At 39.9% G+C, this 144,179-nt stretch overlaps 1 protein-coding gene, 1 non-coding gene and 1 pseudogene across 5 annotated transcripts; 1 reads left to right on the top strand and 2 right to left on the bottom strand.

The window, feature by feature from the left end:
• Nucleotides 1-9,960: 9,960 nt before the first annotated feature.
• LOC136126099 (protein FAM136A pseudogene) lies at nucleotides 9,961-10,375 on the top strand (annotated as a pseudogene).
• A 20,068-nt stretch (nucleotides 10,376-30,443) lies between these two features.
• Nucleotides 30,444-118,347, bottom strand: OSBPL6 (oxysterol binding protein like 6). 4 transcript variants are annotated; one of them, XM_065881175.1, is made up of 24 exons: nucleotides 118,246-118,347; nucleotides 94,551-94,637; nucleotides 87,740-87,862; nucleotides 84,938-84,991; nucleotides 83,775-83,888; nucleotides 83,488-83,658; nucleotides 80,794-80,926; nucleotides 74,276-74,379; nucleotides 73,620-73,712; nucleotides 69,138-69,212; nucleotides 63,554-63,719; nucleotides 59,718-59,851; nucleotides 51,538-51,645; nucleotides 49,745-49,882; nucleotides 43,597-43,684; nucleotides 42,541-42,794; nucleotides 41,644-41,781; nucleotides 41,237-41,300; nucleotides 39,649-39,727; nucleotides 37,943-38,087; nucleotides 35,819-35,963; nucleotides 33,651-33,777; nucleotides 31,930-32,052; nucleotides 30,444-30,552 (listed from the first exon to the last, which is right to left on the bottom strand). In XM_065881175.1, exons 1-24 carry the CDS (start codon nucleotides 118,345-118,347, stop codon nucleotides 30,444-30,446), a joined length of 2,874 nt encoding a protein of 957 aa, XP_065737247.1. The 4 variants fall into 4 exon arrangements, with proteins under 4 accessions (XP_065737247.1, XP_065737248.1, XP_065737251.1 ...); XM_065881176.1 differs by lacking the exon at nucleotides 69,138-69,212; XM_065881179.1 differs by lacking the exons at nucleotides 51,538-51,645; nucleotides 69,138-69,212.
• Nucleotides 63,139-63,282, bottom strand: LOC136126175 (small nucleolar RNA SNORA79). Its single transcript, XR_010656069.1, has one exon. It is a non-coding gene; the product is annotated as a small nucleolar RNA SNORA79 (small nucleolar RNA).
• Nucleotides 118,348-144,179: the final 25,832 nt, after the last annotated feature.

Genomic DNA, 144,179 nt, shown 5'->3' with positions numbered 1-144,179 from the left:
GTATATATAAAGCCATTTTTCTGAGAAGCTACACGGCACAATAATTAAGTGAGCAGCTCTGAAGTCAGTCTGCCTAGGCTTGAATTCCAGCTCCAACATTTAAACTGCTGCGTGATTCCGGACAAGTTGCTAAACCTTTCCATTCCTCTGTTTCCTCATCTCTAATATAAGAGTAATTGACTTCTGCTTCCAGCATGAAGGAATAACAGATTCCAGGCCAGCCCTCCCTCTGTAAATAACTATGAAACTGGACAAAAGACACAAGGCAGGTGTTTTCAGACATTGGACGACAGCATAGACTGTGAACCTGAGAGGGGGTGAATCCAGAGGCACATTCTAGATGGTGCATGTCAAAGATTTTATTCAATTCATTCAATAATGAGGGAACTAGTAAGATGCCCTGGCCAGTTCAAAGAGCATTTGTGGAGCTAGGGCATTTCTTTATAGGAGAATGAGATTGCTGGGTGAGATACAAAACTGTTTAAACTATAACTTTGGGGGTTGTCTGTTCCACTAGGCAGAAATCTGCACTTCTACCAGGAAAAAAAAAAAGTCTACAAGTTAACATGCATCATCACTAAGTCTGGAAACTTAAACCAAGGATAAGCAGCAAGGTGAAGTACATTACCCTGGCTAATCCTAGCATAGCCTTCACTCCCATGTCACTGAAAGGACATGCCACCCACTATTTTTTTTTTGCCTCATATCCAAGTATTAGATAATTTATCTTAATAAGTTCCATTTCCTCATTTAGAAAATGAGGCATATTCACTTATAACTCTCTGAATCCTGTTGTCATGCCTGCAAATTACATGCCTGTAATTCTAAATGGAACCCCTATTATCAACTAAAGGGATATACAGAGCAGTGTTTTGCAGAGCATTTAGAAGGATAACCTCCTAGACTGGAGTACTAAAGGATGGTATTAGAACCTTGCTACACCTAGATGTTTACCCTTAATTTGAATGATATTAAAATATAATTTCATACTACTACTAAGAGTTAAATTACCAAGAGATTCCTGGGATTTAGTTACTGTGTCAAGTGTTTTACGTGGATTATCTCAATTAATGCTCACCTCAACCCTCTGGGATAGGTTTATCCCATTTTACAGCTGAATAAATGAAACTTAGGTAGACAGGTAAGAATACCTAAAATCATCAATCTGGGAAGAACTGAGCCTTCTGACTCCAAATCCAGTGTTCTTTCCAGGACCTCATAGTATTTGATCACTCGGAGTCACTGTTCAACAGCATCCTTAATTCCAATGTTCTTTGCATCACACAGACTCTTCAAGCCTCAATTGCCTCACCAGTGAAATAGGGATAACCTGCTCTACCTTCCTCCCAGATCATTAGGAAGATTAAATGAGATAATGAATGTGCAAGTATTTTGAAAACCTTGAAGATACACACAGTGTAAGGCATTCTCCTTACAAAGCTATGATATTGGAATGACTCACTCAAACATAAATTCCTTCTATAACATTTCAACTGCCTTGAGGTACAGGCTTATGGGATCAGCAGAGTAAACATTAAAAAGTCTGCGCCAGGGACTTCCCTGGTGGTCCAGTGGTAAAGAATCCGCCTTCCAATGCAGGGGACGTGGGTTCGATCCCTGGTCAGGGAACTAAGATCCCACATGCTTCGGGGCAACGAAGCCCAAGCGCCATAGCCACAACTACTGAGCCCGTGTGCCTCAACAATAGAGCCTGCACGCAGCGCGGCAAACTACAGAGCCTACACGCCCAGGAGCCCACACGCCACAACTAGAGAAGAGAAAACCTGCACACCAAAACGAAGAGTCCGCACGCCACAGCTAAAGATCCCGCATGCCTCAACGAAGATCTGGCCTGCCGCAGCTAAGACCTGACACAGCTGAAAAATAAGTAATAATTTCGAAAAAAAAAAAAAAGAAAAAAAAAAAAACGTCTGGCCCAAGGACAGGACCCAAGGTAATTTATGGCATTCTCTGAATCTCTACGTCACTTCCTCTTCTTACCATCTGCACCATATTGTCTGATGATGGGCCTTTTTTCTCAACTGATACTGAGAACTTTGGTTGTTATTTAACAGTTTCGATCAGCACTGTCCAAAAAAAGCCATAATGCAAATCACATATATAAATGTTCTAACAGACACACTGCTCATGGAGGATAATCTGCTTTATTCAAAGTCCACTGACTTAAATGTTAATCTCATCCAAAAAATACCTCCACAGAAACATCCGGAGTGATGTTTGACCAAATAGCTGGGTACCATGGCCCAGCCAAGTTGACACGTAACAACCCTCACACCCCCTTGAATTTTTTTTTTTTTTTTTTTTTTGCGGTACGCGGGCCTCTCACTGTTGTGGCCTCTCCCGTTGCGGAGCACAGGCTCCGGACGCGCAGGCCCAGCGGCCACGGCTCACGGGCCCAGCCGCTCCGCGGCACGTGGGATCCTCCCGGACCGGGGCACGAACCCGTGTCCCCTGCATCGGCAGGCGGACTCTCAACCACTGCGCCACCAGGGAAGCCCCCCCCCCTTGAATTTTATCTCATCTATTTCTTTCATTGGGAACTCCAGTTAACAGGTTATAATCACTGTTATCACTTTCTCACCTTATTCTTTCATCTTAATAACGATTTAATCCTACCATTCTGACAGGTTCCCTCAGGGTCACTCATGAGCTTCTCATTGCCATATAGAATGGTAATTCTAGAACAGTGTTTCAGAAAGTGTGTTCCACAGCTTATTTTTAATAGCTTTTATACTACTAATAATAATTTTTAAAGATTCCAATATATAAATACAGTTGGTAAACTCTGGGTTAAAGAAGTTTATTTATGATAGGTCTTATCAGGTCCCTTTAAAATATCACAGCTGGGATACAGTGAGTAGCATTTTCCAAATTTTTTTTTTTGTGGTACGCGGGCCTCTCACTGTTGTGGCCTCTCCTGTTGTGGAGCACAGGCTCCGGACGCGCAGGCTCGGCAGCCATGGCTCACGGGCCCAGCCGCTCCTTGGCACGTGGGATCTTCCCGGACCGGGTCACAAACCCGTGTCCCCTGCATCGGCAGGTGGACTCTCAACCACTGCGCCACCAGGGAAGCCCTCCAAATTTATTTTGATGTCAGAATTCTTTAAATACCTTGTGGGATTAGCCGAGAGGAACACACACTTTGGAAAACACTAATTTTACCTCAATCTGTAAGTTTTTATAATTCTTATTAGCTTATAGCACAGTTTTGACACAATATATGCACCTTTTGTTTTTATTTTTTTCCTACCTTATTCCTAAGATCTTGTTTTACTCCTTCTGGGTATAAAGTGTATCGTATCTTTTCACATGTCAAGCTTCCAGAATTGGTGCTGTACACACAGGATGTGTTCCCATGAGTGAGCTTTACTTTGTTGCTGATCATTTAAAACTTAGCAACTGCCTTGAACCATAGGAACTTCAGCACATTGGTCACTAGGGGAAGACACACAGCACGTGGGCCACCCCTCTCCTCAAGTCCTCCAAACTACTATTCCAGCCACTCACAAACCACACCCAGTCTTAGGCAGAAGATATGAGCTACCTTCTGCTTCGTGCTCTCGAGGTCAGTGAGCTCAGAGTGGAATCACAGGCAAAGCAGAGCTCATGCAAGAATGACCAAGCCGAGATCAAGCTGAAGAGCCACCGAATGTGGTAGTCGTTAGAGTAAAACTCCCTTAGGCTTGTCCCCCTACCCGGTTTAAAGAAATCATGTTTTCCCTTAGCATTTAATTTCAGGAGCTGTAAATATTACTGCTTTTTAGGTAAACTGTATCATCCTAAATCAATTTACTCGGGTAATAAAAGATAATTCCATTAATATAAACTGCTCCAAGGGGATGCTGATCAAGCAATGAATTTTATTTCATTTGAAATGAGGTCAGTATTTAATTTTGCATGTTAAGTAACCCTGACTTTACTCTTGAAGGGAGCCTGAGAGAGACGAAAGGAAATTTCCTTTTCATTCATGTGAGAAACAAACTTTTTTTTTTTTTAACACCCATATTCATCAGTGTGACCGTTAGTCCAAGAGGAGGCAATCGGTATCTTTACCAACAAAGCACCTTCCCTTTGAAGGATTGGTACTGGCCCCCTCTGTACAGTATTGTAAAACCTGAAGGAAAAACCATAGCCAAGTGCTACTACCAGGACAAGATCGATATTTACTATACCTACTTCACAGTGAAGATACCTTTTCTGGAAAATTCCTCACAAGAAAACTGAAATTCAAGCTGCCGCTCTTTCTTCAGCCACCACTGCTCAATCCTGCCTTGTGTGAGCCTGACGTTCGTTCTCTCCTTTTTCAACAAAAGATGTCAGAGACCAGGACGGCCATGCTGGGGATGGGAGAGGTTGCGCGGGGCAGACCAGGCTTCCATGTATCGGGACCCTCGGGAGCTCCTTTAGGAAGGGAGGGGTCAGGTAGGACATGCAGGTGCGGGAGTCTGGGGGGCAGTAGGTCCCAGGGCGAGCCACAGGGAGCAGCGGCACGAACCCGGGAGCAGGGCCCGGAGACTCCGCCCTCCTAGCCGACAGCGACTCTTGGGAAGGCAGCCCTAGAGTACTGCTCCTTGAGGGGCGGGGTCGCCGGGTTGGGAGGCGGGGAGCTGGGAGGGCTTTGGGGCGGAGAACGAGAGGACTGGCCCAAGGGATTGGAGTGGGCGTGGCAACTGCTTGGAAACGAAGAGCTGGGAGCAGTGAGCCCCTCGGGGAACTAAGATAGTAGATGTGCAAGGGGTGCGGGATGAGGGAGGAGAGGGCATGGGGAGGAAACGTACACAGTTTAGAAACTGCTGGGTAAAGAATGAGTCTTAATAATTAGGGAACACCACCAGAAGATTAGAAATCGAAACACAACTTCATTCCAGCAAAATAGATTTGCACTTGTCCAATGGAAGACAGGAAAAGGGGAAAATAATTTTTTTAAATGTATGGTTGGTAAAAAATAAATAAGATAAACAATGTAATATTTGGGTTAAAGACAAAATTATAAGCAAATATCCCCAAATATTTAGTGCTGAATGACATGAAACCACATGTGAAAATTTTTGCAACACAACAAGCAGTACCTAAAGAGAAATATAACTCTAAGTATATTTGAATAAAAATACAAGAAAAATAATCTCAGAAATCAGAGATTACAAAAGGCTAACAAATAGAGCAAAGAGAACAAGGAGGGACATAAGGGCAAACAAAAAAAAATCAATAAAAAGAGCAAAAATATTGGGGATTATTAGTGAAACCACAGACAATCCTACTACACAGACCTCTGGCAGAATTTGTTAAGAGAAAAACAAACAAACCATCCTAGAGAGAGAAGAGGCAAAGAAACATAATGTGTAATAAAAAGTGGAAAATAATTACAGACACAGAAAATGTTAAGAAAAGGTAAACCCATATGAGCAACTGTGCAGCAAGAACTTTCAGCACCTAGATGAAATTGACACATGTTAACAATGTGTAACCCATGTAACCCCAGACATCTGAATAGACTACTAACCATTAAAGTATTTGAACTGGATATGGAAACCTCCAAAAAAATTAAAAAGCTCAGGTCTGAACAATCTTAGAGATGAGTTGAATCAAAGTTTCAAAGAACAAATGATTCCTCTTTTGTATGAACTGTTCCAAAAAAATAGATGGAATGAAAACGATTCAACTATTTTGTAGCAACTACTATTATATAACCTTGAAATTGAACCAGATAAGGAAAAGAAAAGATAGTTTCGTATAAGACAGTTAGAAAACTGTCTTTTCTATACTTAGAAAAGACAGTTTAAGTATAAAAAAAAGACAGTTATAGACAATTTCTCTTATGAATCCAGTGGGGATAAAGATTTTCAGTAAAAGTTAATTATGTTGCTGTATTGCTTCATTTTAACAGGAGTTTTTAAAAAATATATTATAACTGTATGGACACTATACTGTGAACTCAGTGAAGACAAAGACCAGTCCACCTTGCTTTCTATTTTAATGGCAGCACCTGGAACAGTTCCTGATCATTTGTAAGCACACAATAAATACTGGTTGAATGAAAAAGTGAATTTTTAAGGCCCACTTTTCTGTCTAGCATGAATTTATTCAACAATCTTTAAACTTGTCTGTGGTAGGTAGAATAATGGCCCCTCAAAGATGTGCACAGGCCTGACCCTGTGAATATGTTAGGTTACATGGCAAAAGGGAATTAAGGTTGCTAATCAGCTGACTTTAAAATAGGACAATAGGGCGTCCCTGGTGATGCAGTGGTTAAGAATCCGCCTCCCAATGCAGGGGACACAGGCTCAAGCCCTGGTCCGGGAAGATCCCACATGCCGTGGAGCAACTAAGCCCATGTGCTATAACTACTGAGCCTGCGAGCCACAACTACTGAGCCCATGTGCCACAACTACTGAAGTCCGTGTGCCTAAGGCCCATGCTCTGCAACAAGAGAAGCCACCGCAATAAGAAGCCCACACACTGCAATGAAGAGTAGCCCCTGCTCACCACAACTAGAGAAAGACCGTGTGCAACAACAGACCCAACACAGCCAAAAATAAATAAATAAAAATAAATAAATTTTTAAAAGAATAATAAAATAAAATAGGACAATATCCCAGATTATCCAGATGGGCCCAATGTAAACACAGGTGTCCTTAAAAGAGGAAAGATCTTCTACAACTAAAGACAAAAAAGAAGGAACCAAAACAAGTTGGGTAGGAGAGATGGACTCATGATATAATCAAGTCCCATACCCCTGGGCAACCCACAAACTGGAGAATAATTATAATACAGAGGTTCTCCCATAGGAGTGAGAGTTCTGAGCCCCATGCCAGGCTCCCCAACCCAGGGATCCTGCACCAGGAAGATGAGCCCCCAGAGCATTTGGCTTTGAAGGCCAGTGGGGCTTAATTTTTGGAGCCCCACAGGACTGGGGGAAAGAGAGACTAACCTCTTAAAGGGTGCACATAAGATCTCACAGATCCAGGGCAAAGCAATAATTTGCTAGGAGCCTGGGCCAGACTTGGAAAGTCTCCCAGAGAGGTGGGCTGGGGTGGGGCTGGGGGATTGGAGGGGTAGTAGTGGGGGGTGGGAGTGAGGGGATGGGGGTGGCTGTGGCTCACCCTGGGGGACACAGACACTGGCAGCAGCCATATTTGGCTGTGTTACACATTCTACTATGTAACACTGACGCTGGCGGCCACCATCTTCAGATCCTCCCTCTAGCTCATTAGCGCCAACACCTTGCCTCATCCAACAGGCTGTAGGTACCTCTAGACATGCCCCTAGACACGGCCCTGCCCACAAGAGGGCCAAGACCCAGCTCCACCCACGAGAGGACAGGCACCAGCCCTGCCCTCCAGGAAACCTACACTAACCTCTAGACCAGCTTCAACCACCAGGGGGCAGACACTAGACCCAAGAAGACTACAATCCCACAGACTGTGGACTCAGCCTGCCCACAGTAGGCCAGACCCTACTTGGGACCACCTGGGCCCTGGCCCTGCCCACTAGCAGGCCAATACAAGCTTCAGGACACCCTGGACCTCATACCCGAGCAACAAGGTGTTGGTGGGAGGAACCAACACCTCCCCACCAGCAATCTGACAGCAGCTATGGGATCCCTGGGTGCTGAAGCCAGCTCTAGGACCTGGCTCTGCGTGCCAGTGTCCAGCACTAACCCCAGGACCTGGCTTCACCTGCCAATGGCGGGGGCAACAGCTCTGGAGTGTTCTGGACCCTGACTGCCCACCAGTGAGCCAGCACCAGCCCCAGGGCCCCCTAGGATTCCACAACCAGCTGCCTCATGACAAGGCCCCCCTAACCAGCAGCATCTGCACAAGGCAGGGCCTGACAATCAACAGGGTTAGGGGCCAACCAAACCTACCAGACCACGCACATAGTCAGCCCACTACAACAGAAGAACCCATGAAGCCCTCTTAGGGGTAATCCCTAGAGCCTGGGTGATGAGAGGGGAGAGCACTGCTGGGATGCATAGGACGTCTCCTACAGAGGGCCCCTTCTCCAAGGTAAAGAAACTAACTTACCACATACATAAAAATACAAATAGCAATTTAGAAAAAATGAGGCAACAGAGGAACATGTTCAAGACGAAGGAACAACATAAAACCCCAGAAAAAGAACTAAGCCAAGTGGAGACAGGCAATCTACCAGAGAAAGAGTTCAGAGTAAAGGTGATGAAAGAACTTGGGAGAAGAATGGATGCACAGAGCAAGAAGTTGGAAGTTTTTAACAAAGAGTTAGAAAATATAAAGCACAACCAAACAGAGACGAAGAATACAGTAACTGAAATGAAAAATACACTAGAAGGAATCAACAGTAGACTAAATGATACAGAGGAATGGATCAGTGAGCTGGAAGACAGAGTAGTGGAAACCACTGCCACTGAACAGAAAAAAGAATGAAAAGAAATGAGGACAGTTTAAGAGACCTCTGGGACAACATCAAGTGCACTAATATTTGCATTATTGGGGGCCCAGAAGATGAAGAGAGAGAGAAACGTTCTGAGAACATATTTGAAAACATAATAGCTGAAAACTTCCCTAACCTGGGAAAGAAAAGAGTCACCCAAAGTCCAGGAAGTGCAGAGTCCCATACAGTGTGGGACTGTACCTCTGTACCCAATGAGGAACACACCAAGACACACTGTAATTAAAATTACAAAAATTCAAGATAGAGAATATTAAAAGCAGTGAGGGAAAAGCAACAAATAACATACAAGGGAATACCCACAGGCTGTATCAGCTGATTTTTCAGCAGAAAATCTGCAGGCCAGAAGGGAGTGGCACGATATAGTTAAAGTGATAAAAGAGAAACGCCTACAAGAAGAATACTCTACCCAGTAGGGTTCTCATTCAGATCTGATAGCGAAATCAAAAGCTTTACAGACACGCAAAAGCTAAAAGAGTTTAGTACCACCAAACCAGTTTTACAACAAATGCTAAAGGAATTTCTCTAGGTGAAAAAGTAAAGGCCACCACTAGAAACAAGAAAATTACAAAATGAAAAACTCACCAGTAGAGGTGAGCTCACACACAAAGTTAGTAGGAAAATTAAAAGTATTAAAATCACCTATATCCACAAATAAGCAGTTAATGGATACACAAAACAAATGTAAAATACAATATAAAAAAACAGTAATCAAGAGGGGAGGAGAGTACAAATGCAGAGTTTAAAAATGTATTTGAAATTAAGAGATCAGCAACTTAAAACAATCATGTATATACAGATGGCTATATAAAAACCTCATGGTAAGAACAAACCAAAAACCTGTCGTAGATATACACACACACACACACACACACACACACACACAAAATCCAAACTTAACATTAAGATAGTCATCAAATCACAAGAGAAGAGAACAAAAGAAGAAAGGTTAAAAAAAACAAAGGTAGGAAGTCCTTCTCTCACCGCACTCTTTTAATAAATGCAAGTCTCTTAAAGTTCTAGACTTTGATTCAGGATTCAAGGCGTAGAATTTGGCTCAGAATTAAAAGTCATAGAATTTAATTCATGCAACTTTCTTCACTTGTGTCAGGCATGTTGGTGGTGGTCTTAATAGAAATGGACTACGATGCACTGGGTAGCAATAATATCACATAAAACCCTCCCACACAAGACGGCACAATACTGATTAACCAGATCAGAAAAAACATATTCCACTGGACAAACCAGTATACCTACCAGTCTAAATATCACTATTTTCAAACTGCCCACCTTGTAACAGTCCATAACATTTATCAACTCTTTGAAGCCTGAAACCTTATGTATTATTTACTTATTTAATATATTATTTATTAAATAAACAATTTGTTTATTTAAAGAAAGAGAACAAAAGACGGCAAAAAAAAACAAACCTACAAAAACAAACTCAAAACACTTAACAAGGGGGGTCCACGTGGGTGCCGGCGCTGCAGGTAGCAGGGTAGTGGGGTTGTCATGGCGGAGCTGCAGCAGCTCCGAGTGCAGGAGGCAGTGAACTCTATGGTAAAGAGGCTGGAGAGAGAGAACATTGGAAGATGCAGGGCCTCATGTTCCAGTGCAGCACCGGCTGTTGTGAGGACAGCCAGGCATCCATGCAGCAAGTGCACCAGTGCATTGAGCGCTGCCCTGCACCTCTGGCTCAACGCCGGCCCTGGTGACCAGCGAGCTGGAGAAGTTCCAGGACCGCCTGGAATGGTGCACTATGCATTGCAACGACAAAGCCAAAGATTCAGTAGATGCGGGGAGTAAAGAGCTTCAGGTGAAGCGGCAGCTGGAGAGTTGCGTGACCAAGTGTGTGGATGAACACATGAACCTCATCCCAGTCATGACCAAGAAGATGAAGGAGTCTCTCTCATCCATTGGGAAATAGATGTCTGCTATTGGCCATCGGGGTTGAAGGCAGGAATGTATTTAAAAAGAGGAATGAGGATTTGGGTTTTCTAAGGAAAGTTTATGAATGAGGAAATTAAGGATGGCAGCAAGTTTAAGGCCTATGCCACTTGCCTCTGGACACTGGTTCCTTTGTGTTTGAATCCTAGGAAGTGAAAAAACCTGGTGCTAAAATTTGGGTCAGAGATAGCACAGGAGAGTTTTTGTGAGCCTGAATTTCAAGTGCTTTTCCTGGCAACAGGGAGCCTCCCTTGTACCAAACCAGAGCCCTCCAAGGTACCAGCTTCTCTTAGTACACAGATACCAGCAGGCTGGCAGGTTCACCTGACCTGCTTATGAGCTGGTGGAATGTGAGGAGAGGTGTTTCTATTTGTTGCCAATCTCCTGTTTACCAGAAGGATCACTACAACATTTTCCACAAACTGGAAACAAAATCCATGAGGTCACTAATTTAGAAGGGGAAAGGGGGCTTCTGGGGATTTGTTTTGCTTGGTTTTGTTTTACATACAAGGGCATGAAGTTACTTTTAAGATGTAGAGTTGGGAGAGGTAGTTTGGATAAAAATTTTGAAAGGGTCCTTGCGGATATTCATTTCTGCCGTCAAAATGTGGATGCACATTTCTTAAAATTCTCACACATGACATCTTTCAGCCTGGAGACCCTGCAAAAATATAAGAAGTGCTAGCATACTGGTAGGGGAAGCAAACCTTCCCTCTAACTGGCAGCCATGATGAGCCCTGAGGCTGTCTGCAGTAGAGTCAGCTGAGTGACAAGACAATCTTGCAGTGACACCCACCCTTGAAGGGAAAGGGGATTGTGATTGTGCTATATGCCAGTATTAGAAATGAACAGCAAAAGAGGAATTGTTAGCTGCTTAATTAAGAGTTATGAAGTACTGGCTTTGGATAAATCTGGTTTTCATAAAACAAGTAGAATGAAAGCCTAAACCCAGTATTGCTTACTTTGCCCCCTGCAATAACAGAGCTCTGTTGAAACAATCCCTTGGCAACACAAAGGTCAAAGGAGAAAAAGTCGGCAACTCAGGGGCAAGCTGTGACTCCTTTAGAGCAAAAAATGGGACAGCCCTACGTTACCAAATACCACTTTGGCAACATGCATTGTTCCTGCCCCAGTTCTGGCACTTTATCGTTTTATTAAGGACCTTGTGTTTTTACCAACTTATTACTTGATAATATAGCCTGTCTGTTTGCTGCTTCAAGACTGTGATATATTTTCCTAGTGGTTTGGTTTTAAAAATAAATAAGACTTAATTTTTCTTCCAAAAAAAGAAAAAAAAAAACATTTAACAAAATGTCAATAAAAACATTGGAGGGCATTATGCTAAGTGAAATAAGTCAGACAGAGAAAGACAAATACTGTATGATATCACTTACCTGTATAATCTAAAAAATACAAAAAACTAGTGACTATAACAAAAAAGCAGACTCACAGATATAGAGAACAAACCAGTAGTTACCAGTGGGTAGAGGGAAGGGGGGAAGGGCAAGATACGGGTAGGGGATTTAAAAAAAAATTTTTTTTTTAAAGGAAAAAAGAGAGTTGGTAGTTGAGACACACTGCAGCCATAACTTTTAGATGTTTTTAGATTCCAGTTTGAGGGTGAGGAGACTAATTTTTTCCCCAAGAGAAGTGTAAATCTTCTATATGAATTTGGAGGGAAAAGCCTGCTGATGCAATCTGGCCTTGGCCAGAGGCAATACTACCAGTTGTGCCCTCACAGCGTGATACTGGGTGATATGCATGGAGAGAATCTGAGCTATGTTTTATGGTTTACGGTTGGGAAAATTAGGCATTTGACAGGCAGGGGAATATTGTTTGGAACTTTGCTCAATAGGAGGCCATCATTACCAAAGCCTCGATGCCAAAGAGAAAGCTTGTTAATTCAGCTTTCCTTGATGGCTAATAACTTCTAATAGTCATTATATGGGTTACTTGGTCCTGCTGGGTCCCAGCATGTAAGCTTCTTTCTGCTCAAAGTTACCCCCATGGGTAGGCTGTGGTTAAACGTTTTAATTTCTGTCTTCATGAAGTTCTGTTATCCTAGTCCAAGAGATTGAACTGGCAGCCTCCAACTTCCTTACCTTTTTTTCAACACAAGAATATAATTTTAAGAAACCTTTTGCTTTGAAGTAATTATAGATTCACAGGAAATTGCAAAGATAGTACAGAGAGGTCCCCTGTACCTTTCACTCAGTGTCCCTAAATGGTTACATCTTACATAAATATAGTACATTATCAGAACAAGGAAATTAACAATGGTTCAACATGTGTATACATCTAATTTTTAAATTTAAAGTATACACAACATAAAATTTACCATCTTAACCGTTTTTAGGTGTACGGTTCAGTAGTGTTAAGTACATTCACATTGTTGTGCAACCAATCTCCAGAACTCTTTTCACCTTGCAAAGCTGAAACTCTGTACCCATTAAACACTAACTCCATAGATAGCTAGTGGGAAGCAGCTGCATAGCACAGGGAGCTCAGCTCCGTGCTTTGTGACCACCTAGAGGGGTGGGATAGGGAGGGTGGGAGGGAGACACAAGAGGGAGGAGATACGGGGATATATGTATATGTATAGCTGAGTCACTGTTATAAAGCAGAAACTAACACACCATTGTAAAGCAATTATACCCCAATAAAGATGTTAAAAACAAAACAAAACAAACAAACAAACCACTAACTCCCCATTCCTCCCTCCCCACAGCCTCTGGGAACCAACCTTGTTCTTTCTGTTTCTATAAATTGTATAGATGACTTATGTAAGTAGAATCAGACAGCATATGTCTTTTTGTGACTGTTTTAATTCACTTAGCATGATGTTCCCAAGGTTCATCCATGCTGTACCACGTATCAGAATGTATTTCCTTTTTAAGGCTGAATAATATTCCATTGTACATACATACTCCATTTTGTTTATCTATTAATCTGCTGATGGGCACTTGGGTTGCTTCTGCCTTTTGGCTATTGTGAATAATATTGCTATGAACATGGGTGTACAAATATCTTTGAGACCCTAATTTCAACTACTTTGGGTATTGTTAGGGGCTGAACTGTGTCCCCCTTAAATTCATATGTTAAAGTCTTAACCCCCAGAATATCAGAATGTGACTGTATTTGAAGATAATTCCTTTTAAGAGGCAAATTAAAAGTGAAATCTAATCCAATCTGGCTGGTTTCCTTACAAAAAGGAAATTTGGACACACTGAGAGACATTTTCTGAAATGTATACTTCTTAGTATGGTCTTAATATTTTTCATTCTTTTTTCTTAAAATTGCCTACAATATTCTTTGAAGTTGCAGTTTACAATAAGTACATTTAGATTGTTGACATCTTCAATTGCTTCTTCCTCATAGACCATAATATTTTCAATTGAGAAACTACTTTCTCTGCAAGTGCTGAGGTACCTGGTAATTTGGGGCAAATTCTAAATGGAGGATATTCTAAAATCTAACACTGGGGCTTCCCTGGTGGCACAGTTGTTGAGAGTCCACCTGCCGATGCAGGGGACACAGATTCGTGCCCTGGTCCGGGAGCATCCCACATGCCGTGGAGCGGCTGGGCCCGTGAGCCATGGCCGCTGGGCCTGCGTGGCTGGAGCCTGTGCTCCGCAACGGGAGAGGCCACAACAGTGAGAGGCCCGCGTACCGCAATAAAAAAAAATCTAACACTGTTTTTGTTGTGAAATGTGTAAAATTTCAGCACAATATTTTCACAGGTACTGTTCCTTTGTTATCGATTCTAGTGCCTTAAGCAACAAAAAGGATTTATAAGACAAAGTGTGTCCAATAAATGGTCTCTATAATTCTTTAGAAAATTTCGCCAGATTTTAATGCTGCAAAACCATTGGTTGTTCTCGTTCATTCCATTCAGATAAAAAAATGTAAAGGTTCTTCTTACAAGTCCAGATGCTCCAAAGCTCAGTTAGAGAATTTAAAAGTTACATGTACATTGTTTGAGCTCTCAGCATTCAATTTGTTCAGTTCCTTCCTTGTGCTTGAAGGAATAAAATTCAGTGTCTTCCTGTTTGGAAGTTTTCCTTTCAATAATTGCAACTCACTAAAAACTTCAAAACCTGAAGTTTTTGGCAGTCTACTCATTGAATATTTAGATTAATAATTTCCAATTGATTTTGAGCAAAGTGAAACCAAAATTTAGAGAACTTGTTATAAAAATGTTTGATACCATTGCAAGATACCTAGAATTATTTACAGAGTAGTACTTCAAAGTACTACTCAAAAATATTAAAATTCAAATGATGATATATAGTAAAAGTAGAATATAACCATTGGAAAACTGTGATTTTTTTTTTTTTTTTTTTTGGCGGTACGTGGGCCTCTCACTGTTGTGGCCTCTCCCATTGTGGAGCACAGGCTCTGGACGCACAGGCTCAGCGGCCATGGCTCACGGGCCCAGCCGCTCCGCGGCATGCGGGATCTTCCCAGACCGGGGCACGAACCCGTGTCCCCTGCATCGGCAGGAGAACTCTCAACCACTGCGCCACCAGGGAAGCCCAATATTTCACTTTTGACATAATTAATTGCTAAATGCTTTACTTCAGTTACACGAATTGGATGAAAAATTGAACTACTTTTGGAATTATTTCAATTGATTTTCTATGTGAAGCATCTTATGACACTGGCATGAAGTTGTCATTATTTTGCACTATTTACAATAGCCAAGGCATGGAACAACCTAAGTGTCCATCGACGAATGGATAAAGACGATGTGATACACACACACACACACGCACATGCACACACAATGGAATATTACTCATCCATAAAATGAATGAAATAATGCCATTTGTGTCAACATGGATGGACCTAGAGATTATCATACTAAATCAAGTAAGTAGGAAGACAAATACCATATGATATCACTTATATGTGGAATCTAAAATATGATACAAATGAACTTATTTACAAAACAGAAAGAGACTCACAGACATAGAAAACAAACTTATGGTTACCAAAGAGGAAAGGGGGGCGGGGGAGAAATAAATTAGGAGCTTGATATTAACATATACAAACTACTATATATAAAATAAACAACAAGGACCTACTGTATAGCACAGGGAACTATGTAATAACCTATAATGGAAAAGAATCTGCAAAAGGATAGATGCATAGATAGATGTATAACTGATTCACTTTGCCATATACCTGAAACATTGTAAATCAACTGTACTTCAATTTTTAAAAATTGACATTATTTTAATTATATACAAAGTTCTTTTGCTAATGGAGCCAACACACTAACAGCTATTGCTACATGTTAGTGTACGTGTAAGAAAGTTGGACTCAATATGAGCAAAAGTAATTTAGAAGTAGATACATGTGACCTGAATGAAAGTTATGCTTCACATAGTGATGGGAAAATGCACCTTTTGCTGCTGCGTGTGTTAAATCATTGTCTTCAGGCATGACGTTCTTAAATAACAACTAACTTTTCAAGCATGCTGATGCCTTTTCAGCAGATTTGAATCTTCTGGCTTTTTTTTGGGTTTTTTTTCATATTCTGGTTTTCATGTTAAGAGATTGAATGGACAAACAGACAATGGCCATACCATATATGACGACAGAACTCTCGCCCACAACCTCTGCAGCAATCAGCCCAGAACTGCCAGGACTCAGTCAATGGCTGCCAGCTTCCTCATTTTTGCCTCGATTTCCAACTCAGGACCATCCAAAGAAAGCCAAATATACTTCCCAAGCTAAACGTGTAGGATATACTGCTTCTAGTTAGCATACCTCCATCTTCCCCATGTCAACAGTTCCCAATCCAAGCATATCTGAAAAAAATTTTTCAATATAGAACTTTCCCACCCTCCTATCTGCCTTTGGGTTTCTGCCAAAGGCAAGTGATGGTGGCTCCCCTGCTATATAGCAGCCTCTGAATAAATAGCCTTTGTGCTCATGTGGATGGTCTTCATCCATTTCCACAGTGTGGTCACTGATGTCATGGTGGATGAAATTACAAATGGTGGATGGTAAATGTTGATAACATTTTATGCAAGTTACATTTTTTTTTTTTTTTTTTAGCGGTACGTGGGCCTCTCACTGTTGTGGCCTCTCCCGTTGCGGAGCACAGGCTCCAGACGCGCAGGCTCAGCGGCCATGGCTCACGAGCCCAGCCACTCCGCCGCATGTGGGATCCTCCCGGACCGGGGCACGAACCCGTGTCCCCTGCATCGGCAGGCGGACTCTCAACCACTGCGCCATCAGGGAAGCCCGCAATTTACATATTCTTCATTAACTTTACTGAGAAACAGAAATTCAGTACTTAACTTTTAGTCCTGGTTACTGCTATACAAATCCTTTTCTATCAACCTTTGAATTCTATGAATGATTTTTCACCTAATAGTAAAATTTTCTTCCTGGTATTGAATGGTACCTACTAATTTCTCTAAACATTGATAAGTGGTCACAGCAGAACCTGAAGAATCTGTCTCGTTATGTAACATGCCAAGAAAATTCCTATTGCATGCTTTGATGACTCATCAAGGAAAGACAACCACTTGGAATAAAGAGCCCTCACAGAGAAATGCATTAATACAATGGCTATGAGCAGTAATATACAGGTGGTAAAGGTAGTGTGGATGACAAAAAATACAGATTTACATTCTCTGTTATCATTTAGAAATGCTTTTTGAAGACTCTTGCATTGTTTGGATTTTTGCCAAGGGAAAACGTAACAGAAAAATAAAAACCCACTACCTTTAAACATCAGTATTTTTGTTTCACTAACAGGTCATCAAAACAGAACCCACTTGTACTGGCAGAAGTGTTCAGATTTCTACTCCTGGTGGTAGACAACAGATGTCACTCACTCAGCACTAACCATTCCCAGCTCTGGCCTCAGCACAGAAGACATATTCCCTGTCAATTCCGATTTGTGTAAGAATGTCGTTAGCCGGGTGTGCAGGCATGTACTTGCTCCCAGGGAGTTTCCATAACATCTCTATATTCTCACTCTTAAATAAGAGCTTTATTTCAGATTCATACAGGCTCTTTTGTGGTTTTTTGTGACATTTTCCTCCTGCTCCCTAAGGATGAAATTGATGAGAATGTACCTTTTTTTTTTTTTAAATCTCAATTGGCTCATTTAGGCAACAAGTTCACATGCTAATGAGAATAGGTGAGTTTGTTTAGAGAGGAGGGCTGAGAGAAGGATTTTCTGATTGACAAACAGCTGGACTTTTCCATTGAAAACAAATATTCTTCTCCTTTCAAGTTAAGTATATTAGAGGATTCTGGTTTTCATACTGCTTTAAACCAGGGTTTAGCTGAGATAGGATTTTGTTGTTCCAAAGTCAGATCATTTTAGGGCCACCTGAAATCGCTGAAGTCATCCAGGTCATTGCACTAACAGGAGTCTAAATTTAAATGATACCTTTAGTCACTCATCATTATAATAGTGACCAGATGCAGTACAGTGTGATGGAAAAACCTAAAGAAGAAGCTAGAGGCAGGCCATCTATGTGGTTTTCTATGTTCCCGCTTTCTCTGTCTTTAGAGGTATATGCCTTACTGGATGAGTCTGTGAGGAATGGAAACAACTGGTTTCCCCTCCAGTTGTTACCTGTTGTATTTTCCCATTTAACTGAATTAATCATTTTCATGGAAACCTTTATTAAAAATAGTTTCAAAACAGACTATCTTGCATGATTTTAATGTAATGAAAAAATTCAAAGTTATTTTCTTCAGATACTTTCATTTTCTTCTGTCTGCAAGCTCCAAGTGGAGCTGTATTCATTTATTCATTCAATAAATATTTCTTGCATATGCACAATATGCCAAGTGCTGTTTTAAGTAAAGATGACAGATTTGTAAGAGACTCATCTTAGATGTCTCAGCTCTAGCAACTGGCTAAATATTCAATCCCATGTTATTTAACGACAGCATTTAAACTTCCCCCACCTTTGCACTGTGCAACTCACCTCCTCCTGCTTTGTGAATACCACTGGGGTAGGCTGAATAACGCCCCCGAAGATGTCCTTGTTCTATTCCTCAGAATCTGTCAATGTTACTTTAAATGGCAAAAGGGACTTTGCAGATAATTACATTAAGGATCTTGAGTTGAGGAGATTATGCTGGATTATCTGGGTAGGCCTTAAATGAAATCACAGCATTCTAATAAAAGAAAGGAGGCAAATTTGACTACAGAAGCAAAGATTAGAGAGATGTGGCCACAAGCCAAAGAATGCAGACAGCCACCAGAAGCTGGAAGAGACAAGGAACAGATTCTTCCCCAGAGCTTCCAAAAGCAACCGGCCCTGTCAACATCTTGATTTTAGCCTTGTAAAGACTCATTTTGGACTTCTGGCCTCTAATACAGTAAAGAATAAATATCTTTGTATTAAGCCATTAAGTCTGTGGTAACTTGTTAAAGCACCAGTAAGAAACTAATACAGGTACAGGCCTAGGTTTTGAGTATGATTGTACTTTATAGAAGTGGAGTCTAGGATGTATCCAAAAGCACTAATGTCATCCATGAGATAGCAGTTTTGCAAATTTCCCCCACTGACTAGAAAAAAGGAAATTTTCTTCTTTATTGTTCCCCAAATCTACTGAGAAGCCAGTACAATGTGAGATGGCACTTTGGGGACAGACAGGCTTTTCCAGAATTTGTCAAATTTGAAGCGCGCATAATATACCTGCATGGATTTGTTGTCAGGATTTGTCCCAGATGCTAACAAACGAAAGATAAAGCATCTAAATCAATAACCTCAGGGCTTCTGTTGAGCTGCATCTCACAGGCCTGCAAGCCCTGTACTTGTCCAGACTCAAGGCAGAAGGGAGAGCTGGAGTCAGCGACAGAGACACCAGTGGTTTAGCGGACGGGGGTTGGGGTGGGGTGGGGGGGGGGTTGCTTACCTGCCTCAAGAGACGTCCCCGAGGGACCCGCCACCGTGTGCGCAGGTAGCGGCCATCTTTGCTCCCAGAGGGTGGGGGGAGGTTGCCTGTTATAGGCGGAATTGACGTCAGCTTGGCTCATCGGTTACCAGGGAAACTAGCAGAGGAGCCTGCCCCTCACCATGCCTTTGATAAGCTCTCCAGGTGTAGAGACTCTGATCTAAAGATTAGAACAATCACTAGCTGGGGCCTGGTGCAAGTGTGTAGGAAGGTCAGTCAGGTGAGTTGGGTGTAGGTGAAGCAGACATTGGTGGAGCAGGAGATGGACTGAGAGCAAGAGTACAGCCATCGTGAGAGGCCTGATCATACAGCTTCTCACATAATACTAGTTTTAGGCAATTTCACCAATTCAGCTAGACTGTGGAAAAACATCTTTTGCACTGAACAAAATAAAAAAGTTTGGAATGTTTCACTAAGTATTGTGAACTATGTTTGGCAAAATTGTGAGGAATTTAGAAAATAGCTGACCTCTTGGGGCTGATACCATGAATCTGAACATTACTGATGGAAGAAGCCACGCTGGGAATGCCATCCTCCTGTGTGGCCGCCTAGGTAGGTGCCTGCATATGCAGGTACCTCTTAGAAGTAAATGTACAAAATCTAAAGGCTGGTGCACACCTACATTGGTGACACAAGTGATGGTATTTAAAAGCATCACTGAGACCCAGTCTTGGTTTTTTTACCGACAAGGGTCCTTGGACTTATTAGTCAACAGAACTTGATAAGAGGCCAGACAAGGAATTCAGGCAAGGCTTTACTGGGACTCGTGCTCTAGCAGGAAGGAGTGAAAACAAGGAACAGGTGCCCTTGCTCGCACCCTGAAGGGGGTCCACCTGGTTCCTTAATGGGATGAGGGTGGGGACAGATAGGTGGGTTGGTCCAGAGGGGCGGCTTAGGTAGTCCGCCTATCCCGTTGGTGGTGCTGTGAGCAGGGATCATTCAAAGTACCCGGCTTTTGTTCCTGGCTCCTCAGAAGTGTCAGTTGGGTTTTGGCCTTTTTGTATCTCTTTGTTCATAATTTGCCCCAACTGTGCATGCAGGCAGTTACTTTTAGTCCCTTAGAGTTTCTTTGTATTCTGTTGCTGGAGGAGACATTTGTCCAGGTGGAGGCACTCCAGTAAAGGGTCCCAGGTCCCAGGTCCAAGCCTATCTCAGTTTGAACATCATTTGCCCAGAATTGTAGCAGGGTTAATGAAGAAGCTTCTTCTGTCATTTTCCTTTACTCTGTACACCAAGGATAAATGCCTTTAGAATACTTTAAAGAATTAACCACAGAGACCTCACAAAATGACTAGTACATTTTGAAGAGAGTATATTAATTACATAAATATAAATGTACTTTATTCTACACGGGGGAAAAAAGACTAGAGGAAGTTTTTTTTTTTTTACGCAGGCCTCTCACTGCTGTGGCCTCTCCCGTTGCGGAGCACAGGCTCTGGACGCACAGGCTCAGCGGCCATGGCTCACGGGCCCAGCTGCTCCACGGTATGTGGGATCTTCCCGGACCGGGGCACGAACCCGTGTGCCCTGCATCAGCAGGCGGACTCTCAACCACTGCGCCACCAGGGAAGCCCAAGATTTATTAATAGAGGATTTAAAAGACAATTTTAAGAAAGGCAAGAAGCTTAAAAAAATATCAACCAAAAAGTATGGTGATAGCCTATAGAAAATTCTGAGAGATGCAGTGGAGAATTAAGCCTTCAGTGGGGAGAGACTTTGGGAAGAAAGGTTGGATGTAAGGTGGTTTAAATTTTTTTGAAAGAAAAACTCTCGTTCTCATATTTGTCTTCCTAAAATTCTATAGATAATGACCGGAGTTTGAAGGGTGGTTTAAAATACTGAGTTGTTAGCACCTGGGAAGTAAACTTTTGGTAAACTTAAAAACCATGGACAATTTCAGGAGTAATTAGGAAATGCTGAGCGTGATCACTGGTTTTTATCCTCAAGTACTTGGCACTTGGATGACCTTGTTTCAGACTTGAGAGCTTCCTGGTAGGAATTTATTTTTGTAATTTTCACTTTTCCCCCCTCAAATTTAGGAAGCCCATCAAACCCATTGTTTAAAGGAAAGAACAGCCCTACTAGCTGAGCCTACACAGAAAGGAAGCAGCCACCTCAGGCATGCAGCTGTTGACACTGCCCAGCTACCCAGCAGCGGCCAGAGAGGCCTCCGCAGTTCCGAGTCAGGCCAACCAATGGCCGTCAACATTTAACCCTCACTCTCTGATGGCTTTCCCTCTGAGCAGATGAGCTATCACAAACTCAGTTGTATTTACCCCAGTGTGCCATCCAAATTTTGTACCCAGGAAGCTAAAACTAAACCAAGAAGTGACTACCTACAAGCCAGCAATAGTGTAATGTAACTGGGGCTATGGGCACTCATAAGAGGTTAATTCTATGACATGACTTTGTAATTGGACTAGGGAACTGACTTATGGTAGCCGTGATTATATAATCACAGACTATGCAAATAAAAGTTTCATCTACTGTGTCCCTTTGCTTCTTCTTTTCAATTTGCTTTCCAGTTGCTTTATTACATACAGCAAGGAGCAGGGCATTTCTTTGACATCCCGAGTTCTTATCATTTTCTCAGTCTTTCCCTCTCTTTCCCTCTCTCCCTCCATCCCTCTGTCCATCTAAGCTAAGAAGTTCTATTGTATATACTTTTCAGAAAAGGACACAAGGCAGAAGGATTTCTTTGTGCACTTCTGCAACTCACATCAAAGCTTCTCAGAATAATACTAGGAACACATTTCCAGGAGGGGATATGAGATCATCTCCGTGATTGGACAGTGTCGGGATGAGGCTGTGCACCACCCTATAAATTCACCAGAGCGGACCAGGCTGTTGAATGGCACCAGGGCCTATGTGTTTAACATATTCCAGCAGGATTAAAATAGGTCGACTGTCAATATTTGTTTTAGAAGAAACTGATTTGGGGATTCTAGTGACCTAAACGTTTGGTATATTGCTTTCTTTGACACTGCCTCTGAAATTATTTCTTCCTACACTTCTTTATAAGAAATTAGAGACTTGGAGCTCAAGACTGATAAATCCTCTACTTACAATGCATACAAAGACCAGGATACACTATTACTACTTTATCGGAAGTGCTTTCACTTGTGAAAGAAAATATTCCCTATGAAAACTCTCTTTTTGAAGGGAGAACTTGGATGAGTGAAAGCTAACCCCTAGGGGCTTTCCCCAGAGACAAGCCATGGAAAACCCTGATCTGTGCGATATTGGGTTTCCTGCAGTCCTCATGAACTACAGCTTTACTCCTATAATCTAGAAACAAATAGAGAACTGAAACCAGCTTTCTGAGTCTTTTAATATAAATATGTTCAAAATTCAGAGAAAAGTCCTGTGTTTTGGTGTTTGATTTGAAAACAGTTTCTACATTGTTATTACATGAAAAAAGAGCTGGAAATGTAGTCAGAATAAGCACTCAATCTTCTTTACACGCTACTTGAAGTCTCGCTAGAGGTAAAAATCTTTACTACTTCCGTGGAAAGGTCATTAGAACATACTATTCATAAAAAACAAGCCTCTTCATACAGTTTATTTAAAATTTACTGTTTTCTGTGCTCTTACAAATGTAACGTTCTAGTATACAACATGCATTGAAGAGTACAACTCTTATTTTGAGGTCGCACAGAATCGACAAGTTTTTTCAGTGGATAATTACTCTTTCATTAGGAAATTTAACTGCAAGCTATTTTTCTGTAGAAAGTTGCCTGAAATTCTATCACTAATATATGATAAAATTTAATTTTTCTATCTCAAAATGACCATATGCAAATGAACACTACATGACTAATGCCTTTATACCTTCAATTATAAGCAGAGTAATTTCACAGTGAAGTTTTTTTCCAATGAAAAGTTTAAAATATATTATTTTCAGGGAAGAAGCTGATCTGGATAAAAGAATTTGCGGCTAGACCTCATTATAAAAATATCAGTCAGGTGATCAAAGCATGTTTTGCCACAGAATTTCCCTGTGGCTTCCACCTGCCAGGCCCCATTAGCCAATTTAAAAAATCCTCTTAGGAAGGGGGGTGGGGGAGAGAAGGATTGGGAGTGTGGGATTAGCAGATGCAAACTATTATGTATAGGATGGGTAAACAACAAGGTCCTACTGTATAGCACAGGGAATTATATTCAATATCCTGTAATAAACCATAATGGAAAAGAATATGAAAAAATATATAACTGAGTCACTTTGTTGAATACAACAAGTTAAATACAACATTGTAAATCAACTATACTTCAATAAAGTTAAAAAAATAGGGCATTCCTTGGTGGTCCAGTGGTTAGGGCTCTGAGCTTCCACTGTAGGGGGCATGGGTTCGATCCCTGGTCAGGGAACTAAAATCCCACATGCCATGCAGCGCCACCAAAGAAAATTTAAAACAAAACTCCCCTTGGAGACACAGACCAGGTGTAAATGGGAGTGGAAGGTGGGGGAGGGGAGGTTGACCCTCGGCTTTGAAGAGTAAATTCTGGTTGCGTGGGCTGGTTAGATGCCTCCAGAACACACTTGTAGGGCTCTGGATTAACACAATCTCATCTTGTAGGTTTCAGAGTTCGGCCCTCCCCACTCTTCACCTTCATATGACAGCCCTGGCAGAAGGACAGAAGTCACAAAAGTGAGGAGAAGCCACACATGGCAGAGTGAGTCACAAGTTACTGAGCTCTAGGCAGTTTCCGGTTCTTGAATTAGACTTTCTTGGCGACTACTTGAATGTCACTGTGAGAAAAACAATAAACAGGAGCGAGGGAGTGGGAGGTTAGGCCAGCGCACCCTCATTGGAGGGTCCCCGTCAGCCACAAGATTCCCTGGGGGCTGAGGGTGCTTGTTAAAACGTGGATTCTTGGTCCACACCCTAGATGTATGGACTCAGAGTCTTTCGAGGGAAGGTCAGGAATCTGCACGTAAACCAACAACCAAGATAATAACTTGGCCCCCTGGGATCGCTCCAGCCACCCGCCCCCAAGGAGCACGATCTCCGCCCCACTTAGAGAACCTACTTTTGTTTCCTAGATCCCATTTCTCGTTTATTCATTCTTGCCTTTTCTCTTCATTCGCATTTAATGTCAATCATGCTGTATTTGACGGTCTCTGGGAAGGTTTGACTTTTGGCAACAGGCTTTGGGGGGCAGGATATAAAGAATAAGCTTTCAACTTGCACAGCAGCCTATGGCAGGAAGTTCACTGGATTCCAGGCACTTCATTTCCATTTCTTTTTCAAAATTAGGTTTAGCAACTTTATTTCCAGATGGGGAGTGAGAAGATTTTAAGAGATGGAAAAGCAGCCTTCCTGAGTACTGGAAGTTTCAAATGTTTGTGACCTAAAAGTGAGGCTGGGGAGGCCAACAATACGTAACAGCGTAGGCTACTTCCCTTCTCTTCCTCATCAACATGACGTTATTTCAAGAGCCGTCATTCTGGATTCCCACGGCTTTGTCAGGTATTCTTTCATTACAAACAAGAGAAAACCACTTCCCCGGGCTTCCTCAGCACTGCCGGCAAGTTCAGTGTTACCATTATTTTGGACCCCTAAAAGATGGAAATGAATTAATTAACTTACACGGCTATTTTGATGTGAAAAATAGTTCATTGTTTTCTAAGTATTTCAAATCTAAAGTTTTTACTGGGTTACCAAACTTAATGGGCATCTCTTGCAATATATTATTATTTGATGGTGGATACGGGGGTAGGGGCATGGGAGGGTTTAGAGGCATACTTCTCCCATATGCATACAGCCTTCTAGAAAAATTCCATATGCAATTAATACAAGAAAACAGACAGATTTTGAAAAGTGATGAAAGCTGATCAATGATTGCCTCGGGGTGAAGCATGGGGAGGGGGAGGAGAGAGGGATTAGAAAGGGGCAGAGGAAACGATTGGTGATGATGGATATGTCCACTATTGTAATTGTGGTGCTGGTGTCAAGAGTATATGCATATGTCAAAATGTATCACATTGTACAGTTCAGATATGTAAAGTTTATTGTATGTCAGTGACACCTCAATAAAACTTTTAAAATAAGCTTGAAGTGACTGAAAAAAAAAGTTTCTAGCAGCCACATTATTTCCTAAAGAAATAACTGAATGAAGATAATTAAAGGGGGTGGGGAGTTGCTACCTAGGATAAAAGAAGTGATCGTTTTAGCATTATTCTGTCTTTAAATGCTTTTTTTTTTTTTTTTTTTTTATTGTGGTACGCGGGCCTCTCACTGTTGTGGGCTCTCCCATTGTGGAGTACAGGCTCCAGACGTGCAGGCTCAGTGGCTATGGCTCACGGGCCCAGCCCCTCTGCGGCATGTGGGATCTTCTCGGATCGGGGCACGAACCCGTGTCCCCTGCGTCAGCAGGCGGACTCTCAACCACTGCGCCACCAGGGAAGCCCTAGTCTGTCTTTAACAGTGTTAAATTGTGCTTACCCCATTAATTAAGAGTAAGAGAAACAGGTAGAACTCAAATAGGATTATACTTCGCTTTATGAAAACTTGATAGTCCTCTTTCCAAAATTGTCCTAATTTATATTTAGAAGGAAGAAATGATAAAAAACAATTTTTTTGCAGAAAATAAAAGCATTCCTTTTTTATGTTTTTTCCTACCAATCTGGAGATACCGAGGAATACATAATTATGGGGTAATTTTTAATCCATGAACATTTAATAGTGTTCCACGGAGCTAAATGCAGTGGTTCTAATATTGATATACTACCCTGCAACTGTGCATAAATGTTGCCTATTTTATAAACACTCAGTGACATAGTGCAAAAGAACAGACACATGTATCCCTGCCCCTCACCATTTCAGGATCCGAGGGAAAGAGAAAATGAATCAAGATAGTTGTTTTGGAAAACAGAAGTATGCATATGACTGACAGGCCTGTAAGCTGGAAATTATGGGGTATTTTAAGTGACCCATGAGAAATAATGACTTAATTTTTTAAAAAGCCAATTAAAAACCAGCAAAATCTGAGGGTAAATTTGCACCCTGGGTAGCAGCATACTGCCACCTGTAGCTGCCTTATCCTGCAGCTCATTTTCTTAAGATGTTGGGAATGCTGACTCAGCACAGCAATTTCTGAAAAATTCATTCTTCTTTAGATACATTTTGGAAAAATCAAAGCTAGTCCTTTCTTAAACAATTTGCCATTTTCTCTAATAGCGAAGGCTGCAGCAAAGGTTTAACAATTCGGTCACAATTCAGTCTTACAATTATGTATTAAAGTCAGGTTTAACAGAATGATTCATGTGATATATATTTTAGATGTATCAATTTCACAAAAGAAATTCAATTAAAACTTAGAGAATCTAATCCTAGTTTGATAAGCACTATTTCTAAATGACTGGGAAGCTTTTTGGAAAAAAAAAAAAGAAAAAAAAAATCCACACATTTTAATCCTAGCTCCAATGACATTTTTTCCATCTCTCCTCCAAAAGAATATTTCTAGAGCACAAAATAGATTCATAATTGTTTAATTAGATACATGTCATATATCCTGAACATAATGGTTCCCATAGAAATAAATATTTTGTACACAAACTTTGTTTACTTTGCCACAGTCATAATATACCAACTCAGTCAAGTGCAAACATTACAACCCCTGGTGTGTGAGGAGCTCTGCTCCCACACTTCATTATCTGGATGACAGAGAACAAGATTAGACAAAATGGATAATCCACAAGGTACCAACAAAATGTACATTCGATTATGATTATAAACCCTTCTCCAGCTAAGGCTGTAATCAGAACTAAGCAAAACAGTCGGATCAGTTTCCTCTTTAACTCCGCCCTCCAGTGCTCCTTGGGGGCAGGACCTAACATAATGATTGATTAGTGGAATCGCTAAAAGTCCTGGGGCCAGAATGAGGAAGAGCAGCAAAAGGTTTAGAAAATCCACAACGTGGCATCCCTTGTATGAAAAACTCCTTAGTTTCTCTTACCAAAATACATTTGGTAGTTTTTATGTCACATATAATTGATGTGTAATATTAAAAGGTATCTCAAATGAGGTTTATTTTTACGACTGCCTGGAATTTCAAGTAACCCATGAAAGATAATGACTTAATTAAACAACCCAATAAAATAACAGTAAAATCTGAGAGTAAATTTGCACCCTGGGTAGCAAAATAATTAGTTTCAGGTCGGCCTCTATGCATGCTGGTGTGTGCCATCGATCTGTTCTGCGTAGCCACATCCATAGGACCATCATCACTTACTGCTTTCCTTAATGACCAGCTCAAAAACATGAAGGAGCTTACAGTAAATCCCAGGGGAGGTATAAAGATATTATTAAGTCCACTTCTATCCTAGATTGCTTTAGGGGGAAAAAAAAGTGCCCCTGAAATAAAAAGGTTTATATAAAATTCTAAGAAATAAGTCATGTTTTATCAAGAATGACCTAATATCTATTCTATCCTTTTGCTGTTTAAACTAGTCTCAAAAGCCCCCAAATTATGCAGATGAAAATTCCGAACAGAATAAGTGTCACTATTCTGTAACCATCAAATAAATAAAAAGTGAGAAAGAAATAGGGGATGGGGCCATTACATTGGTATGAATGTTTGATGGGGAGATTTGTGAATCAGGTATTATAGGAGCATTGCCTAAAACTTAATTGCTCACTTGAACTGGAATTCTAATGGGGATATCAGAATCTCAAAATAAATTATAAATCTGGGATATTATAAAGAATGTGGTGACTTTAATTAATTTGGCATTCTTCTCATTCTCATCTTGAAAGCCTAGTCAGAGTTTCAGGTTAGCTCTGACCAACATTCACCTACCTGATTTGTATGTTTAACTTATTAGGTAGTAAAGGTCCATTCTACTAGTTATTCTCTTTCTTTATTAAAACTCACTGTGAGGTACAGTAGTTGCTTCCCTCCTGGGTCCTCTTCCAGCTGCCCGATTGATACTATCGTTGGTCACCTGGTGCCTTACCTTCCTACTTGTGGTATCTTCCTATTTGTAGTACCTTTGTTTGCAGAATTCTTTCCTTACCTTTAGGCTAAAATATGGAGACTCTTCAGGGAAGTGCTAGTAAATACAGACAAGAAGCACTGTAAATAGTATCTAAAGTTTTACCAATCATGGGAGCACATACCTCTCTGAGGAAGTCAAAAAAATTCTAATTCAATTCTAATTAAAATTAAAGGCATATATCTCAGGATGCAGATAAAAGAACGTCAAGATGAATGAGCAGGAAAAGAATTGATAATAAGGGAAATTTTACTACTATGGGGGAAGGCACCCAAGACTTAAAATAGGAATTAAAGACATTGAGACACCGAGGGAGGGTGTTGCTTACATGCTCAGAGCTAGTGATGGACTAGGGAGTTTGCCTGACAATGAAATTTCATTCTAAACCAGTGCATGCTGTACATATAACGTATGGACTAAGATAAAAGGAGGAATGAGTTTCAGGATAACTAAAACTTGCTCCACCTAGTGGAGACTTCAGAGTTTTCCCTTATGCTCTCGGCAGTCTTGGTTTGATAGTGGAATAGCCATTATTAGGAATGCTTTGAGTGGGAGAAACAACACTAAAATCAACACCTCATAACAAAATGTAAGATGCTAGTAACCTTGTTATCAGAGATTAAAATAACACGTAAAATCTGATGGTAAGAGTCTAAGAATAAAAACATAACAGAATAAAATATACATGATTTTATAATTCTCTAGGAAAATCTCTAAAGAGATTTTTAAAAAAATATATAGGCATTTAAATAGTTATCTATGTGCAGAAACTCAGGATACTAATGCAAGTTACTACAAAAGCCTCTATATAATAGTGGAGGAAAAAACAAATCCTGAAGTACTCAAAACACATTTCTGTCCCTCACCTCCCCCCATTTTTGTTGGGATGGATAAATTCCTTAGCTTAAGTTTTATATCTCTGCCAATAGCAAGGTAAATGTTTAATATGTGGTCATGTATCATACAGAAACACTTGATGAGAATATGAAATATGAATTTGCATAGAACTCATTTAAACATTGCAAATAAGCTTCTAGTGGTCTCACGTCTGTTCCCAGTGGAATTCCAACAGTGCCAATGGGTTGGGCACAAGACACATGTGGGTTACACTGTGTTTCACTCAAAATTAGTTATGTTTACAGTACTCCTAAGCCCACAGACAAATTCCATATGCTTTTTGTTATTTCCTTCCAAAGTTTTAACACCGATGCCGAGTGTTGCAAATCAAATACGGATATTGCCAAATAATAGGGCACGCTGGGAGGTTAGGTGGAAGAGGGATGGTTTATTAACTGTACGCAGGACAGGAAACTGACGAGCAACTGAATACAGAGATCTACTTAGCACACCTTTTCCTTCTTGCCCTTCAGACATATGATACAGTAACCAATATATCAAAGTAAAGCACATGTTGTTTACTTTTTTCAATCCATTTGAGTTAGTCTCATAATTCTTCTGATCCCAGAAAGTGAATCATGCCATGATTCAAAACATCTGTCCTTCACATAAACCTAGGAGCACACATTAAAAAAATGATTTATTGTACATCTTTGCATTTCTTAAGGCATGAACAATGGCGTACAGATGGAACAGGTTCTGAGAAGCATCACGATGTCAAAAAAGCACTGTCTTTTTTGACAAGGCCAGCACAAGTACACCACATCAAACAGACACACTCGACATCTGAGCTGACTGCTGTGGCCCAGGAGCTCCTGCAATGAGGGGATGGCGCTTCCAGAAAAGGACCAAATGCGTGGTTCATATGTCATGTTGCTTTAAACTCTCTGGATCAGCTTTAAGCACCAGTTACAGTTCGTTTTTCTTTATAGACTCTTCAGACCTCGGATTTTATATTCTGCTCCTTTTATGCTTTTCGAGGAGGGCGTGGATGTTTTTTAAGGAATATGGTTGCAGCAAAACAGAAAGGATCTGAAAGTGGTTAGGGGCCTTGTCTAATGCACTTCTGAAAGTCTATTATAAAGATGAATAGAAAAGCAAATGGTCAGTTTTCAGTCGACCCAGAAACCACGCGGAGCTCTAAGAAACATAATTGTGCATAGTTATTTATTCATTTAGAGCGTGTTATGTTGGCTAGCTCTATATTCCCAGTTTACCAAAGAACAGGGCTGTCTACTTTGCTAAACCCAGGGTCCTTTCGCAGCTCCCAGTAGGTGTCGTTAGAAACCCAGGCTTCTCTTTGATTGGCATCAATCACTTTTCTGTGAAAGTATAAAAATCAACATTAGACACAAATCTCATTCAGGTGACCTGATAATTGGACCCTCTCCCGTAGATAAGACGTGTACATATAAGCAGTACTTGGTAAGCCAGTGAGCATCCTATCTGCTGATTGATGATCTGACTATTTTGACTAGAAATAAACCCACTTTTGTTGTGAAATGTTTGAAATGGAAGTGGGTAGGGTCATGAGGAGAGGGGCTAAGAGCGGGAATAAATCACCTCAAGGCAGGACTAGAAAGTGAAGTGGCCCAAACAGGGACTTCCCTGGTGGTCCAGTGATTAAGACTCCATGTTTCCAATGCAGAGGGTGCAGGTTCAACCTCTGGTTGGGGAAACAAAGATCCTACATGCTGTGCAGCATGGCCAAAAAAAAAAAAAAAAAAAAAAGTGAAGTGGCCCAGACAAAGCATGTACAAACCTTGTAACTAGAACTTCAGACCCCAGACCCACAAGAATTTTCTCTGCTTCACTTGTGGGGAAAGTATGCAACCTCATTAACTGTAAGAGCCTCCTCAGGGTCCACGCGAGGGCACTTTCAACATCTAAAGGGCAAGACTGCATTTCTGCTCCAGCGCAGCCAGGAGATGGCAACTAGAAAGGGTATGAGGTTATTCTGAGCTGATCTGTCCTGGCTCTGAAGGGCAACAGATGGATCTGGAAACTACAGCTTAGTCTGTGTGATGTATCCTGCAAATAATCCTGTAATAATCACCCACGATCACACCGCAGAAGGATCAAATCTGAACGGATATAAGCTCCATGTGATAGAAATAAAATTAAATACTAAGGAAGCCAGGATGACCTTGTGGGCAGTGGGGTCCCACCTTATCTCTGGGTGAGGGAGTGGGAACAAGTTTCTACCATTCGAAAGGGGATAGTTGGAGGACAAAGAACCTCTGGGCAAGACCCTCACTCTCTATTGCTGTCCATGAAAGGAAAAGAGATGTCGAGGAAAATTTATTTTTATGGTTACAAACTTTTTTTTTTTTTTTTTCTGCAGTACGCGGGCCTCTCACTGTTGTGGCCTCTCCCGTTGCTGAGCACAGGCGCCAGACGCACAGGCTCACGGGCCTAGCTGCTCTGCGGCATGTGGGATCTTCCCGGACCAGGGCATAAACCCATGTCCCCTGCATCTGCAGGCGGACTCTCAACCACTGCGTCACCAGGGAAGCCCTACAAACTTTTCACAAGACCAAAATCCGATTCAGTATTTTCACTGGCAAAACCAGTGATGAAAATCAGTTTAATTTTCCACCTCGAAGTTTCCTGGACATAAAACTATCCCTCATTTTCTTTTTACTTAGAGTTTTTCATTGCTTGTGGCAACCATTTGCAAAACATGAAAACTGACTTACTTAAAAAATTTTGGTATATGTTCAAGGTTGTTTTCTTCCATGTATCGTCTTCGAGATCTCTGGAGTTCCTCTACTCTTTGCTTCTCTGCTGCTGCAGCTTCTAAATTTCCTTCTTCCAAAAATCTAAGGAGAAAGCAGTTTATCTTTTAATACGTTACCTTCTTCTCTGAGAACAAAATAATCTCATTTGCATAAACTTAAATTCTGGTTGCTGTGAACGTAACACAGTGAACAGTAATGCTCTGATTATGTCCCTTCGCCCCTTCCCCAGGCCACACTCTCTCTGTCTGCCACCAGCTAACATACTTTCTGTGTATGTGAACTGAATTATTGAATTCAGCAATAAAATGGGAGGAATGAAAAGTAAGTGCTTGGCTTTGAAGACTTTTCTGTGCTGTCTAGGGTTCCACAACTTGAGATTTTCAGGTTGACTGGTTAGGACATCATGAAGTCCCTGGCTGTGCTCCTTTTCCATGTTATCACAAAGCACTTGTTAAAGGCCACAACATGGAGGATGGTACCTGAGTGTTCTTCAGCTACTTTTAGAACAGATTGAGAGGGAAGGAGTTTTCCTATTTTATTGGAGAGAGTAAAACTGATGAAAAAGGATAAGGTAACAGTTGGGGGAAATTACAAAAGGCCACAGAAAGGAAATGAACAGTAAATGAAATTCAGAAAGGGAATACTGAAATAGAATTGAGAAGAAAAAAGCAGACCCAATGGTGATTTGCAAATATTTAAATTCTAAAATGAGAGCAAAGAACAGGTATACAGTATGATACACACTGTACAGGAAGCTTACTGATAAGTTTTAATGTCAAATAGTGAGACTGCATGTTCTAGAGAAAGAGGGGGGAATATGAGGGAACTAAATAGTAGAACATTCAATACTGGGAACATTTTGGTGGAAGACAGATAAAGCCAAAAAGACACTGGGAACAGAAAATGATCTTGGATACAATTTGTATGACATGTACAATTCTTGTAAGAAGTAAAACTAATTCTGTAGGAATGGACATGAGTACAGAACAATGTAAGAATAATTAAAAACAAAAGAATCAGAAGGTATTAATGGTACTGTATTTTGAGTATATCTCACACCCCAGGGGATCAAAAACGTGTTGGGAAAACTCCACACTTTGACTCCAAGTATTTCTAGGTACCCCTGTATCTTATCCTCTTATTCTTCACTGAAATGGTTAAAGGGGATCAATTGTATGGTGATGGAGAGAAACGAAATTTTTGGTATACACAGGTATACAGGAGTAGAAATAATGTTGCATACATGAAAATTATATAATGTTACTATATATGTAATGTTACAATTATATAATATAACACCAATGTTACTTCAATAAAAAATTTTTAAGAAAAGATAGTCCATGTTATAGAGTAATAGAACTATAGAAATACACTGAGGTGAGGAGTGATTGTGTGAAGAGTTCAGTAATTTGCAGACCTTTGGTAAATTTGTGGGGGGGGCACTTTTTGTTAAAAAATGTCTGTGTTACCTTCTGTGGGGAACTTTTGTTGAGCTAATCTTCTATTATGATCATCCTCTGAATGCTCTTTACCTAGGCAGAAGACTCAGCTATTACTGAGTGAATAAGGGAATGAATGATTCAATGAATAAATAAATGATGGTGGCAATAGTCTTGATGACTTCTGTAAGCACCATGCCATGACCTAGTGTTCATTTTAAATACCACTGCCCTGCTCACCTCTGATCTGGCCGGAATCGGGCATCTGTTGGTGGAAGGAGATCTTTTAGTACAGGATCTAACTCATTAAGCTCAATAGCGAACCTTGTGAAGCCATAGTAGAGCTCATAGTTGGTCGGCATGGAACCTGGAATGAGGCCAAGGAACCACTGTGAGAGGCAAAGAGTATTACAGAACATGCAGAAGTTGACTTAACTCGGGTGCTTAATTAATACTCACATTAACATCAAATTTATAGTCATAAACATTAGATTGCAATTTTTTTAAAGGATTAATGATTATTTGCACACTTAATTTAAGACACTGGGTAGGTAATCAGTAGCTTCACCCTCCTCTCAAATAACTTGAAGATCACCACTTTCCAATGTAAATGCTATTCTTATTCCCCGACGAGTTAGATATTACTGTTAATTTTGCAGTCATTGTTTGTTTAGATATACCCACATATACACAGTATGGTTGCTCACTGTTCCTTCTTGTATCTCTGACCTTTTATGTGGGATGATAAAGGTGCATCTTTTGGAAATTCATTTAGTGAGGATCTGTTTGTGGTAAATATTGTTTTGTTTCTCTTTAAATGTTGATATTTAATCATCGTTTTGAAAGAGGCCTCATTTCTTGAAATATCAAGTGCTCTTATTTTCAGAGTGTGGTAAGTCTTACTCTGCCTGGGTTCCTTTTGTGTTTTGTGATTTTTGACTGTGAGCTCTTGTCCCTTGGATCTTCATCTGTGGGAATTCTTAAGGCCTGGGATCAAGTTGTTTTTTTTTTTTGGCCGTGCTGCGTGCCATGCAGGATCTTAGTTCCCCAACCAGGGATCGAACCTGCTCCCCCTGCACTGAAAGTGTGGAGTCTCAACCACTGGACCTCCAGGGAAGTCCCTACAAATTTTTTAAGTGAACTAAATTGGCTTTATTTTGCTAAATGGGAAACTTTATGTTGATTATCAGAACTGATAGATTCATATATTTAATAAAATCCAGCTTTTAAAATAAAACTTTGTACATACAGTAGTCTTCACTGGTTAATTTTTCTCTCAAATACCCAACTGGGTAACTAAATGCTTGGGTGACTAACTATAAGCATTAAGATTTCACCAAAAAACACTTACAATTGACTTCCATTTAGAAAAGAAAAAGATTCAGATCTAAATGAATGTTTACTGGCACTTTCAAACTAAATTTGACAGCAGGATCTTTGTAGGCTCTGCTCATTAATGTGCTCCAAGCTCCTAGCACAAAGCCTGATGCTCAGTCAGTACTCAATACATAACTGCCAAATGAATGAACTAAACACTCCACTAGCAGGGAATTTAAATACTTATTGAGGAAACCAACAACTAATTTTAAAGTTAGGGATTAACTGACAAAATTCCAATGAAAATAAATGTCATGTGGAGCCTTGTTCCATTTGTACTTGATAGTCAATTATATGCTAGTGTATTACCAGAACTCTCTTGATGTCTTTTATTAAATGTCAGCATCTTGCAGCTCTTTGATGCTCAAGTAAAAAGATCACTTATTCTGGTTAAATTATTGAATTTGTGGATTATGGATGTTTGCAGGCTTTCCTTTGTTTTACTAAAACAGAGAATAAATAACGCGAGTAGGGATTTGAGTTTGTATATTTTAATTATTCAAATGGTTTAATAAGTATACCTAGTTTTTGAAATGCGGTTATTACATTTAGAGAGATTTTACATGAAGCCCAATCTCTGACCACACGTCAGATTTGGTCTCAATTCTACAACTCCTTACTATCAAATATTGGAATTTATTTAACTTGTGGATTGAGTATAAATGTAAATATTATTGTCTTAAGCATCTATGTTTTTAATCTATTAAAAGAAAACATAAGGGGCTTCCTTGGTGGCACAGTGGTTGAGAGTCCGCCTGCCGATGCAGGGGACACGGGTTCGTGCCCCGGTCTGGGAGGATCCCACATGCCGCGGAGCGGCTGGGCCCGTGAGCCATGGCCGCTAAGCCTGCGCGTCCGGAGCCTGTGCTCCGCAACGGGAGAGGCCACAACAGTGAGAGGCCCGCATACCGCAAAAAAAAAAAAAAAAAAAGAAAGAAAACATAAGGTGTACCGCATGGGATGATCTGACCTTCCCTGCCTTCTGCCACTCATGGCACCCCCCTGAGGCAGGACACTCATGCCGGTCTCACCTGGTCTCCAGATGCACTTGGCGGAAGGGGCCACACCGCAGTACAGCCCTTCATGCCACTTCCCAAACAGCCGGTGCACCACCTTCCCTTCCTGATCCATCACAACCCCCTGGACTTCATTCACATTAGAATTCCAATAATTCACCTGGAGAAACCAAACTCCAGTTAAAACACTCAATCTCTTTAATAACACCAATCCCTGTAACTTCCACATGGAAAATTTTCTTAACCTTGAAGTTTCTCACACAAACCATTTCCAGGCATCTATCTCAAAATGTTTTGCATGGAAGGGTGGCTATCTAAGTGTTAGCTGACTTAACTTTTAAGAAAGGGATGACCCCACTCCATGTTAGAGCATGAGACCACAGCCCAGAGAAGGCTCAGTTTTTATCTTAACTGAATATTAATTTACAGGTTAAGCAACTTCTTCTTCCCATTGTCCTGTCTTGAACTACCCTTGGCTCATGGATTTTAATGATTTTCAATTGGCAACACTGGAGAAATAGTTTGTAAAATCATTTTCATAGTAGCTGTAAATGACTAAATTTAATCAGGAACACCTTGTTCTAGCTCTCTTCCAGCCATGCTCCTCCCCAAGGGGTCAGAAGTCGGCAGGAATTTACCCATCTGGATCCCTTGGCCCCTATTCTAGATCAGGCCCCAAGTACACAAGACCCTAGAATTCCTTGTCCAAATGGCTCTAAGCGGGACTTCCCTGGTGGCGCAGTGGTTAAGAATCCACCTGCCAATGCAGGGGACATGGGTTTGAGCCCTGGTCCGGGAAGATCCCACATGCCACGGAGCAACTAAGTCTATGTGCCATAACTACTGAGCCAGCGTTCTAGAGCCTGTGAGCCACAACTACTGAGCCCACGTGCCACAACTACTGAAGCCCACGCGCCTAGAGCCTGTGCTCCGCAACAAGAGAAGCCACCGCAATGAGAAGTCCATGCACCGCAACAAAGAGTAGCCCCCTCTTGCCACAACTAGAGGAAGCCCGCATGCAGCAACGAAGACCCAACACAGCCAGAAACAAAAAACCCACAAATGGTTCTAAGCTTATTCCACAGCCTGCACAGGCCTTTCCTTGGATTTATTGTTAGGCCTGAGGGGTGGCCAAGGGTGGCTGTTTGTGGGGGTGTGGACTGGACTGCCTACACGCGTGTTTGCGGCCCCTTGCAGCGCAGGGCAGAGCTGGGGGTGGGAAGCAAGTGGGGAAGGCCGTGGGCCAGACTGATTCTCCTGCGCTGCCAGGTTTCCAGCTCGGTGTTCCCAAGTGTCCAACCTGCACTTGCAGGTTTTGTCAAAAAAGGTACTTTTGTCAGCGTGAAAGGATAGAACATATTTTATTTGACAGCTTGTGGGCTTGATTTACATACTTTAAATATTTACACATACGGTATGGGGACTGCCGTTTGTACTCTTGCCCTGAGCTCTGCAAATATTAGGGGCAGGCCTAAATCGAAGTTTCTCCTAGCCTAAAAAACTAAGTGCGCACAGTTACTGTCACGCACGACCCAGTCAGCGCAAATGGTGATCCTGGCTCCTCAGTTCTGAACCACTTAATCAGTCTATTAAGAAAAAAAGGAAAAAAGAAAAATATCTAACATCTTCTCTTGTTAATAAAGGTACTGCTTTTTGTTGAACTTATTTAAGATAATATATAATAATGGCAGAGTTGGATAAGCTTATAGGGACTGGAAGCTATCATCTCTATGCGTCTTCAGAAAATGACAAGTGCGATATATTTAGTTCCCTAAAATAAGATCACTTGAATATGTTGTAATCAAGCAGGAATATAAATAGAATATAAACCAGGGGACTTGTTATAGGCAAGAAGTACTCTCTGGAATTTTACTTAATGAACTGGCTGCTTAAAAAGAAAATTCTTTAACAAGAATTTTTTTTTTCTCTTTCAAGATGGTGCCTTTGTTGACCTCTACACCGTCAGACGTCCGCATGCCTGGAGCAACTCCACCAGCTGGTCCTGCTTTTTTATCTAAAATGTCCATAAGGATCAATGATACAGAACTAACTCACTTGCTGCAGCTTAAGGTAATTGTTTTATTTCTTCCCTAGGAAGCATTTTATGTATCTTTCCTTTGCTGTTGTAAGATTATTTACCTTGACAAATGTGAGTTTGCAAATGCAAACACTGCTTTTGGTATTTCTAATGGTTACTTCTCCGTAATGCTCTATCCATCTCCTCCCACTCAGGATGTTGTGTATGCACGTGGTGACCTTATTCCACACATAACAATCTCCATACCTAGTGAAGAATACAGCACTGATTAAAAACAGTGAAGGTAACAAATAAATATTACTGTTTCTACCAATGAGAATATTTTTTAGCCATAGCTTCCTTTCCCCTCATCTTTCTCTTATTTCTTTCTTGGAAGTTTCTATGTGGTCAAGGCCATTTATGACATGATTCATTCATTTAAGGAACATTTCAGTGCTTTCTATAGGCCAGGTGCTAAAGCTACCAAGTTGAATAGGGTCTGTTTCCTGCTCTCCCGGAGCCATAGTATGGTAGGGATAGATGGACGCTTATAAGAGCACAGAGGAGTGTCCTTAGATCTGCCTGGAACGTGGGGTGAGTGGCAAGGAAGATTTTCTAGAAGAGGCTGGGTCTGGTCTAAGCTTGGAGGGTGGAGAGGAAGGTACTACAGGCTGGGAAAGGCAGAGACAAAGCCACAGAGGCCAGAAGGGCACAATGCATCCGGGGACCTGTGTGTGGCACGCTTCAGGTGAGTGGGTGTGATGGGAGGTAAGGCTGGAAAGGTAGGACAGGGCAGAGCAGACAAGGCCCTTAATGACCCACCAGTGAGTCTGGACTTACCCTATAGGCAATGGGCCATCACAGTAGGGTCCCAGGGAGGAGAGAGTACGGTGTACATTCAAGAAAGACTACTCTGAGGACATTGTTTCATGCTGTGAGTTAAGGCCAAATATGTGAATAATTCTTTGGGAAAAGACTGATGAGCATAGATGGCATGAATCTAATACAAATTCTGGAGAGTAAGGTTACTGAGTTTCTGCCAAGGAAGGCGATGACGGTTTCTACTCACCTTTAAATTTGCGCATTACATATATGTTCAAATAAAACACTGTTTCAAAATGAAATGCTTCTGGGTTTCTAAAAAATTTATGAATTGGTATGATGTAGGCACTATGGAAAACTCTCTTCCTCATGAGTTTGTAAATATTGAAAGTTTATTTTGTGGCCCTGGGAATTCCTCCCTCTCCCCACCGTCCTCTATATTGAATCTACCAGCAAATTCTGTCATTCAAATAGACAATAACAAAACAGAACAAAAATCAACCAAATGAAGAAAGAAAGAAAAACAATCAAGCCTTTGGCCTCAATGAAAACTTCAATTAATTTTAAGATGTATAGGCTATATCCTCTAGAAAACAACCATAAAAGGATTCTATCACTTCCTTAATGAACTAAACATTAAAAATAGTGCCTGGATCTAAGATGAACTCAAAAGTGAAAGTATAGATTGTATAAAAAAGAAATGGCTAAAAAGAGCCATTTTAGTTTGCATTTTGTTTTCATATAAAATGCAAACTAATGTGGTGACTGGGACAGGTAGGCACTGACTGATGAATGCAGGATGTGAAAAGATAAAAAGGAAGCTTCGACACATTTGCTAAAGTTCTCGTTAGCTTTTGTCGGGGCCCAGTCTCAAAACTTCGGTGAAGTTAACAGAAACATTGGCCATACAGGGAAATGGCCCCATGGCACCTTCCAGAGTTTCAAATACCCATTTATGATTTAAAAAATCAGATAAGAGACCAAAAGGAAGATGAGCGCAACCTACTTTGGAAGCATGGCATTCAGGGTTCCCACAGGCAGGATTTCCATTGACTTCCCCCAGAACTTGTTTTTCCATCTGATATCTAAACAACATAAGGCAGAGGACAAGAAATATACACTCCATATCTAATCATTTACTCTAGAAAAATGAACTTTTGTATTACACTTTATATTTTACAAAGGAAACTTTTGTAATCCCAACTGATTCTATAGTGTTGCTTTAATAAGACAAGTGCCTGAGGATGGCCCAAGGTGAGATTAACTGTGAAAACCACCCCCCAAATATCTATGTATATTTTTCCATAATATATGCTCTATATGTGTTTTCAACAAATAAAACTGGTAAAGTCTTGGAATAACCTGTGTGTGTATGTGTGCATATTCACATACACACATACATAGACTCTACTCTGTGTTAACGTCTCCACAAATGTTGTTTTAAGTTTTAACTAAATGGTGGAAATATTTTATATATATATATGTATATATGTGTGTATGTATATGTGTGTGTGTGTGTGTGTGTGTGTGATGTATAGAAAAAGTAATTGCACATTGTGGTATGGCAGTACGACTGATTTATATACATATTTAAAGAGTTACATGACTTGGGAGAACAGTAAAAAAATAATGCCTCTAAACACAGATAGGTAAGATTTATGAGAAAGTGGGATTAGCTTAATGAACATGTTCCTGTGCTGGCTGTTAAGATACCACCCAGGGCCCAGCACTTCATCTCACACGATGGCTTTATGTTTTACCTGTACTCAGGTGTATCTGTGTATTTGTAATAACTGCCCCGTCTCATTCTGATGAAATAAGGGAGCTTAGTGCTATCTCCACAAAATTTCTGACTCTTTGTTAAGAAGAAGAAATGATTTACTTTCTTAATCTGAAATAAAGTACAGTCACAGTGCTGCTCTATCATTTCATATCCTTTTTAGGTTGAGGAAGTACATGTGAGAAGAGTCATACTGCAATCAGTGAAGCACCCTTTGGACCTCCCCTGAATGTGAGGGAACTATTCACACTTAATGGTAAATTTACATATATATTTTTTTCTTTCTAGAGGGGTTTTGAAACTTTTTATTCTAGGCGAGTTTGCAACATTCTAATCGAACAAGTAGAGACTTCATTCCAAACCCCCAAGCCTCAGTGAGTTAAAGACCAGAAATCACGGCAATGTATATATACCTAAATGGACTGTGACCATATACGACGTGTTCTAGAGCTTTCTTTGAGGATTAAGATCTCTTTGCACACCCTCAAGAAGCAAGAAGCCAGCAGATATAACCTCCATGCTAAAGATGCAGACAATGAGTTGAATGAAGTAAAGAAATAGCCCTGAGCTGGCATAGTCAGCATAGAGCTCTGCTGTCCCATAGGGCTTTGCTTCCTAAATAAATAATCCCATCTCCTAGATGACATGGTTCCATCTTTAAATCAAGAAATCTAATTTCTCAAACTGAACTCCACACCAACTACCAATATTCTCTGAGTTCTAAAAGTAGAAATCTAAACTGAGTACTTTGGAAACTAGAAACTTTCTCATAGGCTCATCAATTGGATTTTGATGTGATCATTGAAATACAAACCTTGCCAAAACACAAAATTCTTGGATTCACAGTGACAGGCAGAAATGGGTGGATGATGGCTAACCTGGGAATTAAAAACAAAAAATGACATCAGTGTTAAAACTTCCATAAATGATAATTTTTTACAATGTATATTGGCTACCCCCAAATAAAAACTACTCAACTCATCCATCTCTATTAGTGAATTATTCTCAAAATGTATAAGTAAATTACTGAATCTTTAACTTTTACAACTTCATGCTTAAACACATTTAGAGGTTGTAGTTATAGAGATAGGCTAAGTGAATTTTCTGTTAACTAGTATTATAACCCACCTCAATCAGATGTTTATCAAAAAGCTATTTTCATCATCAAACAGCACTCCTACAGTTTCTATACAGAAACTCACTGAGTCCAGTGGGACTTACCTGTTCTGAGAAAAAACGGAATCCTTTGTCCTCTCTAATGCATTCATAAGTCTCCCCAAGGACAGGGTTGAATGGCTTACTTCCTGCTCTGAAATAGGTGGAGCAATATCCTGAAACTGCAAATGCAGCAATAAGAACCTGTTAAAACATTTAAGAAAGGAAAATAATATAGGAGAGACTACTTCCAGGTCTGTTTGTCTCTTATTCCTCTAGATTTTATACATCCCCATCAGTGGGTGCTCATTTGATGGCATTTGCATTTTCTATGTTTTGCACAGACTCTTCATATACTCATAGGGAAAAAGAGATAATTGAAAATGAGGTTAAACTCTCTTCATGGGAACCAGCAGACAACTGAAGCCAAATATTCTTCATTTATCTGTCTGTCCAATTTCCTGAGTATCACAGAGTTCAAAGGTTCTGAAAGCCAGTGTATAGGTTATGCCATTTGCACAATCTTAGCAGGAGGGCTGTGGCTGGTGGTGCTTTTCAGAGGGCAGGTCAAGTTTTCCACAATCACATGGAGTAGAGAGGCCAGGGCAAAGAACAAACAGGAGGTTACTTTCTCAGACCTAAGTTCCTGAACAAACAGGCTCCCCTGGCATTCAGGAAAAGCTGATAAAACAAGGCTAGGCATGTCTTAAACCTGTGAGGAGGGTGATACCTTTTCATTCTAACTTTAGAACCACCCAGAACCAAGAATAAGTCACAAAGTGTGTATCTTTCAGTAGAGGTATCTGGATCTTTCTGGCCCTGCCCGGTTTATGCAATGGATTCCTCTTACCTATGCGGTGAGAGTATTAGGCAACAACCAAATATGCTATCAAAATGAATTCTGCCTTAGCCCAGGTCTAGGGTTGGCAAATCTCCAAAGGGCGCTGCTCTGTTATTTATTACCATGCGCTCATAGGGACTGTCCGTTTCCGAAGCCTTGTCCAGAAGCTCACTATACTCCATTTCCTCGCAGAGATGCTGCAGAGTGTTGAGTGGCTCGTTTAGCTCCACAGGCATGGAGACTTTAGACAGGTCTTTACCAATGTTGTTCCTCAAGATATTCCATAGGTTAATGTTACTGGTGTCGGGACAGGGAGCTGGCAGGCGTGCTCGACGTCCGTTTCGGAAGGCTCCTCCTGTAAGCTCCCCGTTCAAGACTGGAAGAGGGAGAAAGAGGAGAATCACAGTGAAAGAGATCTTGCTTTCTTTATTTCCCAGAACCTGGGAGGGTAGGAACCCTTTCAAATAATTCTGATTGTGATACATTTCTTAAGCCTTCATTATACTCTCTCAAGAGAGAAGAGAATTATTTCAATACAAGGTTGCTGATAAATGCACAAAACATCAACATACAGTTTTTTAAACAAAGTGTTAAATATACTAAGTATTACACAATAAAAGACAAGTCAAACTTCTAAAAATTAAATATATTTAATACGAAGGACACAAAATTTTGCTTTGCCCAAGAACTAAACTTTTTCTTTTTTTTCTGTATGTCTTTTATTATTATTGTTATGTAATTTTTGAATTTTATTTATTTTTTTATACAGCAGGTTCTTATTAGTCATCCATTTTATACACATCAGTGTATACATGTCAATCCCAATCTCCCAATTCATCACACCCCCACCCCGACCCCCCGCCGCTTTACCCCCTTGGTGTCCATACGTTTGTTCTCTACATCTGTGTCTCAACTTCTGCCCTGCAAACCGGTTCATCTGTACCTTTTTTCTAGGTTCCACATATATGCATTAATATATGATATTTAAACTTTTTCTTTTAACCATCTACCTAACAAAATTTTCAACCATTTACCTCACCAGATTATACAAGTAAAAATTTATTGATCAGCTGCAAAAGGAAAAATTAGCGAGGGGGTCAAAATGATTGTTTATTGAATCATCAGCATTGTAACTTGGCATGTAGATAGAACCACCTGGAAGCTCAAAGGATGCATACTTTGCCGAGAAATGTTGTCTGCAACACTGGTGTTGTCTTCAGATATATTATCACTCACATCACTGATGTAAGACTCATCATCTGAAGCCTAAGGAAGGGAAGAACGTAGAAAGGATCAGAATTCTCATTCAGTCTTGAAAGTTCAGAAAAATCAAACAGTGAAAAACAACAGGATATTGCCTAAATGAGAAGCAGAGGTCACAGTGGGAACTGTATGTGGCATATGTGCAATGAACACCTGAGGGTCCCCCGTGAGCCAGAATGTAGGATTGCCAGAAAGCAGCCCTGTCTTTAAGTAGCTTTCTGTCTTAGTTGGGCTGAGACGCTGGGGGAGGCCAGTGCATAACCAGAAATGTTTCAATTCAACACAGTAAGAATGTGCAAAAAAAGGAGGCCCTATGGATCCCCCTAGAGGAGTCAGGACAGGCTGCCTGGAGGAAGTAGTATTTGAACTGGGTGTTGGAGGATGCAGGAGTTGCCCAGTTGTTAGAAGGGGGAGAAGCACAAGAAGAAGGGATAGTGTGCAACAGCAAGGACCATGAGAGAAACATTTATTCTAGGAGTGCTAAGAAGTCGAGTGGCTGTAACAGAGGACAGGGCGAACGAGATGAGGTCCGACTGTGAAGGGCTTTTCATGTCAACATAAAGGGTTCACAATATAATCATATGAGTTATTAAATGCAAGGAAATGACAGAGTCATATTTAATTCTCAGGAAGACACTCAGCAGCTTTCCCTAGGGAGGCCAGACAATAGGATCCTACATAGATCTGGGTAAGAAATACTGACTAGTAACACTAAGATGGCCACAGTAAGGATCAAGTAGTAAAACTGCATTTGGGAACCACATCTGAAGTATACGGACAAAATTTGGCAGATTATCTGGGGGCAGGGGAGAAGGATTTAGGGACAGGGAGAAATCGAGAATTAAGCCATTCTCTACGTGAGAGAAACATGGAACTAAAATGAAACCAAAATTCACATAAGAATAAAATTAAGGGGCAGGGACTTCCTTGGTGGTCCAGTGGTTAAGACTCCGTGCTCCCAGTGCAGGCGGCCTGGGTCTGATCCCTGGTCAGGGAACTAAGATCCCACATACTGTAACTAAGCATGCGCACTGCAACTACTGAGCCCATGTGCTCTAGAGCCTGCGTGCTGCAACTAGAGAAGCCCGCACACCACAACGAAGGCCCAGCACAGACAAAAAAAAAAAAAAAAAAAAAGAATAAAATTAAGGGGCAACATATGTACTAAGGGGATTTAGAGACAGAGCAGATAAGAAAACAGAGAAGTACTGTAGAGCCATTCAGAGGAATGGGAAAACCAATGTTTCTACTATAGGAAAGAAAGCTGTTGATACTTATTTACTATCTTCAAAATGGAAATATGCTGTTATTTTTTCTTCACATAAAAACAAAACATTCTTATCGTAAAAAGTTAGAAATTACATGAAGCTAAACAGATGATATGAAAATCATCCATTCTATGACCTAAATCACTTTCAACATTTCATAGGTACTACCCCCAATTTCAAAACGCCTATGTAAACACACTGATACGTTTATCTTTAGATACTGAAAAAGGGGATTGTTTTACATACTATTTTATAGTGTTCTGAATATACTTCCATTCTTATAAATATAGCTCTTCATCCTTACTTGGAATGGCAACGTATTTCATTACAGTTATATAACACAAGGAATTTAACCAGCATTCACGTGGCTTCCAATTTTTTATTACTTACAGACAATACTTGGATGAACATCCTTGTAAACATATTTCTGTGAATCTGTCTGGCAATTTCATTAAGATTTATTCCCAGAAGCGAAACTGCTGGGTCAAATGAGTCTCTTTTAGGCTTTAGCTGTATGTTGCCAAATTGCTCTCCTGGAAGATTGTACTGTATTACTTTGTTCTCATCATCAGTATATGAGAGCATCCATCTCTCACACCCACTTAAACACTATACATTATCAATCTATATTAGTATGTATCTACCTAACACACATAAAAGATCTCTAGTTTGAATTTCATCTTTAGTGAAACTGCTGTCTTATCTTTCACACATTTTTCAGCTTGTCATATAAACTGCATTTTTTTCTAGTTTGCAATTTATTTTTTAATTTGTTTATGCCACTCTTTTTGGCCATGTAAAAGTTTTAAATTTGTATGTAATAAAAACCATCAGCCTTTGCGTTTAAGGTTTCTGGATTTATTGCTGATGTTTTTAATAGAGTTGGGGAGAATTCATATATTTAGGGAGATAGAGTTATATTCAGAATGATTTCATGTAAATGAATAATGATAGTTTTGCTTTTGCACCCTGAGCAATGCTATGAAGATAGCAAATTGAGAATAAAGTCTTTTTCTCATTTGTATTTTCCCACTGCAGCTGGCTTCCAGTTCTCATTGACTGCAACTAAATGGAAGGCTAAACCTTTAGGCCCATGAAAGCCACATTCTAAACCTTGATAGAAATAAAAAGTAAATCAAACTCTTCCATGTGATTTCTCTGAAAAAAGCTAATCACATCCAATTATGTTAAGAGAAGACAAAGGCCTGCCTGAACCTAATTCATGTTGCGTGCATGTTTATTACATGAACATTTAGAAGCTATAAACAGTCTAGTCCTCTTCAATTTCTAATTTCACCCAAACTAATATATGATAGAAATAGTCCAATATCCATGCCCATGTAGAAAGTTCCGTGTAGAATATAAAAGAACTCTACAATGACAGTGGGCCCTGAATAAGATCTAGATTATCGTATGTGTGAGCAGTAGCTAAGGATGGGCAGTCTGGCTATGGTCCACTCATGTTGTCCTGTATATAAAGTTAAGGCTCTGCCATATTATAATGAAACAATTAATATATATTAGTTTTCTCTCCCATGCTCAAGAAGTCTTGGAGCCAAATATTTCTCTTTAAGAGGTTTGGGATTCAAAAGAGTTCAGGAAATATTTTTTTCTAACTGCGACCAGGCATGCAGCATTGCAGAAACAAGTTTAAAAGGCAAGGAAGTAGATCATTCTGGAAGTGAGAAGAACATTTTTTTTTAAAGAGGTTGTGCATTCATTAAGTGAAGCACATAAAGATTTTTCTCTCAGTTATGGAAAATGTTAACGTAAGACAGCTAAGGCCCAGATGTTTCTCCGATTAATCATATGTAATGAGCTATAAGCATTCTTTCCTTCATTCAGTTAGCAAATATTTACTGAGTTCCTGGTTCACCAGAATGTTCTAGTGCTGGGGACAGAGTGGTGAAATCTCTGCCCTCACTCTAGTGGGGGGAGACACACAATAGACATGCGAAATATATATTTTGTTGGATAGTGATAAGCATTATGGAAAAAAAAATCAGAAGGGAAGAGGCACGTGCAAGGTCAGGGGTGAGGAGGAAATGGTAGCTCTACACTGTAGGTAGGGCATCCAGGGTAGGCTTCTCAGAAGGTGACTTTTGAGTAGGCTGAAGTGAGTGAGCGATTTGACCGCGTGGCGCTGGAAGTGTTCAGCCAGGGTGGGCGGCAATGCAGGGGCCCAAGAGCCTTTGGCAGCTGTCATGCAGGATATGCAGTTGAGCCCACCCTGCAGCGGCGACTAGGATTCTCACATGTACAGTAAACCAACCAGGTGGGCTTGCCAAGTCTGTTGTCCAGAGACTCAAGGAGCCTTCTGGGGGCATCTCATCACAAGGGAACTTGGTAACTTGGGCAGATGAGGTTGCCTCAGGAACAAAGTCTTAGCCTAAGGGGAAGAACAACCTTGAGAACATGGAGGTGCCTGTCACTTGGGTTTATCTCCTGGTCCAGCTTCTTCAAATACTTAAGACTGAGTGTTGTGATAAAGGGGAAAGATTTAAGTAAAACACAGACATTTTATGAAAACCTGTAAGATCCAGTCACAAAGAACAGATGTATAGCTTAGTTCTTTCCAGTGCGGGTTGTAGGAGAGAGTCACTTTCCTTATTTCAGCAACGGACAAGGAGTGTCTGGAGCAAATTGACAACTGCAGGAAGCACTCCATTGGCCTCTGGAGGGCACCAGAAGAAGAGAGGTTGCAAGAAGCTGCAGCTGAGAGCAGAGACCAGATTATGAGTCTTTGTACGATAGCTAAGGAGTTTGTATTGGACACTGGGGAATAGGGACATCATCAGATTTGCATTTTGGAAAGATTAGCCAGGGTGCCCAGTGGAAAATGGATTCGTGGAGGCAATAAAGGAGGCAGGAAAACTAGTTATGGAGACTGACAGGGTAATTTAGGTGGGGAGCTGATGGAGGATTGAATTGCAGTAGCAGCAGTGAAGCTTTAGGAAAATGTATGTATCTGAGAGTATTTAGGTGACAGAAATTACAGAACCCGATGACTAAATCAACATGGGTTATGGGTGGTAGTGAAGGGAAATACTGAGGCAACTCAGGTATTTGATGTGAACAACTGGGGAGAAAAGCACTTAGAAAAGCAATATGAGAAGTATGGGTAAGTTTGAGTTTTTCCCCTTGGGGGGTGTGTGCGTGCATGTGTGTACGGGGGCTGCGGATTAATTCACTTGGACATGCTGAATTAGACAGTCTGTGGAGCACCCAGGTGGCAATGTCTCACAGGCAGGTGGCTGGGTGGGTCCTGAGCTGACTCTTGCTCTCTCTTTAGACCTGCTTTCTCCCTGAGCTGTAGACCTGAATATCCAACAGGTTGCCAGATAACTCCACTGGGAGGTCTGATAAACTCACAATGCCTTAAAGTGAGTATATCAACTCCACACGCCTCTGTCATCTACTACCTTGTCCCTTTATCGGCCACTTGGTCCACTCTTTCACGGGGGTAGCACCACCATCTTGCTTGGACTCATGCATGTAACCTGCTTCACATCCTCTTCATTTCTGCATTGCCAGTGGCTGGTGCAAGTGGCAACTGGGTGCCCAGTTGAATGTGACCCCAAGAACTAGAAATAGGGAAATTAGGTTGCTCTCATAGGGCTATGCTATAAACTTATCAGATGATGGGTCAAAGCCCAGATAATGTATAGTTAAGTTTGTCTGCCTGAATAAGGACAAAGAACTGGGTCAACAACGGAAGCCCAGAAAAGGGAGAGTCAGAGAAAAAAATGCTGGTAGCATGTAGAACTAGCATTAAACTAGTTCTCTGTCTTGTGAATGGGAGTTTCTGTGAATCTTTTAATGTATGACTTGGAATCTGAGAGGCAAGCGCCTAGCTTGAGGTGGTAACAAATTCAGTACCTGATACAAGAATTCTGTTTTAGCTTTTCTCCATTAGAAAAGTGATGTGTTCACTCTTTCTTTCTATTTTCCACTTATTTTTGTTTCTAAAATCACTCATACTTCCAAACAGCCAAAAATAACTACTACTAATTGTCAGGATTTTTCCTTTCAATCTATTTTCCATGCATATGGAAATAACACTTAGCAACTATTTCATCTCCTTTTTGTAAAAATGCAGTACAGATTTGTAATCTCAAATGACAAAATTCTTAAACAACTGTGTGGGAAAGAGTTTTGGCTGCTTCTCCCATGCCAAAAAAGAAAAAAAAAAATTCTAAGTGTACTTGACTAAATTTCAGTAAAAGAATTTCTGCAACCTGACCAAGGAAGAGATTTCTTGTTTCCAAACCTTGTCAAGATTCACGGGCATGACAAGCAATCCAATAACGCTTTTATGGTAGCCAGTGGTAACCTCCAAAAATGATAATTAGCCAACTAGATATATGCTAGACATTATCCTTCTAAGTTCAAATTCTTGTCTCTGGTAAAGATGTGTATGGATGTGTGTGTGTGTATGTACAAACATGAATGGTAATTTTCTTATTTTCTCATGCTTAATGTATTTATTAGCTAGTCTCCTTCTATAAAGGAGTCTGTTATCAACTATTTGTTTACCCTGAAATATGAACTGTACAGGTAAGTCAGAATAAATCTTGATTCTTTCTTTTCATTCATCAAATTTGTGACTATTGAGTTGGTGCCCAGTGTTAAGGGCTCAGTAAATGGAAACCATATAGTTTGCATGCTTTTGGCTTTGCTACTATTTGGACATCTTACTGTAATATTTAAAAAAAAAAAAATTCCACAGTCTTACTTTCTTTAACCGAAACTCATGGCCAGAAGCAGTTAGGGTTGATGCATCAAGGAACCTTACCTCATTCTCTGATGAGCTTGCAGAGAGGAGCACTTCTTGGGCATCGAAGAACTCAGAGACAGACTCCGACATGGAGAGGCGGCTCTCATTGGCTACTTGTTGTGACAGGGGGAGACTGACATGGATTTGCTCACCAGCCTACAGAAGAGAAAAGCATATGGTGTAATCATTTTCTTCCCTGTAAGAATGGCTATTTGTTCAAATGAGACCATGACGTACTAGCCAGAGTTCTAGAAAAATTCATACTATATGTTAAAAAAGTGGTGACCACAGCTAATTTTCACTTGCAACTGAGTAATGACCACTGCATAAGTTTCCTTCCAATATGCCTAAAGAATCCAAAAGGTGCAGATGAAAGGTGAGTTGATTTTAAATCTATGCTCAATTAATATTAAGTGGAATGTAACAGGCTGAGCCCCTATCAATACCCTGAATTGACTGTGGAGACAAGTTCCTTGTCACATGCTTAGGCTTGTCATTAACTAGCCATATTCTAACCAGTATACTACACCTCAAGCAGTATCTGTAGAAACCACTAGAGATATGCTAAGAAAACAGTCTAGAAGACTAATTTTTGAGATGGAGTATATAAAAGTCATTTTCCAGTTTGATCATGAATTTTATCCAATGAAACATATGATTAGAGTATTGAACCTTATTTCAAGTTGTATTTTTATTCAGTAAGTAATAAATATTGTTTTCAAGGATACAATTTAAGTTTCCATCAGAAAAATATGTAAGAGAACTAAAATATATATATTCTAGTACACATTTCAAGTTGCAAAGAAGATTCAAACTGAGATTGTTGACTAATTTTTGAATGACAAAATTTTAGAAATACCTCTAGATTCTGGGCAGTTGAGTAGGCATAAGTGTCATCAGAGATCACAGGACCCATGGAGGTGGATGGACGCGGGGTGGGTAACTTACATCAAAGAGAAGCTGTCTGGGGATGGTATTTCCTAAGCAGTTAGATGGCAGAACACTTGCACCCACAGATTTCTAGAAAAATGTACATTTTTGGTGCAAATATGGCCTTAGTATTAGTTAAAACTCTCACCTTGTTACATGTATTACTGTTGAAAAGTATAAATTCTCATGGCTAAAAATAATAATTTTATAAAGGATTATAAACAGAATTATACACTCAAGTTTAGCCCAAATACTGAATGTTCTCCTATCCTCTAACCATTTCTTCAAAAATTCTTCTGAAAAATGGAGTAATAGCACCTACCTCAGCGAGTCGTTGGGGGTGTGAAATGAGATAACATGTATAAACTGGGTTAGCACAATGCCAAGCACACAGTAAGCATTCACTTGACACACGTTAACCATTAATTATTAGCATCATCATCAGTAGGACCTGTAGCAGCACTAATAGTAGCATCTTAGCAAGGTCAGGTGACTCCTCTTCTTAGATAGGACTTTTAAAACAAACCTTAAGCAAACTTTTATTTAGCACCTTCTCAGCTGAAAGAGTTTGTTTTCAACATTGCATGGGCCATTGATGATAAGAAATATTTCAAATGAAGAGTGAGAGAAAATTCACAAGCTGGAGTATATACAAACTAAATATTCAGTAGCATGAGATGAACACAGGAATAAATAAAAACAGACAACTGATCACCAATAATCAATGATGTCAAGCTCATGTACATCCTTCACTCCAAAGAACATATTTATGCTGGGAATCGTATCAGCAGTGAAAGAACTGTATAAAAATAAATAAAAATAGGCAGTAGATTTAGGTGCTATAAAATAAGTATTCTACATCTATTAAAAATGAGTCTTACCTCATCAGGGCTAGGAATAATATTTACACTGACAACCTGATCACAAATAACAGATTCTGAATGTATTCTGTTCAACCGACTCCTTAGTTCAGCATTCTGGTTGAGTGCCTTAAAATAACAAAAACCGCATATGTAATTTCAAGTTGTGAAGCAAGCATAAAGCAGATCAAGCACACAGGTACACTTTAGACAACAAAGTCTTATGATGTTCTTAGCTGAAACTTTTGGAGCCACCATAGGCCAGATCCCCCTGGTAAGAAGGAGATAAATGGCTCAGAATTAAGGCACTCATTTTTTTGCAATATAAGACTACTACTTAGTAGGTTAGTGGGTTGAAAGAGTTCATGGATTTCATAAGAATGATTCATGGAATTTTCTCTCCCTTACAGTCAGTTCCATTACACCCAAGCCCAGTCTACCACCACATATATATCACATTTTACACCCTAGGATAAAAATGATTGATTCTTTCCATTTTTTTTTTTTTTTTGGTTTTAGTTTCTAAAATTTGGGAGTTGTTTCAAAACCAGGTATCTTAAAAATTATTTGGAAATGTAGTAAACAATGAACTGGCTTTATTTTATATCTAGAGTTATATTTTAGAGCTATATTTTAGTCTAGTGAAAGAAAATAGTTGTCTTTCCACTTTCTAGGAGCACGTAATTAATACCTGTGACTGTACCGCAGAAATAACTCACACGTAGACCAAAGATGCCTTCCTTGAACAGTGTAAACATCGACAAGTATAATAAAGAACATATTACAAAAAGGAAACTAACTCCAAGCTACCTGCATCTCATGACTTTTAACACATCCTAAGTCAGCATCAGTAAAACACCATCTGCTACAACCCAGTTTAGAGGGTGGGGCAGGAAGAGAACAGCTTTACATAAGCATGGGCTCCCTAACAGGGGCCCTGTGGACAGAGGCACATGGAGCACATTAGTGCATGGGAACCTGTTCCATATACAGAAGACACATGTAGCTGACTGGATTACACCAAGTCTCAAGTAAAAGACCTTTGTGAGGACAAAGCCCAGTGAAAAGCTGGACAGCTCCTTTCCTTTCCATTAAAACCAGCAATTAGAAGATGGAAGTGAATGTTTCAGAGCAAAAGGTAAATGTCAGGACTTACTGAAGAGCACATCTGTCCCAGGGAGTGAGGATTCTGCTTTTCTTTGTAAAGAGTCGATGACTACGGTAAACCAATACATAGACAAATATAACAGCATAACTATAACTCTGTATCTATTAAATCACCCAGGATAAATTACACAGTGGCTCAACTTCACACTTGCATTGAGTGGTGCAGAATCCTTGGACATGGAGAACAGCCCCTCTCCCTTCATCCCAGCTTTTGCTTTTTAAGAAGAAAACTGTTCACTCACAGCTTTTGGCTTTTGTTTAAAGTCTTTAGAACCAGTTTGTAAAATATGTGTAAAATAGAACACACTTGGTCTTGTGGGCTGTCAAGTATTGATGGATTAAAGGTGGACACAGATCCTACAGTCATATTGCAGACAGGAGGAAATATGTGTCCAGTTCTCTGAGAAAACAGGGACGTGTTAGCGAGAAAAAAGGTGATTACTTTTTTAGTAAATAAACCATGTGCTTCCTATTATCTTTATATTCTGCAAAAGTGCTCAGGATCATTTTTCTTGGAGCAAAATCTCGAACACTTGAAATTTGAAAAAAAAATACTGTATCATTCATATTCTTTGTGACTACATATGCTTATTTGTTCTTTCATTATTTTTCTGTCCACAAGTGTACTGAAAGCTGTCTTAGTTATTGAAATAATTAGAACCAGATATATTTTGTTGTCTTGGAAGTAGGAGGCCTTGTTGTAGGTTGTTTGACGGTTTTAATTGCAGAAGCACATTCACGGCTTCAGGGTTTCACACAAACCTCAACTAAGGGTTCCTCCAGAGCGACTGCAACTTCTGTTGCCCCTGGAACAGAGTTAACAAAACAAACCCCACAAAAACTCAAGGGCAAGGATAAATAATGTTTTTTTCAGAGGGTGGGAGTTTTACACACAAGTTTCCCATTTATAAGGAAACTTGGAGAATTGTTTGCTCTGGATGTTTAAGAAAGTTAAATTCCCATTTAAGCGGTCATCTCATCCAGTATTCATTAAATGTAATCTTGCCTACAGGTGTGTGTGAAGGCACACAAGGTGGCCTCTAGCTAATAATATCAATAGGAAATGAGCTGAAAATTAAAGGAATATTGTATTAATAATATATATGCAGTGGTAGAAAAACGTTGTTACGTGGCACAAAAAAGCGCGGAAATAAATACTATTGCAACTCTGGCAACCCCAAGGGCAGAGAGTGTAAGCAGATGCGGAGCATGCAACAGCCCATTCCTGTGTGTCCTGCCAGGACGGCTCCTCCTTTTGCCTCAATCACACAGACTATTTTGAAGTTGGCTACAACCAAGCGCCATGAGCGCTCTTAGGGAGTGCTCAGGACCACATTTGTTACTTCCCTCCCTGAAGCTCACCTATTTTCTCTACAACGATATTATGGAAGCATCCTTGGGAACATCGAGGTATACGGATATTTTCAGTGAAATGACACTATTGGTGATAATTAACATAGAAGAGCCCAGTTGATGGCAGAAACAATATACAGAATGCACCCGAGGAGTCTGTACAGTGGTGAAGCGAGGGAAAAGGAGGCACGTCGTCAGCCACTTGCACCAGCTCATGAGCAAGAAAAGCCATGGAAACTTGTGAGTAATAACATTGCTCCAGGAGTGGCAGACGGAGCCAAGGCCTAGCAGGCAGGAAGCAGCCTCAGGCTCAGGAACTGTGCCTAGATTCTTTAGGAAGTCTCACTACTTGCTTCTATAAGTGAGTTCAGACGGAACTACAAACTCTCTGCAAAGTATACTCATTTCCCCACACCTCATGTCCCTCATACACACTCAAGCGTAATATATCCAAGAAATACATAATTCCTGACCCATCTATAAAAGAAGGCACCATCTTGAAGTTCTGAGCCAGAGTTAATTGCCCAAATCCTCACCTCCTTGGCTATTAACTACCATTCACCCTCCTAGGCAGACAATGGGTGAAAATTTACCCTAGACTGGGTGAGACTCTGGCATAGCATATGCATTTTACTGAATGGAACTGTGGGTTCTGGGAAGGACACATAGAAGCCTGAAGGCTGGAGAAGGATATGAAACATGGCAATATGGGATCACCAGAAGACTTAAACGCTTCAGATAAAAGCAAAACTGGTTGAAAAGGAGTGAGAATATGAGTATGGAAACTGTCAAAGCTAGAGCTATCAAGAACCTGGGTATCTCTTAAAAATCACCTTGTTTTTTATTAAAAAAATACGATTATAGTGTATTTGGAAAACACAAAAAAGTAGAAAAATATTTTTAAAAATTCATACCTTACTACCCAATCAACCAATTTCTGGTAGCTTGGTATATTTCTTTCTTTCTTTCTTTTTTAAAATTTATTTATTTAATTAATTTATTTTTGGCTGCATTGGGACTTCGTTGCTGCACGCGGGCTTTCTCTCTAGTTGCAGTGAGCGGGGGCTACTCTTTGTTGCAGTGCGTGCGCTTCTCATTGCGGTGGCTTCTCTTGTTGGGGAGCACGGACTCTAGGCGTGCGGACTTCAGTAGTTGTGGCATGCAGGCTCAGTAGTTGTGGATCATGGGCTCTAGAGCACAGGCTCAGTAGTTGTGGCACACGGGCTTAGTTGCTCCACGGCATGTGGGATCTTCCTGGACCAGGGCTTGAACCCGTGTCCCCTGCACTGGCAGGCGGATTCTTAACCACTGTGCCACCAGGGAAGCCTGGTAGCTTGGTATAGTTCTTTCTAGCTTTTTTTCTTATGCATTTTCCACATTATTTAATGGGAACATACTCTACATCCTGTGTCTGCCACTTATTCTTTGTACGCAGATATTTATTTTATGTTTCAAACTCTTCACAAATGTGATTTTAATAACTGAGGAACAAGTGATTATTTTCTACTCTTGGGCACTTACATTGTTACTGATTTTTATTAGGATAAATAATGCTGCCATGAACGTTTATGTGCATATAGGCTTTCTACATTCAGCATTAACCCCTTAGGTTATACATATCAGCCATGGACCAAAGGGTCAAAGGGTAAAATATTTTTAAGGCTTTTAATAAATATTGCCAAATTATGTCCAAAATGACATCAATTTAAAGTTACTGGATAGCTAAAAAAAAGATGTAAAGGATTCTATGAAGAATATCTTCATACACAACAAATTTGGCCAAGTCTCAGGGAACTCTGAAATTCAGGAACAAATACACTTAAAACATTTATCCCAACACAGAATACTTATTTTGGATGTATAAAATGTTGTAGACAGGAAGGATGGTAAACGCTATGACTGGGATCTTAATTATGCTGCTATGTGCCTTAAGCCAATGTTTTTGCTTACATTCCCAAACATACCACGTTTCACTGATTCTAATATGCACAATTCCTCAAACATTAACACCTCTGAAGCACTGGTCAGTTTAATTGACAGTTTTTTCCTTCTTAGTAATGCACAGAAGGATGGCACATCTAACGGTGGATGCCGTACTGATTTAATGAAATTCAGTAACTCTAGACTGAGTACTGGGTCATATTCTGCTGCTCACATCTGTATGGACCCAACACCCAATGCATTTAGCACAAGCTGTGTACAAACTCTGGGGCCAGAAATCAAACTGGTAATAGTGACGGAGTGTAACGTATTGAGAACAGACTCAAGGAAAGTTGAATCTTTCCTTATAGTAATCTAGGGTGCCGAGTTTACCATAGGCTTACTATATACTATTTGATTTTGGTGTTCAGTACATAAAATTATAGCTGCTGTGAAATAAGGTCATTTACAAAGGGCTACATGCCACACAAAATACCTTGTCCTACAGGTGTAAATCCAACAACTATGCTGCCTTTCAGGTGTAAAAGTTTACTTTTAAAGTTTCATGGGGTAAAATAACAGAATTATGTACATTTTTGTATACGTATAGATCAGGGATGAAATATTACTTTAGAAGAGAAATTCATTATACTGTTCAGCCTTGCAAATTATTACATGCCCAAGGCAGGTAAAAATTTATGCTGAGCATGTAGTGAAGAATGCTAATTTTACTTATTGTATTATGCTATGTACCTTCTAAAAGGATGATGGGATTTGCCAAGTTGATATATTTAGAAGCTTTATTGAAAAGCTGCATTTTAATCATCAGACATTTATCAAATCAGACTTATGTCAAATAAAAAATAAGCTTTAAAAACGTAAGACTAATCTAAGAAGTTATTTAAACAGTCTCTCTCTCTCCTTCCCTTTCTGGGGGGGAGACTTGAATTGGTAACTGTTCATTAAAAAAATATCTGGGTTTTAACTGATGATACCTGAATAAGGATCAAAGATGTCTTTAGGCTACCTAAAATCACACTATAATGTGAAGTTATATTAACATAGAAACATATGTAGAACAGCTGTTTCAATGTACTCAAGCTATTTCATATCTTGTTCAATCCTTAGTGCTATATTTAAAGAGGCACAATGAAAACAACAGAATTAGCCAATCAGGATGGCTACATCAGCTAACTGTTTCCCATCTTCAATGTCTCCTTATCTGCTAGTTCCTTCCCTTCATGACACAAACAAACTTAGATGACTGCCAAATTCAAGGTTGACTTTCAGTCCATATATCATTTGCTGCTAAGTCAGACCCTGTTAACCTTTCCGTTCTTGAAATTATCAAAACTGTTTACCCTTGATCTCAATGATCATAGCTATCTAAATTTGTCAGCTGTTTACCCTGGGTTTCCATCAAAGGATCTTGGTTTTTTTTTTTTTTTCAGCTTGTCCTTTAAATACTAATGTTCTCTATGGCAGCTCCATTGGCCTCTTTTATTCTGACTGAAAACACAATTTATCAACATCTATAAATTCACCGATATACGGGGGTATCCACATCTTTCTGCCAGGGCCTCTCTCCTGAGCCCTAGAGCTCAGGAGGAAACAACCCACCCAATGGGAAGGTATGTACAGACACAAGGATGTGAACACAGCCAAGATGCTGTGATAACACAGAACTGGAAGCACTGAATTCGCTAGTGGACAGGGTATAACTATCTTTATAGTCCCAAATTATTTTCACATTTTTTGAGTTCAAGAAAACGAAGTAAATATAACACGCCCCGCCCCTTGCAAATAATCCAACAAAAATCTATTGAGGCTCTAAGTCTAGATGCAAATACATGTTTAGACAAGAGAAGGAAACATTTAACCCAAAGCATGCAAGTTGATGTAATTTCACTTTTATCAGGTTGGTAACAGCTGCTGCTGTCTCCTAAGGTCCATCAAGGACCAATTCTTCCACGAACCTGATCTCTGGGTCTGCTCACAGCTCAGGCATCTCTCATTTCTCTGAACACGCAGAGCCCTAGAAATCTGCACCACTCATGTGCCACTGGGAATGGACTACAGCATGGTCCATTTAATTGTTTCCTGAGTAAATACTGCTCATCTCAGTAGTCAGATCATGAACTTCCTGGGAACATGGCCAGGGCTACTTTTAACCTGGTGTCCTATACCTTGCACTGTACCTAAAGTACAGTAGTTGAATGAAACACAATGAATGAATGAACAAATGAATGACTGCTTTAAAATTTCTCTTCATCACCATTTCTAATCTCACCTGACCTCCCAAACTTAGATGTGTTTACTATTCTCTGTCTTACCAACAAGCAAATAAAAGCAAGCAGGTGGGAAACAAGCATATTTTCTTATTTTTCTTAGTACAAGCTTATCTCATACCACTAAGACTTCAATCCTTAGGGAGAAGAAAAACACTGCAACATGTAGGGGGACAACAGTGTATTTGACACATTTATAAGATGACATACAAGATGTTTACTAACCATTATTTTGATCTTTCTGATTCATGATCCTTTCAGGATCACGATTCAGAAGATCGATTAACATGGACTAGGTGTTCAACAGATACATGACATGAGATCAGTACAGGGCAACCGTTCAAGTGTGCATGTGAAGGAAGCCCTCTGAAGACTGGAACACAGTTGCCACTTTGAATGCTCAGGCTCTCGAGTTCCCTAGTTTTGCACTGGAAGCAGCATATGCACCTCAACTGACAGTATTTGATGGCAAACAGCAGAAAGTGTGGCCCAGAAAACAGCATTCAATAACGTGAAACTTAACGCTGAAAAGAAGCTGACAGGTCAGGTACATAAAACATGGTGAGACCAGTTTAGGTCTAATTTTCAGGAACTGAGGGAAACTCCTCAAGCAGGAGCTGATCCACATGGAAAACCACTTACCCAGGATTTGCTTGCTCCTTCGCTCTGATCCAAGGCACCAGGAAGTGAACAATATTTTATATAAACACTGAGTTCTCACACAAAATCAATAACAACATTGAAGTCTCAAAGGAAGTTTTAAAGGTTAATTTATAGACTAAATGAAAGTATTTCAGAGGAAGTGCTCAGTGTAAGAAAGCATAAGGGCAGTTTTAAAGGATTTTTAACAGAGATTTCAACCTTGAAATACACAGGGACTTGATTAGTATTAATAAGATCAATATAATATATATTGAGTAATATTTATTATAGTGTAAAATATATACTGAAATATATATAAGAGTCTAGCCTCAGGGAGCATAACCTAGGAAGAAAATCCTAAGAGTGTAAATCAGAATAGAAAAAATAGGTAATAGTTATCAGTAATTTTCAACAGATTAAAATGTAAGTGGGAAAAAATAGTAAGTGTGGAAGATCTGGCAGATTTTGTCTATTTGACATTGGATCAAACATATTCTGGAACATAACTGTTTAAATGTGTATGTAAATCATGTATAAATGCACGATTTTTTTTTTTTTTAAACCAGGGACTGCCTTATAATGACTACAGAGAGGCATTAAAAGTATTCAATCAGACAAAATAGCAATTATGTTTGCAAGCAAGTTTGGTTGATTTTCACTCTTACCTTGATATTGTTTGGAAGAAAAGTAATAAAATGTAATATTGACACTGCAATGTCTTGGGAGAATTTCAGATGATGTGCCATTCCCATAATGGATTGCCTCCACCCCCATCTTTGGCTTATAGGGTTAGGAATGTATTATGAGAGTGAAAGAAACACTCTCATTTACCTGAGACAGTGACTGTCGGAGCCGTGCCATCTGTGTGCTGTGGCCTGTATTGTGATCCTGCTCAGAAACCATCTGCTTAAGCTTCTCCTTCTCTATAGCTATGCTATTAAACGCTGACTTCAAAAGAGAATGCACTGTGTGGGGAGAAAAGTAAGAAACAAAGATCAAATGGATCCAGAAAGAATATACAAAATTATAAACTTCTCAGTACTTTGACTCATGCACAGATATTTTCTGGAAAGTTTATGTTACAGTCTAATTGAAAGTCAGCCCTAAAATGGAATCTACCAGAATATCTATACACAAAACAAATACAGGAATGGTAATTAATCAGGATGAAAGTTTTAGCATTTCAAACCAGATAAGCCAACAAAGACCTGGAAGCAGTATATAAAATTATCAATTTTTAAATTTCAATATTTAGAAACTAAACTATAATTCCTAGAAGGGAAAGGGAACAAGTTTTACTCTGCTATATTTGAAGGCAATATTTGAGCAGTTCTGTGTACAATGAAGCCTCATGCAAATCATTTAGAACTATCAAAAATTATTTCCCCAAAGTGTGCACCCAAACAAGAGCATTTTATGAGTCCTGCCAATAAAATAAGACAGCTGTTTTAGAAGTTCTAACTAGTTCTCTTTGGGGTAGGAAATGATTTGGTCTTAAGAACAGCACTTGCATTACTTTCTCAGCCAAGAACATCATGATAACAGAAGTGTTTTTAAAGAGTACGAATTTCCAGTTATAGGATGAATAAGTTCTCGGGATCTAATGTACAGTATAGTGTTATAGTTAATAGTACTGTATTATTTACATGACAGTTGCTAAGAGAGTAGATCTTAAATGTTCTCACCACAAAAAAGAAATGGTGGGACTTCCCTGGTGGCGCAGCGGTGAAGACTCCACACTCCCAATGCAGGGGGCCCGAGTTCAATCCCTAGTCAGGGAACTAGATCCCACATGCATGCCGCAACTTAGGAGCCCACCTGCCGCAATTAAGGAGCCAGCAAGCCGTAACTAAGGAGCCCACATGCTGCAACTAAGCAGCCAGTGAGTCACAACTAAGGAGCCTGCGGGCTGCAACTAAGGAACCCGCCTGCTGCAACAAAGACCCAGCACAACCAAATAAATATTAAAAAAAAAAAAAAGAAATGGTATGGTGTTAGCTATCACAATTATTTTCAGTATATAAGTGTATCAAATCAACACGTATACCTTGAACTTATACAATATTACATGTCAATTATATCTCAATAGAGCTGGCAATAAAATAAAACAAAATAAAAGCAACAATAAAAACAACCTCCACCACCATTTCTGCATACCTAACAACATACATTGGTAAAAATTCAAGGCAGTCTTTAATTCTGAAACACAAAAAGGTTGAATTTCCAACTCCTATCTTTACAATAACGGTTTCTATAAAATGCAAAGTCTTCTAAAATAGGGATTTCCTTATAAGAGAAAGGATTTTTTTAAAGAAGTGGAAAAATTTAGCATAAAACAGTGGCCTGAATTAAAGGGGAAAAATGGTGAGATCATAAGGGACTCACAATCTATTGATTTATGTGCTACATTCTAGTTATCAATTTTAAGGTAATAACTTGATAGCTGAAATATGTTAACCCAACTGGCAGCTCTAAAAGCGGACTCTCTTTCAAAATCCATAATTCTTCCTAAAGAGTTCATTCAATAGTCATAGAAAAGCCCCCGCTTTTTTTTCTAGCACAACTGAAAAGAAAACATGTTGTTTCAACAAAGGCTTTAAAATTCTGTTGAAACTTGGATTTCCTGAAAGCCTCCGGATTGCAACCAAATACACAAAGCTTTTCCAGGGCTACCTTCAAATTTACCCATCTTCCTTTAGAAGCTGTGCTATAGTTAATTCACACATTTGCTGTCTCATTTTACCTGCTGCTATAACCTCACATTAGAAGTAAAAGCTACTGGCTTTCCTGGCCATAAATCTATGCTGTCACATAAACAAAATAACATTGCTCTAGTCTAATGACATGATTAGCATCCAGCTAAGACATGCAATAAAAATGTGAAAGGAGTAAAACAGGAGGTGAAAGAGAGGTAGCCTTACAGAATCTCAACTGAAAAATCTATAGAGAAAAAAGGTGGGGGAGATGATATAGTTTAATTGCTTCAGGATAGTGGAATTAAAGAAATCTCTGCTAGCACATCTTTGCTGATTGGTTTAAGACTATAGGGCTTCCCTGGTGGCGCAGTGGTTGGGAGTCCGCCTGCCGATGCAGGGGACACGGGTCTAGGAAGATCCTGCATGCCACGGAGCGGCTGGGCCCGTGAGCCACAGCCGCTGAGCCTGCACGTCCAGAGCCTGTGCTCCGCAACGGGAGAGGCCACAACAGTGAGAGGCCCGCGTACCGCCAAAAAAAAAAAAAAAAAAGAAGACTATACATTTTTGCTGACTTCAGCATTCCCAGAGATGTCCTCAGTGTGTGCCCCTTCTTTCCTGAGTCACTAGGCTCTTGAGTATTATGGGGGTACTTGAGATGTTCCATTTAACACACATTTTCAAGAATATTTTATAACCTATTACCAGCAGGCCCAGAGGAAATAAATGTGATTGATTCATAATAAGATGTTAGTGACTGAAAACAACATAATGTGTATCTTTCTCCAAGAGACTGGGAAGGTACTATCATAAGGCACACACACACACAAAGTTTCAGTGGCTGAAATTTAAATACTACAGCAATAAGGGGAGGGAGTTAATTTGGGAGCTGAGGCTCTTCTTGGTAAACACAGACAAGACTGCCCAATCCACCTACACTCCACTCTCCTGCTTCTTATTTATTATACTCTTACTCTCTGTGCCTGATGACAGCAATTGAACTTCTGTAACATGCCTATTGAAAACTTAACATCAAAAAGGAGACTCCAAGGTGGGGTGGACTTCTGCTCCCCTCAAATCTGGACTGGCCTGTGAAGCTCTGACCACTGTAGAGTGCAGTGAAGGGACAGTGCTTCAGGTCCAGAGCTGGCTGCTTCCATTCCAATCCACCCCATTCTTTTGGAGCCCTGAGCTGCCATGGAGAGGGAGAAGGAGAGGGACAGAGTTGTGTGCAGCCTCCCAGCGGGACAACCAAAGTGCTAGTGAAGACACCTTGAGCAATTCAGCCCAGCTTCCAGCTGAATACTGTTGAGGGAGCCCAATCAATGCCACGTGGCACAAAAGAACTGCTTAGCTGAGCCTTCCTGAATTCCTTACCCACAAACTGTAAAGTAAAACTTATTATATCGTTTAATAAAAAAAGAGTTTCAAACAGAATCCGTTTCTTTTCTTTTTTTCCCTAGCTAAGGCTAACTCACAAGTATGTATTGAATGATGAAAAACAGATGTTGAGTAGTAGTGTCTGCTGACCTGCCTAGGACAATGCCTTTTTTCCCCCTAAGTGTTTGATTCCGCAAATTTCAGAGAATAAATAGATAATCCCATTATCCTAATATTCTCTGAGTGAAGAAAATCAAATTTTAATTTATGATGACCTACAATCCTAGTGCCAGGCCTGAAGGCAATAGGAAGAACAGTCATCAAAGGTTAACACCCTTTTTGTCTTTCTGCCTTTCTGCCTTTTCTCACCCTCAATGCTACTTTCTTTACTGAGTCAAAACTGTAACCCTATGATGTGTGTTCTCCCAGGAGGCGGGCATCATATCCTACTGCATTTTGTTTATAGAACTGCAATAAATATATAAACCATTTGACCTTTCTACCATGACCACCTAAACAAGGATAAGAGAATAAATGGCAACTTCCCATCAAGAAAGAGAGCTTCTCTCAAGGGCACATTATATTTATTGTTACCTTTCTGTGCAATTAGACAAAATTCTTCTTGAAGCTTTGTATAATCCATTGAACTTTCCAGAGGGTCTGTGAGGTGGCTAGGGGGAGTCTGAAATTCAATATCTGCACAAAGGTTGGGGTTGGAGGAATGCAAGCGAACCGGGGACATGGTAGCACTGAAAGGAACCTGAAAGGGGAGGACACAAATTATTAGAGAGCAACAGCACATTGTTCCACCCTCTCTTACATAGAAAAGATCTCTTCCAGCCTCCAGAATAATAGATTCCTCTCTGAGGACACACTCGGAGACAGTACTCATTTATTTTACAGGTGGCTGGGTAGGAAGGAGTCTCTTCCCATAGTTGATTTAGTACTGCCACTGACTCACTGTCACAGGGAGAGATGATTACACAATGACAGGAAGAACAGGCACAATCCCAGATAAGCTTCAGCTCTGAACCCACAGAAACAGTGCTGGCAGAAAGCAGTCTGAACTGTGACGTAGCTGACCTTCTCTCACAAAGTCTGGGTACTCAAGTCAGAGCACTTTTTATGCCTACTTCTTTCTGAGCCTGGAGCAGGAATTTACTGAACAGGTAAAAATTCAAGAGGTGCGTATACAGAAAGATTCACTTGCTCCATTGCCATTAGATAAAACATAAGTAAGTTTAATACTAAATATAATAATGGCTTAAAGGGACTCACAATTAAATTTGAAATTGATTTATCAAGATGTATTTGTAAATGAAATGTAAGTTACTGCAGTTTACCTTTGTATGTTACATAAACATGGCTTATGAACTGGCCAATATTGAAAAGCATTAAGTAAAAAAAGTCATATTCCTATAGATTTTCCCAAATGGCTAGAGGTACTTCCTTGCCCAGGCTGGATCTGGGCTAGGCTTCTGATGGGTGGAGGCAAAGCACCTTTCCCTCTCCTTCTAGAAGGTTCTACCTGACCATTACAAATGCTGTCAGCCAAACACTCTTGGAAAATGAGAATACCAATTCCTCTTATAAATCAGATTACCAGTAACCTCCCCTAATTCTTACCACACAGATATGCATTCAATTAGCTTCAAGAATCAGACTCTCAGACTCCTCCACAAGCTGAATTTTGTATAAATTAAAAGATAATTCACATCCTCTACCTAACAGAAAATATGCTGTAGGAGGAAGGAACCAATATCTTGTCTGATGTACATGTATGTCAGAACCACTTCCTTTTTTCATTGTTTTATTTAGCTTTAAACCTCATGATAGAAAAAGAGGGGAGGGAGGGACCCTGCAAGCATGTGCCTGTGCACGGAGGATACAGGGATGGAGGAGATGGAGAGACCCCAAAAATCTAGCCTGAGCTGCAGTTGGTGGGTCTGGGTGAGGGCAGTTGAGACTGGAGAGGGTCCTTAGGATGTAGCTTTGTCTTGGCAAGGAGTTATTTATCTCAAAAGATATCCAAGGCTTACTGGGAAAGAAAGTGGGCATGAAGCTTTCTCCCCAGTTCTGCTAAGCTAAGCATGTCAATATATGATCTGTGAAGAATCTGGTATCTGGAGTCATCAAAGTAACTCTTCCTCATCCCCCATGGGGACCTTGGCTACACTGGGCTGGGAGGTGTCAACAGCTTGTTTATCTCAACAGGATCTGAATTCCTGGCTATTCCAGAGAAGAGACACAAAAGTGGCAGATAAGCCATTTGAGAAAATGGAGTCCTTGGGTTCAGTAATTTGCTGGCATCCTATCCAGGCAACTTTGTGACAGTAATGACTGAGGTTTTTTAGGATATCCATAAGGGAGTGGGGTTTATGTGAAAGAATATTTAAAGACAGATAAAGAAAATTTCTGTCCTTGCCTGTGGTGATGCTAAATCTAGAAAGGGCAGTCAGCCCAAGGCCCTCTAGGAGGGACAGAGAAAATCCATGGAAAGGGTGGTGATGAGAAGGTCATGGGCAGAGACTGTGACTTGAGGAAATGGATAGACCAAGGAGTTTGCAGATTTAAGGATATGGTTTCAGGATGCAATGGACTAGAAGAGCATTTGAGAAAAAGGAATGTGCGTGTTCGGTGGTGGGGAATGAAATGTGTTGAGGATCAACAAAAGGGTTTTATCTGCACTCAGGTGCCCTCAACGCTCCGAGGAGGGGCATGGCGTTAGGAGAGGGGTCTCCTCCCTTGAGTGGATAGGGAGGCTGGGGGAGCAGTAGTGATGGGAGGCCAGGGTGTAGTGGAGGCCCAGAGAGTCCAGTGAGGACCCAGACTTGTTCCTGAGATAATGGGCTCTTTATTAAAAGTTGGAATCAGACACTGAGAAGAAAAACATGTTACAAACTTATATTTTGAACATAATGGAAGTTTAAATTGGCAATTAAAATGGTAAAAATGATTTTGTATATAATCCACAGGGAAAGGGACTTGGAATGCTCTATTCAAACTGCAATCAAACAGTTCCCTGGGACATTGAAAACTAATATTTATATACTTCTGACTGAAAATGTTTATATTGATTTTTTTTTTTTTTTGGTTAAAAGAAGTATGTGGAATGGATCATTTTAATTGAAAAATTCATGAAATGAAACTGAAAATACAAATTGAGATGTATTAATCTAACTCTAACTGAATATCTCTTCAGCCTGGGGGCTTATTTACTTAGTTTTTTTTTCATCAATGTGAGTATTATGGGATTTGAAATTTTAAACGGTAACTAGGTTCTCTGTCAGTGATGACTTGAGTGGGGCTGTCTACAGCTCTCAATATTTGTATGTGAGAAACCTCAATGCTGGAAATGCAACTTCACATCCTCCTTAGGAAAGAAATCCAAGGCTTCCTTGAAATCCTGTGACAGGGAGGAAGCCTGATCCTGGAATATTCTGGTACCAGTAACTGCAGTTAGGAAGGGGGCTGTTAGGAGACGCTTTTATCACCTGTCTATAAAGAAGCCAAAAGAGAAACAGATTGACAGTGGACTGGCACTGAAATTTAGCAGTGGTAAACATGAACAAAAAAGAGAACACACAACAGCAAGTCTAAGGAAGATATTGAGCATACACAACTCACGGAGCCAATATGAAAAGTCACCTGCTACTGGTACTCTGCATCACACGTACAGGGATGCTAGTGTGGGGTACTGATTGCACTGGGACTCTTGGGGAGGGGCCAGCGTTTCTCCTTTCCAACCCCCTATTCTGTTGGGCCTACCTGATGGTGCAAGTGGACCATTATGGATGCTAGTGCTAAGAATCAACAAGAATAAATCTCTGAAACATCCTGGGTGTACTTGTCTTTGGGAGCAATCTCAGCTGCCCTACACACCTAAGTGGGCAAGGAGAACAAGTAGCTGGAGTCATTTGGAAGAATTCCAGACAAAAGGCAACTAGCAGGATAGGACAGACTCCAAATGTGTGGGCTAACTTTACTGCTGGGAAGAGGAAAGGCAGGGAATTAAGGGGAACCACTGCACTAAAAGAAACAGGAGGGCTGAGTCACCAGCGACAGGTCACTGCGATGTGGGCAAGGGGGCTGAGGGAGCCAGCGGAAGGTCCTGCTAGATGTTGTCCTGCTCTGGTATGGAGTTAAAAGCTATAGATCCTAGAGGGTTTAGAGTAACCACGCCCTCTAGTTATTCCTGAATACATGACTAAATGCTGCCAGCTTCATTCATTAGATGCTCTAAGTTATCCTTAACCTCTGTGGTCACAGCTACCCTGGAGGAGGTGAGCATTAATACCTCCATCTTTCAAAAGCTTTTTCTCTTGTACTCCCAACTAAAAAAAAAAAAAAAAAAAATCAACCTATTCAAATAGGTTCTAATCTCAGCTTTATTATATTCACTATATGTATCTGCAATCAAAAAATGAACACAGTAGAAACACAATCACTTCCCTGCATGCCATCTTAGAAGTACATTATTTAAGGAAACATTTGTATTTTCATAAAATGACTGACCCTCCCTTTCCATACTGAGAGATTGTTCTCTCTCTAATAATCATTTGGATTTCTGAATTTTGTAAATGAAAGGTTACATTTAAGAATTTAAAAATTGACTTTACATGGATTTATTGTCAGAATCTGTTACCATGTCAGTATCAGACACTTTTTTCATCTGTATTTGAATACGTGCATCAGATAGACATTAACCATGAAATCAATTTCAAAAATTTGTTTGTTCAAGTGTTCACAAAACTGTGAGTTTAAGAGTCAGTCCCTGGGGCTTCCCTGGTGGCGCAGTGGTTGAGAGTCCGCCTGCCGATGCAGGGGACACGGGTTCGTGCCCCGGTCCGGGAAGATCCCACATGCCACGGAGCAGCTGGGCCCGTGAGCCATGGCCGTTGAGCCTGCGCGTCCGGAGCCTGTGCTCCGCAACGGTAGAGGCCACAACAGTGAGAGGCCCGTGTACCGCCAAAAAAAAAGAGTCAGTCCGTAATAAATTCCATGTCACTTGTTCATTTCATAATCAAAATTATTTCTGTCTCTCAAACAAACCAGCTGAGTACCCAGATATAAATCAAGAGTCAGTCATGAGTTATAAAGTAGAAAACCAACAATCCATACACCAGTATCCATTCTCCTACAGTGCAACCAAAATCTTTTCATATTTTTTTTCTTTTCATATTTTTCAGCAATTCTAGTCTTAAAATACATTCCACCAGCAGCAAGAGCCAACACTATGATAATTCAGGAAATCTTACGTAATAGCCAAAAAATTAATGTTTGCCATGAACTCAGTATTCTGTATATAAAAGTTGATAGGATGTCATGATTAAACAAATATTATGATTTATTTTTATCCAGCATAAGGTTCTTGGTTTACATATTCTATTTTATATTCCACGTGGCAGTTCACTATTCTAAGCACCTTCTATTCAAGTTTAAGTTATTTGCCTTATATATCTCAATACTCCCTCTATCCTCCTAACATCCACCCTATCTTCTCTTTAAAAAAAAAAAAAGCAAAACCAACATCTAGATGTGAATTAAACACCACTTAACTCTGTGGTTCTCTCCTTTCCACACTATATTTTCTGATTTCCAGCTCAATATTCTTTCCAGAAAACAACTTTCCTTTGCTAAGTGTAAGTTTGGGTAGCTGCTGAGAGATGATATCAAAATTCACCTTTTCTTACCCTCTCATTTCTTTATTCTCACATCCTTTTCAAAGTCACATTACTACCAAAAAAGCACAATTTATGTCTGTAGTAACATGGCTTTTCTTAGAAAAACAGAAATCAGTTAGCAACGGTTCCAATATCAGTATGGCAAAAAAAAACAAATAAAAAACCAAAAAGAAAAACCCCCAAACCCACACCGTTTCAGGAAATCGCCCACACACTCCGTTTTGCATCCTTGAATTTAAACTGTTTCTCACACTGAGAGTAGAAGTAGAGATCTGGATCCCATGATAGTTTTCCATTGCAAACCCAAACACCTGTGTGCGAGGCCGGCAGTGCAAAGACAGCCGGAGAACATGCGAGAACTCCGCCAACACAGGAGAGGGCTGTGCTTGATGCCATCGCACACGAGTGGCACCATTGGAACGTGGGGCAGGGTGACACTAGTACACAGTTTCTCATTCTCATGAAACATCCACTTGAGATTGAAATCCACTCACTGTTGTAGCCACTGCTGCTGCTAGCCTCTGCCGGCGCCGAGTTGTGCTGAACTGGCCCTTCGAAGATGGCCCTTCCTGACAGTGAATGAGAGAAGAGGAGGGAGGAGAAAACATGGGATGGGGGAGGGAGAAGACAGGATATGGGAGGATGAAAGATAATCAGACAAGGGAGAGGGAGAATTTTTAACTGAAAGTTGACTTTTGCTAAAATCTTAGCATTGAAAATAGCTTGGAGGGGCATTCATACTGTGAGAAAAGTTTATTGTTCTCATGGTAGAACACCCAAACACTTAAATCTATTTGCTGAATATAACCCCTACCCCAAAAGGAGATGGAAAGTTATGAAGTGATGAAGAGCTTACGATTTCAAGGTAAAATAAATGTACGTCTTGTTTTATGCATGCAATGTCATGTTCTACGAAGCCAAAAGGCATTCAGTAGATTGAAGCAAAAAAAAATGAGTTCAGGGAAAAGTGACTAAATAAATAATGTGCAAAGGCTAAAGCAAACAGGTTGTAATGAGAGCCTCCTGTTGGTCAGGAAGAATTTTTTGTTTCTTGCTGGGAGGAAAAAGTAAGGGGAAGGATACCAGGAATCCTCAACTCCCTATGTTTTCTCCTACTATAAAGGTCTCTGGGATTCAATATTAAGAATTATATTGATTTTCGGGTTGAAAAATTTTCCAAGGAGGAAGCCAGTCCCCATAATATAGGAAAGTAATCTCAACGTCCTCAGTGTGCTGGGATAACACCTATAAAAATCGGCTATGAAAATCTGAAAGTATAGGTTTCATTTAGTGATGTGCAACTATGCATAAACCAGTAGAAGAATCTTACAGCTTGCTTTCTTTCCTTCTTTCTTTTCTTTCTTCTCTTTTTGGATAAAGGGTAATAACACTGCCTTCTAATCAACTCAACTTTGCTGCATTTGACAGACCCTGACTCTTCAAGGTTGTGAGCAATAAATTCAGTTCCAATTAGCTGAAATGTTCTCAGAGTCACCTAACAGTCAGACTGAGAAAAAAACCAGCATGGCTGTGTAAGTCTTTTTGGAATAACAGAAAAATATTTTAAATTCTTATATCTCCAATTCTCTTTAATTTTCCAAATTATATTCACATTTCTCTCAATCGCCATAAATCTTCTGTGTACGTATATGTTTATTAAACACAAACACACACACATAATCTGCTCTAGACAAAACATTTCCTATACAAAATTCCTTTATGCCTACTGTAATTAAAAAAAAAAAAAGGAGAAAGAATATATTTTTACTCTTCAGTGTAATTTGAGCATCTGTGAGATCTAGGATAGCTGCACATAAATGACATCAGATCATTTATCTGCCACCCCATACCTCCTACTATTCCTTATTCTCTGCAATATCTACGGATCTAGTATTTAATGCATGCTATTAGCAACACAGGAAATGGAACAGCAATCTCTTCTACAGCAACCCTTATAAAATCATTCTCTTCTTGCCCTCCTCCACCTCATTTAAAACACAACCAAACTGTTTTACTGCATGATGATGATACTGAGATTTTTATGAGAATGAGAAATTTGAGCTTTGGGACACAGGAAGTATTTTTTCTAACAGGTAATTCCACAGAGACGTCTAGGACAACTATTGCCTCCAGTGAATTACACAATGGATTCTTGAGCTAGCTTCCCAGTGGCTTCAAGGAGAAATATGGTCCAAATTTTAACATTCACATTCACATCAATAGCACAATCTAACTTACCTAAGAATAAGCAGTCAAACATCCAGTATAACATGTTCTTCATTTTTACTTTCCTAAGGTCAATTTTTAAAATGATTTATTTTATAATTATTTCAAAAATTACAACTACTACAGAACGCTGCATACAAACTTCAGTAAAACAAGATCCATAACAACAATAGCAGGAACAATAACCACCACCACCACCAGGCAGTCTAGGTTCCTGCATAAATGTCTGGGGGACTAGAAGTTCCAGATGATAGAGGGGATGAAAAATGAGCCACTCGCAACAAAAGAATCTCTCAAGTTGGCCACAACAATGAAGAAAGTGGTTCAAGTAGTGGGATGATTAAGGGCTCAAAACAAATACCTGGTATCATGAGATGGGATTCTAATGGTCAAGAAACATTTAAAACAGGAGGGAAAAACCTGTGTATTAGGGTGGGAGAAAGTGGTGGATATGTTTAATCCACTACAGTAAAAATAAATGCTATGACTTTCTGTAGGTAAAATACTGATGAGTCATGACATTCATATTGGTCATAGTCATCCCTGGCTGATTTTAAGATTCCCCAGTCAGGTGTGCATGGTGAGGAAACTTCCAAGTAACTTCCCAGTGATAGAGAATGAGCATCTGAGGGATCCGGGAAGGCCTGTCGGTTTGGGTGAGCAGGAAATGTCTAGGGATGGTACTAAATTCTGCAGCATTCACCCTACGATCCTTTGTTTTACCAGATCAAGTGGAAGTGAGGTTTCTCTTGGAATGATTAATAGCTTACCACCACCTCTCAGTCTATTTATTTCCACTGGAGTTGGAACTAAATCTACTTTCGAAAGTTTAACGTTTTCTCTGAGTATGGGATGAGATGGTTTCAATTTCCCCCCAAAATAATTAAACTAGAATCACAAGGGCCATTTTGTTACTCTTTGGCAAAACAGAAACAAGGCAAAAGAGCATAAATGAAAATTTAAGAACAAACCACCCCAAAATGTGACAGGAATATGAAATGGAGAATATTGTCCGGCTTTTTGAACAACTCCTTTTGATGACTCAGAAAAAAATCTCCATAAGCTCTCCACACATTGAAAAGCAAAGCCTGTGAATAGGAGGGCTATTCAGAATTACACTCTGTTTCCTCCAGAAAACACTGAGTGATATGGGGGCCATGGTGGGCCTCGTAACCACAGTAGGACAGCCAGCGGCATTGCACTCATGCACGTTGAGAACCAACCTATTGCAGACCACAGCTGTGAATGGGAATTTGTTCAGTGGGATACCTTATAAAAACAAGATTGAAATGCTATCTATCCACAAATGTATATGTTCTTATGATGATGCTGGTCTTCTTCAATTATTTTATTTATAATTAAGGTTCTTTTTTCCTGGCTATGATAACCATAGATACCATGTTTAAAAAACAACAAAAAACGACCACCACAAAACTAGACAATCATATGCTCAAAAGCAATTTTAGGCAATTTTCTTGTGAAGTCATTTGGCACATTTGCCTCTATAGTATTAATTTTCTGAAAAGAAGAGAAAACGTACAGAAACATACTGAACAAAAGACCACAAAAAATTGTGTTCACAGAATGTGGACATTCTAACAAAAAAAAACACTGATCATTAGTGCTTGTGAAAATTTATTTTCAAATATATCAGATTAGCAAGCAAAGCAACAAAGAGTTTGTTATTCATACATTCAGAATTAAAACACAAAGAATGTTATCAATAAAACTAGAATTAAGGAAGAATTATTGTACTTATTTAAAAGACTGAAGAATTCTAAAAAGCAGTCCCTTTTACCTCTGTGTTAGAATATAGATTGATTTATAGTGCAATAAAAAGGAAAACAAAATCATAAGTCTAATTTTGATTGTGCAGGGCAAGAGTCCTTTATAATATATAGCTAGAATTGGAGTAGCAGAAATTCAAGCTTAAAGCTCTGAAAGTAACATGAATTTTGACGTAAGAGATTCTAGGCATTTGCTATATTTTGTATCATTGCAATGCAATGACATAAAAGGATCTTACTTTAAAAATTTTGAACTATTCATTTCAACTAAATAACTTATTTACAGTGAATTTCAAGTATATTTATCACAAGCCATGAAGACTTTAGTTCAAATTTTAAAAGTGAATGTTGATGGCCAATAATATTTTTGTAGAATCATAGAATTTTAGAGTTGAAAAGAAATTCAGAGATCATCAAGTAAACTCGATCACTTTACCCAGGAGTTAATGGAAGCCCCGAAACTTTAACAGAAATGCATGAGATTATACTGCCAGGAAATCACAGTGATTAGATTAGAACCCAGGTTTGTTACTTTCTAACCTATTGCAGACCTCATCTCATTTATTGATAGATACAAGTTTGGACAGCATTAACACATAAAAGCCTCTTTTAAGATCTAATATATATAAGTGAATTTTCATTACAACCCATTTGATTTTCAGTCTAGATATTTAAGGTGACTTTTTGTTAAAATATGTTTTAATGGTTCCAAGGCCATAATTGAGGATGAAAATGCCACTTTACAGCCATATTACATAATTTTAGCCTTAAATTCTTTTTACTTATGCCAGAATAAGAATAGGTTTCTCACTACTTTAGATAATATAACTCAGTCTGAAAAGCACTAGCTTTAAAGCAGTTAAAAGCTGCTTTAAACTTTTCAACTTCTATGAATTGATATATACAGACTAATATTTTAAAATATATATATAAGTATAAATGAAGGAACAGTAAAGTCTGTACCTGCAGTTGTATTTTTGTATCTTTGCTGACACTTTTTGTTCTCCATCGTCTCGTGACCCGCTTGTCTTTCTTTGAAATATCTACACAGTTAGCCTACATTACACAAATAGTTAAAAGCAACAAAGCATTATTAAGTTAACACAGATGATACAGGTATAGACAAAGAGAGCACAGCAAGTTAGTACAGAATCATTGTTAGACACCTAAAGCAAACCAGCCAGGAGATAAAGGTATATCTGATGCACAGTGGGCATTAGAAGCAGAGATAAAAACTTAACCATAAAACGTATTTTTCTGCTACACCAAATGAAAACAGGATTAGCGTTTTTGCTACACGAAAAGACAGTAATAATTCTGAGAGTATCTAAGTTATGTCTTCATAACTATCATTTCTAATGCAACACAAAAATGAAAGAATGATTCAGATATTTACTTCTTCCAGTTAGTTTGTATTTAAATGTAAAACATTTCAAAACATACATCTTAACACAATGACACCAAGATTCAAAAGTATTAAGAATAACTCCAGAATATAAACCAATCCTTATTGTAGTTATTTCCCTTTAAATGTTACCTTGTATATTCATAGAACAATCCAGTAAAAATTCTGAGTGAATATCTTAAGGTCCTTTGACCAACAGCAGTAAAATGTTTACCTGCATGTCAGTAAAGTTAGGTGCTGACTGAGTTCTCTGAAGTATTTCCAAATTCTGCAGGAGTTTGCTAAGTTCCACAAGGTTTGACTGGCAGTGTGCAAGGTCTAATACAAATCAGAAATTAAAATATGTTACAACTGGGCAGGGAGTGGTGGTGATGATAATAAAAGGCACTCTATCCAAATTATGGCAAATACGATGAGGCAGATCTATGTTTATAGAATGATGATACTGGCAAATGAAAGAAAACAGAACTGGTCTCTGGTTTAGAACCATACAACCGCTGATTATTTATTGGATGACCTCAAAACCCACTCTTACAAATGAACAGTTATTAGTGTAGAAAGCCATTAAAATCCCAGTGAAATTGGGTGCGCTCATTTTCCTGCTGAGGTGGGCTTCGTCACATCAGAAGCACACTCAAGGGAACTTCAGCAGTTGTACAGTTCTGTTGTTAGGAATGTGTCTACCTGCTCTGAAGGTCTTCATATAGGACTCAGAATCTCTGCACACTCTACAGAGAGCAGGGCAGCAGCAATACATCGGGGGCCAGGTCCCACCCAGGTCCCATCTCTCAGCAGCATCTGCCCTAGGGTGGAGCCCTAGGTGAGCTGTTCAAGTGCTGCTGTGGTTCTTCCAGGGAACTCTTGGCCATCAGTGGCCTTTAAATTCCTCAAGAAAGGAAATCACCCAACGCAGGTGACGGAAGAGAGTACTGAGGGGGCTAGGACCCTTCCACCACCTTCTCCCCATTTCAGGGGAGGCAGCACCATTGTACTCCTCCCATGCGCCCCACGAAGAAAATAAAGTGAGTGACTTGGAAGGGTAGGAAATAACGAAGATAAACGGGAAGGAATGAGGGAGAAAATTAGTACAAAGAAAGAAGGCAGGGGTTAGAGGGAAGAGCAGAAAGGAGTTGGCTAGAAGAGATCTATTTTCTTTTTTTTTTTTGGTACACGGGCCTCTAACTGTTGTGGCCTCTCCCATTGCGGAGCACAGGCTCCGGACGCACAGGCTCAGCGGCCATGGCTCACGGGCCCAACCGCTCCGCGGCATGTGGGATCTTCCCGGAACAGGGCACGAACCCGTGTCCCCTGCATCGGCAAGCAGACTCTCAACCACTGTGCCACCAGGGAAGCCCAAGAGACCTATATTTTAACTTGCCTTTTAAAGAACAAAACGACATCACAAGCACCATGCTGGTACGGACGTTATCTAACACTACCTATCCATTAAAGCTTCTATCCAGTAAATATTACATTAATTCTCCTAAATAACTGTGATTACTCTACACAAATGGTGTATGTAAGTAGCGTAGAGATATAGAAATGGGGCTTAAAATCCTTTCTAACAGAATGGAAAGAGAACTTGGTGAATGAACTCGATTCAAGGCAAAAGGATCCAAAACTAAGGGTCGGGAGACATTGATTTACTTTACACTTCTCAGCTGCAGTTTTCTTACCTGTCAAGTGGTGACAGTACTATTTACTCTCTTACCTTCCTAATGAAAGTAGCAACTGAGATGGGAGGTGAGAAAATTCTATGAAAACCAGAAATGGTCTTTATGGAGTATTAACTGCACTATGTTTAATCATTCTTCTAGGGCCTTAACTTGGAACAAGCACACCATTCCTTGACACTTCTATCATGGACGAAATGAAACCCCTGGCAGAATTTTGCTCCTTGCTTAAGTGTCTGGTTGTATGTAAGGATTATAAGGACTTGCCCAAGACAAGAAAAATACCTTTAAAAAGAAATCTCTAGAATTTCATTAAATTAGATCTAATTTTAGAATCTGGGAAAAAGGAAATATTATGCCAAGAAAGGACTGTTGAGACAGTTTATAACAGTAAAAAAATTTAAAACTTAAATATCTAGCAGTTTACTTACTTTCTCATCTTCCCTACCTTGTTCTGAAAAGAACTCTACTCAATATTCTGTAATAACCTACATGGGAAAAGAATCTGAAAAAAGAATAGATATATGTATATGTATAACTGAATCATTTTGCTGTATGCCTGAAACTAACACAGCATTGTAAATCAACTATATTCCAAAATAAAATTTTAAATTAAATTAAAAAAAATAAAAAGAAACATCCAATTGCAGAATAGTTAAATAAATTAAGGTATATCCAAAGTTATCCATTTACTATTTCATTTAGGAATCACTGACTTGGAAGACACTATGCACCCAGCACAGTTCTAAGCACAGGGAATATAGCAATAAAATAAGATTCATGGAATTTACATTCTGGTTTAAAGAAAATGTACACAATAAAGAATCTGCATGTTGAACTATTACATACCATTTTAGTGATGGCATATACTGGTACATAAGGATGGCATATAAAATACTAATTTATGGGGCTTCCCTGGTGGCGCAGTGGCTGAGAGTCCGCCTGCCGATGCAGGGGACACGGGTTCGTGCCCCGGTTCGGGAGGATCCCACATGCCGTGGAGTGGCTGGGCCTGTGAGCCATGGCCCCTGAGCCTGCGCGCCGGAGCCTGTGCTCCGCAGCGGGAGAGGCCACAGCGGTGAGAAACCCATGTACCGCAAAAAAAAAGAGAAAAACTAATTTAATATTTTGTTTCTATGGGAAAAAATGCTCTCCAAGCGCCAAGAAATTCCCTTACATACTTGAGATCTGGACTGACGGAAGTCCAGACCTATGAATAGTTAACCTCTTTAAGTACTGGAACTATAAATGTGCTATGTTATGGGTTCAAGAAGATGTTACTTGATGAACTTCTGAAATGCAACCAACCTCAATATTGCGATGCTATGAAATGATCAAAATAGACCACCCCCCCAAAAAAAAGTGCTGTGGTAGTTCAGGAAAGGGACAGTTACTGTGGTTTGAGGTCGTCAGGGCAGACTTATAAGAGACAGTAAAACCTTTTGTGGGTCTGGAGGATTGATAAAAAGGCTTAGCAAAACAGGAAGGTGGAGGAGGGCAGAGAGGGCACTGCAGGTTGGGAAGACAGCCTGTGCAAAGGCACAGAGGCAGGAACATGCAAGCACGTTCAGGAAATAGCAAATAAGTTTAATTAGGCCTATGGAAGGCAAGGTTGAAAGGGTAGGCAGGGCCAGAAAGCTGAAAGCTGGATGTTAAACCCTGGGCTAAGTAGTTTGGACTAAAGCCCAAGAGCTCACGGAGAACCACCTGAAGAGATTTTTGCAAAAAGTTATTTTATGAAATAGTGGTCTTGAGGGACTATTATATGTAGTGAACAAAGAATGGCTTTGGGATTAGTCAAATGTGGGTTGGCTGGAGTTCCAGCCTCTCTATCGGGGCAGCTGTGTAATCTTGGGAAGGCTCCTTAATCTCTGTGCATTTCACTTTCCTCATCTGTGAAGTGGGGATAGTAGCAATACCTACGTCTCATAGCCGAGGGCAATGGGATAACGGCTGCTAAGTGCTGGCACTGGATGCAAACATGTCCAAACACAGTAATTTCCCAGGAGCCTCTGAGAGCGACGGAGCCACAGAGCAAGAGACTGAGGGTGCGGGTACCAGTCAGAGACTGGGCAAAGGGTGAGCCTGAGTTAGGACAGCAGAAATGGAATTCCAGAGGAAGGGTAGATGAGGGGGAGGGGAGATGGGGGAAGTTTGCAAAGAAATAACAGAACTCAGTTTCAGCTGGATGAACAGGGTGGGTGAGTCAGAGATGACAGAGGTTTCAGGAGTGGTTATGAGAGCAGCACTGACAAAAACAGGGGAGCCCAGGAACTGGGACCATTTCCACAGAGGAGACAGAGAATTTGGTCTTAGACAGGCTGAGGAGAAGGCATGACCGAGTGTACAGACAGAGAGAGTCCACAGCAAGGGAGGGGGTGGGAATGTAGCAAGGGATGGATAAAGAGGTCTGAAATTTAAAGAGAGTTTTCAGCCCTGTTAAGAGAAATATGGTGCAGTGATTAAGAGCACATGCTCTGGAGTCAGACTGCCTGAGTTTGAATCCCAGCTCCACCATTACTAGCTGTGTGAACTGGGTCCAAGTGAGTTAACTTCTCTGTACCTAAGTTTTCTCATCTAGTGGAGTAAAGTGGAGTTGAGAGGATTAAATGAGTTGACGCACTTAAAACACCTAGAACAGTGCCTGCGGCACCCCATACCTATCAGCTGCCGCCACTACCACCACTCCATCACCAAAACAGAGACTGCAAGGCGTCCCTGGTGGCGCAGTGGTTGGGAGCCCACCTGCCAATGCAGGGGACGCGGGTTCGTGCCCCAGTCCGGAAAGATCCCACATGCTGCGGAGTGGCTGGGCCCGTGAGCCATGGCCACTGAGCCTGCGCGTCCGGAGCCTGTGCTCTGCAACGGGAGAGGCCACAACAGTGAGAGGCCCGCGTACAGCAAAAAACCCCCAAAAAAACAACAACAAAAAAAGCCCAGAGACTGCAGTTGAAACTAGAAGCATGCCTGTCATCTCCAAAGCACAGAGCACAGTCATTAGGATCAAGTTGGCCTGGGTTAGCCCTTCAGCTCTGTCAAGTACTTGCTGTGTAACTTGGACAAGTTACTTCACCTCTCTGAGCTGTAGTTTCTCTACCTATAAAAATATGGTTCAAAATTCCTGCTTGGTACTATTGCGAAAATCTATAAAATACCACATATGTAAAGTGCTTAGTTCAGTGCCTGGCCCATATGAGCACTCAACAAGCTATAGTTACTATTATTGAAGCTAAAAGCAGAATACTGTATCTTGATCATCCCTGCAACCAAGGTTGGCCAGAGGAGAATCCCAATGAAACAGAGAAGAAGCAGTTGGAAAAAAAGGAAAACTTCATGGGGCCTAAAAGAGGAGGCTCATTAAAGAAGGTCTTGCAGGGCGGGTCAGAGGATGAGGCTTGAGAACAAAGCAGAAAGCAGATGGTGTCCTGCTGCCAAGAATGCTTCTTCTATAGAGCAAAAAGGGCAAAGTCAAATTATGGGAGAGAAGCTGAAGTCTATGGGTAGGAATGACTGAAGTGGGAAAGGCTGAGGTTGTTCTCAAGACAGGAGATCATTACTACACTAAATCCTGAAGGAGAACAGAATGGCAGGATGAGGACACAGGTAGAGAGATCAGGATGGGGGGAAGCAGGGTCACCCCCGAGACTGGAGAGAGGGCACAGGGATGGGCCACAGAGTATCTGAAGCATACAAGGAGACAAAGACATCCCCCCACCAGCCAGGGGCTTCTTGGCATCAAGGTCAATGTCAATTTATTTTGGTCACATGAATGGACTTTGTCCCAGTAGACAGTCTCAATCTTTTCAGCAATGTCGGTGGCCACGTTAAACTCCACAAGCGTGTGCAAAGTGGCAGAAATTAGAGGAGAGGCTGACTGTCTAGAACCGCCGCAGAGGCAAGCCTGCAGTGTCTAGGACAGTGAGGTCAGCTTCTTCCCCAACCTGAAGTTCATAAAGGCAAAGTAATGTCTGTGTGTTTTGTGAATATACTCAAGTAAAACCCTTTTAATGGAATGTTAGCTGGACACACTTTATGAATATAACATCCCCCTTAAAGTCATATTTTCACATAAAGATTAAGTTTGGAATGTGGAGAGGGCTAATAAAAATGCTGCAGACTTTGAGTTCACACATGTGTAAAGAAAAAAAAAAAAAAAGAATTGGTTGGGGCGTGAACAAAGGTTGCCAAATCTCAATTTTTCTGAGGACATAAAATAACGTAACATCTCCTTTCACCATAACTTCATAAAAGAAAAAAATTTAATATCAAAAAAGTTAGGCCCAACATCACCTCAAGATAATTTAAAAATTAAATCAATTTAGATGTATTAAATACTTGTTATGTTGTTTCTGTGTTGTTTTGTTTTGTTCATTTTTGAAGGTCAAATGAAAGCTGTCTCACAGACTGGAAATGGTCTGTGGATCCAGTTTGGACCAACGTGCTAAGGCTCATTTCAAGGAAGGAGAAAGTTTCTGCAGATTAAGAGGCTGAGAGATGGTACAGTGAAGAATCATGTATTAGCTCGGAGTATTTAATAACTGATCCATAGTGGAACACCACTACCAGGTAACTGTGGATCTAAGATCAGTATAATTTTGCTGTTTATTGTTGGTTGTTGGGAAACATACATTGTTCCGTGGGCCAGATGGAGCAGCAGAGAAGGCAGCTGTGTAAGTGACCTAGTAGACTGTCAGCAGCGAGGCTGGAGGGTGCTCCCAAGGCAGCACTCAGCTGGGTGATCGCCCCCAGGGTCCGGGGTGTGGGAGGCTAACGAAGCCAGAGGGAACTGCTAACGCAATGAAGTGAGAGGGTTGAAGTGGGTGGGAGTACGGGTAAGGGAAAAACCAGATTCAGGAGTTGTGAGGGCGCAGGAGAACGGACAGGTAAGAAGCCCGAGACATGACAAAGAGGAGATCTGGGATATAAAAATAAGAAAAAAAAAAAAAAGCTGGAGGCAATCAGGGGGCTTGGGGGGTGAAAGGTACAGCACCCATAATTTGCCCCTTTTGCGTCTGTTTCTTTGGCTCATCCTGAGAGCCCACAATGGGCAAGAACTAACCTTCTGCACACCTGTCCATTTCTTCCGAGTCTTGTAGCCAGGCTGCCACTTTGCTCTGCCCGGTGGTGCAGGTTGCAGGGAGGCTGCTACCGCATGGTAAAGGGGACTGCCATGGAAAGCTGTTTGGCTGCGCCTACGATGAATAAAAAAACGCGTATGGTTAGGCAGAAATAGTACATTTAAGTTACTAAAAAGAACACAAGTATACTCAAAGCGACATTAAAAAAGAGAGGAACAAAAAGGCATGCTCAAAATATGGAAGAAGCCTCTTGGCTAAATGTGGTATGAGCTCAGTAGAGCCAAAATTTCTAAGCAATAATGACACGACACTCGTTAAGCTGCCATCTCCACCAATAAACAAAGGGGACAACATTCAAGTATGTTATATCTCATACTTGCAAGGACACGCCAACTCAAATTTTCAATAGTTTTGCATTACTCAGTAAGTTACAGCTGATACAGTGTCCTTGTTGCAGTACTCCACTCATGAGTGAAGGCCTTTCCTTTCCGAAAGCTCTCTGTACACTTATGATCAACTCATGGTCTCATCAGCTACCTGTGATTCTTAAATACATTACCCACCAGCAAGCAACCTTGTCATGCTGTGAATGCATATTGAAAACTGTAACATATAAAATGGCAGTCTTGGCAAGTTATTATTATCTATAGCTGATAGACTTTCCATTAAAGGGATTTTATGTGAAATAAAAGTTGTATGAAGTATGTAGATACTAAAGTGAGTACAGTAAACACTGTGAAAAAAGCAGAAACTTATTTCCCCCAAAGCTGAAACAACTTTAAAACTCCATATTTGACTTTAATATTCAGTTACAACTGATTGCGTCTCTTCTAAATCATTATGAAGTGAAGGACGCACATACTTAGCAAACCCAGACTTATTTATTACCCTCACAGGGCCACAAACCAATTAACATTCGAGAGTCTCATAATTTGATGCTTAGAATTCAAGCAAAGTGATAAAAAGCTCTTTTCACTCTTTACTGCATTTTGATAAATGTAACAGAAATCTTTCACTGAGTTAGATCTCAGAGGTATGTCATTTGTAGCTAGAGCAACAGATCTATGAAAACCAGAGTTGAAGAGCTTTCTTATTCCAAGGCAAACAGTGGGGAGGATCTGGTTTCAGTTCTCCATTCTCAGATGTCGCCCAAGTTATTTAATAAATAACACAAGGGATGAAAATAATATGTCTTTATCAACACTCTGTGCCAAAGACACAGGCAGAAGCTGGAAGAACCAAAGGGTCAAACATTTATATTTTTTAAATATCCATCTGGGATACATTTCTTGTTTAATTTGGACTAACTCTGGGATTCATTCTATTCTGTGATGAGAACACAGGAGGCCCAGAGAAACTTGGGGACTATCTTGCACATCTTGTGTTGGGTCATTCACTAAGTGCCCTACTTCCTAATAACCCTGACCTACTGGTTCATTTCCTTTGATTTCAGAAGCAGTTAGTACTAGGGTTAACCCAATACCCTGTTCCTAGGAGAGAGATATTCCATAATGAAATAAGGTTTGAGAGCCTTGTGAAATACAATTTACGGGATTTAACAAAAATTAGGTAAGTAATTTCCATCAAAATAGCCAAAACTTAAATACAGCTGTGTTTCATTTAATCTGATTTGATGAGTCTTGCAGTTACTCCATGAGGTTTTTCAATGCTTTGCAGAGGAAACTTGGATATGTTATTCCATATATCCCTATGTAGGAAAACAGAGAAAAGCAGAATCTTCGCTGAAACACATTTGAACTCAACTCCTTGTGGCAGCTAGTTAATTCACAGATGTCTCTATTCTCAATATCAGGTGCCAAGTGAGAAACCGGAAGACCCCTGGGTGGTGCAATGTGGCTATGGTTCAGAAAACTTAATTATTGAGGCAAAGGCAGAAATAGCTGTCTCCCTGTCTATTGTCTTAACCTTGGTTTTTAACAGGCAACACCTCTAGCTTTTCAGCAACACAGAAAAAGAACTCTTAATACAGCCGAAAGAATAGCTTCAGCCTTCCTTAATCTGGTACCTGGTATAATGAAAAAGGTGCTGATTTTGGAAACAAAGATGAAGATTTTGATCTTGGCTTAGCTGTTTAATGTCTATTTAACTTCTGGAAAAATTCTTTACTGTCTCTGAGCTTTGGGTATATTTAAGACTAGAGATTAATGAATGTCCAATGCTTAAACACAGTGCCTAGTCATTCAAATATATTATATTCAAATATATTATATTACTGTCACAATCTCTAGCCCACTTGCGTTAACCTCATGGGGAAATTCACTGGTCTCTCTCACGGTCATGTATATATTACAGCTCAAGGCGAAAAACAAGTTTCACTTAAAAAACTTTGTGGTCTTCTTATTACCACCCAGGAAGACATCAATTTCTAGGTGCTGATTAACCAAATGTTCACTCTACTTCTTAATATTCCCACAAAGCCACATACAATTTAGATGTACTCCATTCATAGAAAGGAAAACTTAATTCTCTTGGTCCACATTTCCACCTAATCTATACTTGTAATTAACTTTGATGGTAAATATCACTATTGTCTTCTGAGGGTTAGTTTACAAAGCAAACCTTCTCTTTCTGGTTTGTAAAATGAGACACAGTTAACATGTTTGCATAATTTTCCAAGCAATTTCTGGGCTGACTTTCATATAACAAAGTCATACCTTTCCATCCACAACAGAAACATTAGCAGCTGGTGAGGATTCAGCTGTGGAGGTTGAAGGAAATATGTGAAAACTAGCATCTCGTGGTGATCTCACAATTTCATTCTGCCGATACAATCGATGATGGCGCAGTTTGGAGACCCATGCATCAAACCAGTCCTGGGATTTCACCTAAAACAATAAACAAGAGGAGTAGGTAATGGTGAAACCAATCTCCTGTTTACCACTGATATAGGCAAGTGATTTCCCCAGATATTGGCAGAGAAACTGTTGAAAGGCAATTTTACCTTCAAATGATAGATATGTTCTTCTGTGTCAAGGTCTATTCTCCGAGCTTTCTTTTTAATTGACATGACAGAGAGTCCGACATCGATGCTTCCATGGACCTTTCCTTTTTGAATCTGAAATCAAAAGACTGGTAAAAAGGCTGGAAGGACATGTGATTTGATGTGCTTTTGTACTGAAGTGAGCTTAATGTAATCTTTAACTTATCTATAGGAGATGGAACATCACACCACCTCTACAAAGAGGAAATGGCTAAGGTTGTGAAGTTAAGGTCCTGAATCTGAGGACAGCTGAAGTTGCAGTGACTTCATACCAATTTCAATAAGTAAGACTATTCATCTCATTCCTGTTTTTGGCATAACTTCATAATTCTAGATTGCACAGTTTATATACTAAAAAAGATACCTTTTCTGGTTCCTAAAATAACTATGGTCAATCTCTGACCTACAACCCAGAAGATTCCCAAGTAATCAGCTAGAAGACTGCTGCTGGGGCAAAATTGGGCAGCTAGTACAGAGGGCACGGAGCAGCCAGCTCTTCCTTCTGGCTGCCCTCATCTGGTCAAGGACACACAGCTGATTCAATGAAGGAGCTGGGGACAGAACTGAAATCTGAGCCCTCTGTTACTTACCCTATATACAATGATAAGAAGGAGAGCATTTTCCAGTTTTGCATACAAACAATGACTTTTTATATTAAAGAAAAATAATTTCAAATAATTTTAGAGTTGGGATGCTCAAGATAAAAGAATGTATGAAACAGAAATGAAGTTCATAAGATAGGTCTTAAAAAGACTTCAGCAAGAACAAATGTTGCTTTAAACCTCAAAAAAAGCCCATATAGCATAGTTTATTGAGAGATGCAGGAAAAAAGCCTACTTGGGTTTTCTCTCTAAGACAGAAAGGGTGATTTTTATTAGTTGGTGACTTTTAGGTTTAAGCTTCTGTTTTTAACAACACACATCATAATAGTTAAGTTAAATCTTCACGCACCAGTTTGAGATTTTATGCTAGCTTAAGCATAAGCGTAAAACACACCTTCCACGCAACATTTGTTAAATCTTACAGGCACAGCAATGCACAGAGCTGGTAACTATGGCACAACACTTGTACACTGTGGTGGTTACTCCAAGCAGAATTCTAAACCAATCATCGTGTCTACTTACATCAAGTGGTGCCTTTGAATACTTTAACATTCCATTATCCAGGACAAAAAAGCGCTGCAAGAACCAAACAATCCCCAGTTACTGTCAGTATTTTGAATTATATAAAACATTCACAAGTGTGGGTCTAACATTGCTTGGCATTTTGTAATCAGTATGTTTGATCATTTTCATGTATTTGAATTCAGTGCACCTGGCCACGGTCAGTCACGTGAAATGGTTAAGGAAATCTTAGCTCGAGTTCCATACTATTTACCTAGCAGGGTTCTTTTATACATAATCCAATGGGGATGAAATCTCTCACCACAGTTTTTCTTTTCTTTTCTGTTTTTCTTTCTTTCTTTTCTTTCTTGGCTGTACCGCACATCTTGTGGAATCTGTTTCCTGACCAGGGATTGAACCCAGGCCACGGCAGTGAAAGCCCTGAATCCTAACCACTAGACCACCAGGGAACTCCCCCATCACCACGGTTTTTCTTAATGGGGGTGTCAGGGGTTGGGGGGGGAAGGGAGGAATCCCAGGGCCTGCAACTAAGACTTTCTAAATGAATCACGGTGGGGTGTTTTTGAAAGTGAGAAATGAAAATAAATGAAATGAAAATAACCTGAGTTAGGTCACAGTGATTCTGTGAGGAATTTGTCTACAGGGGATTTTCCACCTTGGAGATAAACTCCTGAATCTCCCTGGCTACCATAGATAATTCTGAAAACGCCCATGCCTGTTAACAGAAGCCAGTGGACTGGAGCTATGAATAATGAATTATCTGCAAAGTTTAAAAAGTAGCCTTATCAATATGCTTGCATCTCCACTTAGCAAAATACTTGCAGTTCACTCTTAGTAAAAGAGATTAAAAATTATTTCTGAACTATATTAAGGGGAAAATATACATATCTGGGGCAGTTTCTGTCTCTTTCAAGACACTCATGGTCCAGTCCAAATGAATCTAGCCATTTTTGCTCCACAAACCTCAGGAACTCTCTGCTGTTGACTTCCTTTCCATGGACAATTGACTGGAGAAAAAACAGCATTCAAGGACCCAATCAAACAATGGGTCCAGTGTCGTCCTCTAGTCTCTACAGATGCAGGGAGTCTTTCTGTGGCTGGTAAATTACTCTGCTGGGAAGTTTTTATGTGACTCAGGAACTCTTAGCTGCTGAAGTGACAGGCAGTCAGGCCTGGAGACACCCTACACAGAACTCACAGAAGGTCACTGTAACCCCTTTGTTATAGGTTCTGGGGTTGCGGGGGTCGGGGGGGGAGAAGTAAGCACTGGAAGAAGGAATCTCTATAGCTGAAAAACACTTGATTGCCTATGACTTGGGCAATCAAATGGGCTGATGCTTGAATAAATATCTGATGGTATTAGAGACCAAGAGAAAAGGCAATGCTAGGGAGAACCTCCTATTGCTTGTGTAGCAAAATGTCTAAGGGAAGGTCCAGAAAGAGTTGCTGTTGAACCACAGCCAGTTTTGCTGAAACATGGACTGAGAGTGCTTAATTAAAGTTAGCCATTTATATAAAATGTGTTTCTTTGACCCCTTTCTTCTGTTTGTCCATTCCTATCTATCAAAGAATTCTAGCAGGGATAACCTATAGGATGGTCACAGGGAAAGAGATAAGCAAGGCCACTGATTTGAGGAATTGCAAAGTGGTAAGGTCAGAATGAAAGGCAAAGGTGATTCCAGGAAGGAGTGTGGCCAGTTGGCCAAAATCCAAGAAAGAACAAGGGTGGGGAGAGATTCCTGGCACTGGTGTAACATTATGGGTGCAGGGGCGACTGCCAAGGTTTCTGACAAGTGAGAGGGAAGAAGACTCTTTGACCGGTTTTTATTCCACCCTCAGAGATAGGGGGTTGGGGCAACATTTCCCAACTGTTAACTTTTAAATCCTTCTCTTAAATTGCAAAAAATATATTTCCTCAAGGATATTATAATCCATAACTTCCCCTTTTGGGTCAATGGGCAGCCACCAGCCCGCCATTTGTGCCCACAAATCCATCTGCCTTGAGATGAAACCCATCAGCAGATGTGGCAAGTAATGAACCTGTTCTTTCAGTGATTTCAGACAAGATACTGGTGGTCAATATAAGATACCAAAAGGCTTATATTGAAAATAGAGGACAACTTTCTTCTCCTAAGCATCCAGAATTCCTGCTACTCACGTAACTGCAATACAGTGTAAAATATTTTCTCCATAATTAAAACTGGAAGATGGAAAAAGAATGTGGAGTTAGGTAGAGAGGAATAAACCATACACGTTAAAGGGCAGTAAACAAACTTCCAAGATGAGTGACTTTCCATCTTTAGTTTGCACTGGTAACAATAATTCCAGGAATCTACCCCGAGGACTTAAATGGAAATTCATGTATAAGAATGTTCATCACAACTTCATACAATAAAAAATTAGACATATGCTACATATTCACCAATAGGGAACTGGTTCAATAATGGAATTAGTATAAATCCATCCAATGGAAGCCATGCCTGCATTTAATAAAATCTCATATTTAGAAGAGTATTTAATAAGAACATATTTATACTAATTTAAGTTAAAAAAAAGGCAGAGTAAACAAAAATATGTCCAAACTGGATTTTAACTATCGTGTAAAATATTTTTTCCCTGCATACAGACATTACAGATCTCAGACTTAAATAGGTATGATAGGTTGCAGCCTGTACAGTTAAAACAAGGCCTTGAAGACTAGCTTTACACATACAACTGTACCCTTGGTTTCCCACCTAATGACACCAAATAAGAGCCTCTATTTATGAAGATGATCTGAAGATAATATGATGAAAAAGTTACCTTGTGCCAGCCCTTTAAAGGCCATTTTCTCTTCTTTAGCATAAAGCCTTCATGTTTGTCTGGTCTCTGGACATTGGTTTGGCCTATTTTCAGCCCTTCTATAATCTCCCAGCTGTCAGCTTCCTGAGAGAAAAGAAGAAAAACAAATCACATGTTTCTCAATGTTTGATGACACACTTAAAGCAGATTCTTAAGTAGAAATTGCTTTTAAAGTGATACTCAACCCACCGTTCTGGAGCAAATTCTAGCCTCAGACCCAGCTATGCACTTATAATTGAAGTGAGAACGAGTTTCCGGGTACCCCTGGAGGTATGAGGGTCCATCAGAGATGAGCTGGATGGAGGTGGAGTCTGGGGTAGAATGGACTTTTGATTGCCTGCATTCACAAGGTTTAAAATGCATTTTTCCAGACAGTTCATCTCTGGGCACAGAGGCACTTTAAAGTTTTAAAATAAGATCATTTTGGTGAAACATGTTCAATTCGTGTGTGGGCCTGGTTTTCTGTAGAAATGAAAAGGCTGCAGCAGCTTAAGTGGCTCATGACTTCTCATGCTGAAGAGCAGCGCTGTGGGCATCTGTTTCCTCTCAGTGAGGCTGCGTGCATTTCAGAGTGAGCATAAAATGCCCCGCTTGCCAAACACCCACCAAGAAGTCCGTGCTTCGAAGACATACATACCCTTAGGAGCCCATGAAAGAGCCAGAAATCTGGGATTCTAGAGTCCATATCACCCTCCTCTGTTAAAAACAGACTAAATCATGGTTTCCTCTTCCATGAGACATGTTTTGTTCGTCTATGGTGTTAAAAAAAGTTTTAAAAATGATTTGTCAACATTTTAAACATCAGAGGATTGCAGGCTTTAAAAACCCAAATTTCTAGTGTTTTGTGAAAGCCTAAGATCTGGCAATGCTGGGCCTGCCCTGAAGGATGGCTGCCCATCTTCAGTTTACCACAGTCCCCCTTGGGTCTGCTTCCATGTTAGATACCTGCCCCTTAGCAACATCCTGGGTTTTAAAATCCCTGGACCAGGTAATTTCTAAGGGCTCACGCAGCTCTGAAGTAACCGCTGATCTGGCAAACACTCATATTCTAGATCTCAGGCTTGGGGCACAATCAAGCAAAGTAGAGGCAGAAACAACGAGGTCACATCCCATGCACAACCGCTGCAATCCTGCCCACAGTGCAAGGAAGCAAAATCTCTCAGCATAACCTGCTCGGCTGCCTCAGCTCTGGAAAGACGGATGCAGCTCCACGGATCAGGGCAGGCCCCTCTGCAGAACGCCCCAACCCAAACTGACTCAGGAAGCTGCCTTCTGACATGTTCTATCAGAAATCATCTTTAGACCACAGCACAAAGACTTCAACGGGAATGGCAGTGGGTTCCATTTCAGGGCCGCTGGACTTGCTGGCCCAGTGTCTGGGTGGTGGCCGCCCAGAACCTGCTGCAGGACTGTGAGGCTCTGACAGGACCCAGGGGCGAAGGGGCCGTAATCGGTTACCGATGTCGGCCACAGGAGCAGGGGGGGAGAGGGTTGTGTATTTGCCATCCACGCCTCTTTCCCCTGTCTTCTCCTTTCATCTCAGAAGCTGCTTTCCCTATGGCCGAGTCAAATCTAAGCCCAAATATGTGTAACTAGAGGGGGATTTTCACCGAAAATTGTTTCCAGGAGATGTGGCTGAACATTGCTTCATGCAAAACATCATGAAGCCTAGGAGATACTCCTGGCTTGTGAAGAGCCCTCCAAAGCCAGCATCGTGCTTCTACCCTATCTAAGCCCAACCCTACAACCACCACTGCCCTGAGAACTAATGTGAGATCAGTGTTATTTCTCCATCTGCTTGGTCATCCCTGAGGGGTGCCTAGTGAATGAACTACAGCCCTTACAGAAACGCACCTACCAGTGTTCATTCAGCAATATTAAGAACCCTTTGAAGGAGCTGTAAATCTCCCCTTAACATAAGAAAACAACCCCCAAAGTGATTTTCTACTTGAATACTGTCAGAAACTGTGATTGGTCTGAACTGTTAATTAGATACAGTAATTTTTAAATGTATATTTCTCTATGGAATGTGTATCTCTCTAAATAAATCCACTTCTTACCTAAAAAAAAATTATATATACATATATATATATATATTTTCTGATGAGACAGTTTCAGGCTCTATACCATGTTTTTTGGACAATAAAAGGGATTATCATCAGGAGTACAAAGCAGAGCGTTTTGGAATTTTCATAATAATGAATTGCAATTGAATTCAGGTGAGCATTGCTTATAAATAATGTTAGAATAACAGAAGAAAATAGTAGCTTCTCATAAAAAGTCCAGTATCTTTGGCTTTTTACTCTCATCAGCAAAGTAGATAAAAATGATGGATTTTTATTCCATAAAAGTGATGGATTTCTATAGATTTCTTTTAGAAAGCCTTGGTATAATCAAGAAATTAAAAGAATAACTCTCTATATATGTGTACGTATATTCATTAGTGCTCTCTCTGTTCTTAGAGAGATATCAGCTGTATTTTTTTTTTTTTTTTTTTTTTTTTTTGCGTTACGCGGGCCTCTCAATGCTGTGGCCTCTCCCGCCGCGGAGCACAGGCTCCGGACGCGCAGGCCCAGCGGCCATGGCTCACGGGCCCAGCCGCTCCGCGGCATGTAGGATCCTCCTGGACCGGGGCACGAACCCGCGTCCCCTGCATTGGCAGGCAGACTCTCAACCACTGCGCCACCAGGGAAGCCCTCAGCTGTATTTAATGATATTTCTATTTTTAGTAGCCCCATCCATAGATACCATCTCCAGAAGAATAGCATTTTTATTTTTGGCTAGATCTTATCTTATCTGAAGGCTAGTAGTGTTCATCTTTGATTTATTGTGTGTGTGTGTGTGTGTGTTTGTGTGTGTGTGTGTGTGTGTGTGTGTGTACATATATGATGAATACTCTGGATTACTAATGAAAATGGAAACATTTAATAATAAGTACAAATGCTTTTTGGATTTTTTTCTAATTAAAATCAGACTGTAGTAGTTGCTTGTCCCTGTGGTGCTATGACTACTGATCTCTATCACAGCAGTTTTTTTCTTCTTTGGGAATTTAACCACAGAGGGAAAAAAATGGGGGGGGTATAGATAAGTAAGATAGGAAAAGCAAGAAGTTAAAATGTATTTTTTAAACATAAATGCAGCAGCTCTGAACAAATAATTCCACTCGCTCTGATGCAGAATTACTAAACCCAGCAAAAGAAATTAGGAAGAATCCTAACATAGTTCTTAGAGTTAAATAAACTGTCAAACAGACAAAAAGGCAAAAGATAAAGCCAGAACAAACAACTCTCTCTACTTCAATTATAAATACTGGAGACTTCCCTGGTGGTGCAATGCTTAAGAATCCACCTCCCAATGCAGGAGACATGGGTTCGAGCCCTGGTCCGGAAAGATCCCATATGCTGCAGAGCAGCTAAGCCCATGCGCCACAACTATTGAGCCCACATGCCACAACTACTGAAGCCCGCACCTAGAGCCTGTGCTCCGCAACAAGAGAAGCCACTGCAATAAGCCTGCGCACCGCAATGAGGAGGAGCCCCTGCTCGCTGCAACTAGAGAAAGCCCGCGTGCAGCAACAAAGACCCAATGCAGCCAAAAATAATAAATAAAGTAAATTTTTAAATAAATAAATAAATAAATACTGATGATAATGTTACAGATAAGGTGTGTAAGAAATGAAATATCCCATCCCAGGACTTAGTACAATCCATCTCTATACTTAGTAGATCAGGTCTATCTTGAGAAAGCTAAAATTACTTTCTGAAAATTGAGTAATTTTTTCATAATTTCAATTGATATTAATTTTCTGCTTAAAAGCCACCAACTTTCATAGGTTTACTTAGAAACAGAGTCAAAAGCCCTAATGTGATCACATCAGTACTTGAATCAGATTATACAAACATTTTTGCTCTTACAGAGGCTTTAAAAAGAACTTTGATGTAATAACAATACCTAAAAACAGAAAGTAACCTAATTATAGCCCCAGTCTGCTCATTTGAAAAAGCCAGAGACACTTCCTTTCTCAAGGGTATATTCTCTGTGCATGTGTGAGTGGGCAGGGGAATATATGGAATGCTTTAGGAGGTGAAAGCACCAAACAAAGAAACTGGAAAAATCCTGAGACAGGAGTATGTGTACTTCAAACAATGTTCTTCCACCACCAACCAGTGCCCAGGAAGCCCATCTTCTCTCAAAGGGGCTGAGAGATGGTGAGATGCTATGGTGTCTGGATTGGATGGGATTCTCTGATTTCATCAGGTCCCAAGAGATGTGTTATCTATTAACAGAAAAACACAAGAGTATTAGTTGTACAGCAAGGTCCAAGCAGGCAGCTGCACGGAGGAGTAATGGGAAGTGGATACTGTTGGTGCCCTACCCAGATCCCTGTATCAGGCCAGTGGACCCATGTCCCAGCTGCTGTGAGCACTGTGAACTGCTAAGGCTAACAGCTTCCTTCTTCTACCAGGAATTGCTGTTTGGCCAAGCTGGGGCCTTCACCTGGGAAATTATGCTGTAGCATCACCCTCCCCCATGGCTCTCAAGGACTGAAGGACACAAGGGTACAAACAGCTGAGGGAATGAAAAGTCCTTCTTGCCTCAGGGTGAGTCCAACTCTGTGACATAACTCATGCTCCAGAGCTCACCATGGGATCAGGTTGAGGGTGGACTCCAGCTGGAACCCCCTATTGCTCAGCACCGGCACCTGTCCTAACCTCTTCGCTCACCCCTTTCCTCCTAAGGGTTCTTCCTCCATAAATCACAGGCACCCTAAGCTCAGTCTCAGGCTGTCCTAGGGAATCTGACATAAAGGAAGAATGTGAAATAAAGTAATGAGTGTGGTAAGTACAGAGACGGGCTACACAAGACAGCCTGGGGCTGAGGGAGTCAATGACCAGCACTTGAGAAAGGGTTCCTGTGGGCCTAATTTAAAAGAAGTTGGAGTTTATTTCAGTGAAGAAAGGGGAAGGGAGCAGGACAGCATTCCTGCAGGCCTGGTGGAAGAAACAGATGCCCAACAGTGGAAGAGAGAAAGGCATGGCCGGAGGGAACGGCATGCAGGTGGCTGCAGCTGGAGTATGAAGTGAAATGCCCAAGAAGCTGGAGATGTAGCTGGTGGGCCAGGAGTGGCCGGAGCAAGTCATGTGTATGTGTCGCTCCCTACTTGTTGTTTTAATACCAGCACCTCTCCTTTCCATTTCTGTGTCTCATTCTACAAGTCTTCCTTTCTCTGTTTCCACTGCTCTAAATGTCACATACTTCACAGCTATCTGACTCTGGACAACTTACTTATACATACCCCAAGTCTCAGTTTCCTTATCAACAAAATGAGAATGATATCGGTACTCACTTCATCGAGTTGGGGACTGACTGAGAGGATGTATGTACTAATCCAGTGCCTGGCTCAAAGTGGGTGCTCAGTCAATGTTAGCTGCCTTCTCTATCACCCCTAAATCAATATTTATTCTCTCTGTCCTTTAGCTGTGTGTAAGAGAGGACTGAGGTTTCAAAGAGATTAGTCGTCACATTTACCAAGTAGACATTCTCTGTTTGCCATTCAAATAGAAATAAGAGCATTTTTCATTTCTAAGTTTTTTAAAAATAGTTTAATAACTCCCCCTTTTTTAGTTTAGCAGTCTACTCCTGTCTGATGGAATAAATTTATAGTTTGTAATGCCTTCAAAGTGTAGAGGTACAAATGTCTGTATTCTACAATACAGTAGTGTAGTAGAGTGTTCTTTTCCTAAAGGATTCTGTTTAATATAGGAAAAGCAATGTGGATGGATCACTTATACATACTTAGAAGTTAATCTTTCAGGGAGATTAAAGTGCTGTTTTTATATTTGGATTCAAAATCCCCATGCGTTCTATTTTCTGAGTTTCTCAGTAGGAGAGCCAACCCACCGGAAATCTCAGGGAATCGAGCAAGGGGTGGGGGTGAGTAGGATGGTGTCTCCTTGACTTTTCTTTGTGATTTTTGCATTTTAGACATAAATGAATTTAGATATCCTCCTAGTCCGAGGAAGAGAAAGCTGAAGAGGAGGGGACACTGGCTTCCATGAAACAGAAAAGGTCTTCATCAGTAGTCTGCAGGGTTCTCCTCAGAGCTCACTGCTAGGAAGTCCAGACGTGAGAAGGGGACTGGAACTCTGAATGTACAACGCCCCCTCTGGCTAGGGACTGTGTTACTCTGCAGGTGGGGTAGAGCTTAAACAAGTCTAAGTTTGAATCCCTGCTCTGCTACTTAGCAGCTTTTTTGACTTTGGGCAAGTTACTAACTCTCGGTTTCCATACCTGTAAAATGTAATAAAAACCTACACTGCATGGAACTGCTCATAAGGATTACAGTAAATGGGATCATGTATCTAAGCAGTTAGTATAGCACCTGGTGTGCAGTGCATGGGCAACAACTGTACCTGTTGTTGTGTTGTTACTGCTGGACCCAGTGATGTTTTTCTATAACCTCGATATAGAAATATTAGCTCATCTTACCAACAGGGAATGCAAAGAGTTTCTCTTGCCCTTTTCCCTTAAAATAAAGAGAATTCTGGACGTTTCTATGTAACCCTGCACATCCCAGCAAATACACTTTCATCTCTTTCCTCCTTACGCAGGGCAAAGAAACCCTACATACTGGAGGTGGAAAGAAGTGAAAGAGCAGCTCTACAATGGGTGTCACAGCTACCTTAGGGGAGTCAGGTGTAAGAGGTATTGTTCAACTGGCCACAGGCCAGGCATCCTACCATGTGAGAAAGCAACACATTCTGTCACTGACCTTGGAGAGGGGGACCGGTTCCAGCAGTTGCCGACTTACAGAAGGTTCAGTGCTAGAGGAAGAAGTCCTCTCCAGTATGTGGATACTCTGAAAATACATGGAAATACAGCCTAGGGTTAGAGAACCCATTTCTCATGTCGATGGACATGGGGGTGAGATCACACAGATCACAGTGAGAACAGTGAGCTATATTAAAAACCGCAAGTTCCTGAGGGGACCAAAGGTAGCAACAACTGTAAGAAAAATGCGAGGATAAGGATTTTGTTTTCTCCCCTTATGGACCTGCTGGTGAATTCCTGCTGCAACGCTGGTTTCAGTCTTAGAGAAAGAGTCAGAGAACACATATATTAAAAAAAAAAAACATGGATTATGTCTCAACATTTTTATAACTATGAGAATGGTGGCACACCTACTACTTAGACAATTAGCCTTACATAGAAATATTTGCTCATCTCTCCAATGGCAGGAGACAAAGAGAAAGGTCTACATCAAAAAGCCCAGAGCCTTAATACCATTCAGTCTCTAGAGTTTCTTATAATCCTTATAGGATAATTATATATTATAATATTATAATTATATGACAATTCTTAAATGCACAGAGAAGAAAACAATACATCACATATAATAAGCAGTAGATGTCTTTCAAAGACTATAAAGAGCATTCACAGATCAGTGAGATGACATTCCAACAGGAAAAGAGGCAAAGCACATGAACAGGCAACTTGTGCAGAACATTTGAAAAGATGTTCAACTTCAACCACAAAGATTTTCAAAGAAGTGAAAACCAAAATAATAATGATTTTTTAAAAACCCATTACATTCAAGAATAGATCAGCATTGGGGGAAAGGGACTATAAACTGGGTACAGTCTTTCTAAAGAGGAATTTTGCAATTGTATTAAAAAGTCTTTGGAAAAAAAAGTACCTGCCGCAATGATCCAGCAATCCCACAGCTAAGTCTTTACCCTAAGGAAATGATCAGACTGGTATGGAAAGATATAGGAACAGACGTGCTTACTAAAGCATTATTTTATTATAGTAAAAAAAAAATCTAGGGCTTCCCTGGTGGCGCAGTGGTTAAGAATCTGCCTGCCAAGGCAGGGGACAAGGGTTCCAGCCCTGGTCCAGAAGATCCCACAGGCCACGGAGCAACTAAGCCCGTGTGCCACAACTACTGAGCCTGCACTCGTGAGCCACAACTAGTGAGCCTGCGTGCCACAACTACTGAAGCCCGTGTACCTAGAGCCCATGCTCTGCAACAAGAGAATTCACCGCAGTGAGAAGCCCACGCACCGCAACAAAGAGTAGCCCCCGCTCGCCGCAACTAGAGAAAGCCCGCATGCAGCAAAGACCCAACGCAGCCAAAAATAAATTAATTTAAAAAATTTAAAAATCTAATACATATGAGAATAGTACAGACTTTTAAGGATATAACATGCAGTGAATCAAAGTGACAACATGAATTTCTGTTTATTGGTATGGAAAAAATAGCCATGATGTTCTGTCAACTAAAAAATCAGGCTATAAGGAGTATGTAGAATATGATGATGTTAAACATATAATCAAAATATATTTCAGAATGTTAACAGTAGCTGTACAGAGGTGGTGGGATTATAGATGATTTTTAATTTTTTCTTAATTTTTTTCTAATTTTTTAGTGCAAAAAATATACATTACTTTATATTTGGAAAAAATTAAGCACTTTATATGAAGGGATAAATCTGAAAGACGTTAAAGGAATAATTCAATGGAGTTAATATTTAGATATAGGCTGAAAATGTAACATTTTTCCTCTAGTTATAACATTTCATTGTTTCAATAGACAAAGTTGGATTTTATTACTTATTAAGGTCTCTTTTTAGTATCTCACTGGAAAACTATCAGATTAATGTTTGCTTTTTTCATAAAGAAAATTACACTTTGACCTGAGCCAAATTATTCTAATTTCTTTAGGTTTTCAAGCTTTTGGTTATTTCTGTTACCTTGAAAACAAGAAGTCCGATCGTAAATTTTTAAAATCCTACCTGAATGCTTTTTTAAGTCATTTATTAGAAAGAGGATAACTGAAGTGAAAGATTTAGGAATTGCTCCTATTTCTCCAACTTGTGAGGAAGCAGAAGAAATAAGAACAGATATTTTGGGGCCAAATACAAAGTTGGGCCGGGAGAGCAAGAATTCCTAATCTGACAGCTGAAGTGTCCAAGGACAATTTAAGCATTAAATGGGACTCTGCTCTTTCCATTCCCAGGTTCACTTGAATTAGCAGGGAAAAATGATACAAGGGACTGAGCATCGACATATTCAGCGTCAGCACCTTTTGTGGGAGAGTCAGAAGCAAAGGCATACTACAGAGAGAAAAACAGGGAGTGTGTGTTCAGATCTTTAACAGACAATGGGACCCCTATCATTTGAATGTTGGTGCGTTTAATGTTGTCTCAGAGGTCTCTGAGACTGTCCTCAATTCTTTTCTTTTTAAAAATATTTATTTTATGTATTTATTTAGCTCTGTCGGGTCCTAGTTGAGGCACACGGGAACTTTGTTGCAGCATGTGGGATCCTTCATTGTGGCTCTGGGCTCAGCAGTTGCGGCGCACAGGCTTAGCTGCCCCGTGGCATGTGGGATCTTAGTTCCCCGACCAGGGACTGAACCCTAGTCCCCTGCATTGGAAGGTGGATTCTTAACCACTGGACCACCAGGGAAGTCCCCTGTCCTCAACTCTTTTCATTCTTTTTTCTTTATTCTGCTCTGCGGCAGTTATTTCCACCATTCTATCTTCCAGCTCACTTATCCGTTCTTCTGCCTCAGTTATTCTGCTACTGATTCCTTCTAGTGTATTTTTAATTTCAGTTATTGTGTTGTTCATCACTGTTTGTTCTTTAGTTCTTCTAGGTCCTTGTTAAATGTTTCTTGTATTTTCTCCATTCTATTTCCGAGATTTTGGATCATCTTTACTGTTATTACTCTGAATGATGTGGTACATATATACAATGGAATATTACTCAGCCATAAAAAGGAACAAAATTGGGTAATTTGTAGAAATGTGGATGGACCTCGAGACTGTCCTACAGAGTGAAGTAAGTCAGAAAGAGAAAAACAAATATCATATATTAACACATCTATGTGGAATCTAAAAAAATTGGTATAGATGATCTTATTTACAAAGCAGAAACAGAGACACAGACATAGAGAACAAATGTATGGATACCAAGGGGGAAAGGAGGGGGTGGGATGAATTGGGAGATTGGGATTGACATATATACACTATCGATACTATGTATAAAATAGATAACTAATAAGAACCTACTGTATAGCACAGGGAACTCTACTCAGTGCTCTGTGGTGACCTAAATGGGAAGGAAATCCAAAAAAGACGGGATATATGTATACGTATAGCTGATTCACTTTGCTGTACAGTAGAACCTAACACAACACTGTAAAGCAATTATACTCCAATAAAAAAAAAAAGAAGACAATGGGAACAAATGACCTGGGACTTGCATTATTTACTTGTTCATGTTAATATTCTGTATGGGATCCTATTTAAAACATAGCAGCTGAATATGAAATTTAGATTTATTCTGAGATCATATAATTAGGAACTAAAATGAGAATTGTTGTTGAAGCAAAAATTGTATTACTTTCTAGGATGTAATCATCTCCCCTCACACCCCTTCACTTTCTTTTTTGTGTTTAGAAATGACCAAAGTAATATATGCTCATTATAAAAAATTCAAGCACAGCATAGAAATATATAAAAGAAGTCAAAGTTCCCACCCCACTGTTACTCTCCCCACCCCTCTAACTTCTGCAGCAGTGCTTCTCAAAAGGTGGTCCATGAACCCTGGAGGTCCCCAGGGCCCTTTCAGGGCATGTGCAAGGTGAAAATTGTTTTTATAACAATACCAAGATGTTATTTGCCTTTTTTACTCTCATTCTCTCACGAATGTATAGTGGAGTTTTTCAGAGGGTACATAACATAAGGATCCTTCTCTATCTTCACACTTGCAGATTGGCTAGGCAATAAAATACACATAACATTTCCTCCGGCTTCCCCCTCCCCCAAACAAACAAACATGGTAAGAAATGCGAAACCTGGAAAGAAACTTGACCTTAGCAACTATGCAGGCAAGAAATAAAGGATTAACTCAGGAACTTAGCCAGGTGAAAGAAAGTAAATCGCCTAATTTACAAATCAAGCCACAGAAACAGAAATCAATTTAGGATATTTAAAGTGTGATAAAAAATGAGTTTTGTCTCTGTATAGAGACCTGGGGATACTTAAAATGTTGCTGGGATTTTGTGGGTCAGAAGGGTTAGTGACCAAACAAACCAGGACAGCATCTGTAAAATACCTACTGCAGTACCTGTCACAAGAAACACAACATTAGTCTTTTCTCCACCCGATTTTACAGAAGTTCATATTAGGGAAGAAAAGTAAGAGGTTCATTCATTTCAAACATTTATAATATAGTACACATGTAAACTGAATGAACAATCCAAACCCCAAATTTTGTTGATTTTCCAAGGAACAGAGAATTATAAAAGTGTTTCCTAAGATACAGTAAGTACATGAATATTTTTATTACCACAAACATATGTATATATTTTACTGAAAAAGTAAAGCATGATTTATAAAACTACCAGCTGATGATACCTATTATTATAAATGTAACTAGCTTCAAAAAATAAGCTATTTCATTTAATTTTCATAATGATAAGAAGCCAAAAGGTCTTATACAAACTTGTGCAGTATATTGTATATTTGTATATTATTCGAACGTATCATCTATCCAATAATAAAAAATTAATCCACTACCTTAAGAATTGGCTTCAAACTCATGGTTTTTAAATAAAAGCCAAAAGTATATCCCTGAAGTTTTGTAATTACACACACAACCACTCATTATTTTTAATGAAATATCCAAGTACTTGAATGCTACTTTTTAATAGTGCAGATATGAAGAAGACAGTTTTCAAATTTGTCATACTCAGTCTTGGATTCTAGTTCAACTGGATGCTCCATGAAAGTAAGAACCAGCCCATCTTCACCTTGGTATCCTACTCCCTTTACCCCTAGCACAAGGCCCTGCATACCACAGCCAGTCAATTTCTAGAATTTTTCAGTGCTCTCTGATTAATTTGTAGAGAACAGTCCCTCAGCAATCATTAACACAAGATCAGGTATAAAACTGCCTTCTAGCTTCATCTTGGAAATATCAAAATCACAGCTCCAATAGAATAGAACTTTTGAAAACATTTTAAAATAAGGACTTTTAAACTAGGAACATCTGGTGAATTAATCACAGAGCTCTTGTTTATTAGATTTGAAGCTGTGACTGGTCAATGGAGAACACAAAAAAATGTAATGTGGCAACATCTTCAGTAACAAATTAAATCTTCATAATGTTTCCTTTAATATCAAAATTTGTGCTGTACTTCTTTAGACTTTTGTTCACAAGCTGGCTATTTTCATATTCTTTCACATGACTTGGAAACACATGCCATGTACCTTCAAGGTGTTATACATATTATATAAGCAGGTTAACTAAAGGGTTACATAAACCTGTTAATTATTCTTTTAAAATCAAGTTTTCTTTCAAATACTAAACTTACAACTTAATTTCCAGGTCAGTGTTTTTTCTTTAAGACTTTTTTTTTTTCCCCCTTGAGCAGTTTTAACTCACAACAAAACTGAGAGAAGGTACAGAGATGTTCCATATACCCTTTGCCCCCACTCATGCATAGCTCTCCCCCATTATCAACACCTCCGACCAGAGTGGTACCATTTGTGACAACTGATGAACTTAGGTTCATTCCAGATCAGTTTTTTAAGGAACTTAGAACACACAGAGAAGGTGGAAGTACTCACCCGTCCTTTGTGCTCCCTGCTCAGAGAGAACTGATGCACACTTAGCTTAAAACCAGGAGTCTAGCACACATATTTCACTGCAGCTCTTTAATTTGGTAAAAGTTTGTTCCCCAGGTAGCATCCACTGATCTCAATACCTATTCGGCAGCAAGTGGAAATCTGCCAACATGACTAAAGTCTGGTTTACCTGGTGTCAAAGATGTGGGTAAACAGACAATGAGACATTTAACAATAGCTGAACGGTTTAGTTGCGACTCCCGCAGAGAGAAACGTGACTCTCAAAATGAAAGTCCACAGAACTGCTGAATGAGTCTCTTGGTTTGTCCAGCCTGTCGTTTACTTTAATTTCATTTTAAAGATGTAAGAGAACTGCTGGAAATATTTTAGGTTGTGGCTACCAACCTCTGTACAGACTCACTTTTCGTACAAATTTAAGACATAATAAGGAGAACTGGACCATTACTCTCTGAATGTTAACTCCATTGAAATTGTTCTTCTCATTATTTTATCTAAGCTATTTTTCTATTCATGAATTACATAAAATATTTTCAAAGAAAAATATCCAAAATGATTTATAAACTTCTAAAGTATTTTCTTATTCAAGCTTCTGGCTGTTAGGCTTGTCTCTCTTCTAGTTCTACCTAATTCTGACATAGCAACACTATTTCAGTGATACTAGTAACCTTTATAGTGTTGATGATGATGACAGTGGTGAGAGTTAATATTTAGTGCTTCCTATATCCCTGTCTCTATGCTTTCCATGGATTATTTCATTCTGTCTTCATAAAAAGCCTTTAACTAATTACTATTAAATTTATTTTATGGCTGACTGAACAGAGAGAGGCACAGTAAGGTTAATGACACAGAGTCAGTAAGTATTGGAGCTGGAATGGAAATCAAGGTTCTCCTCTGGACTCCAAGCTTTTAAATACTGCCCTCTACTAAAGTTAAAGCTAATGTCAGATGATAAAAAATTACAGCAATTTCAAGTAGTGTTTAACCTCAAGACTAACTGAACACATCTACCACAACCTTTCATGGAAACAGAGGGGCAGAAATGAGTAAAACAAACAAACAAACAAAAAAGGCTACAGCACTCTTAAATATGGTACAACCTTGAGGTTTGTTTCCAACTTTCAAAAACTAAGAGCAAGCCAGCTAGCTTTTACTTCAGGAATGCAGTGTCTGATGCAGAGAAAAGAACATGAGTTTTGCAGTCACACAGACAAGCATACCAACCCCCATGCTGCTATTTACCATGTGCCTTGGGCAGATCATGAACCTTTCTCAGCCTCCATGTTTTCCATCTGTAAAATGGGGATGTTAATGTCTAGCTTGGAAAACATTGCAAGTCACTGAGTTGGCACCCAGTGTATGGACAGTGCTGCCTACATGCTGGCACACAGCAGGCATTCCATAAATGGTAGCTAACAGCTCAGTTATAAATGCCGTAAGAATAAATGTTCAGGAATACTGTGCTTTCTTATTTCCACAGAAAGATGTGTTCAAACACCCTGCAGGTGTACCACACCTGAGTACCCTTTTGAAAGCAAAGAATCCGTACCTGACATGGCCATTATGTTACGTGGTCAATCTAGCAACCATAGTTAGCACCACGTCATGACCAGAGCATCGGAATTTACAGAGAAAGCTGACAAAGTGAGTAGAGACAGATGCCCTAGATACCTGCCAGTGGGAAAGCAACAGCAGCGGATGGCAATGCACATTCTGCATCCCTTGAATGTCTACAGCAAAAGTGGTGCACGGACTTGCCTGCTGCCTTCTTAATAATGTCCTTCAAGGAATTACTTTTGTTATTTTTGGAATAGCATAAAATATTAAAATCACCGAAGCCAGAAGGCCATGACTGAAGAAGTAGTAATTCTACTACTTTCTCTATAGTAACAGTTATCTTACTCTCACTGAAAGACGGCAGAATTGCATTAATAATAACTCTCGGGCTTCCCTGGTGGCACAGTGGTTGGGAGTCCGCCTGCCGATGCAGGGGACACGGGTTCGTGCCCTGGTCCGGGAAGATCCCACGTGCCGCGGAGCGGCTGGGCCCGTGAGCCATGGCCGCTGAGCCTGCGCGTCTGGAGCCTGTGCTCCGCAACGGGAGAGGCCACAACAGTGAGAGGGCCCGCGTACCGCAAATAAATAAAGCAGTTTTGTAAACTTATGGTCCTTTGGGATGATGTTTTTATAGTCCTAATGAAACACTTGAAAATGTACTCTGTAAGAGCAATGATGTCCAAACCTGGGTGAATAACAGTCTCATGCGGAAGCTTCTATAAACAGATTCCCAGACCTCGTCAACGACCTACGAATGAGACCCTCTGGGGTTCACAACCTTGCTGCTATAAACATGCTGACCCAAACCAGCCAGCTCAAGGTAATGAGATAACTTCTTAAGTGAGAAACTAAGGCAGGCCAAGAGAGCCGAAGTGTTCTGGCAAACATACCAGGGCAAGCAGCGAACAGATTCTTCTCAGATAATGTTGAATTCTAAATCACTTGTGGGTAATGAGCGTGAGTGCCAGGTGGCAAATTTCCTTCCAGTGGTCTCAACTGCAGCACATGTGACATGGACTGAACACATACTGTAAACACCAAGCAGAAGTGGCAACAATACCCAAATGGTGGGGAGAGCAAGAAATCTGTGGGGCTGCTCATTTTGTTTCATGGAAAAGGTTAATTGCCGTTTTCAGTAAACAAATAAGTGATCAGAATTTCTCATTCCAAAAGCAATACAGGTAGTGAAAGTACAGAAAATGTAAAATTCAGGAATGCACAAAGAACCTAAAATTCACCTTTGATACCAGTACTTCACAATAATTATTAACATTTTCGTCTATGTACCTTCTGGTCTATTGCTTCCCAGGCCAATGAGGATGTGAAAAATCACTGTTATTGCTGAGTGAAAAAAAAAAAATGAGGAAATGCGTAACTCAAAAGTAACTGACAAATGCTGCCTTACGAAGTTCACTTAGACAAGTACAGAAGGCCTTTCCCCTAGACATTCCAGCTTGTCAAGCCCTACCACAGAGCAAACAGTGAAGTGGTCAAGAAAAGGGGTCCAGAATCAGGCTTCCAGGGAGCAAACCCTGTCTTAGCTGTTCATTAGCTGTGGCCAAGATATTTCACCACTTTATGCCAGAGTTTAGTTTTCTGGAAAAGGTGACGGTAGCTCAACCTTCCACAGTGAGAACTCATGAGATGTCAGCTGTTGCTGGTGTTGCTCTATTATTCATGAACGTTTCCTAATATTTAGACTTTTCAGAACACCCAATTTACAAAATGTACCTAAGTCACAGAAGTTGGTCATAGTGTGAGTTTCTGCAAGCGGATATTATTTTCCTATCGACACTGGTCCTCAGTCCTAAAAGTTAGGTTCCTTGGGATGAGTGGAATCCCCAAAAGCCTAAATTGGGAGCAAGTCAGGAATTTAAACATACCTAGCACCACGGGCTTTATTTACCAGCATCACTATGGTGAGGACACCGCAGATTTTCACGTTAGGTTAGTATTTCTCCCTGAACTGAGAGCTGGGTCCCAGGGTCACCCGGCAAATCCCTGGATCCACTGAATTCTACAATTTTTCTATTTAGATACTGGCAGATTTCAAATTATATTCCTCTTCACTGATAAGACTGAAGATGATTTAAATTGGAGGTTAGGTATAAATCAAGAATGCTTGAATTCTTCTCCCCGGAAATGAGAAAATTTTTGTTTAAGGATCATTATAGTTTTCACAACCCAAAGATGGAAATAGGTTTCATATTCAGAAAATAAAGATACTGTATTTCAAAGCAGTAATTTGGTTATTTCATTTAGCAAAGCTATTTGAAGAAGATGCTTCAGAGGTTCAATTGGAAGAAAAATATTCCAAGTCAGTTCACATATATGCTGGGGATATTTTTATATCTGTTTGTCTGTTTGCCCAAGAAGAAAACTTGTTATGAAAACCCTGTACATAAAGTATAGTCACTGATGAGGAACATTTTTACCTTCTGGTTTTCTAGATACCTTCTTCACTAATAATGAACACTGCAAAAATAGCAGATGCTGCCGATATCAGAACTGGTGGTTATATGGTGGTAAACCAGCCCATGGTTACATAAGTCTCACTGAATCACCGCTTGGGACAGACTTCACATGTTACCAGTCAGAATGTTAACTGAATGAGCCACGGTTGGTTTTCTTAATTATTGTTGATTATGTATAGGAAACATTTTTAGATACCCATGTAATTGATATCTTCTATTAGGTTGGAATGGTTGACCATAATACTGAATATATATTTTATTAATAACTGGCAAGAAGATTAACTACCAGCTTCTTATGACTAATATTATTTTTTTCTTAAAAAGTTCTTTATTTTATGATCTCTGAGCTCCCGTAAACTTTAAATCATTATAAGGAATAGCTGGTATTTTTTTTTCTTTGATTTTTCATTAAACAAAAAGATTGAGTCACTTGAGCATTTACAATGTCTAACCCGGTAGAGCTATAACAATTCACTCTAGTAATGGACACTATCACCTGGTAATTATGTGTTCCAAATCCCAAGTTCTTAGAGGAATAGTATCTGATTTTCTGAAATGACTTGATAGTGACACAAATAAAAATAATCACTGGTTCTAAGCAGGGGCCTCACTTTAAAAAATGTAGATCCTTGGCTGATCCCGAACTACTGAAACTGTCTCTACAGGGTGGTCCCAGTCTTGTATATTGTAAAAAATTCTCTAAAATATGTAATATAAGGGTAATTATCAAAACAAACAAAATCCAGTCAGCCGGCCATAAACTTAGCCAATTACATAACATTACTGTAAAATAAGTACTACGAGAGACTGGAAACAGCAACTCTTGTTTTAAAATAGAGTTATCGCCCACCCCACCAATATTTTTAACACCTGTGCAGAATGCTCCCAACGCTTTGCTTCTGGTTTGAAATCACTGCCTTCATAAGCCTCAAGCCATTTATTCTAGCATACAATCACTGTCAGCAGCAAGCAGGAGGGTCTGTGCTCTCCTGGTACCTTCTGCCACCTCTGGACCATCCCTCTTCTACTCTCAAAATCCACTGTTCTTGAGAGACTCAGAATTCCCAACTAATCTACTTTCTCTCCTACTAATCATCTCCCAACTGCATGATTATTCCTTCACAGCTACCAAGGCCTCTGGAACCTGGTCCACAATCTTCCTCTCCATGCCAAATAGTCATTCATTTGTTCATTCAAATATATTCTGAGCCATATCATATGCCAGGAACTGTAGGAGGTGCTAGGGATACAGTATTAACAAAAGAAAACCCTTGTTTCCAGGGAGTTTACACTGCAGTGATACGGAATAGAGGAAGAGGACACAAATAAAAACAGATAAATATGTAACGTGTCAGGTGGTGGTTAATGCTCTGAAGACAAATAAAAGCAGGTAAGCGTACAGTGAGTGATGTGGATACACAGGGGAGAGCAGGAGAAGGCTACCCAAAAAGGGTACATTTGGAGAATGATTCAAATGTGTGAGCACACATGGGAATACTTGGAAGAAAAGCGAGCTGGTCTGAGGAGGGCCAAAAATGCAAAGGCCCTGAGGTGGCACCCTGCTTGGCACATCGAAGGAAAATGCTGGGGAGAACTAAGTGAAGTGGAACGTGGTAGGAGATGGGACCAGAGAGCTATATGCAGATCCAGATTATAAATAACATTGTAGACAACGGTCAGCAATTCCAATATTTCAGGAGAGATGGGAAACCACTGGAGACCTTGGAGCACGTGAGAGGCTTGATCTGACTTAGGTTTTAAAGGGATCACTTTTAACTACTTTGTAAAAAATGAACTGTATGTTGGTCAAAGGTAGAAGCACAGAGAGCAGTTAGAAGACTATGGCCATAGTTTGGGTGAGAAATAAGGTGGCTCAGACCAGGGTGGAGGGCGAGGAGGAGGGAAGCAGAGGTCAGATTCCAGGGACACCCTGAAGGCAGAACCAACAGGATTTGCTGAGGGTCTGGAAGTGGGGTGTGAGCAAAAGAGAGGAGTCGAGGATGGCTCCTGGTAAGGGTTTTGGCCTTTACCAAATGAAAGGACAGAGTTGCTGTTTACTGAGATAAGGGGGACTGGAAGGAGTAGATTTGCGAGTGAAATTAAGAGTTCAGTTTTGGACATGTTAAAGTTTTGTTGTTGTTGTTGCTGTTTGTTTGTTTTTATTTTTGGCCATGCTGGGTCTTCACTGCTGCGCACGGGCTTTCTCTAGTTGCAGTGAGCGGGGGGCTACTCTTCGTTGTGGTGCGTGGGCTTCTCATGGCGGTGGCTTCTCTTGTTGTGGAGCACGGGCTCTAGGTGCATGTGCTCTAGTTGTAGCACGCAGGCTCAGTAGTTGCGGCACGCAGGCCCTAGAGTGCGTGGGCTTCAGTAGTTGTGGCGCATGGGCTTAGCTGCTCCGCAGCATGTGGGATCTTCGTGGACCAGGGATTGAACCCACGTCCCCTGCATTGGCAGGCGGATTCTTAACCACTGCGCCACCAGGGAAGTCCAGACATGTTAAGTTTGAGATGCCTTCTTAACATCCAAGTGGAGATCACCCCTGGTCACTTAAATATTATTGTGGCTGACTTCCTGACACCCTGGATCAGGGTTTGTCAATTCAAATGCTTTCAAGGGCCAGGCAGGAAGCATGAAGTATTGAAATACAATAAGGAGAAGGAGAGACTGTGGCTGATGAGAAAGGAAATGTCCCATCTAAAGGGGAAGCTGCTCCTGAGCCCAGTCTAGTTGCCATTTGGAATCTGGGCCCCGTGTTCCTTTATCTTCCCATTTTGAAATAGAAAGAAGAATCTGGATTTTCAACAACCAAACCTTATGGAAATAAAGAAGTTCCATGATCTATCAAATTCAAGAAGTGCTCAGTTAAATCAAGTCCTGACTGCAGGATTTATCGGTGTCCTTAATTTATTAATTTAAAAAATTGCAAAAAAAGATTGTGTTCAGCATTTCTCCAATTTAATTGACAGCAGACCTTCTTTTCATGCATCATCTCAAGGGACAAGTGTTCCTTGGCACATACTTTGGGAAATGCTGGCTTGTGCAAAAGTTCTAGATGTCTAATCAACCTATTTCCTCTTTGAAAATTGTAGGGAGTATATACCTTGCAGTTTAAGAGTCATAGTTGATCTCACACACACACACAGCCAATTTTGTTAGATATTCTAACATCTAATACCAGACTTGAATAAAGTGTGAATGGAGCAATTACTAAAGTCTTCCAACTTGTTAAATACTAAGTGGGGCCTTGACCCTCTCCTTGGTGAAAAAACAGTGAAATCACAGGGGCACTGAATCACTTCATTTCCCATCTCCTCTCCCTCCCTCACCTGTTGGGCTACATAATTTAGTGACAGGAAGGGCTGCCAATTACTACTATGCACTTGACAGATGTTCTTTGTTCTACTTATCTATGAGGAAGGAAGAAGGGAGAGGACAAATAAACCTGGAATGTAAAATCTGTAATAAAAAGACTGGACTAATATTGTTGCAGGTCTTTAAAAATATCCTCTAGGATACATTAAAATATTTGAGGGGCAAGGCTTGTCTCTGAAGAATTAAGAGTGCGTAGTCTGTTTAAAAGAGCTCACAATACAGTTGAGGAGATCGGTACATAACAAGATAATGAATGTCAAATATTGTCAAGAAGTTCTATAAAGTTTAGAGAAGGGAAAGTTCAACGTGGGCTTGAGCGGCCAGTTGAGAGTGTCACATGAGCTGGTCTTTGAAGCATAGGGAGGTATCAGGTTGAGAGGAGGGTGGTGGGAATTCAGTGCAGGAAAGACAAGGGCAGAGATGGAGATAAGGCAGTTTTGGGAACCATTAAGCAGACAAGACTGTACAGGTTGGGAGGAAAATGGGACACTGAGGCTGGATCCGATCATGGTGGTCTCTGGATACTAAGTAAAGAAATCTGGCCTTAATCATATAGGTAACTGAAAGTCTTTGAAGGAATTTTTTTTTTTTTGCGGTACGCAGGCTTCTCACTGTTGTGGCCTCTCCCGTTGCGAAGCATAGGCTCCGGACGCGCAGGCTCAGCGGCCATGGCTCACGGGTCCAGCCGCTCCGCGGCATGTGGGATCCTCCCGGACCAGGGCACGAACCCGTGGCCCCTGCATCGGCAGGCAGACTCACAACCACTGCGCCACCAGGGAAGCCCTCTTTGAAGGATTTTGAGCATGAATCTGCCAGACTCAGGAAATTCGATCTCAGGAGGCCATAAGGAGCCAGTGAGGCAAGAGCACTCTGCAGGATCCCAGGTTGAGGTGATGAGAATCTGGTCTGGGGAGCCAACAGTGGGACTAGAAAGAAATTACGATATTATGAAGGAGGAAATAATCAATAGGACTTGTTAACCTATTGAATGTGGGAGAGGCAAAGAAGAAGGGAATGGCTTTGACCCTGGGTCCATGAGAGAATGATTACCCTCAGAGCAAACTGGTTTAAGCATACTGATTTAAGGTGAAAATGATACAACTAAGGAGAGATGCCCAATCAAGTAATCAGTGATCTAGGACTAGAACTTGGGAAGGACAGGCAAGAAAGGTGCAGTAAGGTACCACTGTACGGTATATGCTGTGTGCTAGATCCTTTACCAATATGATCAACTTAGGAGAGAAATAGGGATGGACTTTGCAATTTGGCACCATCTACACAGATATCAGTCAAATCAGGAGAACTGTAACATTCAGTAAAGACTACTTCATCACTTTCTCTATGTCCTTTCACTATGAAAACAGCCATCACACAAAAATAGATGCATTAAAATACACTACATCATATTATATCCCAAGATCACTCAGAGTTTCTGATTTCCGTAAGTTAATACTGGATTTTAAGAAGTGATGAGACAGGGAGAGAAAAGAACTGTAATTGTTCTTTATTCTCTCCCTTGAGGGGGATTAACAGACACAAAAGAGGAGGCAGGAAGGAACCAGAGGAGAAAGTATTTGGGAGAGTTTCCACCTGCTGAGATAAACAAGAATGAAAGTAAACTCTCTCCTTAAAGAATAATAACCATTTGAACAGTGTCTCTTACTTTTCCAGAATTCATTATCAATTTGCAGACGTGCTCCTTTATTCCCATAATAAAACTTTCCATCCACAAGCCAGCCAGGAGTTACCCATTCCACCTTTACATGTCCTCTGGCAGACCAGGATCTCAGTTCCTCCCTGTTGTTTAGCACGCTCACCCCAGAGCTCAGATGCAACGGCAGCTCAACAGTGCATGACAGATGTTTCTGCAGCAGTCAGCAGTCTTTTCCATTTGCCATAATTCTCCAGGGTGAATGGGGTCCATCCCTTCCTTCCCTCAGCAGCCAGAAAGGCCATGCTGCTTAAAATGTCTCTCAATTTAAATGCCCAGGGCAAGGGAAAAATGAAGAAGCCATAACGAGAAAGGACAGAGAGCCAAGTGAAGGGTAAATTAAAACTGCAAACTTAGAAAGCATCTCAGCATGCAGTAGGAATTTAACATAAATGTGTTTTCATTCATGGTACTCTTAATTTTTTAAACTCTAAAAATGTAATGCAATAAACATTATAGCTGTGTGTAATCACAGATTTAGTTAACGGTGTAACTGCTTCTAATGAACAGAATGTAGATATCCTCTTTGATTTCTATAACAAAAACACCAATGTCAAAAATTCCCAAGGATAGAAATATCTGCTTTAGAATCTGTGAAAGATATACACACAAGGAAACCCTGATTCTTACAGATTCCCCTGCAATCTCTTGCTAGAAATAGGAGAGGGAGTTCTGAAAGGGTTTGTAGACTGAGGGTTCCTTAAGGAACACCCCCAGAAATGCATTCCCACCATCTAAAAGAATGAATTCTCACGTGGAACTGGCTGTCTCAAGACCCAAGTCTGTACTATGGAATATCAGATAACTGATGTGTGTACTTCTAGAAACTAGGCAATATACTTTCAACATATAAAATGGGGGGAAAGAGAGGGGGACCTTCAAGATGGTGGAGGAGTAAGATGTGGAGATCACCTTCCTCCCCACAAGTACATTAAAAATACATCTACATGTGGAACAACTCCTACAGAACACCTACTGAACGCTGGCAGAAGACCTCAGACTTCCCAAAAGGCAAGAAACTCCCCACGTACCTGCGTAGGGCAAAAGAAAAAACAGAGACAAAAGAATAGGGACGGGACCTGCACCAGTGGGAGGGAGCTGAGAAGGAGGAAGTTTCTGCACGCTAGGAAGCCCCTTCACTGGCGGAGACCAGGGGTAGGTGGGGGGAAGCTTCGGAGCCACGGAGGAGAGCACAGCAACAGGGGTGCAGAGGGCAAAGTGGAGAGACTCCCGAACAGAGGATAGCTGCCGACCAGCACTCATCAGCCTAAGAGGCTTGTCTGCTCACCCGCCGGGGCGGGTGGGGGCTGGGAGCTGAGGCTCAGGCTCCGGAGGTTGGATCCCAGCGAGAGGACTGGGGTTGGCTGTGTGAATACAGCCTGAAGGGGGCTAGTGCACCACAGCTAGCCAGGAGGGAGTCCGGGAAAAAGTCTGGACCTGCCTAAGAGACAAAAGGCCATTGTTTCAGGGTGCACGAGGAGAGGGGATTTCTTCCCTGTTTGCCCACAGAAGGCAGAGTGCCGCCTAAACCAGCTCCAGAGATGGGCACAAGCTACGGCTATCAGCTCGGACACCAGAGACGGGCATGAAACACTAACGCTGCTGCTACAACCACCAAGAAGCCTGTGTGCAAGCACAGGACACTATCCACACCTCCCCTCCCGGGAGCCTGTGTAGCCCGCCACTGCCAGGGTCCTGTGATCCAGGGACAACTTCCCCGTAGAACACATGGCGCACCTCAGGCTGTTGCAACATTATGCTAGCCTCTGCCGCTGCAGGCTTGCCCCGCATTCTGTACCCCTCCTTTCCACTGGCCTGAGTGAGCCAGAGCCCCTAATCAACTGCTCCTTTAACCCCGTCCTGTCTGAGCGGGAACAGACGCCCTCAGGCGACCTACACACAGAGGTGGGGCCAAATCCAAAGCTGAGCCCCAGGAGCTGTGCGAACAAAGCAGAGAAAGGGAAATCTCTCCCAGCAGCCTCAGGAGCAGCAGATTAAATCTCCATAGTCAACTTGATGTACCTACATTTGTGGAATATATGACAGAGAACAAATCATCCCAAAATTGAGGCGGTGGACTTTGGGAGCAACTGTAGACTTGGGGTTTGCTATCTGTGACTGATTTTTTTCTGACTTTCACGTTTATCTTAGTATAGTTTTTACACTTGTTATCATTAGTGGATTTGTTTATTGGTTTGGTTGCTCTCTTCTTTTTTTAAATTATTTTTCAATTTTTTATTTTAATAATTTTTAAATTTTTATTTATTTTTCTGTTTTTTTCTCCCTTTTCTTCTGAGCTGTGTGGCTGACAGGGTCTTGATGCTCCGGTCTGGCGTCAAGCCTGAGCCTCTGAGGTGGTAAAGCCAAGTTCAGAATATTGGACCAACAGAGACCTCCCGGCCCCACGTAATGTCAATCGGCAAGAGCTTTCCCACAGATCTCCGTCTCAGCGCTAAGACCCAGCTCCACCCAACAGTCAGCAAGCTCCAGTAATGGACGCCCCATGCGAAACAACTAGCAAGACAGGAATACAACCCCACCCATTAGCAGAGAGGCTGCCTAAAATAATACTAAGTTCACAGACACCCCAAAACACACCACCGGACGTGGCCCTGCACACCATAAAGACAAGATCCAGCCCCACCCACCAGAACACAGGCACCAGTCCCCTCCACTAGGAAGCCTACACAAGCCCCTGAACCAACCTCACCCACTGGGGGTAGACACCAAAAACAACAGGAACTACGAACCTGCAGCCTGCGAAAAGGAGACCCCAAACACAGTAAGCTAAACAAAATGAGAAATATGCAGCAGATGAAGGAGCAAGGTAAAAACCCACCAGACCAAACAAATGAAGAGGAAATAGGCAGTCTACCTGACAAAGAATTCACAGTAATGATAGTAAAGATGATCCAAAACCTTGGAAATAGAATGGAGAAAATACGAGAAACGTTTAACAGGGACCTAGAAGAACGAAAGAGCAAACAAACTATGAAGAACAACACAATAAATGAAATTAATAATTCCCTAGAAGGAATCAATAGCAGAATAACTGAGGCAGAAGAACAGATAAGTGACCTGGAAGATGAAAGAGTGGAAATAACTACCTCAGAGCAGAATAAAGAAAAATGAATGAAAAGAATTGGGACAGTCTCAGAGAACTCTGGGACAACATTAAATGTATCAACATGAGAATTATAGGGGTCCCAGAAGAAGAGGAGAAAAAGAAAGGGACCGAGAAAATATCTGAAGAGATTATAGTTGAAAACTTCCCTAATATGGGAAAGGAAATAGTCAATCAAGTCCAGGAAGCGCAGAGAGTCCCATACAGGATAAATCCAAGAAGAAACATGCCAAGACACATACTAATCAAACTATCAAAAGTTAAAGACAAAATATTCAAAGCAGCAAAGGAAAAGCAACAAATAACATACAAGGGAATCCCCATAAGGTTAACAGCTGATCTTTCAGCAGAAACTCTGCAATCCAGAAGGGAGTGGCAGGACATATTGAAAGTGATGAAAGGGAAAAACCTACAACCAAGATTACTCTATCCAGCAAAGATCTCATTCAGATTCGACAGAGAAATTAAAACCTTTACAGACAATCAAAAACGAAGAGAATTCAGCACCACCAAACCAGCTTTACAACAAATGCTAAAGGAACTTCTCTAGGCAGGAAACTCAAGAGAAGGAAAAGACCTACAAAAAAAAACCCCAAAACAATTAAGAAAATGGTAACAGGAACACACATATTGATAATTACCTTAAATGTAAATGGATTAAATGCTCCGACCAAAAGACACAGGCTGGCTGAATGGATACAAAAACAATACCCGGACATAAGCTGTCTACAAGAGACCCAATTCAGACCTAGGGACATATACAGACTGAAAGTGAGGGTATGGAAAAAGATATTCCATGTAAATGGAAATCAAAAGAAAACTGGAGTAGCAATTCTCATATCAGACAAAATAGACTTTAAAATAAAGACTATTAGAAGAGACAAAGAAGGACACTACATAATGATCAAAGGACCAATCCAAGAGGAAGATATAACAATTATAAATACTTATGCACCCAACATGGGAGCACCTCAATACATAAGGCAAATGCTACAGCCATAAAAGGGGAAATCGACAGTAACACAATAATAGTAGGGGACTTTAACACCCCACTTTCACCAATGGACAGATCATCCAAAATGAAAAGAAGGAAACACAAGCTTTAAATGACACATTAAACAAAATGGACTTAATTGATATGTATAGGACATTCCATCCAAAAACAACAGAAAACACTTTCTTCTCAAGTGTTTATGGAACATTCTCCAGGATAGATCATATCTTGGGTCACAAATCAAGCCTTGGTAAATTTAAGAAAATTGAAATCGTATCAAGCATCTTTTCTGATCACATGCTATGAAACTAGATATCAATTACAGGAAAAAAACTGTAAAAAATACAAAGACATGAAAGCTAAACAATATGCTACTAAATAACCAAGAGATCACTGAAGAAATCCAAAAATACCTACACACAAATGACAATGAAAACACAATGGCCCAAAACCTATGGGGTGCAGCAAGAGCAGTTCTAAGAGGGAAGTTTATAGCAGTAAAATCCTACCTCAAGAAACAAGAAACATCTCAAATAAACAACCTAACCTTACACCTAAAGCAATTAGAGAAAGAAGAAGAAAAAAACCCCAGAGTTAGCAGAAGGAAAGAAATCATAAAAATCAGATCAGAAATAAATGAAAAAGAAAGGAAACAATAGCAAAGATCAATAAAAGTAAAAGCTGGTTCTTTGAGAAGATAAACAAAATTGATAAACCATTAGCCAGACTCATCAAGAAAACAAGGGAGAGGACTCAAATCAAAATTAGGAATGAAAAAGAAGTTACAACTGACACTGCAGAAAAACAAAGTATCATGAGAGATTACTACAAGCACCTATATGCCAATAAAATGGACAACCTGGAAGAAATGGCCAAATTCTTAGAAAACCACAACCTTTCGACACTGAACCAGGAAGAAATAGAAAATATAAACAGACCAATCACAAGCACTGAAATTGAAACTGTGATTAAAAATCTTCCAACAAACAAAAGCCCAGGACCAGATAGCTTCAGCGGCAAATTCTATCAAACATTTAGAGAAGAGCTGACACCTATCCTTCTCAAACTCTTCTAAAATCTAGCAGAGGGAGGAACACTCCCAAACTCATTCTACGGGGCCACCATCATGCTGATACCAAAACCAGACAAAGATGTCACAAAAAAAGAAAACTAAAGGTCACTATCACTGATGAACATAGACACAAAAATCCTCAACAAAATACCAGCAAACAGAATCCAACAGCACATTAAAAGGACCATACACCATGATCAAGTGGGGTTTATCCCAGGAATGCAAGGATACGCAAATCAATCAATGTGATACACCATATTAACAAACTGAAGGATAAAAACCATAGGATAATCTCAACAGACGCAGAAAAAGCTTTTGACAAAATTCAACACCCATTTATGATAAAAACTCTCCAGAAAGTAGGCATAGAGGGAACCTAAGTCAACATAATAAAGGCCCTAAATGACAAACACACAGCCAGCATCGTTTTCAATGGTGAAAATCTGAAACCATTTCCTCTAAGATCAGGAACAAGACAAGGTTGCCCACTCTCACCGCTATCATTCAACATAGTTTTGGAAGTTTTAGCCACAGCAATCAGAGAAGAAAAAGAAATAAAAGGAATACAAATCAGAAAAGAAGTAAAACTGTCATTGTTTGCAGATGACATGATACTATACACAGAGAATCCTAGAGATACCAGCAGAAAACTACTACAGCTAATCAATGAATCTGGTAAAGTAGCAGGATACAACTTTAATGCACAGAAGTCTCTTATATTCCTATATACTAATGGTAAAAAATCTGAAAGAGAAATTAAGGAAACACTCCCATTTACCACTGCAACAAAAAGAATAAAATACCTAGGAATAAACCTGCCTAAGGAGACAAAAGATCTGTATGCAGAAAACTATAAGACACTGATGAAAGAAATTAAAGATGATACAAACTGATGGAGAGATATACCATGTTCTTGGATTGGAAGAATCAACATTGTGAAAATGACTATACTATCCAAAGCAATCTACAGATTCAATGCAATCCCTGTGTAACTACCAATGGCATTTTTCACAGAAGTAGAACAAAAAATTTCACAATTTGTATGGAAACACAGAAGACCCCAAAAAGCCAAAGCATCTTGAGAAAGAAAAACAGAGCTGGCGGAATCAGGCTTCCTGACTTCCATCTGTACTACAAAGCTACTGTAATCAAGACAGTATGGTATGGGCACAAAAACAGAAATATAGATCAATGGAACAGGAGAGAAAGCCCAGAGATAAACCCATGCACATATGGTCACTCTATGTTTGATAAAGGAGGCAAGAATATACAATGGAGAAAAGACAGCCTCTTCAATAAGTGGTGCTGTGAACACTGGACAGCTACATCGAAAAGAATGAAATTAGAACACTCCCTAACACCATCCACACAAATAAACTCAAAATGGATTAAAGACCTAAATGTAAGGCCAGGCACTATAAAACTCTTAGAGGAAAACAGGCACAACAGTGTCTATTACATAAATCACAGCAAGATCCTTTTTGACCCACCTCCTAGAGAAATGGAAATAAGCCCGAAAATAAACAAATGGGACCTAATGAAACTTAAAAGTTTAGCACAGGAAAGGAAACCATAAACAAGACAAAAAGACAACCCTTAGAATGGGAGAAAATATTTGCAAATGAAGCAACTGACAAAGGATTAACCTGTAAAATATAAAAGCAGCTCATGCAGCTCAATATGAAAAAAACAAACAAACCAATCCAAAAATGGGCAGAAGACCTAAACAGACATTTCTCCAAAGAAGATAAACAGATTGCCAGCAGACACATGAAAGGATGCTCAAAATTACTAATCATTAGGGAAATTTAAATCAAAAGTACAAGGTATCACCTCACACCGGTCAGAATGGCCATCATCAAAAAATCTACAAACAATAAATGCTGGAGAGGGTGTGGAGAAAAGGGTAACCTCTTGCACTGTTGGTGGGAATGTAAATTGATACAGCCACTATGGAGAACAGTATAGAGGTTCCTTAAAAAACTAAAAATAGAACTACCATATGACCCAGCAATCCCACTACTGGGCATATACCCCAAGATAACAATAATTCAAAAAGAGACATGTACCACAATGTTCACTGTAGCACTATTTACAATAGCCAGGACATGGAAGCAACATAAGTGTCCATCGACAGATGAATGGATAAAGAAGATGTGGCACATATATACAATGGAATATTACTCAGCTATAAAAAGAAACAAAATGGAGTTATTTGTAGTGAGGTGGATGGACCTAGAGTCTATCATACAGAGTGAAGTAAGTCAGAAAGAGAGAAACAAATAGCAGATGCTAACACATATATGGAATCAAAAAAAAAAAAGGTTCTGACAAACCTAGGGGCAGGACAGGAATAAAGATGCAGATGTAGAGAATGGAGTTGAGGAAATGGGGAGGGGGAAGGGTAAGGTAAGCTGGGATGAAGTGAGAGAGTGGCATGGACATATATACACTACCAAATGTAAAACAGATAGCTAGTGGGAAGCAGCTGCATAGCACAGGGAGATTAGCTTGGTGCTTTGTGACCACCTAAAGGGGTGGGATAGGGAGGGTGGGAGGGAGATGCAAGAGGGAGGGGATGTGGGGATATATGTATATATCTAACTGACTCACTTTGTTGTACAGCAGAAACTAACACACCATTGTAAAGCAATTATACTCCAATAAAGATGTTAAAAATAAATAAAATAAAATAAAATGTGGGGGAAAACTCTTCAAGAATGTTCACTAATTAAATGTCCCCCAAAAGGAAAGTTTTCATAAAAAGTTAACCTCTGCTTATTGTGCATTTCCAGTTACACAAGAAATTCTACTCAATATTACAATGGCAAATGATAATATTCAGACAAGTGCTGGGCAAAACAATCACCTGTTTTGACAATGAAGAGAATTCATATGCCTAATCCCCATACAACCTTGCCTGTAGACTAGGCACTGAAGTAGTAATAAAGTAACTGTGTAAACAAAAATAATTTACAGAATGGGCTCAATGGGATAATTAGGCACCAATAATTTATTTTCTCTATTGATTTTAGTTCTCTTAATTCCCTGATTCTACAATTTTATTTGTAACCTGATTCCTGAATCTGACTGTTACCAGATTCCATGAAACTCCAAACAGAAGTTAGGGCTTGGCAGACCAGTGAGAGACTTGGAGGAAGACTGTTCAGATCCCTTTCCACCTCCATGAATGAGGAAGGAAGAACAGAACATTCATGTTCCAGAAGCTGCCTCTTGCCTCCAGGTACAGATGTGAGGAGAACACTGCAGGGCTTCACTTAGCTACCCTTCCTGTAGTTTGTACTCTGAAAAAGGATTCTAAATCACAGAAAAGCTAGAGCAGGATCTTCACGACATCATCAGGTAGATCTACAGAAAACAGAGAGTTTTCCTGTGGAATAAAAATCTTCACAGCAAAAATTTCAGACTTAATTAGCAATCCCATCATATCCTAATGGTACTATAGTTGCATAAAATAGCAAAATGCACTTTACACTGTTATCTTACCTGCCTACTGTCCCTTTGAGAGGATGCCGAAGAGGAGGCACTTCTATGGGTGGGGGTGGATGTTCTATGAGCAGGGGATATGCCCTTCTCATCTGAACTCATAGCTGCAGTTTGAATCTAGTTGTATGCACTGAAGACCATCCCAATCGTGTCTCGAATTCACAGACAAAGAAGCAGATGATTTTTCAGCTTTAGTCCATTTCATGAATCAGGTTTGACTAGAAAAGATGAGGCAAATACTGAGGGTGTCCAAAACACCTAAAAGCAAAATGAACAAACAATAAAACCTCATGTGAATGATTTAAAAATCCTTAAATTAAAAATCATTTTTTCTAGGCAACAGTACTAAAAGGTGAGAGGAAGAACTCTGACACATTACAAAATACTATTTCTTCTTCTAGATTTTAAGGTAGAGGATAAAAGCATTAGTATGTAACAAAAGTTTGTCAACATGGAAAACAGGAAGAAACCACACGTTAAAGTGATATTCTTCCCTTGTATTGTTGTTTTAAAGCAGATTACAATGCTATGTTCTGGACCCTCATGCCAAAGTATATCAGTTTCTTCCCTTGAAATTTAATTTCCCCTGCGCAGTGGATTATAATAAGATCTCCATGCATGTTTGTCATCAGTTTAGTTCAGTCATGTCATGCATGTGATGGTTAAATCTGACAAAAAGCAGTCAGTGACAAAAGGCAAAAGAGTTGATGTACCTTATGCATCGTATGATCCAGCATTTGGGAAGGATCAAGGAGTACACATATGTACTGTTATCTGTACTTCAAGACCACAGCATACCTACATATGACTCGCAGCAACCAGCAGGCTCACAAGTATCTACAGACCGACAGGCATGTCCCGGGACTGGGGTAATGATGGAGTGGCTTCACTTATCCACAGCCACGAACCATTTCATTTTTCATTTGGATTCACATAAGGAAAGTCTGCACTGTAACTAATAGAACTAAAAACTTGTCCCCAAGAGAAGCATTGTTCAATTGACAACACAGGTTGCTAGAAAAAAAATTTTTTTAAAGGTAAGCACGATAGTGTAAGATGAAAAGCTTACACAACAAACAATCTGTGTCCCAAAACACTGACAACTAAAGTGAACTTGTCCTCTTCTAAGAAGGTGTACGGCTAAGTTCCAGGCCCAATCTTAATCATAATACCTTGAAGGAAGCATAGAACCCTTGGGTAAGTACTTTAGCACAAATTAGAAAAGAAAGTTGCTGGTGATGAAGAGAAATCAATCTTTAGGACAAAGAAAAGTGAGACCTAAACTTTTCAGTCCAGAGGGAGAGACAGTCAATGAAAAAAATCAAGAAGGATGAAGATGCATGGAGTATTAGGAGGACACATGGCGAGGGCAACTCACTAGGTCTGGAGGTCCGAGGTAACCCTGTGCAAGTGGGCTTGAGCTGAGATCTGAAGGATACGAAAGAGTTAACCAGGTGTCCGGTTGTCCAGCTGGGTGTGATCAATGAATTCACGCTGGTCAATATGATCAGAGCACACAGAGACAGTGCCATGATGGTCAAAGAAAGGCACAGGTCAATTCCTGCAGGGCCTTGTAGTCCATGTTCAGCATTTTGATTTTTATCATGAGCATAGGAGGCCATACAGAGGTGAGGTATAACCAGATTTGTGTGTTCAAAAGATCACTTTGGCAGCCATGAGGAGAACCAAACTGGGGAAGTAAAGAAGATGAGGGAGGCCTGATCGGGAAACAAGAGATAGTGAACTAGAGAGGTGGCAGGAAACTCAGCACCTAGTCCTGTCAGTTGTGAGTAGATATGGAGGAGGAAAAGCGGTGTTGAGGATGGTTCCCAGGTTTCTGGTATTCCTAGTGAGGGCTGGACAAAGGAAATCCACAATTGACAGCAGGTCATGAGTATGGTTTCAGACGTGTTAACTTTAAGGTACAAAGGAGGCATTCAAGTGGGGACAAACACATGGAAAGGTAGGTCTGGAGCTCTGAGGAATTTAGGCTGGAGACAAAAGTTTAATAGACTATGTTAGTACAAATGTATCGAATGACTTATGTATAGATCATGTAAACTCTGCAAGTGCAAGCAAATTAAATTTTATACAGGCCTATAGTTATATTTTTTAAATCTGCAACATTATGTTAACGGAGTATGGGACCCTGAATATAATCAGGATTTTAATAGTTAATAGGTTATAGAGAATATTCGAAAGAACCATCCCAATAATTAAAAGGCAAATGACTATAAATCGGAAAAACTTGGGACTTTCTAGTGAATAGAACTTGTGCTCCTTTCACAAGATTTTGACATCACCTGTCACCACAGGGAAAATAAAAGCTACTTACTCCCAAATTCGAAGACTTTCTATTGAAACAAAACTAGTGTTTGGGCTAATAGAAATGTAAAGAGCTGTGGAGCTCTTTCTTTGGCTTGAGATCAGGTTTTGTTTAGTACTGGCAAGAGACAGTAATAACCTGACAATTGCTAGGTGGTCAGCTAATCCTTCTGTTTTATGAAGGTAGCCTAATAAGCGTAAGTAAAGTTTCTCAAGCCAAACTCTGGTGCCAGCAAACAGAAAGCAAGAACACTGCTCAAATTCTTGATGTGAAGTACTTTGCTTTCTGGTCCAAGATGCTTTACAAGTATATGCTGATACTTGAGCTAAAAGTACGGAAGTTCTGTGATGTGCTCAAATGCCCCAAGGGATGAGGCCGAGACAACCAAACTCATCAAACTCTCATCCATTTGGAAGTAAATTTAATCCAAGCTACATCAAGGGCCAACATTTCTTCTGATGCACTTTTTCTTTTCCCTAACAGCATCCAACTGCACTTTCCTCATTAACATCGATGCTAACACCTTGGTTTTAATTTAAAATGATATTTTCAGGGTAATCTGTCTTTGAAGAAAGGGCAGCATTTTGGTTGAATTATAATTATGAATATCTTGAAGAATGTCAGGAATGTGGAAAAGGTGAGTGAGAGAATTTAATTCATTCCAAGAATTGTTTTTGAGGTTACTGTTTTTGTTTCTATTATTTTAAAAAATCTCTTTTAACAAAAAGAGTTTCAGGTACCTAATATAAGGTTGAATGAAATGACCTTTAAAGATCATTCCAATTTGATTATAAATCAAGTGTCTGATCACTGCTCTATTTCAAAATGCATTACAAAAGTAAGTCTAAACTCTGTTAGTAGGTTGCGACTATTTATTCATTATTCCTAGAATGTAAGAATTGCTGTGACATTTTAAAAAAGATTTATTTCATCTCTGTCAAAGCACATTTTCAGAAATCGCTGAAACAAAATTGTAAACCTATTTTAGACCATAGATTTTTTTTTTCTTTTTTTGCGGTACGTGGGCCTCCCACCGTTGTGGCCTCTCCCGTTGCGGAGTACAGGCTCTGGACGCGCAGGCTCAGCGGCCATGGCTCATGGGCCCAGCCGCTCCGCAGCATGTGGGATCTGCCCGGACCGCGGCACGAACCCGTGTCCCCTGCGTCAGCAGGCGGACTCTCAACCACTGCGCCACCAGGGAAGCCCTAGACCATACATTTTAATGTCAACACCAACATAATTCCTCTACTCAATGAGAAAAGTATTGTGGCTGAAAACAGCAATATAAGAGCCTAACATCTAATTTCCCTGTTTCATTCCTCCTTCACATCAGTGGGATCACTACAATTGTTTCTAAGTACTGTAACATTTGCATTTACACTGAGTGACATACAATTCAGACTTAGGACCTAGGGACCTAACTAAAGCAAAAAGTGGCAGGAAAGACTTCTACAACTTGTTGTTTACAGGCATCATACATTGTGTGTGTTCAGAAAAACATCTGAAACTGGGGACTACTTAGCCTGGGCTAAGTTGTGATGTGGTAACACACAACTCCAGAATCTCAAGGGCTTAAAAGAAAGGTTTATTTCTTACCCATTTACATGTTCTTAGGAGGTCGGCTGCTGCCCTGCTCTATATCCTCTTCCTTCCAGGCCAAAGGAGAAACCCCCATGTGAAGGAGGAAAAGAGCCATGGCAGGACGACTCAACAGTTCTTAGAGCTTTTGCTTGTAGGCGGCACATGCCACTTACACTCACGTTTTATTGGCCAAAGCAAGTCACATGGGCAAATTGAAGTCCATGAGGCATGAAAGTATAATCCTCCCAGAAGAAGAGGTAGTGATTACTTGGGCACAATAATATGATGTACTACATTTACCACAGGAAAAGATTAAAAGTACAGATGAAAATATTTAAATTGACTCTAGTTTCGTCACCTAGAAATAATCCTGGTTAACATTTTGGTTATACTTTAACCAAAGTAGAAGAAAAATGTCCATGCTCTCTGCAATATGCTTTCTTCAATCAACAATACATTGGTAACAGCCTTCCTTGTGAACAAAAAAACTTTAGTATCACCATTCTTAATCACTATATATAAGGCCACCACACAGATGTAACACAATACATTTGACCATTCTTCTAGTGGGACATTTAGATTGTATTCAGTTTTTTCTGAAACAATGAGATTTATCACAGAAGAGTTCATTATGATTATTCACTTTTGATTATTATAAAATGACCTGCTTTGTTTATTTCACTGTTTTGCTTTATTTGATATCACCTGCTTTCTTTCTGTTGTAATTAATGAAATGTGTCCATGCTTTTACATTTAAACTTTCTATTTCTATACTTTTGTATTATGTGTTCCTCTAGTAATGATCATGTTGGGTTGTTTTAAAAAAATCTAATTTTAGTAAAGTTTTCCCCATTTCCATTTACTATTTCACTAATAGTTGGCCTTACCCCTGTCATACCATTTTATACTTTCTATTTTTTGGTTCTTCTTTGTTTCCTTTAATGGGTGATGGCTTTTCCTATATAATCTGCCTTTCCTTATAATACTGTTTTTTACATGGTTTTAATTGACTTTTATATTTCCCATTAATTTGGAAGATACAATTCCCCCTTTAAAGTTCTATTAATGTTCTCCTTTAAGTCTCTCTAAATCATGCTGGAACCTGGAGTCTGTAAGTGACAAAGTCAAGAGTAAAATGGTATCTTTCGAGTCTTCACTTGCAATATAAGCCTCCCTTCCCCTTGCCCCTGGCCCCCCCAAAAAATCAAAAATTTCTCCTCAGCCTTCATCTCAACTTGGTGATTTCATCTGGAGTTTTGCAGAATCACGCTTAGGATTCTAGAGCAATAGCGAGGAGCTGATACGACTTTTTCTGTTTGGGGCCAACTGAGACCTCTAAGTACGAGGACAGACTAAGAAAAGCAAAGCCTTTTTTTGCCCTTTTCAAGCAGTCTCCTTCTCCTCAAGTGCAGCTGAGGTTTGTCATAATCAGGACCTGGCTAGACTTTCCTCAATTTGAGATATCACAGAATTGGGGTCTAGTCCTCCACAGTTTTGAAATTAGATTCTGTTTTATGTCAGTGTTCGGGATAGTGATAGTTTGCCTTTTCCAGTATTTGCATCACTTATTTACAGAGAATTAGGAGGAGTCACATTAGATAATCCTAGACACCAGTCACCTGGAGCAGGACATTCCTATCAACTGACCTTATCAACGCAAATGTCTTTGTACTGCTAGGTGGAATAAACTGGTTTTCTATCAAGATCGTCACCAGAACAACAAATGCCTATTGTCATTATATATTATAGTCGTTACAATGTCATTATATAATAAAGTTTTTTTCCTTAAATAGAAAGGGTAGGAAATCTTTTTTATTTTTAAAGTCATTAAGCCACAGATGAGAAAAAGAAAATTAAGGACTGATTTCAAGAAGGTAAGCTGGAGACTGCCAGGAAAGATGGCAGGGTAAGATCTGATAAGGATATTTCTAGAAAATGACTAAACAGCAGTGACTAAAAGGATTAAAAAAAAAAAAAGAAGACCATTAGTACTTACTCTAGGGAACAGTGGCCACCACATGCCATAAAGTCTAAGGAATCACTTCATTCAGGACCAAACCAGGATGTATGAAACCAACATATGACTCCCCTTCTCAAGACAGTGAAGTGGTATAGGAAGAAAGTCTGGGAAGCTCCACCAGTTTCCTCAAAACTGGAAAGACAGGTGGCAAGAGGCACAGGGAAAAGGGTGGCCACAGATTAACAGCTTTCAGAGGCCATGGAGGCACACCTCTCCTGGCATGGCAAGTCCACAGGTACCTTGATTGCCCTTTGCTGCTTTCCTCAATCTTGCCTTTGGACAAGCATCATGGACATGTCCCAATGCACCCTCAAAATACAGCCTCCAATCCCCAAGCTGGCCTCTGGTGGAGTCGTTTGCAAAACTAAGGAGGAAAATGTATACAGAAACAAGTTCTCTGATTGTGACCAACCAAGACTCTAATCCCTCCCCACAACTCCTAAGGCTCTTTATACTAAGTAAATGACTAAAGACAAACCTATGTTCTATATCACCCAGCCCTTCAAGGTGAATTTTAAGAGGATTTGAATGCTAACCACGTAAACATGAAGGGAGCCAAGGATACTTGGCACAAATAACCTTTTGACAAAGAGCAGCTTTTATACAAAGTATAAAAAAAAAAAGTATGTGTATAAAACACTATGAAAAATTATTCCCCGGATAGAGAAAATTATTATGTGCAAGAGATAGATAGAGGGTTTATTTGGAATGTTAATTCTAGCAAAAAAAGAGAGGTAGCTTTAGAGCACAATTGCTTTACACTTTCACAACATCTTTTTAGAAAAATGGAGTCTCTGAATAAGAGATAAGACAGGCTCAGATGCAATGGGAACTGGCAAAGGTAGGAAATTAAGGAAACATATAATGACACCATAATTTAAATGCAGTAATTAAAATGTTAATGAAGGACAGAAAGATTCTGCAGGAAAAAAAGCCAGTCAATAAATAAATGAGAGGAAATTCCCTGGTGGTCCAGTGGTTAGGACTCAGCGCTTTCACTGTGGGGGCCTGGGTTCGATCCCTGATCAGGGAACTAAGATCCCACGTGCCTTGCAGTGTGGCCAAAATAAACAAAAAAACAAATTACAAAAAATAGATTAGAAAGATAAAGCTGAGGAAATCAGCTTGCAAACAGAAAGAAGGGCAGGGAAAAGTTAACGGATAATGCAGCCTGGATCTACAGATACTAATGACCCTGAAAACAATAAGCAAAAAGAAAAGAAATAATATTAAAAAATATTCCTGAACATAAGGAAGACTTCAACTTGGAAAATGAAATCTTTATCAATAAAAATAAATATCTTTATCTGGCAAATTTAAAAAAGGCTTCATCAGGTAAAATTAGTAAAAAGCAAATCAAAATAAGATAGATCCTACTGAAATTGCTGAATTTAGATCACATTCTCTGAAGCAATTCAATAAATTAAATATTAATGAAAAAGAAGAAGCGAGTAGGGGTTAATTCTAGAAAATTTTTGAAAAATACACTTTCCTAAATATGTCTTGGGTTGAAGAAAAATAAAACTGATACCGTAGAATATTTGAAAATAGACAAAAGTAGAAGCCAAAAGCACTCAGTCCTGTCCCTCTCCCTCTCTCCCCTCTCTTTCTCTCTGAGTGGTAGAGTGGATTCTCCAATTAACTCAAGGGTGAAAAACTAAAGATAAAGGCAATCGAAGAACATTCAAAATATTGTAATGAAAATATTACACATTTAGAAATGTAGAACATAGCTAAAGCTATAATAAAAGGAAAATTCATGGTCTTAATCATTTCCATTACTAAATATGAAAGAATAAGAACAAATGCATTAACATTTATAAACTTATAAAATTAGTAAAGATAAATATAGGGAAAGTAACGATAATTACTCCTGGATTTACAAACTTAACTGTTTTACTTTATGTATTTACTTATATTTTCATTTTTAAATATGTAAGAAAACAGGAATCATAAATATAGAAATAAGGTTATAAAAAGTATATAGCCGGGCTTCCCTGGTGGCGCAGTGGTTGAGAGTCCGCCTGCCGATGCAGGGGACACAAGTTCGTGCCCTGATCTGGGAAGATCCCACATGCCGCGGAGCGGCTGGGCCCGTGAGCCATGGCCGCTGAGCCTGCGTGTCCGGAGCTGGTGCTGCACAACGGGAGAGGCCACAACAGTGAGAGGCCCGCATACCGAAAAAAAAAAAAAAAAAAAGTATATAGCCAAGGAAGAGAAGATACTAAATTACGAGATAATTGTTGCAATCCATAATAAACAACTAAAGCTAATAAGGAGTCAGAATATTCTACAATCATCCTGACTTAAAAAGTACGCCATCCATTTAATATCCATTCCCAAATATTTATGAACTCCTAACAAATATTGGAACACCTGTCTTTACATGTTTGTGCTGTTCTGTACATACATACATACATACACACACACACACACACACACACACACACCAATCCAGCATCAAGCTTAATGGTGAAAGATTATTACCATTTCTATTGATGTCAGCAACAAAATAATAACACTGGTTATCGTCCTATTGACACTATGTTCACAGAGTGCTAACTAATGAACAATAACATTGTCCAACTGAAATGCACGTGAGAATCAAATGAAAATCAAATAGAAAAAAAAAAGATTTCATTACAGTACCTGGTTACAGTATATATGTATATGTATGTACATGTATATATATATCTCTTCATTTTTAAGATAAAGAAGTCAATCTGTAAAGGCTACATACTACATAATTCCAGCTATACGACATTTTGGAAAAGGCAAAACTATGGAGACAGAAAAAAGATTGGCTAGACTGGGTGCACTAGGTGGAGCATGGAGGATTTTTAGGGCAGTGAAACTATTCCGTATGACGCTATAATGGTGAACATAAGTCACACGTTTGTCAAAACGCATAGAATGTACAACACCAAGAGTGAATTCTAAAGTTCTAAAGTAAACTATGGACTTGTCAGTGTGGATCCAACAGTTATACTACTCTGGTGTGGGATGTTGATAATGGGGGAGGCTATGTGTGTGTGGTGGGAGGAGGGGGGATGGGGGAACTCTCTGTGCTTTCTCCACAATTTTGCTGTGAACCTAACTGCTCTTAAGAGTGGGGCTTCCCTGGTGGCACAGTGGTTGAGAGTCCGCCTGCCGATGCAGGGGACACGAGTTCGTGCCCTGATCTGGGAAGATCCCACATGCCGCAGAGCAGCTGGGCCCATGAGCCATGGCCGCTGAGCCTGTGCATCCGGAGCCTGTGCTCTGCAACGGGAGAGGCCACAACAGTGAGAGGCCCACGCACCGCCAAAAAAAAAAAAAAGTAAAGAGTGGTTTTAAATTTTAAAATATATTTTATAAATTTCAAATAAAAAAATAAAATTTTTAATTTAAAAAACCCTAAATATGTTTATATCAGTAAGAAAATTATTTAACAAAAGGATTATTTAACAACTTCGAAAAATAAAAACGTTGAATCTCTTACGTCATACTTCAGATCACAATATATTCCAAATGGCTTAAATTTTAAATGTAAAATGAAAACCATAAAAAGCAGTAGAAAATATTTTAGGTAAATAGTTAATTATCTTGGGATGCGGAATAATGTACTAATCATGGCAACAAAATCAGTATCCATGAAGAAAAAAAACTATAGAAAAAATCTATGACAAAGTGTTAATATTTTTAATATATGAAGTTATTGCAAATCAATGAGATAAATTAAAACATTATCAGAAAAATGGATAGAGAACATGCATTGGCAATTCACAAAGGAAGAAACATAATGAACAATACATTGGTGATGGTAGTTTAGGTTGGTTTAACCTTTCTGGAAGAGTTTAATTTGATTAGGCAATTCTACTTCTAAGAATGTGTCCTAAGGAAATAATCAGGTGTGTAAAGATGTATGTATCTTTGTGATAAAATAAAAGCAATCCAATAGGGGGAATTCCCTGGTGGCCTAGTGGTTAGGATTCCAGGCTTTCACTCCCGCGGCCCAGGGTTCAAGCCCTGGTCAGGCAACTGAGATCCCACAAGCCCTCAGTGCAGCCAGAAGACAAAAAAAAACAAACAAAACCAAAACAAAACACAAAAACAATTCTAGGTCCCTAAAATTGGTGAAATAAATTATGGTACAAATATCAACAATTTAGGTGGTGAAACCTGAGATGATTTTTCCCCCCAAATTCTAAATATTCATTCTTTTTTTTATACTGGGTATATATTAATTAAAGAAGGAGACATAATAAAGCAATTTCCATTTTGAAAATATTTTTTTTCTTTTGAGATAAAGCATATGATTCAACTTTTAAATCTGCTTTTAAAGGCATATAAACTTTATGGATAAATATGAATAAAACATGCTAAAATATTCTATTTTATGTCTATTTAAAGCAAAGAATCAAAGAAGAGGATTGTGAGAGGAGAAAGAAAGGTAGACACACACATTCTCTATTACATGCACACACCTAACGGAACACAAAGTCATGGACCAACACAAGAGAAATCTGAAACACTACCCATGTTCTCATACATACATTTTTTAAATGAGAGCATAAGGAAGAAAGATATGGGTTTTCTAAACCATCAAGTAACGTCCAAGTCTTGTGGTCTTTAAAATTACATTAAAAAGGCAATGCAATTAAAGTATTTCTACAATTCAAATGGTATGTGGGGAAATCACTTTCTTTTTACATTACTAATTATATTATTATTATTTTTAACATCTTTATTGGAGTATAATTGCTTTACAATGCTATGTTTGTTTCTGCTGTATAATAAAGTGAATCAGCTATATGTATACATGTTTCCCCATATCCCCTCCCTCTTGCTTCTCCCTCCCACCCTCCCTATCCTGCCCCTCTAGGTGGTCACAAAGCACTGAGCTGATCTCCCTGTGCTATGCGGCTGCTTCCCACTAGGGGAAATCACTTCTTACTGGACAAATTACATAAAATGACTCCAAAGGCATGATTTGACTCCAGAGGGAGAAATAGTTCCTCAGTATACTTTAAACATTTATATTTCTGGTCTAAGTAAAAGTCTTGTATACCAAAGGTATACAAAAAGCCTCTAGCTTTTTGAACCAGTCTAAATTTTCTTCAGTGATTTAAGAATTATTGTTCCACTTATTTGTTACTATTCATATGGAAGTTTCCCTGAAAGTCAGCTTAAATTAGCCATTTTCTAATATAACACTAATCTCTGTTAAATTATAATGTAATAATGTATTTATCTGAGAAATGTAATTTGAGTTGATGTATTCTCTAACTGGGACATATGCCCCTAGATTTAATAATTATATATTCTTCCAAATTTCGCTTTAATTTTGTACTTGGTATGAAATTTATATTCTAAGAACATGGAAAGCTATTTTTTCCTATTTTAGGTTTTGTTGGTTTGGGGCATTATGCATTGACTTGTTCTCAGAACTTCCAAAAATTGCTAATCATAAAGAGATTAGGGAATACTTCCTTCTCCTGAAGAACTAAACTACCTCTTATATTTTTCCCCAAGCAACCCTTTTCATTGGACATCTGCTAATTTTATAATTAATAAAACATTAACAGCCTTTCAAAAAATTATCAATGAGTAAACAGCAGCACATCAAAAATATTATTTGAGGTTGGAGTCCTATAAAAAGATCACCTACCTCCTTCCTAGCTTTCTCTATCATAATGTCCTGGGAAAAAATAGCAGGCTCTTACCACGTGATAGGCCTGGATACCAAGCACTTTCCATGCATTCTCAGGAACTCTCTTGTTATTCATAGCGCACAGATGAGGAAAGTAGGGCTTAAGAAGCTTATTAACAGAGTCCTCATGCTGGTTTTCAAATCTATGTGAGATCAAAGCCCATGCAACAAATTCTTTCATCGCTGTTTACCCTTAACTTACTAATAAATCAAAATGAATAACCTAAGCAACAAATCAAGTTTGTTTTTTTTTTTGGTACGCGGGCCTCTCACTGTTGTGGCCTCTCCTGTTGCAGAGCACAGGCTCCGGACACGCAGGCTCAGCGGCTATGGCTCATGGGCCTAGCTGCTCTGCGGCATGTGGGATCTTCCCGGACCGGGGCATGAACTCGTGTCCCCTGCATCAGCAGGCGGACTATCAACCACTGCGCCACCAGGGAAGCCCTCAAGTTTTTTACGGTATTATTGATGGCATACAATACGCATTTATAGAGGTTCTTAGCTTGGGTTCATGACAGGTTTAGCGTATTCTTTAAACCCCGGAAACAATATGAAAAGTGTTGGCTATACATACATTTTATATTCCTAGGGAGATATTCAATAGCTTTCAGTAGATTATCAAATGGCTAAAACGTACATCCTTAGGAGTTCATATTTCTAAAAGGACTGATATTAGCACAGGTTTAAAAAAAAAACCCATGAGGGGCTTCCCTGGTGGCGCAGTGGTTGAGAGCCCGCCTGCCGATGCAGGGGACATGGGTTCGTGCCCCGGTCCGGGAAGATCCCACATGCTGCGGAGCGGCTAGGCCCACGAGCTATGGCCGCTGAGCCTGCGCGTCCGGAGCCTGTGCCCCGCAACGGGAGAGGCCCCAACAGTGAGAGGCCCGCATACCGCAAAAAAAAAAAAAAAAAAAAAAAAAAACCCATGGGCACAAAAGCTGTACAACATATTTAATATAATGAGATCGCAGGACATTTGATTTTGATGGTAGCACGTGCCATGGACATTCCTGACAAGGCCATTTCGATACCATCATTTGATAATTTTACCAGTGCTAATTTTCTAAGAATTGTCAGCCACTCTTTCCTTCATCATTTGGTTTCTGGCCCTTGCTAACCTGTTTTGAAAGGACGCTTGGTAATGTCATAATTTATATTTTAACAGAAAAAACAGCATTAGGAAATAAGGTTCCCATGACTGCTAATAGGTACTGATTGCCAGCAGAGTGAGGACTGTTTGGCAATAACAGGAAACATCAAAGATTTTTGATCTGCTTTGTGACCTTGAATAATGATTCATTAATCCATGCTGAGTGTGTGTAAACTCTTACTGAGGCACCAAGTGAGGTAACAACAATGTCCCATTCTCTAGCGGAATTTCCTGTCAAAACAACAGTTTCTGTACCGAGTTGAGGTATGCTGAAGAGTTGGCTAAGGCAGATGAAATGGCTTAGGTTAAAAATGTTCATGAATTAATGCTGGTGCATTGCTACTGGGAATGTAACACGGTGTAACTGCTTTTGAAAATGGTATGGTGGTTCCCCAGAAAATTAAAAATAGAAATTCAGCAATTCCAATTCTGGGAGTATACCAAAAGAATTGAAAGCAGCAACTTGAATAGATATATGTATACACATATTCGTAGCATAATTATTCATAATAGCTAGAAGGTAAAAGCAATTCAAGTATCCATCAATAAATGGATAAACAAAATATGGTATATTCATACAGCCGTAACTCAGAGATATTGCAGGTTCAGTTCTAGACCACCGCAATAAAGCAAATATTGCGATATAGCAAGTCACATGAATTTTTGGTTTCCCAGTGCACATAAAAGCTATATTTACATTATACTGTAGTCTATTAAGTGTGCAATAGCACTATGTCTAAAAAGAAGTGTAGGGGCTTCCCTGGTGGCGCAGTGGTTGAGAGTCCACCTGCCAATGCAGGGGACACAGGTTCGTGCCCCGGTCCGGGAAGATCCCACATGCCGCAGCGCGGCTGGGCCCGTGAGCCATGGCTGCTGAGCCTGTGCGTCCAGAGCCTGTGCTCCGCAACAGGAGAGGCCAAAACAGTGAGAGGCCCGCGTACCACAAAAAAAAAAAAAAAAAAAAAGTGCATACCTTAATTTAAAAATACAAAACAAAAAACAATTAGAATAGTAACATTAAAGATCACTGATCACAGACCACCATAACAAATCTAATAATAATGAAAAAGTTTCAAGTATTGTGGAAATTACCAAAATGTGACACAGAGACATGAAGTGAACAAATGCTGTTGGAAAAACAGCACCAATAGCCTTGTTCGATGCAGGACTGCCACAAACGTTCCATTTGTAAAAAACACAGTATCTGTGAAGCACAATAAAAAGCCAAGTGCAATAAAATGAGGTGTGCCTGTAGAATGAAATATTATTCAGCCTTCAAAAGGATGGAAATTCTGACACATGCTAAAACATGGATGAAACCTGAAGACATTATGCTAAGTGATATAAACCAGACACAAAAGGACAAACATTGTATGATTCTACTTGGTAGAGTACTATATGAAGTAGTTAGGGTAGTCAAGTTTATAGACAGACAGAAAGTACAAGAGTGGTCGCCAGGGTCTATGAGAAGGGGGAAATGGAGTTAGTATTTAATAGGTATAGAGTTTCAGTTTGGAAGATGAAAAAGTTCTCGAGATAGAAAAAGGTTGTCTAAATCCCTTTGGGCTACTATAACAAAATACTGGGTGGCTTAAGAACAAAGCATTTATTTCTCACAGATCTGAAGGCTGGGAAGTCCAGGATCATGGCACTGGAAGATTTGCTGTCTGGTTAAGGACCCACTTCCTAGTTCATGGATGGCTGTCTTCTCACTGTGTCCTCAGATGGCAGAAGGAGGAAAGGGATCTCTGTGGGGTCTCTTTTATAAGGGCACTAATTCCCTTTAGGACTTAATCAACTCTCAAAGGTCCCACCTCCTGATACCATCACCTTAGGGGTTAGGATTTCAACATGAATTTTAGGGAGGACACAAACATCCAGACTACAGCGGTGGTGATGGCTACAGAACAATGCGAATGCATTTAATGCCACTGAAATGCACACTTAAAAATGGTTACAATGGTAAATATTATGTATATTTTACAATAAAAAATGTTCTGTCATCAATTATAATGACTTTCATAATATGCAGGCATTAATTATATTATTCTGTGCTCAGGTTTCATCTTCTTTATAAATTTTTTCCTAACCTATTAGAGAAAATTGCCATTTCAACCTGTATTACGTCTATACTTATGCATACATATTGAACATACACTGCACTGAGTTTATCTGTAGTGATCTTTGAGGGTGGGGACTATGTCACATTCAACATTACAGTCTAATGTCATGGGCCACAAAAACCACTCAGATTGTTTACTGGGGTTATCATTTTATAGTTAAGACTTAAGGCCTCCATTCTATACATTAAGTACAGTTGACTGTGCACACAGTCTGCCTGTAGATAACCATCCTCATGTCAGTTATCTGATTTTATTATATTTGCACAAAGATAATCCAAAATAACACAAGTGATGTGCAGATTGGAGTTCCCTATCTGTTCAGTAGTCAACTAGAGAGAAAGACTGTACAAAGTTCAACATTCCCAAGAGAAAACCTCCTGGTTGTCCTAAAAAAGGACCCATCAGGCTGCTAATGGTGCTCTAGAGGCCTGGAGCATTATTAGGTCCTATTCTCCCAGGTGCTGAGTTGTACATTAGGAATAGGAATAGAGGCAGCAGTGTAATTCTTTCAAAACACTGCTGATAGACTTAATTGATATTTGTAAGACATTCCATCCAAAAACAACAGAATACACTTTCTTCTCAAGTGCTCATAGAACATTCTCCAGGATAGATCATATCTTGGGTCACAAATCAAGCCTTGGTAAATTTAAGAAAATTGAAATCGTATCAAGTATCTTTTCTGACCACAACGCTATGAGACTAGATATGAATTACACGAAAAACACTATAAAAAATACAAATGCATGGAGGCTAAACAATACGCCACTAAATAATCAATAGATCACTGAAGAAATCCAAAAGGAAATTAAAAAATACCTAGAAAGAAATTACAATGAAAACACGATGGCTCAAAACCTATGGGATACAACAAAAGCAGTTCTAAGAGGGAAGTTTATAGCAATATAATCCTACCCCAAGAAACAAGAAAAATCTCAAATAAACAACCTAACCTTATACCTAAAGCAATGAGAGAAAGAAGAACAAACAAAAAAAAAAAACCCAGAGTTAGCAGAAGGAAAGAAATCATAAAGATCAGAGCAGAAATAAATGAAATAAAAACAATAGCAAAGATCAATAAAACTAAAAGCTGGTTCTTTGAGAAGATAAACAAAATTGATAAACCATTAGCCAGACTCATCAAGACTCATCAAGAAAAAAGGGAGAAGACTCAAATCAACAGAATTAGAAATGAAAAAGGAGAAGTTACAACAGACACCGCAGAAATACAAAGCATCCTAAGAGACTACTACAAGCAACTCTATGCCAATAAAATGGACAACCTGGAAGAAATGGACAAATTCTTAGAAAGGTATAACCTTCCAAGACTGAACCAAGAAGAAATAGAAAATATGAACAGACCAATCACAAGTAATGAAATTGAAACTGTGATTAAAAATCTCCCAACAAACAAAAGTTCAGGACCAGATGGCTTCAGGGGTGGGTGAATTCTATCTAACATTTAGAGAAGAGCTAACATCCATCCTTCTCAAACTCTTCCAAAAAACTGCAGAGGAAGGAACACTCCCAAACTCATTCTATGAGGCCACCATCACCCTGATAGCAAAACAAGACAAAGATAGTACAAAAAAAGAAAATTACAGACCAATATCACTGATGAATATAGATGCAAAAATCCTCAACAAAATACTAGCAAACAGAATCCAACAACACATTAAAAAGATCATACACCATGATCAAGTGGGATTTATCCCAGGGATGCAAGGATTCTTCTATATATGCAAATCAATCAATGTGATACACCATATTAACAAATTGAAGAATAAAAACCATATGATCATTTCAATAGATGCAGAAAAAGCGTTTGACAAAATTCAACACCCATTTATGCTAAGAACTCTTCAAAAAGTGGGCAAAGAGGGAACCTACCTCAACATAATAAAGGCTGTATACGACAAACCCACAGCAAACATAATTCTCAATGGTGAAAAACTGAAAGCATTTCCTCTAAGATCAGGAACAAGACAAGGATGTCCACTCTCGCCACTATTACTCACCCGAGTTTTGGAAGTCCTGGTGGCGGCAATCAGAGAAGAAAAAGAAAAAAAAGGAATACAAATTGGAAAAGAAGAAGTAAAGCTGTCACTGTTTGCAGATGACATGATACTACACATAGAGAATCCTAAAGATGCCACCAGAAAACTACTAGAGCTAATCAATGAATTTAGTAAAGTAGCAGGATACAAAATTAATGCACAGAAATCTCTTGCATTCCTATATACTAATGATGAAAAATCTGAAGGAGAACTTAAGGAAACACTTAATTTCCATTTACCACTGCAACAAAAAGAATAAAGTACCTAGGAATAAACCTACCTAGGGAGACAAAAGACCTGTATGTAGAAAACTATAAGACACTGATGAAAGAAATTAAAGATGATACAAACAGATGGAGAGATATACCATGTTCTTGGATTGGAAGAATCAATATTGTGAAAATGACTATACTACCCAAGCAATCTACAGATTCAATGCAATCCCTATCAAATTACCAATAGCATTTTTTACAGAACTAGAACAAAAAATCTTAAAATTTGTATGGAGACACAAAAGACCCCAAATAGCCAAAGCAGCCCTGAGGGAAAAAAACAGCTGGAGGGCTTCCCTGGTGGCGCAGTGGTTGAGAGTCTGCCTGCCGATGCAGGGGACATGGGTTCGTGTCCCAGTCCGGGAAGATCCCACATGCCGCGGAGCAGCTAGGCCCGTGAGCTGTGGCCGCTGAGCCTGCGCGTCCAGAGCCTGTGCTCCGCTAAGGGAGAGGCTACAACAGTGAGAGGCCCACATACCGCAAAAAAAAAAAAAAAAACAGAGCTGGAGGAATCAGACTCCCTGACTTCAGACTATACTACCAAGCTACAGGACTTAAGACAATATGGTCCTGGGACAAAAACAGAAATACAGATCAATGGAACAGGAGAGAAAGCCCAGCAATAAACCCACACACCTATGGTCAACTAACCTATGACAAAGGAGGCAAGGATACACAATAGAGAAAAGACAGCCTCTTCAATAAGTGGTGCTGCGAAAACTGGACAGCTATATGTTAAAGAATGAAATTAGAACACTCCCTTAACACCACACACAAAAATAAACTCAAAATGGATTAGAGACCTAAATGTAAGACTGGACACGATAAAACTCTTAGAGGAAAACATAGGAAGAACACTCTTTGACATAAATCACAGAAAGATCTTTTTTGACCCACCTCCTAGAGTAATGGAAATAAAAACAAAAATAAACAAATGGGACCTAATGAAACTTCAAAGCTTTTGCAAAGCAAAGGAAACTACACACAAGACAAAAAGATAATCCTCAGAATGGGAGAAAATTTGCAAATGAATCATTGGACAAAGGATTAATCTCCAAAATATATAAACGGTTCATGCAGCTCAATATTAAAGAAACAAACAACCCAATCCAAAAATGGGCAGAAGACCTAAATAGACATTTCTCCAAAGAAGACATACAGATGGTCAAGAAGCACATGAAAAGCTGCTCAACATCACTAATTATTAGAGAAATGCAAATCAAAACTACAATGAGGTATCACCTCACAGAAAATCTACAAACAACAAATGCTGGAGTGGGTGTGGAGAAAAGGGAACCCTCTTGCACTGTTGGTGGGAATGTAAATTGATACAGTCACTATGGAGAACAGTATGGAGGTTCCTTAAAACCCTAAAAACAGAATTACCATATGACCCAGCAATCCCATTACTGGGAATACACCCAGAAAAACCATAATTCAAAAAGACACATGCACCCCAATATTCACTGCAGTGCTATTTACAATAGCCAGGTCATGGAAGCAACCTAAATGCACATCGACAGACGAATGGATGGATAAAGAAGATGTGGTAAATATACACAAAGGAATAATACTCAGCCATAAAAAGGAACAAAACTGGGTCATTTGTAGAGACGTGGATGGACCTAGAGTCTGTCATACAGAGTGAAGTAAGTCAGAAAGAGAAAAACAAATATTGTATATTAACGCATATATGTGGAACCTAGAAAAATGGTACAGATGAACTGGTTTGCAGGGCAGAAACAGACACAGATGTAGAGAATAAACGTTGGACACTAAGGGGGGAAGTGGCGGCAGGGTGGAGGTGGTGCTGTGATGAATTGGAGGATTGGGATTGACATGTATATACTGATGTGTATAAAATTGATGACTAATAAGAACCTGCTGTATAAAAAAATAAATTTTTAAAATTAAAAAAAAATACTTGAGGTACTGATATAAAGTGAAGGAATAGGAGTCCTGACGGTTTGAGGTCCAGATAATGTCAAACTCAGGCTACATTATAATTAACAAAGAAATGGATGACAAAAGGCCTGACCTCGAGCATTCCTTTTTTATCAGATCATGCGATCTCTTATCTCAGGGCCTTTTCTTCCTCTGCACAGAGAAGATACTTTTGTGCCCAACCTACCTCATGGGATTTTATGAGAATCAAGAAAGAATTACTTTAAAATACACACACACATCTTGGAGTAAAGCTGGCAGATTGAATACAGGATCTATTTCACTCCAAAATGCCACTGAAAACAACAGTGACTTTATTTTTTCTTTAAGTAAAACCCCACAAGAGTGGTGAGGACAGGGGACAGTAGCAATAGAATTTGGGGACTGGAAAACAGATAAAAGTGGAAAAATGGTATCTGGGTCATTAGTGAATCTAGTCAGAAAGACGATGCGTGGAAGCTTAAGAAATATAAAGGAAGGTCTAAAATGTCACTTGATATTGAATTGTGATGAAAAAAAGCTACTGTCCCCCAAATTCCAAGCTTGGGAAATGCCAGCACTGTCTACTACAGAGGTTTTGAAAGGTGGCATTAGGAACAACGTGTCACCTGGAAACTTATTCCAAATGCAAAGTCATTTTTTTTTTAATTGAAGTACAGCTGATTTACAATATTGTGTTAGTTTCAGGTGTACGGCATAGTGATTCAGTAGTTTTGCAGATTGTATTCCATTATAGGTTATTACAATATAATAGATATAATTCTCTGTTCTATGCAGTAAATCCTTGTGGCTTATCTGTTTTATATATAGTAGTTTGTATCAGTTAATCCCATACCTTTAATTTGTTCCTCTCCCTCTTCCCTCTCCCCTCTGGTAACCCAAGTTTACTTTCCATATCTCTGAGTCCGCTTCTGTTTTGTATATACATTCATTTGTATTATTTTTTAGATGTCACATAGAAGTGATATCATACAGTATTTGTCTTTCCGTATGACATTTCACTAAGCATAATATTCTCTAGGTCTATCCATGTTGCTGCAAATGGCAACATTTCATTTTTTATGGCTGAGTACTACTCCAGTGTGTGTGGTGTGTGTGTGTGTGTGTGTGTGTGTGTGTGTATTTTTATATATATATATATATATATATATATATATTAAAATACACACACCACATCTTCTTAATCCAGTTGTCTGTTGATGGGCATCTGGGTTGCTTCTATGTCTTGGCTATTATAAACAGTGCTGCTATGAACACTGGGGTGCATGCTTTGAATTAGTGGGGTTTTTTTTTCCAGATATATACCTAGGAGTAGAATTTCCAAATGCAAATTTTTGAGCTCATCCATACCAGCAAATCAAACACTCTAAGGCCCAACACTGTGTTTTAACAAGCCTGTTAACTATGTAGCAGGTGTCGATGATTGCCAAAGGGGCCCTGCTCTTCACAGGGAATAATTACAATATATAGTATTAGACACAGAGTCACTCCCAAGTAATAGGCCTAAAGCCTCAAAAATAAAAGGATTTTTAAGACTTTTCCTGAGAAATTAAAAAAATAGTAAGAAGAATTTCAAGTGATAACTAAAGCATTTATCTTTTAACGTTTATAGAAATGAACTTTATATTACAAAATTATTTCTAAAAACTTCAGAAAGCTCATGGAAAACTTTTACTAAAAAAACAGTACCTCCATTTATGAATTTAAAAAAATAAAGCAGAAAGCTCTACCATGAACCAAAAGGACTTTGTTGTCTACTAATCCTTGGGATTGCAAAATTTCTTGGATCCCAGATTCAGAAAAAGGAGATAACCCAGTCACTGCTTTTGTCTAGACCAGAAGTCAGCAAACTTTTTACATAAGGGGCCTGGCAGAAACCTTTCTAGGCTTTGTGAGCCATACCATCTCACTGCAGCTACTCAACACTACCGTTCTATAGTAGTTTCCCCTTATCCGTGGTTTTGATTTCCAAGGTTTCAGTTACCCACATCAACCATGGTCTGAAAAATATTAAATGGAAAATTCCAGAAATAAACAATTCATACATCTTGAATTGCATGCCATTCTGAGTACTGTGACGAAATTTTCTGCCATCCTGCTGTGTCCTGCCCAGGTCGTGAATTATGTCTTTGTCCAGCATATCTCACCCGTTAGTCACGTAATAGTAGTCTGGGTTATCAGATCATCTGCTGCAATACTCACAGTGCTTGTGTTCAAGTAACCCTTTCTTTACTTAATAATGGCCCCAAAACACAAGAGTAGTGATGCTGGCAATTCAGATCTGTGAAAGAGAAGCCATAAAGTCTTTCCTTTAAGTGAAAAGGTGAAAGTTCTCAACTCAATAAGGAAAGAAAAAATCATATCCTGAGGTTGGTAAGATCTACAATAAGAATGAATCTATCTGTGCAATTGTAAAGAAGGAAAAAGAAATTTTGCTATCACTCCTCAAACTGCAAGTTAGGGCCACAGTGCATAATAAGTGCTTACTTAAGATGGAAAAGGCATTAAATTTGTCTGAATAAGGTATTTTGAGAGAGAAAGACCCCATTCACAGAACTTTTATTACAGTATATTGTTATAACTGTTCTATTTTATTATTAGTTATTGTTAATCTCTTACTAGTTTATAAGTTAAACTTTATCATAGGTATGTATGTATAGGAAAAACACAGCATATAGTGGGTTCGGTCCTATCCGCAGTTTCAGGCATCCACTGAGAGTCTTGGAACGTATCCCCCACGGATAAAGGGGAACTACTGTAGTGGAAAAGGAGCCACAGACAATACGCACATGAATAAGCATAGCTATGTTCCAATAAAACTTTATTTACAAAGCAAGACTGCAAGCTTGTAGTCTATCATTTGCTGACTCCTAAACTAGATAATGAAAGATTAGGAAGCATTCTTGGAACCAGATACTGGAGAGTACTTTCAAAGATTATACATTACCAAAGAGCTTCCCATGGCAGGTCTGTTAATCTGTGCTACAGTTGGCAAAGCATTTACAAAGGAGATTCTGAATTTACTGGCTCCTTGCCAACTTCAGGTTTCTCTATTTCTTCTAATGTGTGAAGGAAAGGTACTTTATGCTTAGAAATACATGAATTGAAAAATACTAATAAAACAAAGGGTAGAGAAGATTGTTCTGATCAGAGAAAACTTTTATTTATGATGCCAGTTTTATTAAAAGCCACATGTGAAAAAGATTTGCTAATTTCCACTTGAAGGATAACATCCTAAGTAGTCCAAGAATATTTTAAGAAAATGAATAAACTTTTTTAACAAAAGGAAAAATGTAAACTAACTCTATTTGTAAGGTTTAAGTTTATAAAATTTAAGAAGATGAAAAGAAGCACGAAAAGGGGCAAAATTTATTTAGTCCAAAAATGAGTGATGAGACAAAAGTCTATATAAGACCATCCAAGTAACGAATTCTCAACACCCACCATTCTCCCTGCAGACCCCTCCTACGTAGTCTGGATTCCTCATCTTTGCCACACTGTATTTGATTTAGGATAAATTTTGGTATTTCTTCACCAGTTTTTCCTTTTAAATGTTTTATTCTAGAATAATTTTAGGTTTTTAGAGAAGTTACAAATCTACTACAGAGAGTTCCCGTATACCCCTCACCCAGAACTTCCTTCAGTTTCCAGAAGCTGACAAAACAAGAGATTTTAAACTTAAAGTTCAACAATTTATAATGCCAGTTGAAAAAAAAATTAGATATTTGAAAATAAATTCAAATGCCAAACATGTATTTATTGTTTATGTTTTTTGGGGTTTTTTTTGCGGTACGCAGGCCTTTCACTGTTGTGGCCTCTCCCGTTGCGGAGCACAGGCTCCGGACGCGCAGGCTCAGCGGCCATGGCTCACGGTCCTAGCCACTCCACAGCATGTGGGATCTTCCCGGACCGGGGCACGAGCCCGTATCCCCTGCAACGGCAGGCGGACTCTCAACCACTGTGCCACCAGGGAAGCCCAATTGTTTAAATAAACTGTACAGTACTTTCAAATTTAGTTTTCTAAACACGAAAATTCAGTCAGCAAACCACCCTTCAGTCTCAGCTTCTGTCGCCTCAAAATAGGCACATGCCCTGCCACTTTTCTGCACAATATTCTTTTCATTTCCTTCACAGCACTTATTTCACTCAATAGTTAACATTATTTGTTTATCGGCTTATTGTCTATCCCTAGAGACATCATCTGTTTCCTGCTCTCCTTGTTATAATCTCTGCACCCAGAATAGTGCCTGGCACACACTGAGTAGAGACATTCAATACACTTTACTGGATGAATCAATGAGCAAACACCTTAGATATGACAGGGGTGATATAAGGCACATGATAAAAGACATCTATTTAAACTGTCATTGTTTCTGAAATTTCAAACATTTAACACCAGCCATACACAGTTGAAGTTTTGGGGAACCTATGTGTTAGTCTACCATCTTTGTAATCACTTCTTACTGAGACAAAGTCTAGAATTGTTACTCCTAATAAACCCTTGCACTCTGAAAGCCAAATCTTTCAAAGTAGATCTGTATTGTTCATTTACTGCACTCGGTACTTCCTGGCATTATTCATTTGATGTGAAAAGTCAACAAAGAAACATTTTTTTTTAAATAAAATTTTTATTTATTTTTGGCTGCACTGGGTCTTCGTTGCTGCACACAGGTTTTCTCTAGTTGTGGCAACAGGGGACTACCCTTTGTTGCGGTGTGTGGGCCTCTCTTTGCGGTGCCTTCTCTTGTTGTGGAGCACAGGCTGTAGGTGCACGGGCTTCAGTAGTTGTGGCAAGTGGGCTCAGTAGTTGTGACTCACAGGCTTTAGAGAACAGGATCAGTAGTTGTGGCTCACAGGCTTAGTTGCTCTGTGGCATGTGGGATCTTCCCAGACCAGGGCTCGAACCTGTGTCCCCTGCATTGGCAGGCAGATTCTTACCACTGCATTACCAGAGAAGTCCAAAGAAACATTTAAATCACCCTTAAAGTTAGACTAATTAAAGTCTAATTAATCATCTTTCTGTACCTAAAAATATATTTGGAAAAGACAAAAATGCTGGATTCCAACCTTATGGAGGCTTGGAAATGAGACATTTTGAGAAGACAGGTGAAAAGCTTACAAGACTAAAGCGGGAGAGATGCAGCTCTCCTTCTTCCCTCCCACTGCCTACCCCTCAGCTTCAAGTTCAAGGAATCACCTGGTTGTAGGAAAAAGAAAGGAAGGATAGAAGGAAGGTAGGAAGGAAGGAAGGAAGGGAGGAAGGAAGGGAAGGAGGGAGGGAGGGAGGGAGGGAGGGAGGGACAGATGGATGGAGGGAAAAGTACCTATTCCTATATTCTCTATGAACACTTACATTTTTCCCAAGGTCAAATATTACAAAATATATCCAAAAATCAAAGCACTTGATTCCTTGACTCACCAAGGGAAAAGAAATCATTCCAAGGTAAGCATCCATAAAATATCCATTTATCAGATAAAAAGAAGCAAGAAGGACAAAACCGTTGGGGCACTTTCAGGCTCTGTGTTTCATTTAGAGCATTTATCTTTCTTCTATTTCTGGACCTGCACTGTGATGAAGGGTGGACACTAATAAATGCATTCAGTGCAGCACAAACTGATCCACCATCCAAACAGTACAATAATCCCACTGTCACTTCTGGAACATCTCCTGCTTATGATGTAATGAATTGCAAATAACTCAAATTATTTGGTGAACTAAAGATTTAATAGAAATATATCAACACTAAATACTAAAAATGGAGGTGAGGGAAATTCATTTTTGACCACATACATAAAATCTGAAAGACCAAAAATAATGATAGTAATAAAAGTCTACATTTTTTCTCTATATAAAAAGAGAACAATTAGTAGTAGTAATGCTGAGATTATTCATTTGAAGAGAAACGAGATACAAATATAAAATCAAATAATAGTAAAACTCCATAAAGTTAACTTTGAAAATTCAACGTGAACTCATAATTTTTTATTTTAAATATATAATTATTTCCAACTCTGTTCCCTGAAAAAGTCTGGAAACCCTGATAACCGATAAGAATGAGCACCCATGGGCTTCCCTGGTGGCGCAGTGGTTGAGAGTCCGCCTGCCGATGCAGGGGACGCGGGTTCGTGCCACGGTCCGGGAGGATTCCGCGTGCTGCAGAGCGGCTGGGCCCGTGAGCCATGGCCGCTGAGCCTGCGCGTCCGGAGCCTGTGCTCCGCAACGGGAGAGGCCACAGCAGTGAGAGGCCCGCGTACCGCAAAAAAAAAAAAAAAGAATGAGCACCCTTAATGCCCAGACTGTAGCTTCTAAATTCCATTTTCTACTAAAAGGAACCAGAGCTCCTTGTAATAACTGATTCTTAGACTGGACTGTGAAATGAACAAGAGGAGCTTAAAGTATCCTGTTGAACTAAAAAGCAGTGTCAAAAAAACTAATGGGACATGGATGCTTCTGGGATGTTCTGTATCTTGATCTGGGTGCTGATTATATGGGAATGTTCAGTTTGTGAAAATTCATTGTGATTCACTTCTGATAGGTTCTCTTTTCTGTATGTATATACAGGAACCAATCTCAAGGGGATCCCAAGGAACAAAGAAGGTTTTATTTGAACATCCAGAAAAAAAGTCACTGCAACTAATCAAATCATAAAGATCTTTAAAATCCATGAATTTACAATGATCCTCAAGAAATAAAGGAACTGTCCCCCTAAAAGAACAAAGAAATATATTTGATCACCTTTTGAAGAAAGAGGTCAAGTAAAATGGTCTC

The sequence above is a fragment of the Phocoena phocoena genome, chromosome 7, assembly GCF_963924675.1.
Source record: "Phocoena phocoena chromosome 7, mPhoPho1.1, whole genome shotgun sequence".
In the NCBI taxonomy this organism is placed as follows: domain Eukaryota; kingdom Metazoa; phylum Chordata; class Mammalia; order Artiodactyla; family Phocoenidae; genus Phocoena; species Phocoena phocoena.
This window is presented reverse-complemented; position numbering and strand designations above follow the sequence as displayed.

What these genes read in the sequence shown, in the direction of transcription:
- OSBPL6 (XM_065881175.1), bottom strand. Translation starts at nt 118,347, where the DNA reads ATGAGTTCAGATGAGAAGGGCATATCCCCTGCTCATAGAACATCCACC. An exon ending in AACATATCTATCATTTGAAG is followed by an intron (nt 83,659 to 83,774) that starts GTAAAATTGCCT and finishes TTATTGTTTTAG; the next exon opens with GTGAAATCCCAGGACTGGTT. An exon ending in ACAGTCCCTATGAGCGCATG is followed by an intron (nt 41,782 to 42,540) that starts GTAATAAATAAC and finishes ATGTTTTAACAG; the next exon opens with GTTCTTATTGCTGCATTTGC.